Raw genomic sequence first — 144,179 nt, 5'->3', positions numbered from 1 at the left:
AGATTGTATGCATCTCGAATGATCCCGAAACCTCAAGGTTAGGTTTCTTGTGAGCGGATTTGAATTTTAAGAAAAAGCCTTTCCAAAGTGGTGAGAAGCCCTCTTGGATGAAGGAAAACCCTTTTGAAAAACTTTTAAAATAACCTTTTTGTAGAACACTCGGGATGTGTCATTCGAAATTCATCCTCGGTGGAAATTTGAACTTGTGATTGGATACATTTCCTTCGCAAATACACTTTGAAAATTTGTCTAAGAATTCTTAAGTTTCTCCCCAGGACTTAGAATTGTCATTCTAATGATGTTTGATTGAACTTTCTGCAGGTTCCTTGGTGATCCCAAATCCTCGGAAAAGTTACATTTTAAAGATTTGATTAACTTGGATTTTCTCTGCGGGTCTTCCGGCATCCCCAGGTCCTCGGATCCGCATATTTGAAAATTTGAAATAGGGTTTGAGCTTCTGTAGGTACACTAGTCAACCTAGGTCCTCAGATGGCACCCTCTCGGACAGTGAGTAGCTTCCTAGATGAAAGCCGATCTGCATTTTAGAAAACTTGAAATAGGGTTTGAGCTTCCGTAGGTACACTAGTCAACCTAGGTCCTCAGATGACACCCTCTCGGACGGTGAGTAGCTTCCTAGATGAAAGCCGATCTGCTTTTTAGAAAATTTGAAATAGGGTTTGAGCTTCTGTAGGTACACTAGTCAACCTAGGTCCTCGGATGGCACCCTTTCGGACGGTGAGTAGCTTCCTAGATGAAAGCCAATCTGCATTTTAGAAAATTTGAAATAGGGTTTGAGCTTCTGTAGGTACACTAGTCAACCTAGGTCCTCAGATGGCACCCTCTCGGACGGTGAGTAACTTCATAGATGAAAGCCGATCTGCTTTTTAGAAAATTTGAAATAGGGCTTGAGCTTCTGTAGGTACACTAGTCAATCTAGGTCCTCAGATGGCACCCTTTCGGACGGTGAGTAGCTTCCTAGATGAAAGCCGATCTGCACTTTAGAAAATTTGAAATAGGGTTTGAGCTTCTGTAGGTACACTAGTCAACCTAGGTCCTCAGATGGCACCCTCTCGGACGGTGAGTAGCTTCCTAGATGAAAGCCGATCTGCTTTTTAGAAAATTTGAAATAGGGTTTGAGCTTACGTAGGTACACTAGTCAACCTAGGTCCTCAGATGGCACCCTCTCTGACGGTGAGTAGCTTCCTAGATGAAAGCCGATCTGCTTCTTAGATGGTGAGTCCCCGCATAGAGGATAGCCAATCTCTTTTAAAATAGGTGAAACCCCTTTGTTACAAGGGTGAACCTCCCTTCCAGACGGTGAGTAGCTTCCTAGATGAAAGCCGATCTGTGTTTTAGATGGTGAGTCCCTACATAGAGGATAGCCAATCTCTTTTAAAATAGGTGAAACCCCTTTGTTACAAGGGTGAACCTCCCTTCCAGATGGTGAGTAGCTTCCTAGATGAAAGCCGATCTGTGTTTCGGATGGTGAGTCCATGCATAGAGGATAGCCAATCTCTTTTAAAATAGGTGAAACCCCTTTGTTACAAGGGTGAACCTCCCTTCCAGACGGTGAGTAGCTTCCTAGATGAAAGCCGATCTGCCCCTTTTTAAATGATGAATCCTCGGTAGATAGTCAAACCATTTTGAATAGGTGAAACCCCTTTGTTACAAGGGTGAACCTCCCTTCTAAGTTTTCAAACCACCGCTCGACACCCGTAAGACACCGACCATTGCAAAATCGCGCTAAACCGTCCAAAGGTAATTCCGTACACCCAATTTCTCAACCTCGGATCAACAAATATTAGACTACGGACGGGTGAGCTACGGGTAAGTATCTCTCCCTCTTATCTCTCTTACACATGAAATGAGCATAAATTGGAAATAATTCCCCACGGAGTCAGAGCTTTAACGGGAAAGGTAAGGTAATTGGATGTTAAGACTAGTTTTCTTTAAGATTTTTCCCCAGCAGAGTCGATTAAGGATCCAGGTGTCACCTTGTCTTTGAAATCAACCTCTAACCGAGATTACTTTCAAAGAGGGGCAAATGTTGACACCTAATTTTTAATCAATTTTCCTTTAGTTTTATTTTCCAAAAATTCTCAAAAATTCACAAAAATCAAAAAATTAAAAAATCAACATTGGAAGCCTTGGCCAAGCATAAGGAACCAATTTGGAACCAAAAAATAATTTTTCATATTTTTCACATTTTTTAATATTTTCGAAAAATAGGAAAATACTTCAAAATTCATAAAAAATACTTTTCGAGGTCACAAAAATACAAAAAAAATGTTCAATATTTTTCTTTTAATTCCCTTTTCATATTGACCTCAAGAAAAATTGAAAATTGAGTTCAATTTTAGGTGTTTCTTCATAACGCCTAGAGTTGAATTTGCATAAAAAATACAAATTGAGTCTTTTTATTTGCAATTTTTGCACATTTAAAGTCTAGACATTCAATTGCAGTCCTTTTGAACTTCAATTTGATCAATTGCACCCTCAATTGCACGAATTGTACTAATTAGACAAGAATCCCCAAATTATTTGCAATTTAGTCCCTCAATTGGCCAATTTTTGAAATTACTTTTAATTGAGGGACTATCATGTTAAAATTGGACTGTACCCCTATGTTTTCATCCATTTCAAGTCGATTGGCATGGGTCTCATAGTCCAATTTAATCAAATTGACACTCAATTGAACTTTTCCCCCAAATTGGCAATATTGAAAAATTTGGGGTTTTTGTGCAAATTGACAAAAATTTTGGGCAAAAACACATTTCTAGATAGAATTCAAGCCCCTAAGTCCAATTTTGAGGTTTAATTGCAAAAATTCCCAGTAAATTTTGATTAATTTTGAAAATTGCGCAAAATTCACATGCCGAACCGGTTCGGACCGGTCTAATCGCCCGTCGGACCGGTCGAACCGGTCCCGAACAGTACTTCATCTTCAACCTCTTACCCGCGCGATTTGCAGTTTTGAACGACGAGTTTCATTGATCAAATTGAAGGGCAATTCGACCATAATTGATCTAATTAACATGGGGGTTTTGTTTTGCGGGGTGAGGAGCGTTGATGGTCACCGGCGGCACGGCCAATGGCCGCCGGAGACGATCGGAATCGCCGGTCAAAGGCTCCCGGCGTCCGAAAGTCAACACTCTCAAAATAGTGTCAAATTCGCGCTCGTTTGCCGGCGATTTAAGACTTAACGGATTGTGACAGAATCACAACCGATTCCGTCACCGTCCGGCGAGCCATTTGACGTGCGATTGGCACGTGAGAGCTTCGGCCAACTCGAGCTCCCGTGCGCGCTCAAATTTGAAACCGGGTATAAAAGGCCAAGAAGATTCCGGAGGCAAGGAGGGGGTTCATTCGCTCGCACAAGCAACGGAATAGAGAGAGAAAGAGAGAGATTAAGAGAGAGAGGCTCTTGCGAGCGCTGCGGCCACTTCACCGGAGCTCCGACTGTGAGCCACCCGTCCGACCATCTCGGGCGATCTCGAGCTTCGAAACCAAGTCCGGAAGCTCGCATTCACTCCAAGGAAGCGATCGCGCCGCCTGAATCAACCCGCAACGCCCTAAAACGGTAAGTTGAATTTCAAACCTTGCTTCTGTGCATCAATGGCATCATGATGTTACGAGTGCGATCTTTGAAATTGATGTGTGCATTTTTGTTACGGAGCATTGCTGATCATGTATGTACCTTGTTTTGGCTCTGATTTTGCACGAATACCTTCAATCGAGTCCATCAACTCTAACCTCCATGGCCGAGCACTGTCGAAGCTTGCCTAGACGATTCTAGGCCAAACCAGGTCGATCCGACCTGCGGGTAAGTGTTCCTAACTTGATTCTAATGTGTTTGAAGCTTGAATCGCACCGAAATGCTCAATATCGCTTGATTGAAGTTACGGGCGTCGTGATTGTGCGTGATCCGATTCTCGCGATTCCGTGGATGTAATGGCTTGATTTTTGGATATGTTAGTCTAGAGGTTCGGGCGAGTCGAACGCCGTAGGTTTCATGTCATTTCGGCGAGATCTCACCGTTAGATCTCACCGGAGAAATGTCGGTCGTCCGTTGGTTGTCGTTGCAACGGAGACGATGGAGTTGACGTGGCATAGTCAACAGGTCAAAGTCCTACGTGTCGAGTCCCCATTGATCCACCTTGGATCCGAGTCGGCTCGGCTGTTGGCGCGAGCGCCCTGACTCGGACGCGATCCGACGGCTAGGATAATTCGCCTAGTTTGATTTGTGGCCGTCGGATCTGCAATTTTTGTATTTTAGGAAATTAGATATATTAGACAAAAATAGAGTATTCCGAAAACGGTGTCGTTTAGCTCGGGGATATGCGACGTCATTCTTGGTCGTAGAAGGAATGGACGGTCCGGATCCGGTCCGGGTTAGATCATGACCGTCCGTGCGTTTAACAAACACGGCGTCGTTTAAGGAGTATAGTCCAAAACGTTGTCGTTTAAGCTTGAATAGGGACGAACAGCTCAGATCTAAGCTAGGGTTAATCATAGCCGTTCAACGTACTAAATGAAGCGTCGTCGTTTTGCTTTAAGAGAGAGGCGACGGCCTAGATTGAGTCCTAGATTGCATCGTGGCCGTCCATTTGATTTAAAGTGATACGGCGCCGTCTAGGGTTAGGGAAGAATACGTCGTCGTTTCTCTTAGGCGTGGATCGACGGCTGAGATTGATCCAAGAATTGATTTCAGCCGTCCATCATTTTTGTATATATTTGGATATTAGGATTTAATATTGGAAAATACAAAAATAAATAGGATAAATACGTATACGATACCGTATAGGGTTGGAGTGTATCTGCGAGCAGTCGGACCGGGTTGACCCAGCCGTTGACCGGTTGACTCGGTCCGGTTTAATAAAAAAAAATAAATAAATAAAATAAAAAGAAATTTCCAAAAAATCCAAAAAATTGCAAAAATACCTAGAAAATTCATAAAAATTCCCAGATTTTCACAAAAAAATTTCTAAAAATTCTTAGATCGATTCGGGACTCATAAAGTCTGGATCGAAAATTTTGAGACTTCGAGGGTCGATCGGCGTCGATCCGGAAAATTTCCAACATTTTTTAGAAAATAAATAAAAAATTCAAAAAAATTAGAAAAATTAGAAAAATTCCATAAAATCACAAAAAATGGGAAATGGCCACATTCAACTGGCCCGATCCCGATTTTGTGATTTTCGGGTCCCGAACCCTAAAAAATGACCATTCTACCCTTCCGGGCCTTCCGCCCCAAAATTTTACCGAACCACCCCGAAACCCAAATTCGATATTTTTGTGAATCGATAGAATCCTCTTAGGCTCGTTTGCTTGATTTGTTTGATTGATTTGACATTGATTGTTTTGAATGCGCATTTTAATTTTTGATTTTGATTGTTAGAAATAGAAAATTCCCATCTGCATGTATACCTAGAACCGTTAGAACCTACCTCACCCGATATCGCATCTGCATGAACTCGTAGGTTAGAAAATCACTCAACATTGGTAACCGAAAGGGCGTCGATTAAAATTTCGGCGTAACCAAGTCCCCGGACCCAATAATCTCTGATTTTCGCGGAACCGAACGGTTTCTCCCGACCGCTCGGTAAGGTTTTCCGATCGTACCTTCTAATAAATCGATTGGTGGCGACTCCAAATTGCATGTACACCTCGCACATGCCACCGACCACATAAGGTCAATTTCGATATTTTATAAATTTTACCCGACATCGCGATTCGAGTAATGGGTCTTGGGAGAGACCCGCGATCCCCTAAAAAATAAGCCGCCGACAACCGGGGTCTCATATAATAAAAATTTTTGTGAAGAGGGATCGGCTCGTTAACCTTCGCTCGTTGATAATTTCCGGGAGGAGGGTCGCGACAAGGCATGAGCGATTAAATCTGATTGATGAAAAGCGACTAAAGGCCATTTGCTACGATCGGAGCTACCGGAAGAAAATGGCTAGAGCTTTTAACAAAAAGGTCAAGCCTAGAATTTTGAAGCGGGGATGCTAGTTGTGAGGAAAATGCTTCCAAATGCTCAACACCCAGGAGGCAAGTTTACGTCAAATTATGAAGGCCCTTACGTGATTCAGAAAGTTCTATCCGGGGGAGCTCTTACCCTTGTAAATATGGATGGAGAAGAGTTGACAAGTCTGGTGAATGTAGATGTCGTGAAGAAATATTATCCCCGAAATAAAATCAAGTTTCGAAGTGATTGATGAGTAAATCCGAGTCACATAGAGCTTTGCATTTGCATGACATCTGCATACATGCATTTGCATATGTTTGTATTTTGCAGGTGGATTAGGAGTCATGAAGAATCCCGTAGAACGATTGATCAAACAAGAAAATCATTCCCGATTTAAAGTTTTGAATGTCTTTAATCGACCGGTTCCTTTTATTTATGCGGGATACAAAAGCCGGTATTTGAAGAAAACAGGTTTGGATTCTCTTCCCGAAAGATGTTCACCTTCATTTAGAAATGTTATTGTGCTTAACATTGAAGATTCTAATTTGCAAAGCCTTTCAGAGAAACATCCATTTTAAAACTTCGCAAACCACTTTTGAATACATCTTTTGAATTAAAATTTTCGCAAAAAATGAATTTTGATGAAAACGCCCCGAGAAACTATGAAAGGGTATATTTTGAAAGCTTTTCAAGAGGATGATCCTTCAGATGAAAAAGGCAAACCTTATCCTCAAACACGTCCCCGATACACTTGAGCGATGAGTGAAAGTGACAAAGAGAAAAAGCTTAATTTTGGGATGTAGGGATCATTCGCGGTGATTACATGGACTGAAATGACGAAAAGCATTTGCATTTCAGAATTATCCATATACACTTATATCCCTTGACAACCATTCCGAACCAAAAAGGGAGAAATTTTCTAGATAAAACCCTGTCAAGAATCACCCCACACTATGGCATATTTGGAGGTTCATTGGTTGATTCCTTGGAGAAAAAGATCAAGGTAAGACTTTATTGTGCTAACTTGCATCAATCTTTACGTGATAGCTTCGGGTGATTTCTTGCAGAGACTTGGAACACCTTCAAGTAAAGAAAAGTATTTCATTTCTATATCCCCAAACACTTTATCCTTTAATGAGCCAATTTGAGCCTTTATAATAATCATTTCTAAACCATTGTTGGTGATCACCTCCCTGTCTTGGGGCAAAACAAAGGAATTACCGGCAATAAGTCAAAATCATAATCGAAAGAATTTTCAATCCTGGCTTCGAAAAGAGCCAATCAATGTGAAAATGACAAGAGATAAAAGGGCTAGAAAAAGTAAAGTGCCTGGCAAAAGCAAGGCCAAAAGCCGGGAAAAGTACACTAGAAGTGTCATAACTTGTGTACGGCGTTCACTTGAGTGTCATAACTTGTGTACGGCGTTCACTTGAGTGTCATAACTTTCAAAACGTTTACTTAAATGCCATAACTTTCAAAAATCGTTCACTTAAGTGTTACGTCGGAGCAAAATCGTTCACTTGAGTGCTACGGTAACTTTTCCGACGTGACACGTCGGCTTTTCGGCATCTACAGTAACTTTTCTGGCATCTATAGTAACTTTTCCGGCGTGCTACAAGAACTTTTCCGACTGCCACGTCGCCTTTTCCTGCTACCACGTCAACATGGCACTCAAGTGAACGATTTTTAAAAGTTATGGCACTTAAGTGAACGTTTTGAAAGTTATGGCACTCAAGTGAACGCCGTACAAAAGTTATGGCATTTCTAGTGTACTTTTCCCGCCAAAAGCCCATGAAAAGCATCCCGAAAAGGGACAAAGTTAAAAAAAAATCACAATGGAAAAGAGGAAAATCCTCAAAATCAGCAGAAGAAAGAATATTCATGAAACTTCCTCAAAGCAAATGACTGCTGGTAAAAATGTCAAGGTGATCACCCATATTCACCTCTCTTTTGAAAATATGGCCTTTCTCAAAAGCCTACCTTGAACCAAGATACAACCTATCCCCGAAACTTTTCTGATCTAGAGATGTCTCAAGCTGATGCAAGAGATCACACAGGAAGCTACCGCTTAAAGAAGTAAGTACAATCCTGTCTTATCATGTCTTCGGGGTTCTTGACTTGTAAACCCGAAGAAGCTATTTCTGATCAAAAATTCATTTCATAACCTCAAAATGAATATCCTTTGATAAACCTTCGACCTAGCCTGAATTACAGTCCCTTTTAAATGTCTTCTCTAATCAGTCGGATTGTATGCATCTCGAATTATCCCGAAACCTCAAGGTTAGGTTTTACGTGAGCGGATTCGAGTTTTGAGAAAAGCCTTCCCAAATGGTGAGAAGCCCTCTTGGATAAAGGAAATCCTTTTGAAATCTTTTAAAACAACTTTTTTGAAGAATATTCATGTCGTGACATTCAAAATTCATCCCCAGTGGAAATTTGAACATGGTGCTATTTGAGCTTATGTGTTTGGACACGCTTCCTTCACAAATGTAATTTGAAAATTTGTTTGGAATTCCTAAATTTCTCTCTAGAATTTAGGATCACCATTCTTTTATCATAATCCAGAGGTTTTAATCCACGGGATTGCTTAGAAAACAACTCTAATGATGTTCGGTTGAATTTCTGCGGGTTCCCCGGTGTCTCCAAATCCTCATAATAGCTACATTTTTAAAGATCCGACTAACTTGGATTTCTTGCAAGTCTTCTGGCATCGCCAGGTACTCAAATTTTAAAACTTGAAAAATCTAGCTTGAGCCTCTACAAGTTCTCTAGTAATCCTAGGTCCTCAGATGGCACCCTCACTTTTAAAATCTAAAATTTGGGTTTGAGCTTACGTAGGTTCACTAGTAATCCTAGGTCCTCAGATGGCACCCTCACTTTTAAAATTTGAAAATCGGGTTTGAGCTTATGTAGGTATACTAGTAATCATAGGTCCTCAGATGGCACCCTCAACTTTTTAAATCTAAAGATAGGGTTTGAGCTTCTATAGGTTCTCTAGTAATCCTAGGTCCTTAGAATGGTACCGTCATCTTTTAAATCCGGAAAATCGGGTTTGAGCTTCTGCGGGTTCACTAGCAATTCTAGGTCCTCAAAATAGCACCCCCTCTTTTTAAAATCTGGAAAATCGGGTTTGAGCTTCTGTAGGTACGCTAGTAATTCTAGGTCCTCAGAATGGCACCCTCTCTTTTTAAAATTTGAAAATCAGGTTTGAGCTTCTGTAGGTTCCCTAGTAATCCTAGATCCTCAAAATGGCACCCTTACCTTTAAAATTTGAAAATCGGGTTTGAGCTTCTGTAGGTTCCCTAGTAATCCTAGGTCTTCAGAATGGCACCTTCACCTTTAAAATTTGAAAATTGGGTTTGAGCTTCTGTAGATTCTCTAGTAATCCTAGGTCCTCAGAATGGCACCCTCACCTTTAAAATTTGAAAATTGGGTTTGAGCTTCTGTAGGTTCTCTAGTAATCCTAGGGCCTTAGAATCGCACCCTCACCTTTAAAATTTGAAAGTCGGGTTTGAGTTTCTGTAGGTTCCTTAGTAATCCTCGGTCCTCAAAATGGCACCCTCACCTTTAAAATTTGAAAATTGGGTTTGAGCTTCTCTAGGTTCTCTAATAATCCTAGGTCCTCAGAATGGCACCCTCACCTTTAAAATTTGAAAGTCGGGTTTGAGCTTCTGTAGGTTCCCTAGTAATCCTAGGTCCTCGGAATGGCACCCTCACCTCTTTAAATTTTGAAAATTGGGTTTGAGCTTCAGTAGGTTCACTAGTAATCTTAGGTCCTCGGATGGCACCTTTCTTTTTAATTGGTGAATTCCTTCCTACAAGATAGCCAACCCTTTCTAATAAGTGAATCCCCGGTGGATAGCCAACCCCTTTTAATCGGCGAACTCCTTCCTACATGATAGCCAACCCCTTTTGATCGGCGAACTCCTTCCTAGAGGATAGCCAACCCTTTCTAATAGGTGAATCCCTAGTGGATAGCCAACCTCATTTTAATCGGTGAACTCATTCCTACGGGGTAGTAAACCCCTTCTAATCGGTGAATTCCTTCTTACAGGATAGCCAAGCCCTTTTAATCGGCGAACTCCTTCCTACAGGATAGCCAACCCCTTTTGATCGACGAACTCCTTCTTATAGGATAGCTAACCCCTTTTAATCGGTGAATTCCTTCTTACAGGATAGCCAACCCCTTTTAATCGGCGAACTCCTTCCTACAGGATAGCCAACCCCTTTTGATCGGCGAACTCCTTCTTACAAGATAGCCAACCCCTTTTAATCGATGAATTCCTTCTTACAGGATAGTCAATTTCTCCATATGGTGAATTCCTTCCTACAAGATAGCCAATCTCCTTTAAATAGGTAAATCCCTTATTACAGGGTAAACCTTTCTTCCAATCTTCAAACCGCCGCTCGACATCGGACGGACGCCGATCATTATGAAACCTCGCAAACCACTCAAAGATAATTCTATACACTCATCCTCGCGACCTCGGACCGACGGTCTTCGGACCACGGACAGGTGAGTTACAGGTAAATATCTCTCTCTCCTCATTTCTCTTTCACATAAAAATGAACCGAAATAATCCCTACCCAGAATCTTAGGCTTCAACGGCAAAGATAAAGCGATTGAATGTCGAGACTTGTTTTCTTTAAACTTCTCCCCAGCAGAGTCGATTAAAAATTCAGGTGTCACCTTATCTTTCAAAGCAACCTCTAACCGAGATTACTTTCAAAGAGGGGCAGCTGTTGACACCCGATTTTTAATCAAGTTTCCCTTAGTTTTATTTTCTAAAATTCACCAAAAATTCACAAAAAATCAAAAAATTGAAAAATCAAGTTTGGTAGCCTTAGCCAAGCATAAGGAACCAATTTTGAACAAAAAATAATTTTTCATATTTTTCACATTTTTTAATATTTTCGGAAAATAGAAAAATACAAGAAAATTCGTAAAAAAAATACTTCCCGACGTCACAAAAATACAGAAAAATATTTCATATTTTTATTTTAATTCCCTTTTCATATTGACCTCAAGAAAAATTGAAAATTGAATTCAATTTTAGGTGTTCCTTTGTAACGCCGAGGATTGAATTTGCATAAAAAATACAAATTGAGTCTTTTTATTTGCAATTTTTGCACATTTTAAGTCAAGACATTCAATTTCAACCCTCTGCAATTTCAAATTAATTAATTATGTCCCCAATTGCGCAAATTGCATGAATTGGGCAAAAATTCTCAAAATCTTTGCAATTTAGTCCCTAGGATTCTAAATTTCCGAAATTATTTTTAATCAAGGGACTTTCATGGCAAAATTGGACCGTCCCCCTACGTTTTCATACATTCTAAATCGATTGGCACGGGTGGCTTGATCCAATTTGATCAATTGGGCACTCAATTGAAGTTTTCCTCAATTTGCAATTTTAGAAAATTTTGGGGTTTTGTAGAAATTGAAGTGAAATTTTGGGCAAAACCATATTTCTAAATAGAATTAGAGCCCCTAAGTTCGAATTTGAGGTTTAATTGTGAAAATTCCCCATGAATTTTAACTAATTTCAAAAATTGCATGTCCGAGCCGGCTCGGACCGGTCCGACCGCCGGCCGAACAGGTCGAACCGGTCCGGAATAGTGTCGTCTTCTTCCTCGGGACACTCGCGCGAATGAACAGTACTTGGGTGGATTTTGACGATCAAATTGACAAGCCAATCATTGTTAATTGAATCAATTGATGTGGGCGTTTTGTTCCCACAATCAATACGCGTCAATTAAGCCCTACTTCGGGGTCAATGGCCCCTGGAGAAGGGCCAGCGAAGCGATCAAAGTCCCGGCGGTACGTAAAGTCAACACTTTCACGGAATAGATCAAACGACGTCCAATTCGCGCACGTCGGACAGAATTCCTCACCGTCGCCGTTTGCACATCTTCACACGCTTAGGCATGTGTGAAGGAAGCTCGACGAAGGCTCACCGTGCGCGCCAATTTTCGAAAGTTGGTATAAAAGGCCCGAGGAAGATTCGCGAAAGAGGAGAGGCTTCATTCGTGCTCACTGAATACCGGAATAGAGAGAGAAAGAGAGAACGAGTAGTGAGAGAAGCTCTCGTGAGCTCCACTGTTGTTCGCCGGAGCTCAAACCGTGAGCTGCTCGGCCACCCAATCCAGAGCGAATCGAGACCCGCAGCTACTTCCAGAAGCTCGCCCGTGCTTCCAGGAAGCGATCGCGTCGCTTTGATCAACCTGCGGCGTCCAAAACTTGTGAGTTAAACTCTCAATCTCCCTACTGTACACACATGGCATCTCACTTCCACGAGCTTCATTTCTGCAATTGATTTATGCATTTCCATTCTCGAACATCACTAATCATGTTTGCATATCGATTTTGCATCAATTTCCCTTGAATCGTCCGAGTCGAGCCTTCAACCTGCGCCGATCTGGTCGAACATCGGCCGGGCCTCTCTAGCCCTCGCGAGCCCAATCAGAGCTCGAGGTAAGCTTTTCTAACATCCCGTGATGCTCGTGTATGATGTAATTGGCCTATTGTGCTCTGTACGTTGTGATCGAACTCTATGGTGATTGACTATGCGTAGTGAATATCTCGTGATTTGGCCGGTGAAACCGTTCAATTTTAGGATATGTTATAGCGGAAGTTCAAGCGAGTTGATTGGCGTTGGTCTCGCGTCATTCCGGCAAGATCTCACCGTCGGATCTCGCCGGAGGAATATCAGCCATTGGTCCGCCCATCGTCGCAAGGAAGAAGACGATGCTGAGGTGGCAGGTCAACAAGTCAAAGTCCGAAGTGTCAAGGTTTGATAGGTCCAACTCATCGTTGACTCAGCTCGGCCGTTGGCGCGAGCAAGCCGAGTCAGATCTGATCCTTCAGCCCGGATAATTAGTTAAGTTTGATTCGGGTCGTTAGATCTATTTTTTATTTTTTTTGTATTTTCGGATATTAGTATAATAGATAGAAAATAAAAATTGAAAGCGACGTCGTTTTGTGTCCAGAGGCTAATGCGTCGTCGTTTTAAGCTTTAGAGGGAACGAACGGCCCGGATTGAACCTAGGTTAGATCGTGGCCGTTCATGTATTTAATTGATGCAACGTCGTTTTGGTTGTAGGTAAGCGAACGGCCCGGATCGAATCCAGAGTCAATCGTGGCCGTTCATTCGATTAGTCGATGCGGCTTCATTTTGAACAGGGGTGTCCGATACGGTGTCGTTTTGGGTTTAAGACGAATAGACGACTGAGATCATTTCAAACATTGATCTTAGCCGTCCGTTTTTTTTACATATTCAGATAATAGGAAATAATTTCAGAAAATTAAAAAAATAGAAATAAATAGGATCCAACATCGTTTTTAGGTCGAACGGTTTGGGAGCGGGCCTGGACTGGGTTGATCGATTGTTGACCAGGTTGACCCGGTCCGAAAAAATTAATAAAAAATACATAAAAATACATTAAAAAATCTTCAAAAATTCATAAAAAATTAATAAAATTCATAGAAAATCCATAAAAATTCCCAGATTTTTCCAAAAATTTCTAAAAAATATTTAGATCAATTTGGGACTCCTATATTCTGGATCGAGAAATTTTGAAGTTTTGAGGGTCGGTTTACACCGATCCGGAAAATTATTGATTTTAGAAAAATAAATAAAAAATCCAAAAAATAGAAAAATTCCAAAAAAATTCTGAAAAATCACAAAAAATGGGAAATAGTCACATACAACTGGCCCGACCCCAATTTTGCGATTTTTGGGTCCTGAACCCCAAAAATGACCATTTTACCCTTCTAGGCCTTACGCCCCAAAGATTTCCCGAACCACCTTGAAACTCAAAATTGGTATTTCTATAGACCAATAGGGCCATATTAGATGTGATGTGCACATTTTTGATTGATTGATTGAATTGATTGCGATTACCTTGATTGCGTATTAATTTTCCGATTGTGAATGGTAGATTAGAAAATTCCCATTTACATGATAACCTTAGGTCGTTAGAGCCTACCTCACCCTAAATTTCATCTGCATGAATTCTTAGGTTAGAAAATCACTCAACCTCGGTAACCGAAAGGGCGTCAATGTAAATCTCGGCGTAACCAATTCCACGGACGCAAATCTCTGGTTTTCGTAGAATCGAACGGTTTCTCCCGACCGCTCAATAGGGTTCTCGATCATACCCTCCAAAAATTGATCGATGGTGACTCCATATACATGTACACTAGGCACATGTCACACGACCACACTAAGGTTGGACTCGACAAAATTTTCCTCACATCGCGATTCGAGTAATGGGTCTTGGGAGATACCCGCGCGCCAAGATCCACTTGTCAACTAGGTCGAAGCACGGCTCGTTAACCTTTGCCCGCTCCGGAAAGGAGGGTCGTGACGGTAGAGAGTAATATTGATACAGCAATATGATAGGCCTCTCCCCAAAATAGTTATGGACAAGATACTGGTATGAGAAGAGTGCATGAGATATCTAAGATATATCTATGTTTACCCTTTACTTGTCCATTTTGTTGGGAAGTTCCTAGACAAGAACGATGAATGATAGTATCATTTTGAGAAAGTTCTAAGGAACTCTCTTTTTCTATATTCCATGACATTATCAATATAAAAAACCTTGATATCTCGAGAAATTATGTTTCCATCATGGCAACAAAATTACTATAGATATGAATAAGTTAAATTGACTCTTCATAAGATAAAGCAATATATAACGAGAATAACAATTCACAAAAAGCACAAAATAACAAGATGCTCCCATAGTAAGAGTACGAGATGGTCCCCAAATTTCATAATGGATTAGATCAAAGGGGGAATGAGAGACAGAGTCACTAATATTGAAAAGGTAAAGCATAATGTTTTCCCAATTTACAAGGCGAGCAATCAAAGGTTTTATTGTCATCGGAACCTAAATGACCTCTTAAAATTAGAGGACCTAAGCTAGAGAAAGAATGATGATCCAATCAAGAATGCCAAGTTCGGATGATATAGTGGCAACACAATTAGTGAAGGAGTTGGGAAGCTTTAATGAAACAAGCTCAAGCAATCCCCCCGAAGTACAACTTGTTCCAATTGCTTGTCCCGCCCTTGGACCTGCTCAAGATAACCATTTGAAGAGAAATTAATGCAAAATCTAGTTCACATAGCCATCACACAAATATCAAGCTCGGTGAAAGTTTGAGAACAATATATCAAGTAAGAACAATTTGAAAGTCAAAATGTTCCCTGTAAGACTAGCTATCATCTAAGAGTTATCATCTATAAGAATGATAGATGTTTATGAAGTGTATAATTCTGAATTGTAGGTCATGTGATTACAGCAAGCGGAATCAAAGAACAATGAATCAAGAGTACCCGGGGTCGCTGACAAAGTAAAGGGCTAGGTATAAAGAAGCAAGAAGTACTAGATTCTTGAATAATGGAACGAACTATGGACTGAAGATCATTTAAGGATAGAGTAGCGGACGAACTATTGGAAGAATCCTCAATGGTAGTAGCAGTAGTGTATGGGCATATATAAGGACCTCCGAACAAGGATCGGTTGTTCATTCCATAAGTTGTTTAGGTTGTAGCTGATAACAATTTGTTGCACAATGACCAAGTCGGCAATAGTGCGTACATGAAGACTTGCACCATGGGGAGGAACCGGAAGCGATGAGCGTTGCATCCGAAGGAGTGGAGATTGATAGAGTTGCGTATTGCACCTTTGAAGTAGCAAGTCAAGACCCCTCAATCAACAATTCCAAGACAACTACCTCAAGATGAGGTAAAGGGTCTCGATATAGAAGTGAACCTCATATAGGTCCAAACTCATCATTAAGTGCCATCAGAAATTGCATAACATGTATATGATCACGATATTCAATAAACTTATGAGCGTCGGAAGTCAACTCTCATTTAGGTTCAAATAAGGCTAGTGATCCCATATAGTATGCATGTAAGATAAAGTCGTTAATAGACTAACCTCCTCCTAAGGCATGTGATGTAAACTCCCTTACCGTTGATATTAATGAGCCATGTCTAATGTGAAATAATAACTTGCAAGAAGATATTAGGCTTCCTTTGCTGTATTTAGACGATCGAACTGAAGTTTAATAGATGGAGTCGAAGTATATTGAAAACATGTCAATATATGATGATTCTTGCTCCCCACTCCTCCAAACTTTCAGCAAATTTATCACTAGCCTCACCAATAGCCTAAATAGGCTCGCGAATATTTCCAATGACGTGACGCCAAAGCTTATGTCCTCTTAGAAAACTTGATATTTCTTGAGCCCATTAAATATAGTTTGATGCATTCAAGATGGTCACAATGGGTACCGAGATTTCTAATTTACCCATGATACCCAAAATACTAGTATAAACCTAGTAGATCCTGTTGAGAAAAACCTCCAACTGATTTTGAAGTTGACAAAATGATCCCCGATCGCTTAAATCTAAGTTAATGCAATGAAATACTTGTTTTTGTAGATTATCCATATATGTGGGTTACACGGGATTAAATCTGGCGGAAAAGGCTCAAATGATGCTCCGAGGGACTCGGACGCTATATCGAGCTCGGACATTGAGCGGGGAGCTTAGACGTTGAAATAATACTCAAGCTCTAAGAGGAGTATTTTACGAGCAACAACCAGATTATAAAAAGATATATTTAAGATGATTTAATTGACATATTACATCATCACAATGGCTAACAGATCAAGCTAGATTCGTACTTGAAGATTCTCAATCACGAAGATCAATCAAGGACGCAGATTAACAAAGTACGAATAACTCACCTAATGAAGTAATATATCTATGGAAACTCAAGATCATGATTGTATGGGTAATTTGATCCAAAGAGGTTTTCTTTCCTTTGTTGACCTCAACGGCTATGAAATCCTTTGTACACAGCCTCATCTAAACGGGGAAGTTTTGGAGAGCGATCCTCCGGAGATCTTGCAATGGTCAATTGAAGATGGATGAGTATAAAAGGACACTTCAAGGCTAAAGAATGAAAGCGAGGGAAAAGAATTCAAAATTTCAAGATTAAGAGAGCTTTATATAGTTCATGTACCTCCGATCCTACACTGTAATATTTAGAGAAAAACATACAAGTATAAGAGCATTAGACAAGAAGTTTACTCACCACATTGTAATTTCTGAGCTATGCACTAGTGGAATCCAACTGATCACCTGCCCGTGCGAAGAAATGGACATAGGCTTGAATAAAGCCAAACCACTATAAATCCTCTGTGGACATTTTCTTACTCCGACTCTCTTTTATTGCTTACTATTATACTTTAATTGTGCAAAGCGCTGCATTTCAAAATGTCATTGCACAAACTACCTATCATCATCCGATCTAAGTTCCGAGCATTCTCGTTTACATTCCGCATTAAATTTCATAAAAATCCTTAAAATCACTTATTCACCTCCTCTAGGTGATAACGCTAGCCTCAACAGATCCTACAGCGAATTCGAAGAAAATTTGTACTTTTAGAGCTAATATGGAGAAAATAAAGCTAAGTATAGGTTCGAAACATTGAAATATCTCGGGAACCGGTCTGAAAATACCAAGGATCGATCCGAAACTATCGAACCGGTCTAGTCAACATCAATCAACGCCTGGTCAACAAGGGTTAGTACGGTCAACAGTCACAGTGATAGGGTGACATGACAAATATGTGACAAACAACTTGACCGAAAAGTGGTAATCACATATATTGATGACATCACTTGCTCGATGAACATGATGGGTCACATGTGAGACACATGGCCTCATGGATCTCACACGTGGAGGACTTGGACGTTGCGTGAAGGTTTGTGGGAGCTATTTCGAAATTGTTTACTGGATTGGACTCGTCGGAGGGTGAGGAACCTATTTCTAGTGGCCTTTATTGGTAATATCCAACAACAAACTTCGGGAAAGGCACTTACAAGCAATAGCATCGGTGACTCGTGACGTGGTAGCACATGTGATGGCTTCCTAAGTCTATTGGTGATGAATTTTCGGTGGCTAACTCGTTTGAAAGCAGCAAGTCTAACGATATTGTTCATTTTTTGAAATAAGCAACGAGATTATTTGAACAACAATCAAGGGCAGCAATTTAGTGATGAATGGATACCGGTGCGGCTATGGGATTGTCGCTATAACACCATACAATTCGATGGCTAGCTGCTTCTTCAAACAATAGCAGCTCTAATACCAAATTAAGAATAAAATGGAAAAGAAAATTTTCGTGTAATACTAATGATTTATTAGCCTACTTATAGGCTATTCTAGATAATTATTTAAATTAACAAAATATTATAATATCAAATACAATCAACTATAAGCAATCACGGGAGATAATTTTATCTCTAACACTCTCTAAAAATTTAGATAGAGAACCTTCGCTCATGATCGCTGCATTTCTTCTTCGTCGATCCCGATTTTTGAAAAAAAAAAGGCAAATAATTTAGATACCCTGTTCATGCTTGATGAGAAAGTAAATTGTATCATAGATCTTCTCTATTCTAAAAGGGCAGAGTATGACCTGTGAGCATGAAGAAAGACGAGGAAGAGGTAAATGCCTTGAGTCTAGCCATTTGAATTGTCTTGATTATGATAACGAAAAGACTTGATTCTACGGTTCTCTTGTGACATCTCGAAATTTCGACGTACGTAAGATAATTGAATTCAATGGATTTTAAACATGAATTCCTACCTCGTAAATAATATTGAATTTTTTAGAATTAAGGGACAATAATTGGATGTTGATTTATTCGCCTGGATCGGATATTGGATTATCCCGAGACGTTGGTTAGAGAAAACCAAACCCGACCGGTCGAGCCGCCGCGTCATATTACCGAGACCCTTCACACCCAAATCTAGCCCCGACCGAACCCTTGTTGTAAAATTACCAAAATGCCCTCAATCATCGGTGCCAAATGACCAACCCGTACCTTATTAACAAATTACCAAAATGCCCCTCAATTATTCATGAAAGACAAAAACATTTATGGGAGTTGACCCGTGGTGGGCCCCCTTGTCACCTCACATCACTTACCTCTATCACCATCACCCATTACTCTCTCTCTCTCTCTCTCTCCTCTCTTCTCTCTCCTCTCTTACCCTCTAACCGGTCGAAACTCCCTCTCTTTCCCCTTCACCCGCACGACACCGGCCATCGCCACCACCACTTCCTCTCGTAGCCCGGCAGCCCCTCCTCCCCGATTACCTTAGCCACTAGCAGCCCGCCAAGCTCGCCCGGTCGTCACCTGCCACCCCGCAACCGCACCATCCGCCAGCATGACCCGAGCCCCGAGACCCGCCACCTTCTCCTTACCTCACCAAACCGCTGCCACGTACTACCCGAGCTCTGCATGCCGTCCGCGAGCCCACGGTCCTCCGCCTTCATCATTGCAATGGATTGTTGAGCCAACTCGAGATCCCGCGACACCCGTGTGCCTTTGACCCGAGCTCCCATTCGAACAGCCATGCAATCCTCGGCCACCCACGGTGGCAGTGCTGCGAGCCGTTGCCGAGCTACCGACACCCCAGCCGCACCGCCGTGCCGACCCATGAGCTGCTACCTGCTAACCACCCTACCGCCATGAGCCGCCAAGCGGTAGAGACCGGTGACTCGCACACTCGAGAGCCGCCGTGTGCCATCAACATCATCGATCGTTGTTTGTGAGTTAACCACAAATCTCTGATTATATCATTAATTGCCCTTAAGGTTAGACTAGCTAGTGTTAATTGTGGGTTAGTTTAGACTAATGACGGATTAGTTTAGTTAACCGTAGTCGGGTTACGTTAGTGACTATGGTTAGGTTAGTTGATCGCAGTTAGTTTAGTTAACCCTAGTTAGCTAAAGTTAACTGTAGTTACTTTGTGGATAATCATGGTTAGTGTAATTAACCTTGGTTACTTTATTTAATCATGTTCGGAATAATCAACCGAGGTCAAGTTAGCTAATTATTGTTGGGCTAATTAACCGAGGTCGACCTAATTAATTACAGCCTACTTAATTAATTAAGGTGAGTTAATTAATTAAGATGGACTTAATTAATTATAATTGGGTTAATTAATTGTAGTTATGCTAATTAAACTTGAACGGAATAATTAATTATTATTGGGTGATTGTTTGGTGACTGTTATGTGGCTTGATTTTGTGTGTGTGTGTGTGTGTGTGTGTGTGTGTGTGTGTGTGTGAGGATTAATCACTCATGTTGGAGTATCATGTCTAATGAAAAAAGTATGTTCATGTGACTATGTGTGAATCTCCCATTGCATTTTTAAGCATGAAAAATGGCATTGAATCGAGTTTTGAGCACGATCGTGTATACATTGGACTAAATACAAATATATAAACTGGCTTGGTTGGTTGGCGTACTTGTGTGGTCACATGATGGTTATCGCCACCCAATGGAACTTGGGGACGAAGGCGACACCCGAGGGTACTTGGGATCGCGCACGGTAAATTAATACCGAGGGTACTTTGAACCACACGGCTTATCAAATGCAGATCGTGGCAAGTTGTAAGCCGACGCTCCCTACAAGAATGCCCGAATATCAGTCCATGTCGAGGGTACTTGAAACCACATGGCTTATCAATCGCCGTCGCCAAAAGAATAGGACAAAGCCCGGTCATGCCGAAAGAACACCAACTATCTAGCATGATGCGGTTAAGTGACCGTTAATAACCGGAACACGTATGTTGCCTTGTACATGAAAGTTTGTGATGAGTGCTCTGGTTATATGTCTTGGTTTGTGTGTGGTTGAATGCCATGTTAAGTATTGTATAATATGTGAACCAACATGGGGTAAGCTTACATGTGATTATGGTTAAATGTTGAGTTGTGCATGATCATGTGGTAGCTAGAGCGTTGCAAGAGTCGCACGTTATTGATCCGTTATCAATATGTGCTGCATGTTTAGGCCGCCCCCGAGCTAATCAATGCACTGCTCAGACTTAGGCGTTGACTCACGAAGATTTTACTTCTCACTAGTTGTTGTTAACTGTTTTCGGGGCCTTAGCGATGGAGGTTCGTCCGGTACGGTTTAGGGTTCCGCTTGACCAGTCCTTCGATATCCCGTACCATCCGATTCCAAGTTCATATTGGGTCCGAAAACACCACGTGACCACTCTCCGAGTTGAGGACGGGTTGGGGTACCTAGTACCCCACCTCTTCAAAGCCTAGTTCGTACGTCACGGGGACGACCTCTTCAGGCCCATCCTCGGCATCGACGGGCTACCATCCACGTCCCTTAAGATCCAAACTTGGGATCCCATGGACATCAACACTCCAAATGGGAAAGTGGAGGACCCGGAGCCCGACTCGGAGGAGGAACCTAAGACCCCGGCAAGTTACTACCTTTTGAGTGGGCGTGGAGGTAGAGACCTTTTGATGGAGCCGTTGAACGTAGTGTTAACCCTACCCTAACCCAGTATCTTTTTGGTGGTCGCAGGGAGTAGCCCCGAAGAGTGGGCTTGTAGATGTTTTCGCTTCCCAGGGTTAACTAATATATATATATAAAGAAAAATGATCTTTTGCTAATGTTGTGATTTGGTTGCCTATTGTTCTATCCCCGTTGTTTATATTGTTGTCTGGGAAAGTAGAACATTCCGCATGCGCTTAATTGAAAGATAAAACGAATGGGTCGATGACATGCCCGAGATGTCATCCTTAAATGACCTAAGGTGTTTTGTAGGGTTGTTGCGTATCCAAGGATCGGGGCGTGACATCTCTGATTCTATTGATGCATCCTTAGTTATAGTTGCTTAGTCATTTATAGCACACGTGAAGCTTAAATTAAGAAATTTTTGTTGCTTTACTGGGATGATTTCCTTATTTCTTGGCAATTATAGTCACACGGGCATTAGGGCGATGATCTTAATTTCCGTTTGCATAATGAAAGACTTTAAATTCCCATTTAGAAAATGGAATTAACTATTGTAAATAGTGGACTCGCCGGTGCTTTGTACGTGTTTTCCCTCAAAAAATAGAAAATAAAAATATGTAGAAATTATTGCCAAGTACTAAAAATAGGCTGTAAATTTATGAAGGATGAAAATATTCATTGCAACTAAGACATCAATTTAATCAATTTCATTTTATCCGGTCTTAAATTTGAGGGGCTTTTTTCTTTTAAACCTTTTTATATATTGAAACAGTACTACTTAAAAACAATGGATGAATATTTTTTTTTTTTTGGTAAGGAAAAACAATGGATGAATATTTTTTTTCTGTAAATTCCGAATATTTTAACATTTTATCATTGAACTCTTAAAGAAAAGATGAAGTTAACATTAGCATCTACAATAATGTGAGAAGAAACTGAGAGTCAACCAATGCATTAAATAGCAAATTTCTATTTGTTTACCTTCATTTATACCAATCGACATTAAAAGCTTCAAGATGAAGTTTTGCATACATGGATATGAGATGGATCTGAAATATCAAATATTTCAGTAATCTTCGTGTATTGTGAGAATCAATATAGTAAGGGAGAATACCACAGGAAAATCCTAGGATATGTCCATAGTGACACCAATACCCTGACTTTTTTGTTATTAAAGCTCCCAAACTTGTACTAGAATGACCAAAGAAAAAAATTTAGCTTACGCTAAAAACCCCTCATCAGTATCCAAACTTGTATTGGTATGACAAAAAAATTGAGATATGGGTGTCATAGTAGGTATAATTTATGGATTTGGGTGACCCAAAAAAGGTTTAGTGTCACAATTTTCATAGTTTAGGGTTTTTGGTTGTATTAATCGGTATAATAATGATTCACGGACACCAACACATAGAATAGTAGGGTTAAGCGATTCCAAGGTCGGACCAGGTTCTTAGAACCTACTCGTTGAAATCGATTCTCTAATTTTTGGAATCTAAAACCTACTATGCATACACTAAAATCTGAAACCTACCCTATCACACATTTCAGGATCTATTCAGGTTCCACTTATATTCTTAGTTGAACGATTATAGTGAATCATCATATATTATAACCACCATTCGTTACTACAATTCACTGAGCACAACTTATATTTAGACACGCAAAGAATATGAAACATTGACAAAGTAAAAGTCTCAGTCATGAATATCGCCAAAAATGGAAGCTTAGATTAGTCGTTTCAAATTATACACTCATCATCGGACGCATAGAATACTGCAAGATCGCATAAAGTAATATAACAAGAAAAAAAAATAAAGACTTGTTCTAGGTTTCAAATTCTAAGCTATAGGTTTCAGGTACTAGAAACTTACTTGTCGAAATCAGTTCCCTAATTTTCGGAACTTGAAACTTACATTATATACTATAGAAACTGGAAACGGTTCCCACCAGTCTAGTTCTTTTATTTCTAGTTATATTATGGAACCATGCTAACCCTAACAAAAAGGAGGTCGTGGCAAAGAATTTGGTGAAATAGCTAACTCTGAACAGCCTTGATTTGATCCTGTATGCCCTCGTGAACCCCCTATGACGCCTACACAGGATTTTTTAACCCTGCGAGACTTTATACCATAACTACGTGTTGTATCTTGAGTTATTAGGCAAGATAAATTGAATGATATATTTATGTAAATGACATATGATAAGCATTAAGCAAGACTTTTATTAAACACAGTAGAAATTTCAAAGTATCATCGAACCGTATCGGCAAATTAGCACTTTGGTTCCAATTGGTCGGAGTAAAATTAGGGACAACGATATTGAAGTTATTGTCCCATATCGCTTGACAACGGGTCCTATATACTCTTTATATTCATATGGTTTCTTTTCACATGTTAGCTTAGGCTTTTTAATATAGCATCAGAGTTTCGACCAAAAAAAAAAAACATGGCATCAGAGCTTTGTCCGCGATTGTGCTCTCTAGATTGGACTTTCTAACAAACGAAACCTATATGAAAAAGTGCTGACTTATGTGCATCATGTAAGAAATTACCGGATTCCTCGAATGTACAACCGGCCACAGATCAGGAGTTACCGTACTTTCTTTTGTGGGCAGTGAGATATGAACCTAGGTATGGTGTGCGTAGTGATCCAACCTTACTAGCCGAGGCAACCCACTTTGGCAAGTTGTCATAATTTAACCTTGAACTATGGAATTGATTTTTTTTTTTTTTCCTTTTCTACTAAATAACACATTCTTAAATGGTATTTAACCGGTCTTTTCTTACCGTGTGTATTTTATCCAATCTTTAAGTACTCTCGGTACATTTGGTGAGCCACACCAAGGGCTTAAAGCCATTCTTGGGTGAAGCAAGCTCAGATGAGCCTTTTGACGATGTCAAGCCAACATGGAGTCCGTACGGTCTATGGTTTGGACGAAAAGCGACGAGCAATTGAGGCATTTATAATTTCCTTTAAAAAAGATTTTGCACACCAAGTCCACCATGTACGTGTGATCCTTTCTTATTAATAGTGAGAAGGGAAAGAAAATTAGCAAGGGTATTGGCATTGACACAGCCAAGGACCGGCACTGTCATCGCAATATCCTTGGCCGTGACTGAACTTTGTAGCACATCGATCGCTGCAACACTGGTCAGTACACGCCTTGCTGCACAAACCCGCACCTCCATCGCACATTTTCGGTGGTGGCGGCGGCCCAGGGCAATCGTAATAGCAAGTGCAAAGCGGAGGGTTGATTGTGTAGTCGCATGATCCCTGCGAGCCCGGACCGTGACGCGCAGAACACCTTTGCTGGCAGTCGTTGCCCTTTCCACATAGCCCCAGTCCTTCAGAACAAAATGCCTCCACCTTAGGTATCTCTATCACCAAACCTTAAGGAAAGGAAGACATGGTATTAGTGTTAGAACCTTACAATATAAGGGATGGTCGATTTTCCTTTTCACGGCTAACAAATGTTTTTGTCTCACGAAAGGAAATCAGGTAAAGGATGAGAAGTAACCTGCGGATACGAGGAGGACAATGAGAAGGCAACACTTTCGGAAGACTTCGGCCATCGTTGGTTTCCACGGATTTGGCTCTACTTTTTTCTTAGTCCATTAGAACACATTGTACGCATATTTATAGCTATAGCACTATAAACATATAGTTAATATATTAGGGATGAGATCTGTCAGAGATATTGATATAGGATCATAATCTTCCTTGATTTATTGTGATTGTGAGATTGATTGTTTAATTTTTAGTTACCTTAGATAATACACTCAAGGACAACCTACACATAGGCCCTTTGTGTCATCAGTTTGATATAGAAGATATACAGAAATTAACTTTATGCTCCATTCGTAACATGGTATGAGAGCAAGGAGTTCCTGAGTCAAATCTTTCCAAGCCCCTATTTGTCTTTCCAATAAAATATGTCCACGCTTAGCACTAGTCAAAAAAAGATCAGACTTAGTTCTACAATTTATTGGCAGTGGTCCTACAAAATCTCACATGGTATCCTACTCTTTATTGATAGCTGGTTGGCAGTCTTATTTAACTCAGAGTTACCTATCCTAATATTATTTATGCTGTTCACTTTGTAAGTCAATTCATGACCACGTCGCGAACAACTCACTTTGCTGCTATTCTTCGCATACGTCAAGGATACCTTATTTCATGGTCTTCACTTTTTTACCACTCAAAGGAAAATCAAATTATTAATGTCCAAAAGAAAACGCATGCGAAAGATTGGGAAATTTGGATTTCTTCGAGAAATCAAACAGTTACTAACCTATATGCAAGAAATCCTATCATGAAAAATACTATGATGGACATCTATAATGACGTGATAACATGCAAGAAATATCAAGAACATGCAAGAACAACCAAGATTGTTGAGATTCATTCACGATGTTACTATATGTGATGCATGAACAACATAAAATTGACGGTTCAATCTTTTATCTCCAAGATTCGATGCCCCATGTATGACACAATGTTTAAGGCAATGTGCGGTCTAAGGGAACTGTATAAAACCTAAGGATTGACAGTTTATTGTAAAACATGGCATGACACAAAATTGGAATCCGAGCACCAAGTAGAATCACTCAACACTAACTTGTTTAGGATATCACCGAGGTATCACCAACAATGGAGAGTGAGGCCCAGTCACTAGAAAAGGGCGCATTGGTGTAGCTTGATCGTGCACGGTGTTGGCTCAGTCATAACTGTTGTTGGCTCGATGGGCTCTAGAGAGGCGTGCTACTATTGAGTCATAAAGAGCTTTGTATCAAGCTGATATCAAGTCTTAGAAGATGTTGGTGACCGTATCGTCTGAATATGATTGTTTGTCAAAATGAGTGTAGTCGTTAACAAGTTGAGGATGCCACAACAGGAGAACTAGGACATGCCAGAGAATAGTTGATGGCTTTTCAGAGGAACAATGTGTTGGGGCTAATAACCCAAGCTAGAAGAGGGGTTGAATAAGTTGAGTGATGATGGTTTAAAAAATTTCTGCAGAATATTAAAAATCAGCACTCAAGATGGTAATGCAAATAGATCAGCATGTGTGATGCTTGTAAGTAAACAGAGTAAAGTAGGTAGATAACACAATCATAAATACTGGTTCAAATTAAGTCTATGTCGACTCTCATACTATGGTCTTAACGGCAGCTAAATTCCACTAGTAAGTAGCAATGCAAGTTACAATTGGCTAGTACAATTCCCTTCACTTGATAGATCACACTGTCGGGTTAGTTATTATAGCGCTAAACTAAATACTAAGAGTATACCTAATAAGATCTGTGACAATTTCTCACTTTAAAGACAGTAGCAGTATTTCATGTAACTCTACACTTTTCATAACATCACTGGTCATTATATACTGAGGTCTTCAATATGCCCATGGAGACCTTCAGGGACGTTCAGTTAGTCGTTGGAGAGTCATTGGGGGTTCTCTGCCAGTATTGGGATTGCTCCTGTAGTCGCTTCACTGACTAGCACAAGTTTCCCAAAATGGCAGCTGTTGTAGCTGTCTTGTCTTACAAATTTGTCAGCTACTTTTCTGATAGCTAACCTTGTTTATCAGCTACTAAAACCAGAGCTTCAACATCTCTTTTCCGTACCATTTACGATCTCCTTCCCGTGCGTATCTCACTATTATCTGACCCAATGCATCACTAACATGATCTCATGCACACTATCATCGATGCAAATTGTGAGTGACCAGGCTAACCATCTTCAGTGATGATACCAACTGTTTGATAAGCATTGTTGAGATCAATGAACTTTTCCATCTTCATCAATATTAAAAGGCTTCCAAGAGCGTTATCTCGACTAGTACTTCCAAGCTACCATGAGACATCACTCTCATTGATACTTGTTCACCAAATGGTTAGAGATTAGTATCTCGCCTTTATTGAAATGTCAGATTGTAACGCCCCACTTCCCTTACGAGCACGTACATCCATAACACGCCGTAAGTACTATCTCAAAATACTCTTCATGTATGGCGAATGAAATGAAACTTGCAAGCGAGAAGCGAAAGAGAATAAACCCAACTCCAGTTCATCGTCTCAACACATCCACTTAATGAGATGCGGGGAAACTAAAAGACTTTATCCATAAAAAAAATACAAATAAATAAATAAATACAGGTCTGTACAAACGATACCAAAAAAAAACTAACAATATACACAAGCGAGGTCAAGGAGACAAGACGGCAAACCCAAAAATGAAATCACCAAGCCTTAACCTAACACCGTCTCCAACAAAAAGTAGCATCAAAGTCAACCAACGACAGAGACTCTAGAAAGTACTAGTGTCCTCGGCTTGACTCACGTCCTCCTCGGGATCATACTCAGAGAAAGACTCCAACCGCACTTCGGTTGAATCCCCGTCCATCTCGTCATCCTCTGAATCCGAAATCTCTATTACTTCTATATTCTCCTCTCCCACTTGGTTCTTTTTCGGTATATTCCTTGAACCTATAGTGGACGCTTCAACTTCTATCTCATCCCTGGTAGGGTGGTACCAAGAAGGTACAACCCCTTCCGGCACATCTTGGGGCCTTAATTGTTCGGATACGACCCCGTTTACTTTACGAAACCATGCCTCGAACCCATTAGGCTTATAAGATGCTTCAGGCTCATCCACCCAAACCACGGTCGTCCTTCTAATATATACTACATCTCCTCCTTCAGGAAACTCCTCAATATACCTAGTCATTTCTTGGGGTTCACCCAATCGGACAGGCAACATCCTCAATTTCTAGGATCTGAAAAAAAAAAAAAAAAAAAAAAAAAAAAAAGTCCTACGACAGGGTGAGATTTACATCTCGGTAAGGCAAGTCCTATCCCTAGGTTAGACCGACAGTTCATTCGGGTAAAAGCAACATAAGCTCAATGTGCACGATAACGTGATGCATACAACAACCATACAAAGTACATGCATAACGATAAGTATCAATTACTCAATCATGGCAATATATTTCATCACTTTACTTAAGACGGTGCACATAACGAAGCCAAGCCACGCCTTCCTTTCTTTCCACCTTCATTCGATTCAAGCCCGCGTGTGAAACGCCTCAGGCTAGGTTCGCGTACTTACGCATCAGACCGTCTCATTGATAAAACCCACGTAAAACGCCTCGGGATTTCAAATCATCTCGGGCCTGTGTCGATACATCATAATTTCCGTCCCGCGTCACTTACGCATCGGGATGTTGGTCATTTCCACCCCGTGTCTTTACGCATCGGGGTACCACAATTTCTCAAGCATGCCAGCAATTCATCATAATCGTGACTTCAAGTTCAAATATAGCTCACACATAGAGCTAACAATAAAAGGCATGAGAGAACATAAATTTTCAACAAACAAGAGGCAATCAATACATATCAAGGCTATTCAATGTGTCTTTAAGCAATTGGCACAACACGAAATCATATATCAAACAACATCACCGTAATTCACCAAAATTTGCACAATCCTCATTGTATTCACCCAATTGAGCTCAATCGTTCTAGCCAAGGTATAAGAACTTTCTTACCTTAAGCTTAATCAGCAAAACACTTCTTTCCTAGCCCTCAAACACCTTGGCTCCCACAATTTCAAAACAGGGCAGCAAGCAGCCTAGAGAAAATCAATCAATTCATCAATATTCCTTCGCCTAAACACCAAATCATCGATCATACACTTCCTCAACATATCACTCCACACCTTAACATGCCTCAAGGATCAAATTAAATCTCAATTCCATCACAAACAGCCCCCTCTAACTCAATAAGAAAGAAACCGAAACAGGGTACCCCCTGTTCTGTTTCAATCCAGCCCAAACAGTCCACAACTCAACCTAATTCTTCAATTTATCCATCAATATCCTTGCTAAAACCAATTTATATGTATTAAGGGGCCTCACCGAAAATTTTGGCTCAAGGCGACACCGGTTGGTCTTCATTTGGCGCTAATTCCTTCTGATCCGCTATTGGACAGTTTCTGCTCCTTTGAACACAACAGTGGTTCAAGGTCAAGATATCATTCCTTTTTGTCCAAAAATTTACAGCAACATCATATACATGTCTACTAAATGTCACCAAAATTTGAGCTCAAAATTCGTTCGTTTGGTGGTCCAATAAAATACCAACAGCAGTCTACCTCCGGTTGAGTCAATTTCCGGCGACTCGTGGGAGATTGGCCGCCCTGAATTCCACAGTGGCTCAAACGGTGCACTTTCACTTGGAAAATTTCAACAACAGGCTGATCTTCGCAGTGGTAGGTGGCTCACTAGCAGGTTGTCGACGGTTGAAAGGTCGGACGGCCGGGAAGTTGGCGATCAGAACTGGTCAGGGCAGACTGTTTCTGTGCGTGAGGGAGTGAAGGAAGGAGAAAATGGAGGTGATGGTAGTGCTGTTCTGTTCTTGAACGTGAGTATCCAGAAGGTAGAAGGAGAAGATGGCTCATTCTCATCCAAATTCTCTTAGGTGTCAAGCTCATTAATTAAGCACCATGGATTAATGACATTTGTCATTATACATATAATATCACACTTTCCTTCCAATTTTGCCCCTCCAATTTCAGCTGATATAAAGGGAATAATCAAATGACAAGAATGCCCTTGTCCGATTAAAAAAAAAAATAAGGTCGAAGCTCTAGGGGCAAAATCGTCTTTCCACACCCTTCGTCCGAAAATCCAATTTTTCACTGATTTTCATTCCCGACTAGGCGTCGTCCAATACAAACTCTTTTTTTTTTTTTTACAAATCTTCATTTCCATTTTTTTTTTCATTTCTGAGATCCCATTTCGTGATCGATTTCTCGTCGTCCGTAATTTCAATTTATCTCGAACTAATCGGCGGCTTTTGCGGACATTACGCGTATTGACTCTGTGATTCTCATCACACTTAGGAAAATTCAAACCACGGCTATCTTGGTTATCATGAAATCGCAAAGGTCTTTTACTAGCCCCGACGGCCGCGATCGTCATAAATCGATTTAGGGAAATTCGCAAATCATACGTTGGTTATGCGGCATCACCCACGTCCCAATCGTATAACACTAACAATGAATCCTTTAATCGTTCTCGAGTCAACCTCAGCTCTAAATATTCTCTCAACGACCCTTATAGTCAAAATGCTGTTTTCGAATTGAATTTCCTAGATCCACGTATCTCGTCATGCGTTAGCCTTTCCCCTTTGGTTAGTTAACTCGTGATTGATCAGATCCGAGCGAGATATAACTGAAATACTTCAACGGATATCTTACAGTCAAAGATCTCGAAATGACAGGAAAATCGGACCGTCACAAAGATCATCAGTACTAATAACCAGTTTCACTATCTGCATTCGTCATGATAACCATTAATACTAAAGATAGTTTGGTGATCATGAAAATATCATAAAGATGTTTTCCAACTCAATTGATGCGACATGGTTAGCAGACTCCATTTTGTGAAATCCTTGCAATTGCCGCTGGAACGGATTGTATAGGAAATTCTGACCTTGGCAACTGCTCCAATTAACTCCCAACAACTCTTTGCTTCTCAAAAGAGCGTCCAACAAATGGATTGGAGATGTCGATATAAGAAGGATCAGAGAAGCTCAAAAGGGTTGGACTGAAAAATAGAGAAATACTAGCTCTGTTTATTATTCTCTATTCTCGGATAATATTGTTCATTTTTCCATCTAAAAGTTCTCTGTGTGGTGTTTTTGCTATTTGGTAATCGTGTCAAAAACAATGCACAAGTGTGATAGTAGTACTCATGTCCTGATAGTGTGATCTATATTTGACAGGAACAATACGTGTTGATTGTAACTTGGCTTAAAGAAGACTATTAGAATCCAGCCCATTGTTGAGGCTATTAGAATCCGGCGACTTCACCGGAGTTAGCACTTAAATGGTTTTTTTTTTTTAAATAAATTGACACTTAAGTGATCCGAAAAACCATTGCTTTCGTGCCAAATCGGAGAGAAAACGATCACTTAAGTGCCAATTCCGGCGACCTCACCGAAGTTAACACTTAAATATTAGTTTTTCAAAGAAATTGTCACTTAAGTGATCCAAAAAAATATTAACACTAAAGTGAGCGTCATACACAAAAATTGGCACTTCTAGTGTTCTTCTGCCTAAAGAAATTGAAAGAAGATTAGCACTAAATGCAAAAGCTGTTCATTTACTTTCTGAATTTAACAAAATCTCCTCTTATACTTCAGCAAAGGAGATCTGGGATCATCTCCTAGTTACTTTCGAGGGAATTGATGGAGTAAGAGAAACAAAGATGAACATTCTCTTATGCAACTATGAAATGTTCAAGATGAAGTCGGCTGAAAGTGTGACTTAAACATTCACAAAATTCACAGAAATTGAGAATGTCTTGCCAATCGAGGAAAGACCATGAAAATTCAACCAACTATCCATGGATGAGCTGATAGAGACATTAATGTCATGTGAATGTGAGCTGATAAATGAGGAAAACAATAGCAAAGGTAAGAAGATCATACCTTCCAAAGATGATTACGATGTTGCAGGTAATCGAACAATCATCAAAAGATGAAGATGATGAAGATATAGCTCTCCTAACAAGAAGATCTAACAACACGATGAGGGGAAGAAATTTGAGAGGCAAAAGACAAATGAGATCTTCTGAAGACCGCAAATCCTCAAAGACGAAAGATGAGAACAATGGTAAGGACACTGTTTGTATGAAAGCAGAAGACCAAGCCGGAGGTGGATGGACTATCGTGAAAATGACTCGCGAACTTCTCCCAATACAATGGTTTGAACCTTGAGATTCCTTGACCGAGTCTGGTCCTTGCCTTGCCTTTTTCAATGCCAAATTCTTCTCATGCCTTTGCCTCTTTTTTTTTCCAAGGGTTGACAACATTGACTTTAATTTTAACATATTAATTAAGAAAAAAAATAATCGATTGACTATTAGGATACACGTAACATAGACAACAAATAAATACATAACAATTGGTTCTTTCTGGTCCGGTCGATCCGATTCTTCTCTGAAATCGGAAACAAGATCGAAAATCACCAATTCCAATTTTATGGTACCAGGAGCTTGACCAACGTCCCCAGGAACCAACAATCCGATCTGGGCGATTCCCAATTCAGTTCAATCCGTCTTGCTCACTCTTACTTTTTTTTCAATGCCAAATCCTTGTCCCACCACAATATGCAAAGAGACGGCCATAATTTAAAACCCCACGGACACGGCAATCTCAGTTGCGTGTCACTTTCACTCTTAGTCCAAGACACAGAGAGACCATCAAGATTTGCCAAATTTTTCGCACTCCGATCACTCTTGGCTTCATCGTAATCTTTACTCAGTCAAGCAAGCGGCAGTCCCAAGTCAGAAATCCTGCCAAAAATCCCACAAAGAAAGTGTAGAACACGGCTACGACATTGAAGACCTCAAGTCTTCCTATGAGTCTTTTGTCCTAGCACCAACCAAACATGTGTATATATACACACACGAACGCAGCTTAATGACCTCAGTCTCCGTCTGATCTCTATCTTCAATTCACTCAAAGAGAGAGAGAGAGAGAGAGAGAGAGAGAGAGAATTATGGGTGGTTGTTTGTCTAGGAAATCATCAGCTAAAGGGCTGATGAATTATGTACGTGTGGTTCATCTGAACGGCTGCTTGGAGTACTTTGAGCCTCCTGTCACGGCGAGCCAAGTCACTGGCAATGGCAACAAGCTCTCCAGAAATCACTTCCTCTGCACGGCTTCACAGCTTCTCTCCACCACAACAAGCTCCAAGTCCAAGCTCTTGAAGCCCAACGAGATCCTCGAGCCGGGCCTCCTCTACTTCCTCTTGCCCTACTCGGCCCTCCAGGCCGACATCTCCCAGGTGAACCTGGCCGTCCTGGTTGGGAAGCTCAACTCGCAGGCCAAACGCGCCCAGCGCAAGACAGCAGGTCCTCCTAGGACCAGCCTCTCTGAGAGGATCCACGTCTCCAGCCCGATGTGCAGCTCGCCGGCCAGGAGCTACGCCTCCAGCCCCGGCAGGATCAATTCTTCCCCAAGCAGGAGTCCTGTTCGGTCTCTCGCGGCCGAGACCGACGTCGCAGTGTACGGCGCACAGAGGTCTAGTGGGGCCCGGTCATGGAGGCCAAATTTGGACCCGATAAGGGAGAAGTCGTTCAATAGGAGGAGCGAATCGGATTTGCAGGAGCCAAATTCGGAGACAGTGAAGTAATTGTACTTTCCAGTATCTAATCAAATCAAGTAAGAGAAAAGAAAAGTTTTCTACAGCCATGCTCCATAGGCTGGCTACTATATAACCTCCTTCATGCTTCTACATGTTCAATTTCGCTCGGCTCAGGCTGGCTCATCTCTTTGTCACTTAAATTCGTCACGAATCGGTCTCTTGTCGCCCAAGTTCATCCGAAAAAACAGAGTTGAACTATGAACTCGGGCGATCTGCTGTAACAATTAGAGTTGCTAGCTCTCTTGGGTGCCTAGCATTTCTTACCAATCTGCAGGAAGAGAGCTCTTCTCTGCACATCTTCGAATGGTTAGGAATGATGGACAATACCAAAACTATCAGATATGGATCTTGTGACATGTTCAGTGCCAATCACTGCTCAAAGCCACAATCAATCTTTCAATGAAGTGTCAGACCAAGACGATAATCTCCCTGTTACACTTAATGGAGCCTTCAATCATTCCACAAACAAGCGAAATAGGGCAACTGTAGCCGTTATGCGTCCGTCCTTTAACCCCTTCTAACATAGAACTTTGGAGCTGCTTTGCTGTGTATGTATACCAAATTTTCCAGGAAGAACGAATTTATGATCACTGAAGCCAGTTTTGGGCCCTTAACTTGTAAGAACCCGACATATACATGAATTATGAACTTCGAGGCATACACCGAAAGAAACTTGTCTAGTTCCTGAGCTTATCAATCAAATGGAACATGTATAGGCGCTGAAGGCACCGATTTCTGAATAGGCGTGCAATCCCACCCGTTTTCCTTGTTACAAGACACAGTGAAATGCTTCGGAATCCACGTTTCTCCTCTCGAATCTCTTTCCCTTTTGAGCTCCCTCTGCTCTTCTTCTATGGATTTCTTCGTTTCTCTTGCCTTGTCCCAATCTTTGCTCAGAATCCCCCGGCTAACTTCGCTCCAAACCACGGCCGATTCGCTCCACAAAACACCCTAATAAAGGTTGCTCAACACAATCAGAAATGCACTTAAACCCGTGTGACAAATTGAAACCATCCGTGCATGCTCATAGAGTATTCAAATAGTCTTCAAAAACAGGTTTTGAGAATAGAGATATGGTGGTAAGGTTTCAATTACCCCTGAGTCTTTAACTTGAGGAGTCTTTAACCCAGAAATTGTCTCCGCAGCATTGTATATCACTTTTTGTTCCCCATTTCTGACGTCCTTTGCCGTCACAGTACTATCCCAGTGCCCATCGACTTCATATAACGTCTTCAGCGATGATAGATCAATAATCTTCCCTTTGATAGATCGGCGGTTCCTGCCAATCAAGGAAGGGGCTCTGTAACACAACTCAGCTCCAAGGCCCGTCTCCTGGCAAGTGATCCGGACATTGCCAACCCAATCAACTCCAGGCACTGGCAAGAACCTGATCAAGAGCTTCGGTGCGTTCATCACATAAGTCTCTCCTAAAGCAAGGAGCTTAAGTTGCCTTTTTCCATGCACCTCTGTTTCAACCGACGTACCTAAATCGTATTTTAACCCCGAGATTAACAAAGCTATGTGAGTCTATTTTAGTCTAAGGATTGGAAGCACTGTAGTCAAAGAATGATGAAATATCTGGCAAAATCAGAAATCAATTAATAGTACGAAGAAGCAGTAAGTGAAGATCAAGAACCCCATACCGTAGAATCTAGGGACAGGATGTTGACACCAGATCACCTCAAGCTCTTCTCTGTCATCTGTTGCATGGAGAGCAGAGACGGGTGGGTGATGTGAAACCTGCGACCAAAGAAGCTCAACCCATCAGTCGGCAGCGACATTGTCAAGTTGTCAGACTAATTGGGATTTATGGCTTTATTGAAGACAAATTAGATCGAAATGACGGACTTTGCACTATGTTTTTTCCTTGTGCAACTAGTAAAACTATGCAAAAACAGCTTTACATGAACGTTGTAGAAGAAGCCGACTCACCTGTTCAAGAAGAACATTGAGGTTTCCCCTGGAGACATGGTGGGTCTCGCCCAGAATGGGGTTGTAAGGGGCGACGCCAAAGATCAAAGGCCGCATGGCCGAGATGCTCCACGCCACGACTGAAGTCAGTCTCTCCAGCGGACTCTCAGCCCTGCAGCACCGGCGCAACACATCCTCTCTGGTGCTGTACACCGACTCCCCAAAACATTGGAGCTGCGACTTAGGAATGTTGAAGAGAGGAGGCAACTGCAATCGATAAAAATAACCCACAACCTTATCAATGCAATGCCCCAACTGACTAAAAACTGTAGTTTTAGCAAAATACATCAGTGTTCCTTGACCAGGTGCAATTCCTATACGTCCTGCGACAACCGAATCCCATCGGTGCCTTCAAAAAGCAGGAGACTATTGTACGAAATCATCTAGTGACTTGATACAAGCTCAACTAGTCATATGTAAAGGTACTATGAGCAGGGTTCGGCACCTATACTCATGTAGATTCAGCAACATTCATCCTAGAGATGCTTCTAACGTCAATAAGTACACAAGCCAGAAAAATTTGCGGCGATTACAAGAAACAACAGAGAGATCTAATGTTTAGGCGCCGACCTGCTACAATTCCACAATCTTATGTTTGGTGAGACCATGATTTTACATGTTCAAAAAGGATCACAAAGCTCGTAATCAATAGGGTGATGTTGGTACAGGAGGGTGAAAGAACTTGGCAGATACTTGAAGACGTTATCATGAGCTTATCACCAATATATGTAACCGAAAAAAACTTGCATATTGAAATCCAAATTATAAACTAAAATACATAAATATATATGTGATATTTCAGGCTCCATTGGTTTTACAGAAAATAGATAATTAGGATAATATCTACCTCAAAATGATCACTTATATCTCTCACAAAAATGAATAAACAAAAAAATTCATCGTCCACAAAATATTGAGATATAAATTGTTGTCCAAAATGAAAATATTCCTCGTCGGCTAATTCTATCAAGCAATATAAGCCATCATCTTTAGAAAAATATTTTATGAATCATTCATTTTTCGTGAAATAAAAAGAATTCTCAAGTTAAATTTTATTACTCTGCGTATTATTAACTAATAAGAAATAAAAAAACACATAAGTCAATCTATATAAATCCTATCTTAATCCCATCAGATTGTGCATAACTTAAAAGGTGGAAGCAACTAAAGTCTTAATGGAAATAACGCACGTTAAATTTTGTTAAGAGAGGTGGAGTCATCATTTATTTTTAATCTCTTTCGTATGCGGCCCCTCTTTTTGAACAGACGATGCGCAGGGTGAGGTGAGATGTTACTGCATGCGCAGGGTCTGCGCATCTGAGCCGTTCATCTGAGAGTGGGACTTGCCTGAAAGTTGGTGAGATCTGATCCGGACCGTACGTTCCTCAAGAGGCCGAGGATGCGTTGTAGGAGATTGGGAGCTCTATAATCCACTTGCAACTCGCCGTCGAGCGATAACGGCGCCGTTAGGACGGCGGTCCTGTCGTTGTCTCTCTGGTTGACCTGCCGCAATGGCAATTTGCATGAACAGTGGATTACATCATTTATAAGCTAAAGTTCAAGAGAGGAACCATATTGAGAAAAAATACCAAACTTTCTTCTCAATTCTACTCTGAACCGCGGAAATAAATTTTATATTTTGTCAATTCCGCCCGATTATAGTAAATTAAAATGATTTCGACTAGGAGCTTTAAAGTTAACCTTTCATCTGTGCCAGCTTTGTGAAAAACAAATTCAAAACTTTTAGAACTAAAAAAAATTTGCTAATTTGTTGATTTTTTTTTCCCAAAAAAAAGTCTAATTAACCGTCGATACCACCAAATCCAACTTTGAAACTTTAAGACCGGAGACAAAATCCGAGAGCAGTTAATTTTACTTTTGCCTTTGGGGTTTTTTTTTTTTTTTTTTTTTTTATGTTCAAGACAAGGAGCAGGTGGGAAAGCAACTTGGACAGGATCTACCAAAAATTGAGGTACCCCGGGTCAAAGTTTGTCCAAACAGAAGAAAGCAAAACGAGAGCGCTTTCTTCCCCCAATGAAAAAAGAGAAGTTGGGGTTGGCAACTTCGCAAACCACACGAGTCCATTCGGCACAGCGATGGGGCCTTAATTATGTCAGTGATTAACTCGAGTAGGACGTGATTGATCCAATAAAATATCGTCCTCCACAAAATTACGATGGGGATTAAAACGAAATAAAGAAATTGCCGACACCACTCTTGATGTCGTAGTTTATTTCCGCGATACCCCCCCCGGAAAACAAGGACATTTAGAACCAGCCAATGCGGCCGTGTGTTAGGTTGGGCCATTTGGCAGTAATGTCCCGTCGTAAACGAGTTGCGTCTATTGAATCACATAACATAAGCACACGGAAACAAATAAAATTATGACTAGAAATTTTGAACAGTTGAAAATTAAACGTCCGACGAAAATGGCCAAGTGCGAGTGAAAAAAGCGGTTTCCTAAATTTATCAATTAAAGTGAAGTGACGAACCGTGCATAGGCATATAGAATAAATGTCCATCACGAGGAAATTTCAATGTATCGAAAATTAACGACACTATTTCCCAAGATTCATGAAAGAAAAACACAGGCCTCGCCTAGATCGAATCCTCGATCGAAATTTTCAAGAAAGTGCGTGCAAGCGTGGGTGAGTCCCAAAAAGAAAAAAAACATCATGGATGCTCCGCCGAGCCGACCGTTTGACGTCATTTTCCCAATTCAAGACACGTCGAAAGCATCAAGATTTCAGGTGGCTCTGACACCAAAATAGACGACGAAAATTCCCAAGTGCAAAAGGAAAAAAAAAACGTAAAAAGAAAAAAGAGAAGAGAATATTTTTATTTTTTTTTATTTTTTATTTTAAGCTAGCTAGCCCTCGTGTCCCGACCGAGCCAACCCAGGAACTCCAAAAGGAAAGAAAACCAAGCGAAGCGAGATCAATCCAACAGTCGTTCCGCGTGAGGCGCGTCCGCAATATTCGTCTCGATCTCAAAGCAAAAGAAATACGAGAAAAGAAAAGGAGATGCGAACGTCCGGCGGAAAAAGATAAGAATTCCAGCACCCAAGAAACCCCCCCCAAAAAAAAAAAAAAAACATAAAGAAAGACGTAAATTGTCGTCGCCGGAAAAAAAAAAGAAGAGGAAATCGGAATCCGACGTCGAACAGCTAAACGCGTACGCGTACCGGCGACGGAGAGAGATTTACACGCGTCGTCGTCTCGATCGGGAAAGGCGTTCCGACCAGAAAAAGGCGAAACCTAAAACCTTTGCTGAACTTAGAGAGAGAGAGAGAGAGAGAGAGGAGAGAGAAAGTACCATGGGAAGTGACTGTGAGGGAGGATGGTCCAGGTCTCGGCGGTGGCGGAGAGGGAAGAGAAGGCCACGAAGAAGAAGAGCGGCGAGTAAGAGAGAGAGAGAGAGAGAGGGGGAGTTAGGTCGCACTTGCCGTCCGCTTTCTTTGTTCCCACTCTTTTATTGTGTTACACTTCCCGATTTTTGCTTTTCCTTCTTCTTGGACCGAACAACCACGTATGAAGACAACAACGTGGAGAGGGACTTTGTCCCCATGTATATATCATCTTCATCAATTCGGAGCAGTGGGCTCGGCCACCTCTGCTGGCCATGCCCGCCCTCGCCACCTGGTTCTCCGCATTTTGCCTTTTTTATTTATTTTTTTTTCTTTTTTTGTTAAATTTTTAAGCTTTTTTTTTTCAATTTATTTTAAATAGAATTTTCCATTTTATCTTTTTATTTTTTAAAAAAAATATGTGATTTAAATAAAAATTGTATTACAAATCGAATTTGAACCAAAACCGACGTCGTTTTAGCCCCGTCATTACCACGTATGAGAGAGAAAATATTTAAAAAAAATCGAAGTTAATAGAAAGGCTCGTTTATACCAATTTGAAAAATTTTAGGACTTGATTACACTTACAAGAATCGTTTTTCCTTTCCTTAACTAACTACACCGACTCCTCACGTGCTAAGCACGTGTGCCTCCAAGCTCATATCTCATTGAACTTAAGCCTAAATTGAAACGATGAAGTATCTGTAAATACAAGAATCGCTTTGTTTTGATGCTGAGATAGATCCGTTTTCTTTTTCTTTTTTCTTTTTTCTTTTTATGAGAGCGTGCTTATCAAAACAGTTTGTGTTTTATTATTTTACTTTACTGTTTGGAATTTGCTTTGTTTTGAACCTCTCATGTATCATCCTAAGATATGAATAAAATATTTACTCTATAATACAAGTTTGCATCGACAAAAGAGAAACAATGCCTTTAAAAGGCATGGGAGGATTGATTGTCGCTCATGTTCGATGATTGTTGCTTCACATGACTCCTCGAAAGGATGGTTAAAATTCCTAGAAGATTTTTTTCAGCCACTAGTTAAATACAAGGTTTCAGATTGTTTCATCGTTTATGATCTCTCTCCGGTAGTGTATGGAAAAGCACCATCAAAAAGAAAGTATTCGCCCCGACTTTCTTTGTTTTAGCTACACAAGATAAGCTACCACAATCTCTCCCAGCGATCACCTCGAGAAAGTTAATGAAACCAATCTGCTATGTCTGACTGTCAATGTCCTCCCCATTTAAAGTTTTTGTGGTCATGAGTCCATTCGGATACCTAAATTCTTTTAGGATGATTGTCTTTCTTTGGGCCCAAAAGAATTCATGTTTTCAAATAATAAATTCACCTTCCAGATAGCTGCAACTATACATGATCAATGAAATATTCAATGCTATCACATCGCATTGAGGTCTAAGATTATTTCGTGAAATCGATCTACTATGTCTGCTTGTCCTTGTCCTTCCCATTTAAAGTCTTTGTGGTTACGAGTCCGTTCGGATACCTAAATTCTTGTTGGATGGTTATCTTTCCTTTGGCCCCAAAGGTTTGATGATTTCAAATAATCAATTCACCTCCTAAATTGTTGCAACTGTACATGATCAATAAATTATTCAATGCTATCACATCGCGTTGAGGTCTAAGATATTTTCGTATGAGTGGTAACTCGAAAAGGTTTTTCTTTTTTTCTTTTTTCCTTTTTGTGGCAAAGAAGCTCACTTTAGTCGTGTAAATGTGAATACCATGAATATATTCCAGGAATTATTAGGGACAATCTATTCCACACGATTGTGTCCTCTCTCTTTGTTAGGAGATGTCGAGTGAAAAATTAAGATATGCCATATTGTAAACATGAATTGTGTTGCTCTCGGTGCTCAATTTAGTGGGTCAACGAGAGCAAACAAGACAGGAAAATTGTCTAGACTATTGTACTTTTGCAGTCATGAACCTTTTAATTTTGTTAATTGAGTCCAAAACCATTTCACATTTTGTTAATTAAGTTCATCCGGCCAATTTTGATCGAAAATCGCTGACGCAGATGCCGACCATTCTACATGGCCCGGCCAACATGATATGGACAACTTTTAATAATATCTAAATATTATTTTGATTTTTTTTTCTTTTTCTTTTTTTTTCTTTATTTTCTTTCCCTTTTTCTTTTTGAGTTCCAAGTGGCAACAGGGCTGCTAGCCACTGGGCAAGGGCTAGCAAAGCCCGCTGGCCGCAGGCGAGGGCCTGGGCGAGAGCATATTTCCCGACCGTCAACTATTGAAGAAAAATAGCACGTCAGCTTTGGTGTTTACTCTTTTATAGACGACCTGCAGCTATTCTAATCAAATGAAAGGAATCTCGGTAGGTGTACTAGTGAAGGAAGTTGTGTCTGCAATCCCAAAGCAAACTCCGGCAAATGTGTTTTGCATGATCGATGAGGCGTGTACAACTAGGAAACGTAATTTGCCTTTGTTCACGAGGATTACAAGTTGAGGGTTAAATTTGACAAAATTTAAATAGTTTAAAACTGAATTGACATCCACAGAATAAGTTTATGACTAATTAGACAATGTCCTCCAAAATTTACACTCATGGTCCAATTCAAGTTAGCCATCCACGTGGTGTCTAGTATTCCCCGGTAAAATGCACATCCAAAGTCACAATAATGCTACTTCAAAATAAAATCAATTAATCCAAAGACCGAAGTCTTTAAACCTGGACACTATCCCTAGTTATATCCAAAACCTCCATAGGAAATCCTAAAATCTTATCTCTTAAATGGAAACTGCAAATATGAATCCCCAAAACTCTAAAACCCCGACACAACTCTTGACCATCATGTCTCTTTTTCTTGGTACTTTAGGTTATATTAGTGGTGATAGAGCTTTCCTTGCTTTGATTCTCTTACGAGAATCATTTTCCTTTCCTTAACTAACTACACCGACTCCTCACATGCTAAGCACGTGTGCTTGCCTCCAAGCTGATTTCTCATTGAACTTAAGCCTAAACGACATATGCATCATTAATTGAAACAACGACATATCCGTAACTACAAGAATCGTTTTGTTTTGATGTTGAGACAGATCCGTTTCCTTTTTCTTTTTCTTTTTCTTTTTCTTTTTTAATGAGAGCTCGCTTACCAAAACAATTTGTGCTTTATTATACTACTTTATTGTTTGGAATTTGCTTTGTTTTGAACCTCTCATGTATCATCCTAAGATATGAATAAAATATTTACTCCACAATACAAGTTTGCATCGACAAAAAGGAAACAATGCCTTTAAAAGGCATGGGAGGATTGACTATCGTTCATGCTCGATGATTATTGCTTCACATGACTCCTCCAAAAGTTGATTAAAATTCCTAGGAGACTTTTTTCAGCCACCGGTTAAATACAAGGTTTCAGAATGTTTCATCGTTTATGATCTTTCTCTGGTAGTGTATGGAAAAGCATCATCAATACGAAAGTATTCACCCCGACTTTCTTTGTTTTAGTTACACAAAATAAGCTACCACAATCTCTCCCGGTGATCACCTCGAGAAAGTTCATGAAACCAATCTACTATGTCTGCCTTTCAATGTCCTCCCCACTTAAAGTCTTTGTGGTTACGAGTCTGTTCGGATACCTAAATTCTTGTACAATGATTATCTTTCTTTGGGCCCAAAAGGCTTCATGATTTCAAATGGGCAATTCACCTTCTAAATAGCTACAACGGTACATTATCAATGAATTATTCAATGCTATCACATCGCGTTGAGGTCTAAGATAATTTCGTACGAGTGGTAACTCGCAAAGGTTTTCCTTTTTTTTTTTTTTTTTTTTTTTATGTGGCAAAGAAGCTCACTTTAGTTGTGTGGGCAATGATGGCTGACATCTCCAACAGCTCTTGTACAATTGAAGGTTTGTTGTTACTCTGGGCTATCGTTAGCACGATATTGTCCGATGCGGTTGCCACTTGCAAATGTCTTGATGTCTGTAAAACGCGTCGGGTTAGTTCGACTTCTCATTAAGACTTGTTTACAAATAAAAACAGTCCTAAATATGAACGACATAAGATCGAATATACACGTCGCGGCCTAATATAATGAGAATTGACTAAATTCCATCGAATGTACACGTCGCGGCCTAGTGTTCGCCCCGACTTACTTTGTTTTAGCTACACAAGATAAGCTACCACAATTTCTCCCGGTGGTCACTCGAGAAAGTTCATGAAACCGATCTACTATGTCTGCTTGTCATTGTCTGATCCATTTAAAGTCTGTGTGGTTACGAGTTCGTTCGGATGCCTAAATTCTTGTAGGATGATTATCTTTCATTTGACCCAAAAGGCTTAACGATTTCAAATAATCAATTCACCTCCTAAATTGCTGCAACTCTACATGATCAATGAATTATTCAATGCTATCACATCGCGTTGAGGTCTAAGATATTTTCGTATGAGTGGTAACTCGCAAAACTTTTTTTTTTTTTTTTTGTGTGGCAAAGAAGCTCACTTTAGTTGTGTAAATGTGAATTTTGTACCATGAATATATTCTAGGAATTATTAGGGACAATCTATTCCACACGATTGTGTCCTCTCTCTTTCTTAGGAGATGTGGAGTGAAAAATCGAGATATGCCATATTGTAAACATGAATCATGTTCCTCTCATTGCTTAATTTAGTGGGTCAATGAGAGCAGACAAGACAGGAAAATTGTCCAAAAAGTTTTAAAACTATTGTACTTTCGCAGTCATGAACCTTTTAATTTTTTCAATTGAATCATAAATCATTTCACATTTTGCTAATTAAGTCCATCCGGCCAATTTTGATTGGAAATCGCTAACGGGGATGCTGACCGTTCTACATAGCCCGGCCAACATGATGTGGACAACTTTTAATACTATCTAAATATTATTTCGATTGTTTATTTTCTTTTTCTTTTTCCTTTTTTTCTTTATTTTCTTTCCCTTTTTCTTTTTGGGTTCAAAGTGGCAACAGGGCTACTAACCACGGGGCAAGGGCCTAGGTGAGAACATATTTCCCGACCGTCGACTATTGAAGAAAAATAGCACGTCAACTTTGGTGTTTACTCTTTTATAGAGGACCTGCAGCTGTACTAATGAAATGAAAGGAATCTCGATAGGTGTACTAGTGAAGGAAGTTGTGTCTGCAATCCCAAAGTAAACTCTGGCAAATGCGTTTCGCATGATCGATGAGGCGTGTACAACTAGGAAACGTAATTTGCCTTTGCTCACGAAGATTACAAGTTGAGGGTTAAATTTGACAAAATTTAAATAGTTTAAAATTGATTGACATCCACATAATAAATTTATGACTAATTAGACAATATCCCCCAATGTTTACACTCATGGTCCAGTTCAAGTTAGCCATCCATGTGGTGTCTAGTACTCCCCGGTAAAATGCACATCCAAAGTCACAATAATGCTACTTCAAAATAAAATCAATTAATCCAAAGACCAAAGTCTTTAAACCTGGACACTATCCCTAGTTATATCCAAAACCTCCATAGGAAATCCTAAAATCTTAACCCTTAAATGGAAACCGCAAATATGAATCCCCAAAACTCTAAAACCCCGACACAACTCTTGACCATCATGTCTCTTTTTCTTGGTACTTTAGGTTATATTAGTGGTGATAGAGCTTTCCTTGCTTTGATTCTCTTACGAGAATCATTTTACTTTCCTTAAATAACTACACCGACTCCTCACATGCTAAGCACGTGTGCTTGCCTCCAAGCTGATTTCTCATTGAACTTAAGCCTAAACGACATATGCATCATTAATTGAAACGACATATCTGTAAATACAAGAATCGTTTTGTTTTGATGTTGAGACAGATCCGTTTCCTTTTTCTTTTTCTTTTTCTTTTTCTTTTTCTTTTTCTTTTTCTTTTTTAATGAGAGCTCGCTTACCAAAACAATTTGTGCTTTATTATACTACTTTATTGTTTGGAATTTGCTTTGTTTTGAACCTATCATGTATCATCCTAAGATATGAAATAAAATATTTACTCCACAATACAAGTTTGCATCGACAAAAAGGAAGCAATGCCTTTAAAAGGCATGGGAGGATTGACTATCGTTCATGCTCGATGATTGTTGCTTCACATGACTCCTCCAAAAGTTGGTTAAAATTCCTAGGAGACTTTTTTCAGCCACCAGTTAAATACAAGGTTTCAGAATGTTTCATCGTTTATGATCTTTCTCCGGTAGTGTATGGAAAAGCATCATCAATACGAAAGTACTCGCCCCGACTTTCTTTGTTTTAGCTACACAAGATAAGCTACCACAATCTCTCCCGGCGCTCACCTCGAGAAAGTTCATGAAACCGATCTACTATGTCTGCTTGTCATTGTCCTCCCCATTTAAAGTCTTTGTGGTTACGAGTCCGTTCGGATAACTAAATTCTTGTACAATGATTATCTTTCTTTGGGCCCAACAGGCTTCATGATTTCAAATAATCAATTCACCTTCTAAATAGTTGCAACTGTACATGATCAATGAATTATTCAATGCTATCACATCGCGTTGAGGTCTAAGATAATTTCGTACGAGTGGTAACTCGCAAAGGTTTTCCCTTTTTTTTTTCTTTTTTTATGTGGCAAAGAAGCTCACTTTAGTTGTGTGGGCAATGATGGCTGACATCTCCAACCCAGCTCTTGTACAATTGAAGGTTTGTTGTTACCCTGGGCTATCGTTAGCACGATATTGTCCGATGCGGTTGCCACTTGCAAATGTCTTGATGGCTGTAAAACGCGTCGACTTAGTTCGACATCTCATTAAGACTTATTTACAAATAAAAACAGTCCTAAATATGAACGACATAAGATCGAATATACACGTCGCGGCCTAAGATAATGAGAATTGACTAAATTCCATTGAATTATACACATCGCGGCCTAGTATTCGCCCCGACTTTCTTTGTTTTAGCTATACAAGATAAGCTACCACAATCTCTCCTGGCGCTTGTCACGACCTAAACTTAGGCTAACGGATTATTAGGTTAATTAAATCAACTAACCTAATTCGGACCCTCCCAAGTCCTACCGAATCTCAACTTAGGTTTATTCATGAGAAAATATTTAATCGGAGCCGCCACTAATCATTTACGGTAGGTTGATTAGAAACCTATATAAAATACGGGAGAACAATTTTATCTCTATGAACCAGAGATAATGAGTTCGGTGACTTGGTTACGCTAATTGAAAAATTAACGCCCTTTCGGTACCAATTTCATGAAAAAGCCTTTCCGATTGATTGATGTGAATTCGATGATTAATTGGAAAAATGTGACATGAAGACCATATATTGAGCGCCTAGAGGATGATTTTTTTTTTGGTATTTTCGGCAATAAAAGAAAACATTCAAAAGCAATCAAAAATCTGAACAAAAATAAACAAAAATACCCATAATATACATTTTAGTTTCCGATTTTTAGAAAATCCTCTCATTCCCAAAGATCCGGGCTAGAGCGAGATTTTATCCGCTACATCCTCGAGGATTCGAACCGGTGTGCGGATATGTGTATAGAAAAACAACATCCCTTCTCGCCAAAGGGCGTAACACGAATTTCTATACTAAATCACATCCCATTCCATGAGATCGTGGCTAAAGCGTGTGATATATTTTTTCCGACGGGTCTAGGCACATAGGGGAGCATATATTATGGGCATGTTTGTTTAAAATTGTGCAAATTTTATAACAAATCAAAAACAAACAGCACGACAAAAATAAAATAAAAATGAGTCAATTTATTTTGGATATTTTGAAAATATGAGAGGGGTGGCCAAAATTATGAGATTGGGGAATTACCTTTCCTCATTCAAAATTTGATCCAATCTAATTTGAGAAGATTATCTTTAAGGATCGGAAAATTTAGTTTCAGATAATTCTCAAAAAAGGGATAGACATCCAATCCAATCTCTAATCGAATATGTTCAAATAAAATTGCAAGAGATAAAACAATTCAAACACAAGATAAACAATCCAACCAACTCATGTGCTAAGGATAAATATTCAAAGCAAAGTTCTTCCACAACAACCAGATATTATCCAATTAAGCACAATACTTATCCATAACACAGAATTATTATTAGATAACCAAAGAAAAAGCCAATTCAACCAACATAGGATAAGATTCAAAGCAAAGAGGTTATCCACAATGTGCAATTCGGCCAGAGAGGTACACGTGTGCTGGAAATCAACTCTTGTTCCACAAAGATTCCTATCCTTTTCAATTTGTCCAATTTGATCCGAAAATTGTTGAATAAAATCCGAGAAAAGATTTTTCAAATCAATTCAGTCAATTCCCAAAGGTGTGCATGTAATTCAACCAATTTCATGATCAAATTAGTCTTGTTAAAAAAATTCAGATTTTTAGTACAACAAGAGTCAACTTTCGGTTTTAGCATAGGATTGATTAAAAAAAACTTGAATTTTTCATCTTTAATTGCAAAATCAACGTGTTCAAAGATGCCTAAGAGCAACAATGCAAGTTATCAAGCTAACAAGCATGATTTAACATGATTTAGCAATCAAAAGTTGAAGGTTTTTACCTTTTCCAAGCCAAAATTCCAGCACGCTCGACCTGGGGATTTTCGCTCAATATTGCGCCTTTTTGTGCTCAATCCGCTACTAAAACACTCCCAAAAGATCTACCACAAGTAACAATAAGGTTAAACCTTCAAATAACATCAAAACGTGATTGATCAACCTCAAAAACGTTGCTGGACAGCAGCCTAAAGTAGGCTGGACAGCAGCAAATTAAATCACAAAACAGCCGCTAAACTTGAGTCCAAACACGAGGGAGGATTGCGCCCGAACAGAGGAGAAACCAGCACCAATAATCAACAGGAATCACCGGTCACTTTTGACCCTCAAACGTTGACCAGCAAACTTAATAACGTGCAGGTGAGATTGCGAGGCACCAGAGAAAAGAAAACAGTAAAAAAAGCAAGAAGGATTCCTTTTTTTTTTTTTGTTTTTACACCATGGATAAACACAAAGTGCGTTTGTGGACTTGGGTGAGGAGTTCGGCCACCGACCTTTCTTGCTCTTTGAGTTTGTCGGATTTTTTAATATGTGCCCCCAACGTAGCATCCTCCAAACCTGCAAGAAAAGAAAAGATAACCTCTTTCTCTAAACGTCTTCTCCCTTTACGTAGTAGCCTCTCGATGGGCGTGAGTTTTGTGAAGGCCATAATGAATCTTTCTCAATTTGTCCCATAGATTTGACAGGGGGGTGAGATGCGACAATGGCGTCGATGACGGGATCAACGGCTCGAGACTCGACTGGGTTCTCTCGACTTCATTATGGTGACAGGATTCAGCAAATAGGGCTGTTCATGGTGGCTACTCGTAGGGGCTCAATGGTCGACCATGAGAATTCGCCAAGAACAGCGACACCTGCACACAATAAAAAGAGAACAAATCGTGCTACGTACGCGTATTGTTAGGACTCCTTAATAGTGACATGAATGGCGAATTGGTATTGAAAAGTGTCCCTTCGCAGCAGCCAAGAGATTGGTCTCTCGCTTGTGCTCTCCGTGAAGATCCCCGCTTCCTTCTCTCTTTGGTTCTTTCTTCTTTGGCTTTATTGTGCAAAATTTGGATCCAGAGACCCGAGAGAGAGTCCCTCCATGGCCGTCTATTATGAATGGCCTTCAACATGAATCATCCTGAGATAGAAGTTCTCTCTTTCTCCTTCTCTTCCACGTGAAAGATCCCCTAAAAATCTGCCGTATGTGAATTATGTGTGGCCTCAACAATCCTTGATTGTTCCCCACCGATATTGCAAAGAAAAAACAAAAGAACACTTCTGTGAGTGATACAGAGCAAGGAATCAAACAAAAGCACAAAGAAAACTTCTCTCTTGTCGCCTTCCTTGTGCCCCATGTCCACGACTCTCTTGTGTATTCAAGGTATCCCTCAGTGGACGGCAGAGGCAGAGGGCAGGTTCGGCCGTCGTGGTTCTGGCGTGCATGATTGGCTGAGACTCGCTCCCTTCCTTTCTCTATCTTTTTGGCTGTGTATTGAGTTGGGAGTCGCCCCCCCTATTGTGAGCAAAGTTATGCTTATATAGGCTTAGATTTAGGGTTTTCTTTAAGAACAAAATCTGTTATTTTCCTAATCTAGAGCCCGAGAGATATATTCAAATCAAATTGCTAAATTATCTAACATTTTCCAACTTGGCATTTATTGCAATTTTCAGCTAATTAATATGTGCAATGGGCTTGGCTGAATTAATATGTGCTCTTGTGGGCTCATTTCAAATAATGGACAACTTCGACTTTAGAACAATCAATCAAACGGCTAGGACCTAGGCCTTCGGGTTTCAGATCGTTAAGTGGCCCAAACTACAAGCCTTATTAATTGAGCTCAAATGGACTAGATTAAGCTTGAAAATGAGTCCAATTAGCTCACAAAAATTCGGCACTCCCTCTAGCCATAGGCTAAAATTTCAAGTTGAGTTTGGTCCGGCCACATGTTGAAATTAAGCTCAATGACTCACCTCTGACATGATTGACAAAAAATAAATATGCAATGCATGAGAAATTATTTTTGCAAGAATTATGGCTAATTCTCATTTTATGCTTAAATAAATGATTTGCTAAAAATCAAAATTTAGGTGTCAACAGCGCTCACCTCGAGAAAGTTCATGAAACCGATCTACTATGTCTGCTTGTCATTGTCCTCCTCATTTAAAGTCTTTGTGATTACGAGCCCGTTCGGATACCTAAATTCTTGTACAATGATTATCTTTCTTTTGACCCAAAAGGCTTCATGATTTCAAATAGTCAATTCACCTTCTAAATAGCTGCAACTGTACATGATCAATGAATTATTCAATGCTATCACATCGCGTTGAGGTCTAAGATAATTTCGTATGACTGGTAACTCGCAAAGGTAATTTCGTATGTCATCACCTTTTTTATGTTTTTTTTACGTGGCAAAGAAGCTCACTTTAGTTGTGTGGGCAATGATGGCTGACATCTCCAACCCAGCTCTTGTACAATTGTAGGTGGCTGTTACCCTAGGCTATCATTAGCACGATATTGTCCAATGCGGTTGCCACTTGCAAATGTCTTGATGGCTGTAAAACGCGTCGGCTTAGTTCGACATCTCATTAAGACTTATTTACAAATAAAAACAGTCCTAAATATGAACGACATAAGATCGAATATACACGTTGCGGCCTAATATAATGAGAATTGACTAAATTCCATCGAATGTACACGTCGCGGCCTAGTGTTCACCCCGACTTACTTTGTTTTAGCTACACAAGATAAGCTACCACAATCTCTCCCGGTGGTCACTCGAGAAAGTTCATGAAACCGATCTACTATGTCTGCTTGTCATTGTCCGATCCATTTAAAGTCTGTGTGGTTACGAGTTCATTCCGATGCCTAAATTCTTGTAGGATGATTATCTTTCATTTGACCCAAAAGGCTTAACGATTTCAAATAATCAATTCACCTCCTAAATTGCTGCAACTCTACATGATCAATGAATTATTCAATCCTATCATATCGCGTTGAGGTCTAAGATATTTTCGTATGAGTGGTAACTCGCAAAACTTTTTTTTTTTTTTTGTGGCAAAGAAGCTCACTTTAGTTGTGTAAATGTGAATTTTGTACCATGAATATATTCTAGGAATTATTAGGGACAATCTATTCCACACGATTGTGTCCTCTCTCTTTCTTAGGAGATGTGGAGTGAAAAATCGAGATATGCCATATTGTAAACATGAATCGTGTTCCTCTCATTGCTTAACTTAGCGGGTCAATGAGAGCAGACAAGACAGGAAAATTGTCCAAAAAGTCTTAAAACTATTGTACTTTCGCAGTCATGAACCTTTTAATTTTTTCAATTCAATCATAAACCATTTCACATTTTGCTAATTAAGTCCATCCGGCCAATTTTGGTTGAAAATCGCTAACGGGGATGTCGACCATTTTACATAGTCCGGCCAACATGATGTGGATAACTTTTAATAATATCTAAATATTATTTCGATTTTTTATTTTCTTTTTCTTTTTCCTTTTTTTTTCTTTATTTTCTTTCCCTTTTTCTTTTTGGGTTCAAAGTGGCAACAGGGCTACTAACCACGGGGCAAGGGCTAGCAAACCTCGCTGGCCAGAGGCAAGGGCCTAGGTGAGAACATATTTCCCGACCGTCGACTATTGAAGAAAAATAGCACGTCAACTTTGGTGTTTACTCTTTTATAGACGACCTGCAGCTGTACTAATGAAATGAAAGGAATCTCGATAGGTGTACTAGTGAAGGAAGTTGCGTCTGCAATCCCAAAGCAAACTGCGGCAAATGTGTGTTGCATTGTCGATGAGGCGTGTACAACTAGGAAACGTAATTTGCCTTTGTTCACGAAGATTACAAGTTTAGGGTTAAATTTGACAAAATTTAGATAGTTTAGAACTGAATTGACATTCGCAGAATAAGTTTATGACTAATTAGACAATCTCCTCCAAAGTTTACACTCATAGTCCAGTTCAAGTTAGCCATCCACATGGTGTCTAGTATCCTCACTTCCTGGTAAAATGAACATCCAAAGTCACAATATACTACTTCAAAATAAAATCAATTAACCCAAAGACCAAATTCTTAAAACTTGGACACTATCCCTAATTATATCCAAAACCTCCTTAGGAAATCCTAAAATCTTAACCCTTAAATGCAAACCACAAATATGAATCCCTAAAACTTGAATAGCAAACTCTAAACCCTTGACACAACTCTTGACCATCATGTCTCTTTTACTTGGTACTTCAGGTTGTATTAGTGGTGATAGAGCTTTCCTTGCTTTGATTCTCTTACATGAATCCTTTCCTTAACTAACTACACCGACTCCTCACGTGCTAAGCATGTGTGCCTCCAAGCTAATTTCTCATTGAACTTAAGCCTAAATGACATATGCTTCATTAATTGAAACGACGACGAATATGTAAATACAAGAATTGCTATGTTTTAATGCTGAGACAGATCCGTTTTCCTTTTTTTTTTTTTTTTTAATGAGAGCGTGCTTACCAAAACAGTTTGTGCTTTATTATTCTACTTTACTGTTTAGAATTTACTTCCTCTCATGTATCATCCTAAGATATGAATAAAATATTTACTCAATAATACAAATTTGCATCGACAAAAAGGAAACAATGCCTTTAAAAGGCATAGGAGGATTGATTATCATTCATGTTCGATGATTGTTGGTTCACATGACTCCTCGAAAAGTTGGTTAAAATTCCTAGGAGATTTTTTTCAGCCACCAGTTAAATACAAGGTTTCAGACTGTTCATCGTTTATGATCTTTCTCCGGTAGTGTATGGCAAAGCACCTTCAAAAAGAAATTATTCGCCCCAACTTTCCTTGTTTTAGCTACACTAGATAAGTTACCACAATCTCTCCCGATGGTCACCTCGAGAAAGTTCATGAAACCGATCTACCATGTCTGCCTATCAATGTCCTCCCATTTAAAGTCTTTGTGGTTACGAGTCCATTCGGATACCCAAATTCTTGTAGGATGATTATCTTTCTTTGGGCCCAAAAGGCTTCATGATTTCAAATAATCAATCCACCTTCTAAATAGCTGCAACTGTACATGATCAATGAATTATTCAATGCTATCACATCGCGTTGAAGTCTAAGATAATTTCATATGAGTGGTAACTCGCAAAGGTTTTTTTTTTTTTTCTCTTTTTTTTTTATGTGGCAAAGAAGCTCACTTTAGTTGTGTGGGCAATGATGGCTGACATCTCCAGCCCAGCTCTTGTACAATTGTAGGTGGTTATTACCCTGGACTATTGTTAGCACGACATTGTCCAATGCGGTTGCCACTTGCAAATGTCTTGATGGCTGTAAAACGCATCAGCTTCGTTCGACATCTCATTAAGACTTATTTACAAATAAAAACAGTCCTAAATATGAACGACATAAGATTGAAAATACATGTCACGGCCTAATATAATGAGAACTGACTAAATTCCATCGAATATACACGTCGCGGCCTAGTGTTCGCCCCCACTTACTTTGTTTTTGCTACACAAGATAAGCTACCACAATCTCTCCCAGTGATCACCTCGAGAAAGTTCATGAAACCGATCTACTATGTCCGCCTATCAATGTCCTCCCCATTTAAAGTCTTTGTGGTCATGAGTCCGTTCGGGTACCTAAATTCTTGTACAATGATTATCTTTCTTTTGGCCCAACAGGCTTGAAGATTTCAAATAACCTATTCACCTCCTAAATTGTTGCAACTATACATGATCGTTGAATTATTCAATGCTATCAGATCGCATTGAGGTCTAAGATAATTTGGTATAGTGGTAACTCACAAAATTTTTTCTTTTTTTCTTTTTTCTTTTTTTTTTTGTGTCAAAGAAGCTCACTTCAGTTGTGTAAATGTGAATTTTGTACCATGAATGTATTCCAGGAATTATTGGGGACAATCATTTGCACACGATTGTGTACTCTCTTTCTTAGGAGATGTCGAGTGAAAATTTTAGATATGCCATATTGTAAACATGAATTGTGTTCCTCTCATTGCTTAATTTAGTGGGTCTCCGAGAGCAAACAAGACCGTCACTTGCCAAGCGACAATGACCATTAGTTCAATGGATCCACCCAAGAACCGCCCACTAAAGACATGTTCCAAAAAATGGGGAAAAGTACACTAGAAGTGCCATAGCTTGTGTACGGCGTTCACTTAAATACCATAACTTTCAAAACGTTCACTTAAGTGCTATAACTTTCAAAAATCGTTCACTTGAGTGTTTCGTCGGAGCAAAATCGTTCACTTGAGTGCTACAGAAACTTTTCCGGCGTGCCACGTCGCCTTTCCGACATGCCATGTCATCTTTCCGGCGTCTACAGTAACTTTTCTAGCATGCTACAAGAACTTTTCCAACGTCTACAGTAACTTTTCCGGCTGTCACGTCGACTTTTCCAGCTGCCACGTCAACATGGCACTCAAGTGAACGATTTTTAAAAGTTATGGCACTTAAGTGAACGTTTTGAAAGTTATGGCACTCAAATGAACGCCGTACAAAAGTTATGGCACTTCTAGTGTACTTTTCCCCCAAAAATGACATCATGGCCGGCGGGTGTTGGTCGCTAGTGGTGGCCCTTGCTTGTGATAGGTAGAGCCCTCGCCGCTTTTTTTTGTGTTTAAATTTTTTGTTTTTTTCTTTATTTTTTAAATTTTTAATCTATTTTTTAAATTTATTTTAAATAAAATTTATATTTATATTTTTTTATTTTTCAAATTTTAATTTAAATAAAACTTGTATAAAAAATCCAACTTAAACCAAACGGACGTCGTCTTAGCCACGTCAATGCTACGTATGAGATAGAAATATTAAAAAAAGGTCATCATTTTTTTTGGGTTAATAGAAGAATTCATTTGCACCAATTTGATAAATTCCAAGACTTGATTACACTTTTTGTAAGTTCGAATACTCAATTCAACTTTCGTGATAAGTTTGAGGACCTTTATTGGACATGTCTTTTTTTTTAATTTTTAGCTTTTTTATTTTTTTTACTAATTAAGTTTGTATTTGTTATTTTTTATATTTTTCCAATTTTTAGTTTTTATATTTTTGTAAAGTAATTAGGTCTGTATTTTTTTATTTTTTTGTATTTTTTCCAATTTTTAGTTTTTATATTTTTGTAAAGTAATTAAGTCTGTATTTTTTATTTTATAGTTTTTTTCCAATTTTTAGCTTTTTATTTTTTTAAATTAATTAAGTTTGTATATTCTATTTTTAATAATTTTTCAATTTTTTGCTTCTTTTATTGTTGACTGGACCATCGGCGAGCCATGTCGGCTTCAAATATTAGTAAAATAATGCCACGTCAGATTTTCGACAATACATATCGGAGTTGGCACTCAAACGATCGTTTTTCAAAAAACAAAATTAGCACTTAAGCAATCCAGATGAACCTTTTTGCACCAAAGTAATCTCCGAATACACAACTTTTGGCACTTATACTATCATTTTCCCTAAAAATCTGGATCTATCTCTCTCTATCATAAATTTACTACGAAAAGTTCAAATCGTTAAATCTTCTTCTCTTTCCACATATATTTATGCGATTTCCTTGTACTATGTTTTTTAAGCAATTCATTTACTTTTAATTATTTAATTATTTGGATGTTGCATAGTGAGGTGGTTTTCGTTTATCTTCCACAAAAAAGAAATAACAATGGAAAAAAGAAGTGTAAAAAACTCCTAAAAATTATTAAAAATATATATTAACCCCTCCAAAAAAAAAAAAAAAGGATTATGGGTAGGGGTAGAGCACAGTTGGAGGGTTAGGGATCATCATATCCTCTCGCATCGCGAATACGGGGCAGAAAAATTCATTTCATCCTCACCCAAAGCATATCGATTGCTTAATTTTACCCACTCATTCAGGAAAGACAAGTGAGATTGCCATCCCCAAACTTATTTACCAACGTGATAGCCCAGGCTTGGGCAATGATGGATGACATCTCCAACCCCGCTCTCGTGCAATCGTAGGTGGTTGTTACCCCGGCTATCACTAGGACGATATTGTCCAATGTGGTTGCTACTTGCAAATGTCTCAATGGCTCTAAAACGCGTCGGGTTAGTTCAACGTCTCATTAAGACTTATTTACAAATGAAAACAGTTTAAACGTGAATGAAATAAGATCGAATATACAAGTCGAGGCCGAATATAATGAGAATTGACTAAATTCCATCGACCAACAAGAGAATATTTTAATATTCTATGTGGGAAGTGCTCTCTCTCTCTATGGTACGAATTGACATTGTTACATGCCCAAAAACCCTAGTTGTCATAGAAGTACTTTTATCCTTCCCGTGTTTGGTATAGAGATTTCTAGCTAGTGGAGTATTCAGACTATATTGATTGCACAAACCCGCTACATGTTAGATATAAAGTTCAAGAATTACTAATTCTATATTCATAAAGCCTCGAACATTGAAACATTTCAATTAGATCGTTGTTTGGAGGTGAAGTTTTGTTTAGAATAAAACCCATGGAAAAGAAATAGTAATCAGTCTTTAAATTAATCTGTTCGGTGACACTTCGGAATTGAATGTACAATTTGATAATTGTCACGAAATTAAGCAAATAAATAGATTTACGAAAGGCGGCTTTCAAAATAGAAGTTTCAATTATTTTTTCTTTTGATAATTTGTTACCATATCTATTAGTTTCATGCATTCATTTTGATTGACTATTACTGATTCCCTGCTCCCTCTATGCTAATAAAAATAGGATTAATATCACAAAAAATCACAAACTAGTACACCTGGAACAATTCCAAATTAATTTTTTAATCATCAAAAACCCCAAACTGGTATACCGATCCATTAATTTCTGTTGAATTTTATTGTCAACTTGCTAAGTTAGATGACATGTGGTAGTTAACGGGTGTACAAATTTGAAATTTTATCATTTGTTTGTCATAGATGTACTAGTTTGAAATTCTTCATGGTAATAACCCAATTTAAGGGAGGCTAATGTAAATTTATCACAAGTATATCAATCTGGAGTTTTTAGTGGTCAAAAAATTAGTTTAGGGTAAATTTATCACGGTTATACTAGATTGGGTTTTTTGTAGTCAAAAATTAGTTTGAGGTAAATTTATCCAATTTGGTCAAAATTTGATATCCATTATCCTTCATTTCATACCGCCAAACATGATCAATAAAGAGAATGATGATCCCATTCCATTTCACCAAGTCCACTAGAGCAACCACACATGGCCTTTTTCTGGATTAGGTCAATTTTTGCATACTTGGCTAAGATTACCGAAAATTATTCAATCAATTATAAACTTATTGTATGAATACCACTCAATCATTTTCAATTTTACCAATTCAGTTCTAAATCTTTGAGAAAATTCCAATAAAGTCCTTACAATCAATATTCACATGAAATCAATGACATGGTGGTCCAGCCATCGTAATCTTGTCTTACATGGCACACCTTAGCCATTTCAGACAAAAATTGATCAGAAAGTCTACATTAGAACTTTGCACAAAGGTTCGGGATTAAGTTTGGCAAAATTTAAAAAGTTTAGAAGTGAATTGACATTCGCAGAATAAGTTTATGACTAATTAGATAATCTCTTCCAAAGTTTACACTCATGGTCCAGTTCAAGTTAGCCATCCACGTGATGTCTAGTATCCTAGCTCCCTGATAAAATGAACATCCAAAGTCACAATATACTACTTCAAAATAAAATCAATTAATCCAAAGACCGAAGTCTTAAAACCTGGACACCATCCCTAGTTATATCCAAAACCTCCATAGGAAATCCTAAAATCTTAACCCTTAAATGGAAACCGCAAATATGAATCCCTAAAACTTGAATAGCAAACTCTAAACCCTCGACACAACTCTTGACCATCATGTCTCTTTTACTTCGTACTTCAGGTTATATTAGTGGTGATAGAGCTTTCCTTGCTTTGATGCTCTTACAAGTCATTTTCCTTTCCTTAACTAACTACACTGACTCCTCACATGCTAAGCACGTGTGCCTCCAAGCTGATTTCTCATTGAACTTAAGCCTAAACGATATCTGCATCATTAATTGAAACGACGACATATCTGTAAATACAAGAATCGTTTTATTTTGATGTTGAGACAAATCCATTTTCTTTTTCTTTTTTCTTTTTTTTTAATGAGAACATGCTTACCAAAACAGTTTGTGTTTTATTATTCTACTTTACTGTTTGGAATTTGCTTTGTTTTGAACCTCTCATGTATCATCCTAAGATGTGAATAAAATATTTACTCAATAATACAAGTTTGCATCGACAAAGAGGAAACAATGCCTTTAAAAGGCATGGGAGGATTGACTATCGTTCATGTTCGATGATTGTTGCTTCACATGACTCCTCGAAAAGTTGGTTAAAATTCCTAGGAGATTTTTTTCCAACCACCAGTTAAATACAAGGTTTCAGACTGTTTCATCATTTATGATCTTTCTCGGGTAGTGCATGGCAAAGCACCATCAATACGAAAGTATTCGCCCCGACTTTCTTTGTTTTAGCTACACAAGATAAGCTACCACAATCTCTCCCGGTGGTCATCTTGAGAAAGTTCATGAAACCAATCTACTATGTCTGCCTGTCGTTGTCCTCCTCATTTAAAGAGATTGTGGTTACGAGTCCGTTCGGATACCTAAATTCTTATACAATGATTATCTTTCTTTGGGTCCAAAAGGCTTCATGATTTCAAATAATCAATTCATCTCATAAATATCTGCAAGTGTACATGATCAATGAATTATTCAATGCTATCACATCGCGTTGAGGTCTAAGATAATTTCATATGAGTGGCAAAGGTTTTTCCTTTTTTTTTTTTTTTTTTTTTTTTTTTTTGTGGCAAAGAAGCTCACTTTAGTTGTGTAAACGTGAATTTTGTACCATGAATATATTCTAGGGATTATTAGGGACAATCTATTCCTTTAGTTGTGTCCCGTCTCTTTCTTAGGAGATGTCGAGTGAAAAATTTAGATATGCCATATTGTAAAAATTAATTGTGTTCCTCTCATTGCTTAATTTAGTGGGTCGACAAGAGCAGACAAGACAGGAAAATTGTCCAAAATGTCTTAAAACTATTGTGCTTTTGCCAATTCAGTCATGAACATTTTAATTTTATCAATTGAGTCCTAAACAATTTCACATTTTGCCAATTAAGTCCATCCTGCCAATTTTAATCGGAAATCACTAATGCGGATGCTAGTCATTTTACATGGTCTGACCGGTGCTGATGTGGAAAACTTTTAATAATATATAATATTATTTCAATTTTTTATGTTTATTTTTATTCTTTTTCTTTTTCTTTTTCGGGTTCAAAGTGCCGATAGGGCTGCTGGCCCCTGGGCAAGGGCTAGCAAACCCCTCTGGCTGGGGACAAGGGCCTGAGTGAGAACATTTTTCCCGACCGTCGAGTATTGAAGAAAAATAGCACGTTAGCTTTGGTGGTTACTCTTTTATAGAGGACCCGTATCTATATTAATGAAATGAAAGGAAACTCTGTAGGTATACTAGTGAAGGAAGTTGTGTCTGCAATCTCAAAGCAAACTCCGGCAAATGGGTTTTGCATTGTCGATGAGGCGTGTACAACTAGGAAACGTAATTTGCCTTTGTTCACGAAGATTACAAGGTTCTAATAGTCTTCTCTGTTTTTCCAATCGCCAACTGGAATCGTATTGTGTTGAGCATTCATTGCTTCCGTCTTTGGTTTAACTCTCTCCTTTTCCCCTTTCTTCTTTGATTAGCGGATGATGCGGGATCATCCGACACATCGGAATCATCCTTAAGTTATGAACTGATTCTTTCGGCAAGTCCTACAACTTCGTTTTTTATTCAGGCCAAGACCAATTTCGGTTATACTTTACTACGGCAGAACAACAATGGAGATGCCGACATATCCGAGTATTTGACCAAAGAGTTACCGGGCACTTACCTAGCCGACAAGTTCTATTTCTCCAAGTTAGCTGCTGATTTTGTTGCGGATCAATAATATACCACCGAGGGACTTATCTAAGTTATTTCCTTGGTCATTTGGAGACTTCCCATGATGATTATCTGCTGGTCCAACCTGGTGAACGAGATTGCTGAAGAGTCCAAGTGCAAGTCTCCAATTTTTAATGCTTTCTAGTTTCTAGTCGTCATTTAATGTTGTTCTAGTTACTAGGAGTTTAATTACCTTATGGTTCCCTAGTTATCTAGTCCGTATGTCATCTAGTCCTCATGTCTTTATTAGTTGATTGGTCCTCTAGTCTTTTCATTATGATATTTCCTATATCCGAGTCCTTCTATAAATAGAGGAAGGATTCTCCATTGTAACACAGACTCCGATTGAATGAGTGAAAATTCCTTTGCGTGAGTTGAATTACAAACACTTCATCACCTTTATCCTTGGTGAGTACTCCTTGGTGGTGAGCCAAAAACCCTTTATCCTCAGTTGGTAGCGTAACCTTTATATCGTGGTGGTGAGCTTCTATCAATACCGATCTTCTTCCTCGACTGGTATTGACGTTAGGCCTTGGTGGTGATCGTTAGGTTTTGTATCGTCGGCCGGTAGTTCATCCTTTAGGCCCTCGGCATGTAAAAACTTCTTTCTTTCCAAATTCTAATTAGGTAATGTTTTGTGGTGGGCCAATGTCAAAGCCACCAAATTAGTTGTGTCAAATTATAACTTTGGTAAAAACAAAAAAATAAACTCTTGGGTATCAAGGAAGCTTCTCAAAATTCTCTCCCCAGGCCTGCTATCTATGCCTGTCTAGCGTACCTGATTTTATTTCATGTATAGACCGTGTAAGATCTTGTTTATATAGAACGATGTCCATACACTTGATGTGTTTTGAAGCCAATCTTTGAGAGCAAAGCAATTCTTTTGAAACTCAAATGTAGACATGGCATTCATCCGAAATAGTCTTCGAGGTTCTATATTATACGAATAGAGATATCTAGAGACACTCAATGAGTCGATAGTCCTATGTTTAACGTTGTCACACCCTAAACCCGGACAATAAAAGGGGACAACACAGACATCCATCAAGAGAACAAAGTCTCAGAGTAGCCATAACCAACTATAACGAAAACATATACATATTGGCTAAAGGAATAATGACACAAATGGTCCCCGAATTTTGATCTAATATGCAATGTAGTCCGAGAACTTTTAATTTGACTAATATGACCCCTGACTTTAATCGGATATGCAATGTGGTCCCTAGACTTTTAAGTTGACCAATATAGTCATCAAATTTTGAAATATGTTCAACTTAATCCATGAACTGTAGGAAAATGTTCAATGTGGTCCTTCCATTGATTTAAATTCATGGACTAAGTTGAACATTTTCAAAAAATTTAGGGATCATATTGGTCAAGTTAAAAGTTCAAGGACCACATTGCACATTAGGTTAAAATTCATGGACCATATTGGTCAAATTAAAAGTTCATGAACTACATTGCACATTAGGTTAAAGTTTAAGGACCATTTGTATCATTTTGCCTTGGCTAAAAGCTAATACCAAAGCCGTACAGTCCAAAATCCCCAAGCCGAAGCGCTCCTATGCCTTGTGTAAGGAACTTGAATGGTTGAAAGAAAGGAGTGAGCAAATCTCAGCTGAATTATCATACTATGGTGAAAAGAAACGGCTATGTGCGGTGCTGGCGTTATCAATGAAGTCCGGCCACGAGGCAGATTCCGGGACGAGACTACCGGTCGCCCGATTTCGTGACAAGTGGAAGCAGCACATTGGTTAAAAGAAAAAAAGTTGTTGGTTTGTGGATATTACATGTTCACTCCGGAGGCAAAGAAGACCTGAGAGAGAACGGACTCCGGAGACCCACGATCGGTACACGTCTCAAGGGAGTAACAAAACGTTGGTCGAATCATACTCGCGGTGTGGACTCGAAATACGGTGGGAAAAGCTTCGAGGAGTCCCCTAAGGTCAGCCCATAGTGGCTGAGCCTACGTCATAATTTGTGACAGCGGGGCCTGCGTTCGCGCGGCCCCTACCAATCCAAGTTTTAAGATTCTGTTGTGTTCTGGGGATGTCTGTCTGTCTTGGTTTCGAGCTCTGATTTCGTTTGCAAAATGGTCAATAGTCAAATTAAGCTCGTCGGTATTTCTGTGAAACTAGAAAGGTCATGGTTTGGTTGTGGAAAGGGTGGCAAAAATTCATGGAGATACTCGATAAGAGCGCTTCGAGTGACGTATAAAAGCCCCGAGGGAGAATTCTAGGGCAGTTCTCATTTCTTTAGTGCAAACGAAGTCAAACAGTTATGGATGCAAATCAAATAAACCATCTTGAGCTGTTTCTTTGATGGTTCTACAGGTCCAAGCCAGCACTGCTCTTGAATTTAGCCAGCGATGCGACCTTCTTATGTTCAGAAAGATCTGGAAAGATCCCGAGCTCTAGTAGTCGGTGGGGCACGTCGAATTCAAACAGGATCGCAGGTTGTATTTTGTCATATATTATTCTAGTTTTTACTTGGTAGAGTTTATAGTTCATGGAGGAAAAACCGCGACATGTCATTTTCCTTCAAGTGTTCATGGTACGAGTGGAATTCAAATATGAATCCTTTCTGTACCTTGTCTCAAAATTGATGGCTTCAGTTTTTTATTTTCCAGGAGCATATATTTTGACAGTTAGACGCGAAATTGCAGGTTAAGTGGTATGTAACAGATAACTTCCACTAGCAAGCGAAAACGGTTGATTGAAACTACGGAATTTAGTCATAAATCTACGTATCGTGCGTGCTCCTCTTATGATCTCCTGAGTGTATCCTTATTCTATCACCCTACACCAACTGGGCGGAGCGCTTCTAATGAATTCTTCAGGAAACATGTTCAGAAGAACAAGCAAATTGCGTCTCTTGGGTGATCAGACAAGATCGTGGCAGTTGAAGCAGAGAGGAGCTATGAACGCATACGAACACAGAGATGTGGCAAATTCTCTCTACTGGTTGGACCTCATTCACGAGAGAAACGGGTCTTCGTGTGAGAGATGTCTGCATGTTTGAGCTCATTGTTAGGGATGACACAGTGTTCGAGTCTCCATTTCCAGCTGTAACGGTAGGGACCTGACTTGCGTTGATTGAGAAGAACATTCGAAGTGTCACTCACGCTGCCTAAATCACCTAGGAATTCAGTGTTCCTAATTGCAACTCCTTTGTCAGTTCAGTAGCGATGAATTTTTTTTCAAAAAAGGTGCACTTCCTTTCTGTTTTGTCTTCCTTAGTTATGAGCCTTCCAAGATGATGAAATTTTCTGTACAGTTTGCGAGTTTAAGCATAATCCGTGTGCATGCTCGCTGATGGCGCCACATTCAAATCTACATTTGGAGGTGTCAGTCACTTGTTGCTTCACAACTTGTGTTTCTGCCGATATACTTTCTAGTCTAAATCTGATTTCAAATCGTCAAAAAAACCTTTTAAGAAGCTTTTCCTTTGTTGATTGATGAGATAATGATTTTGGAGGTGCGAAATCTACTTGGTTATATCTCCCGGGAAGAGCATGGAAATGATCCGCGCAATTGATTGGCAGTCCATGTTAAGTACCTTTTACTGTAAATTCACGGCAAGTTCATACTGGTGCTTCTGAGAATTCTCCTCTTTGTGGTGCAGGTCGGATCGCAATCGAAACCGCCTAAATGCCAAAAGAGCACTTCGGAGCCAGAGCTTATGTACATCTTCTATGCTTCGCTCAGAATTTTGCATGCTTATATTATGCTCGTTTCTTATCAAAAATTTGGTTGGTCATCAAACTACTATGTGAGCAGAACAGTCCCCAGGAGTTCCATAAAACACACATTCGGGAAGACCAGCGAATGGTCACTCTGGTTTAGTCAGGCCGATCGTGGGAGGTGAAGCTCCGGGGGTTATCAGTGCTTCGACATTGCCTCCTCAGCAGTCGCTTGGTTCACATAGGTGAGAGGAACTCGCTTGCATATAGCAAATGTCTGCATGTTCGAACTAATTGATGAGGATGACATTTCTTCAGAGTCTACATTTTCAGTAGTGCCGGTAAAAACTTGATTACGTTGTTTGAAGTGAAACTTTAGGCTGGTTATGGCATGGCATCAGTTCTATGCTAAAGATCTTCATACTCAAGTCAATAAAAGAAAGATCCACACAAATAATGTCCCGTAAAGCTCTCATTTTAACTTGAGGCGGGAGCAAACAGCCTAAATGCAGATTTAAACCATTCTGAGCCAGTATTTCGTTATCCTGCTCCTCCGAGGCCTCTCACTACTCGCGAATTAGCTAGTGAACTTGATTCAGAGCATCCTTTCTTCAAACTAATGATACAATAGTGTCATTTAAAAAGAATCGTACAATCTCGAGCCTAATCCATCACTGCCATATCTCGAGTTCGGTTACGACGGCTATCTAAATCTTGCCTCAATGTCGTGTTTTCCCTAGTTGATTTGGTTTGCATTGGAAACCGTGTGACGTGTTGTTTTTCATGGAGTGGTCGCCGGGCCTCCCAGTGGAGGAGTAACGAGGAATCGAGGAAGAAAAGCAAAAACAGAAGTACGCCTGTAATCGGATTGTGACTGACTGCATACACTTGGATATCCTCAACATGCTGCTCCATCGCTATCCAAGTGAAAGGATGGATGGACAGATACCGACAGGATCGTCACCAGAGTTTACGGATTTGCTGAGAAGTCGTGCACCGCATCGTTCGTTTCGTAAGGCGAGGTCATGCGAACAATTCGCATCACGAACCAAGTCATTTATTCAGCTTGTCCTGTTGAGTTGAACTATACCGATTAAGCAGTCCAACAGAGACTCAACAGTTTGAGGAAGATCATACTTGCGACGAAATAGAATTTCCAATCCGATTCTCGCATCAACAGATTCTAGGGGAATGAGCTCACATCGGGTTTCACCTCTGTCATTTAATTTCTGAAGTGAGCGAATTCTGCAGGTGCATGATCAGATACAGATCATCTAGAATCGATTAGCAGTTTGAGAGAGAAATGAAAGAATCAAGTAGCGTCACACAGACGGGATTCACTTCGTACGCGCCAAAAAAGAGTGTAAACTAAAATATCAGATTACTAAACAAATGAGCAGAAGTCGGAAGAAACAAGGAGTCTCCCCCTCGTACAAGTTATTTTACACCATTTGCGTATTTATACATATATAAGCATATTACACCTAGCTTAGTACTACTTATTCCCGCCAATAAAGAAAGAATATCACAACCACAACACTCTTAACCGAGGCACCTATACTCTCGAACTATCTATCGCCGGTATCCCATCGCCGCCACCGGGATCCTCACCTTGTGCCCTCGACTTCCTTTCATCAAAACCTCCCCAAAACCGTATGTTCCGGTCACAGACCGGACAGTGAGAGTAACCGTAAATTTCCGTGACGCACCTGGTCTTATAGTCATTGCTGGAGGGCTGGCTTCGAGAGCGACAGACGGATCCATTCTGGTCGTAATGACATATGTCTCTTGCTGAGCGACATTCGTGACCGTGCGAGTGACAGTTTGAGTCCGAACCAAGTGGGCAACAGTAATTGAAGGGGAGTTGAGATTTGATGGGTGGCCCATGGAATAGTTGCATGGCGAGTTTGTGTAGTTCTTGATCTCATGAATATCGATACCAGGAGTTGTGCACAAGAATCCCAAATAATCATTGTAACCTGCCAAGGATCAAGTACTAGAAATCAGACATTGCAACATCAAACAATGGCAATCACCCTCTCATAAGTGTACTTCGAGTCATTTGTATCTTGACCACCTGAAGTTTTCAGTAGAGCTTGTTACAGTACTATGTCAAAATGGACTGTAAGGTTCATTTTACTTCACTCAATCGTCACTTAACTAAAGTTTCCTAAATGTAAAGGGTCAATTTAAAATTGCCATCAAAGTACACGTGACAATTTAAAGTTTCATATTGCAAAGGATGCCACATCACTCAGAAACTCCAATCGAAATCGGACAAATGCTGCTTTTACTGACACGAGAAGTATGACAACTTCTGTCGAAAGATAAAATGTATTGGGACTCGCTTGGCAAATGATCCAAAGTTATAGGGGATGTCTGTGTATTTCACCCTTATGCAACTCAGATAAGCCCCCAGAGAACCATTTGGAGGAAAGCCATCTGCTTGCTGAGAGACCAGACAACTTATGACTGGCATGTATCACCAAAAAAAATATAGTTTTTTAGACCATAGACAGTTCACATTAGAAGCAAATGTGTTCTAATCAAAGCAAAAGCAACCTGGAATCACTCAAACTAGTTCATATGAAAACCATTTGTAACAGTAATCAACAAGGGTAGAAAAAGGGGAGGATAAATAACCTGCGTCGAAGACAAGTCCTGGGTCTAAAGCAGCTCTAGGATTAACATGACCACTCCCATAATCAAAAGGCGTTGCAGTCACCAGCTTCATGGCTTCTGTCTCAGAGTATTGTTGTGCCTGAAGTGGTCTTCCTGCTCTGTCCAGCTTTGTTGATGTTGTCATCAGAGCAGATTTTATGGAAGCTGGGCTCCAGTGAGGATGCTTCTGCTTTACAAGAGCAGCAATTCCTGCTATGTGTGGAGCAGCCATACTAGTTCCTGACATCATGGCAAATCCTTCACCTGCTCAAAGCATGTTTTAACTATGAGTAATAAATTTTTCCCCATGATAAACAGAGCTATTGCACAGGGATAAAGGCGATGTTGATGTTGATGTTGATAAACAGAGCTATTGCACGACCATATAAATGACAGCACGTGATTTGATTTCCAACGACAAGCAACTAGTGAACCATCTTTCAAAAAATCATCAGCGTTTTCTAATTTTAAGTTCTGGTTTAATTCCCAGCGCTATATTAGAAGGTGGCTCTGAAGACTGGGAAAACTATTACCATTCTTGTTTTGGACATTGAACTGACAAAAAGAGTACTGCACGACTCCATGGTTCTGAAAGCTGATAAGAAAAATAATGAGACTCGTTTGTCATTACCAACATAATTAGGCTCGTCTGTCCCATTAGGTGACCATGCAGCCCAAATGAGAGAACCAGGAGCCAAAATATCTGGTTTAAGAAGATCTGCTTCTTGGAAGCTGAAATCTTTTATGTTGGGTCCTCTAGCAGAGAATAATGCCACCTGTGGTGCAGATTTGTGGAGTATAGGCATCAAGCCATCCCCTATGCTGCCTATAGCTTTAAAGCTCTTCACTCGTCCAGTCCAGTCTCTAGTGGTAGAGACGTTGTAATAATCTATAAGGTCCTAAGTAACAGCAATATGCATTAGAAAATTGATGCAGAAAAAATCTGAGAGAAGAGAAGATGAGGATGAGCAAGCCCAAACAAAGATGACAAGCGTATCATAGAAAGAAATCCTAAGGTAATATAAGCCATAAACAGGATAGACGAGAAACAGTTATTACCATTGATTTGCTGACATCTGTAATGAGAACCCCCGGAACACCAACAGGGACAGGATCAAATTTGGTTCCCGGAGAAACATTCTCAACAGCAAGAACAAAGCCAATTGCACCGAGGCTCTTGGCCGTTTCTGAAACTTTCTTGATTGATGCTGTCCCTGTCACAAAGTTGAAGGAATAGCCACAGAGCAGAATATTTCCCTGGACTAAGTTCTTGTTCAAAACTTCTGGCCTCTGGCAATCAGAGGGGCTGTACTTCATGACGGAAGAATCCAGCAGTACATCATTTGCTGCAACCAATGTGAATGTCCGATTTGGCTGTGTAGAGGCTGCTCTCATCAATTGAAATTAAACGTCAATAAATTGGGGAAAAAACTCCTTAACCAAGAAAAGAAAAGAAGTTATGCGGACTCAACATCCTCCACCATTCTATAAATGTTAAATGCAATCAGGCACATCAACCGGTGCAACATATACATGGATCCCACAAAAACCACTTGCAGACTCATGCTCGGTCGGAAACAGCACATCAATCCCCAGAGAACCTCAGAAAATTGTCAATGAAGGACACAAAGTGACACAACCACTGAAGTTCAACCAGAATGAACATGGTACAACCCTACAGGAAGCACAACCACAGATGAACAGGGCATCTTAAACAGGTTCCAACAGGCTTATTGAATACATAATAGTTCTTCATAGATACTCGGTCACATTCTTCCAGGAGCACAGTTTCCACTAGAAACACTATAACAAGCAAATATACATTTTTATTCAACAGCCTGGATTGCTGGTTGTCACATCTTTGTTATACAAATTCGTTACAGATAACATACAAGCATCCAAAAAAATAAAATAAAATAAAATAAGGAAAAGAAAATGTATTCCCAATGAAATACCGTCAGAATCAGAAAAGATTAAAATGACTCAATACTATTGCTAAGCACCAATTAAATGATCACATTGTCAATCTACTATGGTCCACCAATGAAAGATGCAAAAAAGTTAAATAGTCAAGCTTAAAAAACTCACGTGATAATCCAATGCCTGGCAATATTTTCCCATTTCCCAACATAAGATGGTTTTTGTATCTTCGGTCATCAATTGCAGCCACAACAGATGTTATCCATGGGCTATAGGATACCAAAGTTTTAGGAAAAGGCCCTCCATTTCCTGCTGCCTGAGCGACAAAGACACCTGCTTTGACAGCCGACAGAAGTGTGGCATCAAAAGGGTTCAAAAAAGTACTTCTAATGCTTGTTGGTGGGCTATTTGGTCCAACTGACAGACTGAGGATGTCCACACCATCATAAACAGCCTGTAGGAGAAGTCGTCAGGTGAGTATAGTCTTCCTTCAGATTACTATCAATATTTGTTGACAAGCATGACTGAATTGAAGGAATAGATGACCTTTCTAGACTTATGCAACATTTAGGTGTTACTATGTGGAGAATCATCTATCTCAGTATGCACCAAGATTCTCCCAATGTTTTCAGAAAGCAAAAGACAGCATCCTTTCGGTCAACACGAAATGACATCTCATCTTCTGGGGTAGAAAAGTTTGTTTAGAAATCAAAACTTTAAGTCCATTATTTTTGCAACATAAATTCCAGAATCTTAAACTCGGAATCAAATCTGTGAGTGTGCCTGAGAGTGTATCAGAAACAGGAAAAAACAAAGGATGTTTGAATCTAGTTGGCATCAAATTGCAGAAATCTAAATTACAAGAGTTCTTCATCTACATGGTAAGAGAGTCGAGAAATGCAAGCCAAACTATAAGAATTCGTAGCACTTCTAAGTATAAATATATTGATACCTGATCAATTGCTGCAACTACATCAGCCACAAAACCTCCAAAAAGTCGGTAAAGTGCCTTGTAAACAGCAACCCTGCACAGAACAGATTTCAGAAATTTATTGTTGTTAGAACAGCTGACTGAAAATGATGAAGTTGATGAAGCCTACCTAGCTCGAGGAGCCATCCCACTTGCTTTCCCAAATTCATGTCCATGCATTCTCACAGGTATTCCATTGTTACCGGCAGCAATGGCAGCTGTGTGACTGGTATTCGAATAATTGACAAAGCCAGAGAAATAAATATTCATGAGAGAAAAGAAAAGCATAAAGGCAGTGAATGGAGACAATAATTAAAGTTGTTTCACTTAACAAAAAAGAGCTTGGAAAGAGGAATCTATTCCATCATAACACACATAAATCCTTTAGCTCCACTTATGGTGGCTAAACTAATATGTATGTATACGAAGTTAACTAGTGTATAAAGCGGCAAAAATACTCAATTATACATAAAGGAAATAGAACTGTTCTTATGTTGAACTATGAGATAAGATAACCCATTGCCTGTCAGTATTAGCACACTCTAAGGAGACACAAGTCACAAAACAGAAGGGGCAACTCCCTTCATCTTGATATCTTATAGATGAAGTTCCAACTGATTCAGATGCTTCCAGAAACAAAAGAAAAGATGAAATAAATAACTAGTGATTTATACATCACCAACATTGCCAAAGCCAAAGTTTCCATTATTAAATTAAGCAGCAGGAACCAATACAAACAACTCTTATTTCCAAGTGTAAGAACAACATGATTGATGAGATTGCAGATTGGTTGTCCAGTCACTCCGTTAGCCATCTTTATCATGCAAGATTTACAGTGTTTGACTTATCCATGATTTTTAAATGAGATCAACATCAGACTATATTCTGAAACTCACCAAGGACATTGTAAACAGCATGAGTTTTTTGCAACTGTTTTCTTCTTAATAACTACCAAGTTTGGAGGGGCATTTGGAACCGTTTTTATTGAGGATTTAGGTACTGATGCAAAAGGTCGAGCTTGTTCTCTTAAGGACAATATTTTCCTTCCCTATTTTAAAAGTCACACAGCAGGTTTTCCATTTTTCAATAACTAGTAAATCAAATTACTGCCCCCAGCATACCATTGAGTAGAAGGAGCGGTTCTATAATTACTGTGCCTAGATTCCACCATACAATGCCCTCTTTAGATCAGTGTGCATGACGCAACTATCATCAACTCAATCTACTAAGCATGTTGTTCTCATCGCTGTGGAAGTCTTATCAGTCACCTCATAAACCCTAATTGTCCTCAAGGGCTATAGTACTGCAACTGATAAGACCTTTGTAACATCTGTTTGTATGCTGCAGTGGGGCAGAATCTTTCAAACTCATCTTGGGATATACGCATATTAGAGAAATGAATAGCTCACGAAGCACATTAGTAAATATTAACTTTAATGCATCAAAGACAAATTAAGAAGGTACAGATGCAAATAATATATAACATAAGCCAGTTTTTTTTTTTTTTTTTTTTTGGTAAGGTAAGATATATATTGACTTTTCAAAAGCGCTACATACAAAAAAACCATATACAAACCTCGTACCCATAGAAACACAGACATGTGTCAACCGGTACAAAGTTGTATAGGCATAAAAGAGAGCTACACAAAATCAACACTGGCCGGACCAGAGAAGCAACCTACACAACACCCATAAGCCAGGTTTTATCTCCCACATCTCAAAAAATAAAACCTGCTTGTCACAGAGTTGCTAAGATGTGCAGGTAAAAGATCTAGATTATACAGAATTAGAGTTTGCTAAAAGTCAATTTGCAAATGTTACAAGACCTAACCTTCCATGGCCATCACCATCCAGGGGAGAAGCAAAATCAACGGAAGGATTAAATGCCCCAGCTGCTATGGCCGCCTTGGCAAAATGTTGAGCCCCTATAATTTTCCCATTGCAAAAAGACCTCTTACTGTCAGAATCAACTTCACACTTCCCTCTGTACTTTGGTAGTGGACCATAAGGTTCTGTGTGTGAAGAGAAGCTGGGGTGATGAGGATAAATGCCCGAGTCGACAAAGCCAATCACAATGTCCTCTCCCGCCTTGTCATGCCCTCCTCCTGTGGGCCATACTCCAGTAGGAAGTCCCAGAAACTGTGGAGTGTGAGTTGTAAGTCTCTTCACCTTCCAATCTCTCTCCACGGATTTCACACCAGGGGCACGTCGTAGTATTTCTGCCTACTAATATATTGGAAGGCAATGAGTCCATGCTACGCAAAAATGAAGGGACTACCATCCTTAAAGTCAGACACAGAGATAAATGAGGGAGCTTGGATACTTGGTTTCACCTGTTCAGGAGAAATGTGCACGGCAAAACCATTTATCAGATGACGATAGCTGTAGAGCTTCTGGTAGGTTCCTCGATCAAACAGCATCCCAAGAAGCATATCATGTTTCCTCTCAAGGTGTTCAGCATAAGATGTAACCAATTCACTGGATGATAACCCATATCATGAGCCAAGGAGTAGAAAAAGATAAGGCAACAATAGCAACCAACGAGTTCATTTGAGCAGGGGACTGGGCAGGTCGTAGAAGGGTGAATGACATTCTGCTAACGAAGGAATGAATTGAGAGATCTCTTGCAAGGACAACTAATGAGTAATTGTGTTTGTGTTTATCCTCCTTTGGTTGATTGACAATATCTCTGTCAATGCACGACCTAATGGCTATGCATTACAGAATATTGGCCGACCATACTATAACAACTTAATGATTATGGATTTAATAAATTGGCTCACCACAATGTTTACATCTGAAAAGATGGTATCTAAAGTCGCGGCTAACTCCACAAAGCTCTGTTTCAACTATGCTTGATGGTAGAGAAATGCAATGCCAAGACAGTGACTGCAACTGTACAAGAGTGCGTACCAATTATAACAAAGAGCCTTGACTGCCCTTGGGCTATGGCACAAACGCATGTAGATTAGTCATATCAATTTAGAGTCGACCATTTAAATGATGGGGACAAAGTCGATAAGTTATTCGCTTAATAGTCAACAACGTCCATATCAACCAAGCTCGGGAAAAATAGTTAACTATGCACAGCATGAACTTCTAATCCATGCTATGACAACGATGATCCTTAAGAACACGAATTAGAGGATACTGTTGTAAAATGTGGAATGCACATTCCAAGAAACACCATAAGTGCCGAGAATATATCGAATGGCAGGTGCTGGTAAGATAAAGAGTACCTCGTAGTATCAATCTTCTCATCAGACTCGACCGCAGTTGCTTCAAAACCATTGACACCACCTTTGTAACTTATGACAGGCTCACCTTCAACAGTCACAATATAAACTTCTGCCTTCACAACAATTAGTAGAGAAGACAACAAGATAGTCCCAAATGTAAATTCCAAAGCTCCCATTCTCGTAGTTATTGCTTATTGCCAACTTGAGCACCTCAAAATCTGCTGTAAAGAGTAGCAAACCAATAAATACAGTGAAGATATCAAGTAATCAAATGACAGCATGAGAAACACAGGCAACAACAAAAACACTTCGTGCTCAGAAACCACCACTGGTTCCTTCAAGTTGAGGAGGCTCTCTGCTATCTCTTGGAGAAGCAAGCATAAGCCAGAAAGAGTTAACCCACCCAGGGCGAAAAATCTTGACAGAAGTAGCTCGACTGAGATATACAAAAGTTCGTTCAAGTGAAATCCAGAATCAGCACATGTGAAGAACCAGGAAATCCAGCAGAAAGGAACTTGAATAAAACTGTTAAAGGAAAACCAATCCAACAAAATATTCTCAGCACCAAGACGCAAGGATACCACTTCGAATCAAAACTCATTCTGGCAGCCGACATTACTCAACAGTGTAGATGCTAACAGAAAGTAGAAAAAAAAAAAAGCGCACAGAGCTTCTATTACTAGACACGAGGAATATGACACAGTCCACAGAGGAGCAAAACGAAAACGAAAACTACCAGGACAAAGAGAAAAACTCACTTAGAAAGGAGATCAAATGGCGAAAACTCAACGAAACACAGATTACTGCTTCGCGCTGATCGCGAAGCAGTGACAACCGAACTTCGAATCGGAAGACGACAAAATTTCTAGTACGAGAGCACTCGCAAAAGAGCTTCCGCCGTCGCCGAATCGCACTGTTTTCCGCCCACAGACCAAGATAAGAACGAAAATGGAGAAGCCGAACGCAACACAATCAAGCAGCAAAAAAACCAAAAAAAAAAAAAAAAAAAAAGAAAGAAAGCACTTGCAGGAACGATCCAAGCAAAGAAGGACAACGACGAAACCGCACATTCGCATTCCGCGCACGAAGCGATCGAACAAAACGAGCACTCGACTCACATTGCTGATCCAAACAACCGACCGAAACCGATGCTCCAAGCCGATTCCCGATCAACGCTGCTCACTCACGGCGACGTCAGCCGATTCAGCTCGGTTGCGCGGCGAGCGGATCGAGCGATGGCGACCTGCATTATCTCGATGGCGACCTGCATTATCTTTCTCCCCCCTCGAGCTGCTGGTGGTGGTGGTAGTTAGAGGAGAGAGTAAAGCGCGAGAGCATCTGCGAGCTTGAGTGCGCCTGTGAGTGAACGAGGGAAAAGGCAGGGGGGGTGGTTAGGGTTTCGACTGTTGTGATGGAGATCAGACAAGGACGCCATTGTTTTCTCTCATTCTCTCTTTTTCTACTCTCCCTCTCCCTTTCCCTTTCCCAAAGAGGAGTCCACCATGTGAACCATTTTTCAAATCTCTTTTAATTTCTTTTTTTTTTTTTCTCATCTCCCCAAAAAAAATATAAAATAAAATGGCAATAATTTGTGTACGGATAAATAATAAGCGAGGCTCTGCGGTTTGCTTGCTGAAATTATAATTGATGGGTTCTTCAATAAAGCAATTAAAAAAAAAATGTGCAACGGTAAAGTTCCCGCGGTATGCTGTCGGGGGAAATGGGTGAAGTTACGAGGAAGCCCTCGGAGAGCGATCGATGGAAACGAACAGAAAAATGAAGAGAGGATATCACCTGACGGAGCTTGGACACCGATACGCGCCTAAATCTAATTTTGGTGGTCAACGTTACGAAAGTTTTCAAATTGATCCGTTGGTACCATATCTACTTCAAACTAATACATTCGCGCCATATTTATATTAAATTAATTTTTGTGTCACAAAATATGAATATGCCTCATTTATTCCAAACTAATTTTCACGTTACAAAGATCTCAAATCACCAAAGTCTTGGATTGGGATATCACTAATTTTGCTTATTTAGTTATCATCTAGAAAGCACCAACACTCTCCGGGGGCTTTCATATTGTATCGTGTCGTGTCCACTAGGAGTGTGCAATTAGACCGAGTTTACCCGGAACCCGAATCAGACCATCCGAAAAAATAGGACCGAGAATCGATTCCTATTCAAACTCGTCCGAGAACCGATTATAACATGATCGATTTTAGGATTTAGGTATGGACCATACCTGGTATACTAGTTTGGATTTTTGGTGTTATTAACCCTTAATTTTAAGGTAGTCTTACTAATTTTATTTGATAAAAGGCATTTAATAAATTTTAAAACTCAAATTATTCACAGATAAAATTGTTTTTATCAAATTCAGAGGTTGAGCAGTCTTGAAAATTTTAGTGGAAGTTCTAAATCTAGGGAAAAAGGGCACTAGAAATATTAAACCTTACGCATAAGTGCAATCAACTCATAAAACATCTTAATTAGTTCAATCAAGTTCTAAACAGTCAAGTCATTTCGATTATTTGTGCCTCACTTAAAAATTGACTATGTAGCATCCTTAAGTTGCACTTGGGATCCAATCGCACTTTTTAGTAAATAAATAGAATCTCATTGAATGAATTGAAAGATTTAAGATTTGGTTGCACTTTCCGATAAAGGCACATGCTTAATTGAGCTAATTAAAAGGTGCATGGCACATTTGAATTCCTGCATAAAGCTTAGAAATTGAGCTGCAATTGCTTCCCTAAATTCCGCTGACATAAGGCAATCACTCGCGAGATTTCTGCATGGCAATCTGGACATGCCTATGTGCTAACTTCAATTTGTGCTTTGAAAATATCTTAAAACACTTGATTGCACCTTTACGTATAGTTGTAGAATTAAATTTGGCCCGATAATTTTTTATTTTTTTTTTGCAGAACCCGAGAAAAATTTTAGGACTCTATTGTTTTCATGAAAATGTAGGAATCGACGGTTGCTCTTAATTTTTTTTTTTTTTTACGATTTTTGGTAGACTTTTCGGATACACGTCGATACTATATTAAAAAAAATCATTTTTTTTATCCCATTCAATTATAAGGCAAACTACTTGGGAGGTCTGATTATTCCCACTTGCTTATGCTCTTTATTGTGCAATGATTAGGCCGAGAGATTTCAGCACTCACCTTTTTCAAAGTGACTCTCTCATTGTGGAAAATTGAAATCGCCCTTTTACAAAGAAGCGATTGCGGTCCAAGTTAAAAGGTTATCTAAAAGTTGGTAAGTAATATTTCTCCCATTCTTTTAAGGGGACATACAGTTCTTGGAAACATTATAAAAGATACTGAACTTTAATCATGAAAGGTTATTGTCAATTCGAGTTACAGTGTGCATGCTCATCACAGGTCCACAAAAATCATCAAGTATCAAAGTTGAAATAAGCCCAAAAAAAATTATCAAGATTCGAGAAAAACTCCCTTAGCTCTTTTTACGATGGTCATGAAGTTAGATTTTACGTTCTTTCGTCGAGAAATTTGTGGTTATTTCACTTGGACAAAAGCCTGATTGATAGCTATTGGAACTCGAAAGTGTGCGGTAAATCTACCCTCATATATTGCACGAATAGTTACATGAAATAAACGAAGTACACATTTTTTTTTTTTTCGCGGAGTAACACCATCTCGTCCGCGAAGTTCACTCTCGATTGTGGATGCAGTCGTGTGGCGAAAAGGTATCCTATTTCCAACGGCATGAATGTCTCCTTTGACTTGAGAAATCCCAGGGAGAATTGTAATATGGGATCTAGGGTTTTTCTTTCTAGGCTAGGGAGCAGTTGTAGAGTAAGAATGGTAAGTTGCATGTGTTACAATTACTCATCTTCACTTAGCCCTAGATACACTTAGATCAATTAAACTAAATCTAGTAGTCCTCAATAGGCGCCTACAAAAGGCCCCATTTACCAACAACGACCAAATCGTAGGGATTCTCGTTTGGAACGTTTCTCCTTGTCTTAAACAGACGTCAATTTTAAGAAGTACTCTAGCATGCAATCCCGATAGACCTGTCATTGTCAAGGGTGCACGAATCCTCTACCCTTTACCGTGCTCTTCTGATGCGGGAGCATCGGGCTTAATCGATCCTTCTTCCTCAAGCACAACTCATGTTTCATCCATCGAACCCACCGATTCATCGTTCATGCTAGCGAAAACCAATTTCTACTGCAACTTAATTATGTGGGTTCAAGAATGGCGTTGCCAATTATTCAACATAGGTATTGATTTTGCAAGACTTGTTGCTGATTTCAAGACTCCCTATCGACAACCCGATGACTCTATCGCTCATTCGATAATCTTTTACGATGCCTTTGGTGTTGCCGAGGCAGATGCAATAATTTAGGGAGTTTCATCAAGTTTCAATGCATCTAATAATTGATTGCACGCATTAAGTCTTTTAATTCATAGCTTTTTAACAGTTTTTATTAGGTATTGCTTTTAAGAGTCATAGTTAGGTGGATACCTCAAGAGTTTGTTTGGTTTTCGGGAATTCAAAGAGTCTTTTGTTCTGTTTAGCAATATCTTTGTAAATAGTGGTGTCATCTCAATTATAAGGCAGACAATAATTTCAGTATATGAGTATACAAGATTTTTTCTCTATGTGAGCAAATATCTTTGGAAAGTGGATAACTCATAGTTGGTTTCTTTATCCTTGGAGAGTTGATTACTCCTTAGTGGTGAGCCAAGAAACCCTTTTATCTTTGGCTAGTGTTTCGTCTTTTAGGCTCTGGTGGTGAGCTTCTCTTATCTCCAAGCTCTTTTATCCTTGCCGAGTGGTTTGTACTTTAAGCCTCAATGGTGAAGTTCGTTAATCCCGATCTTTATTCTTAGGTGATGGTACGTCTTTTATACCATGGTGGTGATGGTATTCTATCATGAATTTACATTCATCCATTGACATTGGAGTGTGCATGATTTGGGCTAGTCCAATCTCGGTATGGAATTGAGAACCGGACCGGTAGTTCCGCTCTCCAAATTTTCAAGATTGGCGACCAGACCTGGACCAAATCGGACCAGGATCGACGATTCGGTCCGGTCTTGGTCCATTTCAATGGGACCGCTAACACCACCTGCTTGTAGAAATCTAAGACTTTGATCTAAACTAACAACTTTCAATCTCAACCATCCAACCTAATAAAACATAACATGACCATCGTACAACCATCACATGAGATTGAAGCGCCCGAGCGAGGATGAAAACGAGGAGAGGAAGCAACGAGTCGACAACGCCGGTGGCCGCAATAGGTCTCTCTAGTAGCCGCAAGACGCGAGAAGAGCGACAACACCAACGAGCAAGCGGAGAGACATAGGCGAGAGGAGTGAGCACCAAGCATAGCGGCATTGTAAAGATAAGACGCGAGCATCGAGCGAGAGGAGAGGAGTGAGTGTCGAGCGGATGATGGAAAAATTAAATTAACTAGTTCTTTAAAAATTTATAATTGTTTTTCATATATATATATATATATATATATCTATATATGTGTATATAATTGCTAGTTGTAGAATATTATTCTCGTCGGACTTAAACCTAACTTATAATTATATTTACTCTAGGTGGTCCGGTGCGGTCCCATCTATCATGGAATCGGGGATTGCACCCCCGAGTCACCAATCCCATTTATTGGGACTAAGGACCGGATCGTGCCCCTCAAGGACCGGACTAACCCGGCCTTTTCGGTCCGGTCCAACTTGCTTACCCTACATCTACATGCATCCCATACACTCTAATCTATCCCTACTTCCTTCGAGATCACTCAAAACAGCACGCCCACCCTTGCAACCGCATCATTATCTCCTCTCGATATCTTAACAAATCCCAATTATTGAAATCTCCTTTGAATAAATGGATAGTCAAGATTTATTAAGGTCGCCATGTCCACGATCGACTCAAGAAGAAGGGAAAATAAAAATAAAGAGAGAATAGAAAAGAGAAAAATAATTAATAATAATAATAATAAATACTTAAAAGGAGTTCCCGGAGGAAATTGATTTTCCTTACCAAACAATGAAAAATATTTTTCAATTTATTTTTAGGTTTCAGCCAAATATCGTAAAATGTTGTCATTTTCCTGAAAAATTTCTTTTTTACAAATATTTTTCAGAAACACCGTATTTTTCGCCAAATGAATGGAGCTAAAATATTTCATTAAGTAAGATTAGCAATGGCTAGAAAGTCCATATTTCTATTCTACAATAGATGGTGCACTATCATGAGCATAATGTGGATTAAAATAGATATATCTCGGAAAACGAAGGGAGCTTTAGGTCGGTTATGTGTAAGGTGTGGTTCATACTCCCAATAGCGAGAAAGACATAAGAATCTCGTTCATTGATGAGAGTGCGGAGGGTCGCCCAATAGGGGTTGCAAGGGGGCAGTGCTCTCGGGATGTCATAGAGCTTTTATAGTTTGAACTCGTACATTATTGGTAGTTTGGGCTTGAACTCATGAATAACTATTGTTATTCATAAAATATTTCTCTTGTGAGTGAAAGTTGTAACATAGAGGTGAGAACTACTAATTATAGTGAAATCTTATATTGGATGTAACCCTAATTTAATGGTGAACTTGAATAAATCTTGTGTCTCCATTTATCTTTCTCGTATTTGCTCTATATTTCGTTGTGCACCTAATCATAACAGACTATAATATTCGTAAGTCATTTTTCTCTTTCATAAGAGTGAATGATTTTACAATATTTTGCCTAAAATGATACGACGGTCCTTTTGATTCTTCAATTTATCAAATGTTGTTGTTGTGCTGTTTTGTCAATTTGATCTTTGAATCTTATCCTTTTTCTTTCAAATTAATCCTTCAAAAAAAAAAAAAAAAGCTAGAGTTACTACTGACGTGCCCATAGCCGTTATTTTCACAGTCTTCGTGTCGTTTAGTGGGAAAAAAAAAAAATCTTCCGTGTCTTTTAAAGTTAAACAATAAGAAAAACGAAATTGGTATATTTTGAAAGAAAACAACAGTAAATCGATTAGAAATATCTTGCCAGCATGCTTTAAATCCCTTCTCATGTGGTGCAATATGAATGATTGATTATATCGTATCGTTATCATCGCGCGAGTTTGAAAAGAGTGATTGTAATAACAGGATAATCGATCGCGTATTATTAATTTTTTTTATAATTAAATCAACACTTGTCAAGATAAAAATCAAGTGGATGTTCTACTCTGAACTGGGACCTACCTTTGAATTTGATCAACCCCCTCAAAAAAAAAAAAAGTAAAGTGGCGCTTGAAGGAGCAGTAGAACAAGAATGTCAAGCTCGTATGTTCATGTCGTGTACGCAGGTAAGGAAGCCGAATCCAATTATGAAAACGACCACACGGCTCCGCTGAAAATGACCCGAAGACCTTTATCCCCCTCCCCCACCTGGAAACTGCGGACAGGAAAAGGGGCACGTCAGTCTGTTTTACCCTTTCGACATTTTCTCAATATTAATAATTTATCTCTCCAATTTCTTGGGATAGTTTAATTGATTGATGTCCTCTTTTTTCATCCCTCCATCGATACATCGAAATATACAGGAGCATGCGTATCGATCTTCTTCATTCGAGCTATAAATTTTTGAAAATTGACTTATTTAATTTCCTCACCAAATTATAGAAAATATCATAAACCACAAAATTCGATGTAACCATGTATATCGATTTTTTTTTTATGAAGGTTATAAAATTTTCGGAAAGGGGAAAAAACAAAGTCCAAAACAAATTTGCGCGAGTGAATTAGATAGACAGCACTGGGACGATTTACTACATGTGCCGGTGCAGATGATTTCATGCTTGAATCGCTCGCCCTAAGTTTAAATCTTGCCTTTTATGCTTCGTTAATTTTTGTTAAATTTAACCATCAAATTGTTGAGTTGAATGGTATGTGACAGTTCATTAATGTACTAATTCGAGGGTTTTACCCTCTGTTTGTCACAGGTGTATTGATTTGAATTTTTTGTGGTATTAACTCAATTTAACGGAGGGTAAATTTGTCACAGATGTACTATTTCGAGATTTTTCGTGGTAAAAAAAATTTGCGTATGATAAATTTATCACATATGCACCAGCCTAAGATTTTTTATTGTCAAAAAAATAGTTTGAGGTAAATTTATCACGAATGTATCGCTTTCCGATTTTTCGTAGTATTTATCCTAAACTAAATACCACTAATTTCTATGAATGGATTTTTTTTCCCCTTATCTATGATTAGACGTGGCCGGTTCCACGAAACCGCCGGTTCTGGTTCCTAAAAAAGGTGGAACCATTGGTTCCGGACCGGTTCCGGTTCCGGTTCGAAACCTCCGGTTCCTAGGTCCAATGACTCTTTTCTCCCAAGCCTCCTCCTTTTAAAAAAAAACAAAATCGGATTGGAACCGGCCCGGAACCGGCGGTTCCGGGCCGATTCCAAAAATTTAGATACCGGAACCGACCCTTGATGGCCGGTTCCGGTTTCGAGCCCACGGTTTCATATGGGCATGTCTATCTATGATTGGGTTTTTTCGTTAAAATAATAAAAATGAATAATGATCGGTGGATATGAAAGAAAGAACAAAATCCACTCATAGATAAGGAGAAAAAAAAAAGGAACAAAAAAAACAAAAATAGAAAATAGAAAACCCCCCATGTTCAGCTCCCTAATATCTTTGTCGTGTTTTGCATGGGGGGCTTGGGAGTCGATCTTCCACCGGTGGTTTGACAAATGGGAGTTTTGCGACGGTTGCTCTCTGAGACCTACATGTGAGTGCGGGCCCCACCATGCTTGTCGCCGCGCTCCAACACCGCATGTGACCCGCGGAAACGCCATTTCACTGTCCGAAAATGAAAGTCTACGATAGGATTCCCCCCTCTCTCAAATATACTTTTCATTTAAAAAAAAACCAAAAAGAAAAAAGAAAAGAAAAAGAAAAAGAAAACGTGTCTCCAAATAAATAAATAAATAGATAAAAAGCCTACGACACATCTGAGGAGATCGTTCTAATTGGAAAGACCCTTTGTCATAGACATGGCCACGGACTGTGAATTGCCGGTTCCGGTTCGTGACCATAATTGAATCGGAACCGGCCTTTGATGGGGGTGGTTTCGATTCCGATTCCGGGCCGATTCAAGGGTAGGATCCGGTTCCTAATTTAAAATTTAATTTTATATAATAAATTATGAAATAAAAAAATAATAAATTATCAATTATAAATTATAAATTATAATCAAATTGTATATTGTAATTAAATTTGGGAGGAAAAAAAAAAGGAAGGGACTTAAACTTAATGAATTATCATTAAGCGCATACATATTTTCTTAGGGATAGAAGAATCAAAGCTCATATAGTTCTTTTACCTTTAATAACCCCAACTTGCTTCATCGTCAATTGTCATTACTCGTGGCGGTGGTATCTCCATTATCATCAATGAAGAATTCGTTATTTCGATCCAACTCTTGTTGTTGAAATTTAGCTTTTATTCAATCATGGATACAAGTCCGAGCCTCTACAGCATCCGAATTTAATCTTGAACGGCAATCATCCAAAATTCATCCTCCAAAGCTAAATTCTTATTTAACTACAACTGTCGAAGAAAGAGTTGCTAACATTTGTCTTGCAATGAGAGTAAGGACCGAGAATTGGGTTGAATGAGTCTTCCACAACTCCAGAATTTTGAAATTTGTGTTATATTCAGAATCATGGAACTCAAAAGCAATGGTTAAATAATTTTCTAATTCGAAAATATTATATGTTGCTCCCTTTTGTCTTTTTGCCTACTAATGAGCAGATTGTACCCTCTACTAAGTCTACCACTCTTCTCCCTTTGTGAGGCACTAGGTTGAAAATATGTACTATCACCTAAACTATATCTACTACAAAATTCATTATATAATGTTACTATAGCGTCTTTAACCTCTACTTGTATAATTTTAATATCTATTGCTTCATTCAAATGTAAACAATCATAATAACAATCATTCGGATAATCATATAAACCATCTAATTTAGTACGTGGATTGAAACCAATATCAACCAAATAAATAAGAGGAATGCATGCATAATAATGCAGTCATTTTGCTTTCATTGCTATAATAGTAAAAGCTAATTGAACATTTTTTTTTGTATTCACAAAAAATACCAACAATGTTAACACACTATATTAGAAATAAATACGCAGTAGGATAATAAATACCAGATAAAGTATAAGTTGCATTATTAAAAATTTTCTAAAAATCTAAATTTTTTTTGCAAACAACCCAATCTTGTGGGATTAAAGTAATTTCGGAAACATTATTTGAAATAAACGTATATAATAAATCTTTATAAGCAAAAGATTGATGAAGCAACTCGTACGTATAATTCCAACTAGTTTGAACATCTTTTGGAAATCTTTTTTATTTTTGTCCATGTGATTTACAAAATCTGCCCCATTCTTTCATAACTTGGGGACGACTTTATAAAAATTTAATTGCTCTCTTTATTAGGATGATAAAAGTTTCAAGAGTTCGTAAATCATCTTGTACACATAAATTTAAAATATGACAAGTACATCTAATGTGAAAAAATTGTCCGCCAAAAGGGGGTTTACAAATATTTTCTAAATTGAGAATGGAAGCGATATTCGACATGGCATTATCAAAACCAATTGAAAAAACTTTATTAATTAAACTATATTCTTGTAAAACTTGCATAATTATTCTATAAATATTATTGGCTGAATGCCTTTAATCAAACACTCGAAATGCAAGTACTCTTTTTGAATATTTCAATCGTCGCCTATCTAATGACATGTAATACCCATATAAGAATGAATTTGCCAAGAATCACCCCGAATGTCACTACCTATATGCACATATCCATTGAAATCCGTTAAAAAGTTTTGCAAAGCCTTTTTTTTGTTTTTATAAACCCTAAAAAGTTCGCATTTAAGAGTAGTTCTCGGAACGGGTTTTGCTTACGGAGTACATGCAGTGTTAATAAAAAAATTCAAACCAAAATTTTCACTAGTAGTAAAAGGTAAATGTTTAATGGTAACATATTGAACTAATGTTTCTTTATAAATTTCATCACTATAACGAAATAAAATAGAAGTGTTAGGCTTGGCGTACCCGTAAATTTGTTGTTGCCTAGTGTCGATCCCCGCTTGCATTGCATGTTTTTGCATCAGATGCCGACGGTATATTTCATATCCGTCTCCTTTATTAAAATTATATGATTTCGTACAACATTTACAGTCTATCTTGTACTTGTCTTCGCTTACATGTATCTTGTCGAAGTGTTGTCATAAGTTGGATGTACTCTCTCGGGCCTGCCGTTTCGGCTCATTTACTGTCAATGTTTCTTCGACACCGGTAGGAGGATGAAGACTTTATTGCGTTGGGACGTGCTCGATGTTGGGAACATAGTTGATATTATCATTATCGTCTACCCAACATGTAAACTCACGAAGATCGTATTGATCATGAGATTGAGGATAATCGGATTCCCCCATCTCCATCGGCATCGGGCTCTTTCCCCCGTCACCCACTCGGCTTCCACTTACCATTTTTTTTAGAAAATTGGGTGGAAAGCCAATTTTGAAAATTGAAATAATTGAACCGGGATTAAGCGGATTGAGAGAATTTGAGACAATTGAAAAAATTTGTGGAAAAAAAATGAAAGGGGAAAAATGGTATTTATAGGAAATTTAAGAAGGAAAAAAGAGGGGGGATGGGGGAAAATTGCAACAGCCATTAGGGCCTAGCCTCCCAAGGCTCTTCCCCCCCTCCCCTTTTTTTTGGGATAGGTTTCGAATTTTTTTAAATCAGAACCGAGCAGGTTCCGGTTAATGGGCTGGTTCCGATTATTTCACGGGCCGGTTTCATTGTTCCAATTTGAGCATTGAAGTGCTCAAAAATGGGAACTCTATCAATTTAGATATTCACTCATTTTTGTCAGTTGAATCCTAAATTTTCTGTATTTGTGCCAGTTTAGTCCATTTGACCGACCGACGCCGACATGGCTATTTTCTAATAATATTTCATTTTTTATTTGTTGAATTTTTAAATTAATTTTTCCAATTTTCTTCAATTTTTTTTTCCTTCCTTCCTTTGCTCTCTATAGAATTTGAACAAGCAAATCTTCATATTCATACTTAAAAAATCTCATAACGGTCGATCAACTGCGCCAGATCAAGAGTAGCATTACTCACTCTTTGGGTAAAAGGTTGATTAGGTATGGTTACTTTGGGATTCAACGAACCATGATTAATTTAGGTTATCTTTAGGATCGGTCAAGACAATAATCCTGGCACCAAGGTGGGGACACCATTCGCGGTGTACAGGAAGGAAAAAGGACTCGGCGCACTCACGATTTCTTGCTAAAAGGGGACAAAAGTAGTTGCCAAATGTGACAAGGAGCGGGCAAGACTTTGGTGGCTGAACAGTGGCCAAATCAACCTCAGTGATGATGGTCTCCTGTCCTCCCCCTTTTCCACCTCCTCCTTTTGGGGATTTGGCAAATCATTTCCCCTGATCGCACTTTTGAATTCACGCGGTTGCATGGTTGTTTGCGACCATCTCCGTCCCCTAATTCCAAGAGGGACTATGCAATGTGTACCGGACCTATCGCTCTACGTTAGTTCGAAAGGACTAAAACCATGTGAATCGGCATGTAGATGATGATGTGATGGATAGCGCCAATCGCAATGCGGGAAAATCTATCAATATGTTTGGTCTTGGACCATTAATAAGTTCATAATCCTAGCCCATTCTCATTGAATTATATGAAAATTTATGTTTTTTAGTGGAAGTCAAATTATGTGTCCTGGGTTCTTAAATTGTGCTCAACATAATCTAGAAAAGTAATTGGGAAATATTTGACGGGGTAGGATATTAAGGCACTTGAACAATTATAGTTCTACCTGGTGTTTCGTATATTCTTTTTTTTTTTGGGAGGGAGGGGGGGAGGGCGCAACAACCACAATGGCCACCATCGAGAGCCTCCTTTTAGGATCGTCACGGTGGTGGCCATTGAGTGACGACCACTATTGGATCACTGTGACTACGGTTGTCGAAATCAAGCCATCTCCTGACACCTTATCTCTCTTTCTCACTGAAACCTAAGATTAATGAGCAGCAAATAAGACAAGACGGTCGCCATGGCCGACGGCCGCCAAACTCATGGCGGTCGAATGATGGGGAGTAATCTATTCCTATTCAATTCTATTTAGTATTTCATCGCCTGATGCACCCATAATTTCATGGGACATCAGGCATCGTAAATCTATCCAATCATACTAAATAATCCGTACTATCAAACGCAACCTTAGCTTCACCGGATTGGCTATCATGAGGTCATATAGCAATATGAGTGAATTAAGACAATGCAGGTGGCCGGTGGACCGACAAAAAAACATTGTCTCCTTTAAAGAAAGCAAAGTGAAGCAGCCTCAGATTCACCCCGTGGTCAATATTTCTAATTAATGCGCAAACCAGAATCGACCAGGCAGGCAGTAGGTAAACCTTTTGATCTGTAGCTTGCCACTTTTTGAGCAGTCACGACTCGCAGCAACCCAGGCAAAAAACTCTCTACATTTGCGAGCATTCTCTCTTGTTATTTCATCTTCTGATGGGCTTGTGGCCGTGCATTTAGGAAGAGACGAAGACTCCCCGTGGAAGCATCAGAACATGATGGGCTGGGCTTGAGTCAAGCCCATTAGACAATTGAGCAACCAATTTCATTGGAGAGGGCTCCTCCTATCGTCTAATTTTCATGATGGACGTCCGGATTTCAAATAGTAAATACGAGAAAGAGAAACTAATACGTAATGTTTATGCTAATTCACCCTATATCTAACAGAAGATTCTACCATAATTATCACATTCCATCTCTCTGTTACAATCCTCAACTACTACACGAGAAAGAGATTATATGTAATAGTAGTTATTCATGAGCTAAGGTCCAAATTATTAATAAAATATGGGCTCAAAACTATAAATTTTTTTTGGTGGATCAGGTGTGCTGCCCCCCCCTACAATCCTCGCCAAGGTCTGCCCGTTCCTTCATGTTGATAGAAAGTATGACCCGCACCCCAACATCAAGCAGGCTGAATCTGCACCGTTGGATGAGTACGGCCTGCTGCTAAATCTGAAGATCTTGTCAAGACTCAATGTTCGGTGCGGGAACCTCATAGGGTTAGGCTTAGTGGTTTGCTTGTTAAGAAGTAGGTTTCCGCGCACGGAGAGGGGCGATGTGTGGTGGGGTTATTGAAGAGAGCGACCATTTTGGCTGTTCTCCGAAGCTAAATGCATAAGGGGTTAAAGTAGATTCACAATATCAAATCTCAATTAGACGTAGGTTTGAAGACAAAACCAGTTAAGATCAAGAAGGTTACTAACCGAACAAAAAATAACTATAGAAAAAAGGAAACGAAGGACCACAATGACAAATGGAAGAAGAGAAGGGAAAGGGTGAAGAGCACTGCTGCCGCGGTTGCCCCTCCACGGTTGGCAATGCCTCCCATGGCCGGTCCATCTTGCCGGCGATGCGGCGGCTTTGCCAACCATAGCAATGGTCTCATCCAATTTCCTTGGATGTATCAGGAAGCTTCAATTCTGAGCTCTCTCCGTGTTCGGCCCTGCCCCCTCTACTTGGCACCACAGATTGTCCTCTGTCGTTGCGGTTTCAGAGGTCGTCAAGGAAAAGAAGCTCAAGCGTTCTTCCTCGCCTTCGGATTTGGACCCTCTCACTCGTCGCCTTTTGCACAAAGCACATGTGGTGCCTTCTTCCTCGTTCTTGTCTAAGGTCTGCATTTGAAGAAGTTACCAAAAAATTCGTAAACCTATTGCACTTGTACCCATTCAATCCTAAATCTTTCAATTGAACCAATTTAGCTCTAAATCTTTTAAAGATTTGTCAATTTTGACAGGAAATCGCTAATGTAGTAGACACATGCCGTCCTACGTGGCACAATTGGTGCTGACGTGGACAATTTTTATTATTTGTTTAAAAATTTTCTGAATCTTTCTTATAATTTTTTTTTCTCTTTTCTCTTTTTCATTCTTTCTTTTCCTTTTTTATAATCTAAGACTGGTCGACCCTCGACAGGACTTCGTAAAAAAAAAGAAAATGAAAGAAGGAAAAGGAAAAAATAAAATAAAATAAAAAGTACAAAATTGAAAATTTCAAAAATATAAAAAAATTTTATTCACGTCAATATCGGCCAACCTATGGGCATTGCCGATGTCCACTTCACTGCTTTCCAATTAAAATTGATTGGAGTGACTAAATTGTCAAGTCGTCAAAATGTCTAGAACTATATTGATCAAATTGAAAGGTCTAGTACCGCATTGACACAAATACAATATGTCTAGGATTTTTTTGATAATTTTTCTGTTTATATTTGCCTTTTGCTGTTTCTGTTTTGCTTAATTCCTCTCTCTGTTCTCTGATTTCATTTGCTCCTCTTCTTCTTCGTTCTACTTTTCACTTTGTCTTTTTCCTTTTTCAAAATTGTTCTCAATAATCGACATCATTGTTTCTGTCGTACGAGTAGATTCAACCCCTCAGTCGACATGGTTTCGTCCCTCTCGAACTCTTGAAATATACTCATAAAAAATCGCAGCTCGTTTCAATTTCTGAATTTGGGATAAATTCGTCTCCCTAGTGATTTTTCTAAAGTTCGTGCTTCTGTTGTTTTGAGCCAGTGGAGTCTCTAATTAGAATCAGGACGTGGAAGACGGCAAGAGAGCAATCGGCACAATCAACCGTGATAAAAGGAACGCCGGCAAGATTCCGCCTTCCGAGCCACCACGAACGGCGGTCCATAGCGCGTGCCTTTTTTATGTTTTTGTGCTGGTCGGTTTTTACGGACAAGGAACAAGTTTCATTTACTTTTGAAGATTTATCTTATTTTTCATATGTTTATTTTTGATATTTGTTGGGTCTTTTTCTCTGTTTTTTGGAGGGGTAACATGGGTGGATTTGGATTGGATATCTAAAATTTTTAGTAAATAAATGGGTTATTGCGAGTTAAATGAGTGAATTTGAACATAATCCATTTATGACCCACTCAAATCGAACCGAACCAAACCTACCCATTTGCCACCCTTGGTGGCCTACAAATACGAAGATTGGTTGGACATATTTCCCCAACTAGGAACGAAGAAAAACACCGTTCTTTTGTGAGATAGCGAATTTTTTTTTTCCTCGCAAAAGTAATGCTTTTGATCTACTAAAGTTGAAAAAATGATCTGACTGTTTACTATTTCTAATTTTATGGAAGGCATGATGAATTCATTGCTAGTGTAGAATCAAGAAAGATTGACAAATAGCGGTGTTTAAATAGTTAGAAAATCATTTGTGTTGTTATCCTACACTCACCTCTTCAATGGAATTGTCCTTTTATTTTACCTTTTTTCCTTAAAGAGAAAACCACTCTTATACAACAACCTCGAACTCCCTCCGTAGCTTGCGAGAATTAGTAGTCGGACCTCTGCGCTCGTGCCTCTAAATTATAAAAAGAGAAATTATCTTATTCGTTCGCTCGTTCATCGGATGAGGGCTTGACATTTTGCTCCAAGTTTAGACAGCTGAAGATGTAGAATGTAATTTCTAAAGAGATTAATAACGACAAATTCAATCAAGGTAAATGGTAAGAGTTAAGATGGAGTTATCTCGACACCAGCTAACTTGCCTATTTATCCAATCTATACTTTCTATATGGAAGCATAAAATTAAAATAAAGTATTCTATCAATCAACAGTCATCGAATTGCATAAAGACTAGGAATAAAAAAAGTTCAGTCCTTCTATTTCTCGAACCACGAGATTTGCAGACTGGGATTCTAAAGCATATACATATACAAATGATCCAAATTTCCAGGATCATTGGAAACATTTCATTTCTAAGCGAAAGAGCCGTTCTCAAATATTTTTTCGACGATAAATCACTATATGATTTATGGGTCTGATGCTATCTGCTCCAAAGATAAGCATGCCCATCAATTTCTCATTCCTCAAAGATATTATTACGTCCATTTCGCAGTCCATTTGTCCCTGATGCAAGGCAGGATCCAAGAAAACTTACAAATACAGAATCATTCTCTCGGCAACGGAAAATGCATACACGTATTTGTAGCTTACAAATTTACATTGCAAATACATATTTCACACTACTGTTGCCACCCATAAACAGAAGCCGCCATTGGCCAACAGAGCGCCCATGCAATCCAGCAGAATGACACCAACAACACTGTGGACTTGCCATTCCCACCTGGCGGATTCAACACCACGATGCTGCCGCCATGGAAGTACCCAGCAAAGTTGGCACCACCATCATCACTACCAGCCAACAAGGCAGTAGCCAAGCCACCGGCCACCTACACTGACGAAGTGCTCTCAAAATACTCTTTACTTTTTCCGGTATGCTCTTCAGTACTTTCTATCCCGAATAGGGAAATAGTCGAGATGCAAGTGTGCCAAGTACCGAAAAATGATTTTTCGTGTTTAAGTGCTTCCCGATGGAAATATCACCCAATTAAAGAACATTCATCACAGGCTTTACACGAACTAAACAGCCCGGAAAAGAAACGGGATAAATTTCATTCCTGTAGCACCATGTTAGATGACATACATAGTTCTTCCAAAGAATTGTGTGATCTGAATGCTATAGATGAGACAAGACCAGGCTAATGGTTTGGTGTCTCCCATTTAATCCTGTAGTAAAGACAGTGCATAGAAAATGTCTGCACCTACCATTGGAGCTAGTCACAAATCCATCCAAAATAAGAGTAACGAAAGCTTGGCTAATATCCTCTTGCAGTTCTCATAGTTGAACAAAATTCACAACAAAAAACCAACTCCTGCCTGTCCTGACTATTCAGTCAAATACCATTAAATTCAGAATCACCATCTTCTAAGTTCTTGCGAATATTCAGTTTTCTTGGTGCATCAGTGCTTAATCAAGTTGAAGACTATACAAGGACTAAGGAAAATGGTTGGTGACTAGAACTAGAACCACTGTGCTAAGCTTTACTAAATTGCACACTGTAATCCACACAATACATTCCTACACACCCCCAATGGGTAAAGGCTACAGGCACTGTGGTTTATACAGAAATTTCTAGATAAACATGATCAACTAAATTCTTGATAAACGTGATCAACTAAGGACCTATTTCACTAATAGTAAACCGATTGTATGCTCTTTCTACAGCTAACAAAAATGAGAAAAAACCAATAGCTGAATGAGGGTAGGAAGAAGGGACCAAAAGCATAAACTCAAAATTGGAATCAGCTATTTCTGTGTAAAGACATTTATGAGCCGAGGCTGGCATTACATACACCTCACAGAATCATCAAGCACGTATATTGACATTCTTCTAGGGCTTATATGTTGGTCACGTTCTCCACGGTTCCCGAGAGACTTCACTCTTGGATAGGACAAACTTTCGTCTGCTAGCTGCAAGTTGCGGTCTCAGCTACAAAAAAAAAAGAAAGGAAAAAAAAGAAGAAGACAAAAATAGACAATCAATGTGTTTTTCATGTCCAATGTTCCTTTTAACAACATTCACCATCTATCTCTTCCATTTGACCAGTTGAAGCGTAGAATTAGTCACAACAAATTTTCTCATTTATCGACTGACTTCTCTCTGAATTATTGACCAACCAACAGTACATTGTCCTCTTATCACCTTTCTTGTAGTCTACTTGTCTATGTTTAGCCACAAAAAAAAAAAAAAAAAAAAAGCATATGTTTCTCATTTGACAGCACCCTGCTCCCCAAAACCCCGCACAACACACACGCGCAGACATAAAGAAAGATAAAACCAAATTATTAAAGCATATCTAATCCCAATCAAAAGGGTTTAGCTACTTTTATTATTAGCACAGCCAAAATGGTTGCATTAGTATAATTTCACAACACATGACAGATAATATGTGAAAACAATACCCAACCAATAGTCAAGAGACAGAAACTCATAATACCATCTCAATATACTTTAATTGCTTTAGAACTTGATCTGTCTCCAACTCCTGAAGTAAAAGCATGAGAAAAGGAACCGTGTATTAGGGACTGATCTACAAAGCTCACAATTAGTTCTTTAAATAATGGTTAAAAATTCCAGATGACAACCTAAAGAGGAGAATAGGATGGTAGACAGAAAAAGCTTTCCCCCTGGCTAATGGATTCAGTGATTCCTTTTGATTAGGGGATTTCCAGGGCTTTCCTATAGCATCTATATGGATAATGATTAGGATACAGATCTTGTTGGTGTGTAAACAGCATATCCAACCCAAGAACATCGTTAAGACATTCTATGACTATTCCCCTTCAACAATGAAGGTTTACAGAACAGGTTTCAGTAACCACAAAAATCCTGGAGAAGTATTCTGGGTTATGCTTGAGGTTGTAGTTGTTCATCCATCCGGAAGCCAACCAAAATTATGTTCTAACATAAAATTTGGAACTTATGCCTCTTCTTGATGCATTCTGAGTTCCCTCTTGAATAATCACTCAGTGAATGCTTGAGAGCATCATAAATGTGGAGTGAAGTGATGCATGAGATACTTGTCCTACATTAATGGACTGCATACAAAAGCTGATGAATTGGTTGAAGACTCCAAAGTACACCAGCTTTACTTACCTTGAGATTAACCATGTATCAACATTAAAAAAAAAAATGAGCATCATATTCTTCCATTTTCGGGGAAAAAGAGAAACAACGTAGATTCTATAGTTTAGCTTTCAACCAAACTGAAGCCTGCAATCTCAAGATGATTCAAAACCTTTCGATGCAAGCTCTAACATGTGCAAGTTCTAACATTTTTGGAACCAATACTTACAACAGTTAAAACTTGTGCGTGATTCAAAACCTCAGATTTCTCACTTTTTTTAATTTATTTTCAGATTTATAATATATTTCACACTTCTATCTTAGCAAAATTTTTCTTTGAAAGATCTTGCTTCGTCTTGGAGTAATCTCCTAATTGTTTTGGCTTGTTCACCCCCATTGTTATCTTGCAGAATATTCTGAAAGCTGAATTCTCCTAAAGTGAAAGATTGGACAGAAAGTAAACACTTTTTCACTCATTGATTTATCTTTTACATATACTGAGGTTTGAACCAATCAAATGCCCCATGGAACCCACCCCTCTCTGGACCGAATGCCTGTTGCAGATAGCCATCGAAGAACACGCATCTCTTGCGGAGAGGCCAGGCTTCACAGCATAATGCGTTCTAACTAAAGCATTGACAAAGATATCTCGTACTAGATAGCAGATTTAAGGACAGAAATACTGCTAGTATGAAAAATAAATTAAAACTGACTAATGTTACCTGACGGACAGCACAATCAGAATGGCTTGGATCCCAGAAAACAGAACAGAAGCACTCCCATTTATCAGTTTGGACTTCAAAAAGAGGTGCTCTGCGATATAATTAGCTCATCTGTCAAATTATATTTGACTTTATCGAGCCAATCATAATAAAAACATCCTCAGGTAAATCATGCGGTAAGTAGAAACACCGGTTAAGTGAATATTGTGAAACATGTCATTTTGTAAGATTTTAGGTACAAGCTATCACTATGAATGAGTGCAGTCACCAGACATCAAGCAAGTCACTACTACCACCATTGGGCTTAGTTCCAAAACAACGGCTAGTGGAAGACAAATGGATGCAGGAGGTTAATTCTCACTTTCCAGAGTTATGAATTTTCTAATGGGATAATGACACAAGTGGTCCTTGAACTTTGATCCAATATGTAATGTGATTCCTAAACTTTTAATTTGAACAATATGATCCCTGAACTTTAACCCAATGTGCAATATGGTCCATGAACTTTTAATTTGACTAATATGGATCCCGAACTTTTAGAACATGTTTAACTTAGTCCTTGAATTAAAGGAACAAGTTTATGAATGATTTTGGACATTTCCTTATAATTCAGGGATTAAGTTGAATATTTTTCAAAAGTTCGGAGATCACATTGAACAAATTGAAAGTTCGGGGACCACATTGCACATTGGGCCAAAGTTTGAGGACGATATTGGTCAAATTAAAAGTTCAAGGATCACATCGCATATTGAGCCAAAGTTGAAGGGCTATTTGTGTCATTTTCCCGTTTTTAATCTTTAATTAGTCCGGGCAATAGCATTGGTTTTAATAAATGGTAACACGAGGCATGCCAATTCAAATGAAGTCAACGTTTAAATCTAAAAGAACTTAATGTCCAATCAAGGGATGAGAGCAGATCAGTAACCCTAATATACATATTCTGTAGAACAGTGCATAATGTAATCTTCTTCTAGGTTGTTGAAACCATAGGATACTAATTTTGGGTTCTTTTTGGGTTTTTTTTGGGGCGACGTCTTATGCTATCTTGTACATCTCATCTTTGTCAAATGGTATCAGAAGCACAATAATTGTTATTTAAAAGAAAACAAGACAAAAATAAAGGCTAAAACTGAGTAAACTTGAAGCTTCAATAGAAAATTGATATTCTAAACGTGTCTCATTATTTAAAACAATATGCTGTACACTAACGTTACAAGAGTTAACTAGATCTGAACCCTTTATTAGAAATATAGCCTTCTGTAATGATCCGATTGTGTGGCAAGATGAGAAATTTGCCATATCAGATTAAGCAGAAAGGAGAGGAGGAATTGGAGAGAGAGAGAGAGAGAGAGAGAGAGAGAGAGAGAGAGAGTTATAAAGAGTGGAATTTGATTCCAACTCATTTCTCACTATGAAATCACATGTAGACACTGAACATACGTACACATGTATTTATTAACTAATAATGTGATCTATTTATTAAAACATAAAGATATCCCTCAGAACTGGACTCAACAACTAAACATGTAATGAAGATACCATGATAATTTTCCCTACTAATGATACTTGTTAGTGAGACAATAGCTCCCACAAATGCCTACGACTGACTCTAAGCCCAACAAGCCTCGTCAAGGTTCCTTGGCCCACTCTTAGAATTACGCCAATACCCTCACGAGAAAATCTTCATTGTCTCCAAGGAAGAGCAAAAGGTGATATAGCGCCACCCTAGCTTCCTTGTCTTGAAAACACTTCGCGTAACTCCTTTCAAGTATTCCTTACACCATCCAAGACCCTTCAATCCTTGTTTCCATGGCGCACACTCATAATGCACAAAACATATTGTTCCATCATCTCTCCAAATAAATTCCATAGGTGGATAAAAAAAATTCAGCCATTAAGACAAATTCCGTTTCTATATATGCCAGAAGAATCCTCTAGAAACATGGGCACACTTTCTCCTTTGTATACACCAGTTAGTATGCAAATCTGACGGCCACATTTTGTCTATCCAACATCCTCGTGTGTGATACACGTTCACTGAATGTGTTGGCTTTGTTCATCCATTAATAGTTCGGCTAGAATGCTGTTTGTAACAATTTCCAAACATAATTCATGGTCATTGAGTGAGCTTTAGTCGACCAAAAAAAAGCAAAGAACTCATCCTTGAGACTATCATTCTCTTTCTCCACTAGGTTACTTAAGTGCAATCTTGCGCCTTGATCTCAGGCCTCAAATCAAATGGCTCATAGGCATTTTCTAACTTATGCATGAGAGGCCCATGGATCATATTGTCAAGATTACCACCTGGATCAAATATTAACGTTCCCATTTCCCTAACATGACTCTCCTGATATTTGCCAAGTTATCTAAACCCAATTAACATAGCATTCCCAGATCGAGGGCCACTTTCAAGAATTCAAACTACTTAGGTCAATTTCCAAACCCACCGCACTTTATGCACATACCAGTCGTAGACATTCGCGCATGCACCTCAAGCTGACATCCACTTCTCAGCCTTTTTCCAGAAAACTATTTTTGCATCACAACCCATGCACAATCAAGAAGTGTTCCTTGATAGTTAGACAGAGCTACTAAATGGTTTACTCCCACAAGAATGACGCATAGAAATGGGTTTGTAAAAATTTAGTAATCATAAGGCATTACAATCATGAAGCTGCCCTGCATGCTCCTTTAATCTGCAAACCTATTGAAGCATGGAATGCCTCCATGGCATCCAGCAACTCCAGATTGGCGGATCCCTCCAAGTGCCCATTAAGATTTCCATTTCAGGACCTCCTCTATCAACTGTCTCAATGGAATTTCCTTTTTCATCTTGTCATACATCTAACATGCATTTAGATGCTCTTCACTCACTTTTACCACATCCACAGAATTATTTGCCTCAAAAATTGAGAAATCACGCTTCACTGCAGCTGCTGCTTCAGTGCAGTTAAATTGATAGCATCGAGTTCTTGCAGTTGAAAACCGGCTTCAATTCAGGTACCAGTCCTTTTCCTTCCCATTGAAGGCTTCAGTTCAATTAGATGATTCTCCTCTTACTTCAATACCATTTCGACCCTTAACAACTCCAATATTAGGTCAAACTTTGCTATGGTCTTGTTATGGAACTTGTAAAGCCTCTTCTCTGTTTCGTCCATGAAAGACGTAAACTGCCAACCCACGTTTTCAAATGATTATCCAAGTCTCTAAACTGGTCAGCGGCTTCCATGATCATCACAGGTTTGGAACAGCTCCAATCTTAGGATCTTGACACTTCTCAAATTCTCTGCCACCGAACTTTGGTTCTCCCTCCTCTTTTAAAATGAACATCAAGCACCATCTGTGGAATGATTATGCAGTCTTCACAAGATTGTCGTTACTATTCCTTGTGGGGAAGAAATCTATTTGTGTTCTTAAGGATGTTGAAGGTGATCATATGCTCTTCATAGTTCTTGTAAAAGGTATTGTATCATCATATTATAAGCCATCATAAACTCTAAATCGAACAATAGAAATGCAAAGAATATATCCACGTGCACGCACAGAGAAAGAAGAGGTGGGGTGTTTGAGGTGAAATATAGGAACCCGCATGGAATGAAAAGTTGAAGAGTATGGCATCATAATGTTGAAGAAAGACGAGGCTCACCTGCGCCACTTTCCACATATATTTCCATTAACACCTTCAGCGTCATCAACTGCCTTCCGACATTGCAGCCAATTGCCAATGGAGCTGAGACTAAAAGGCTTGCTTAATTTCAAATCCTTCATGAAGAAAAAACAAATTATAAACTGATATTGCCAACAGAACCCCATGCAACAAGAATGAAGAAAAGTGGGGCCTTACTTGATGATGGGCATACTCTGAAGGATCTATCACTGGTGGTTCCTCAACCATGTCGATGTCACTGCATAATATACAAATGTCCATGCTTTTAGCAGCTATATAAACTTGAAAAAGCAAACTGAAGAGAAATAGAGAATCCTCTCTACCAAAGCATACAAAAATCTAGAACACATGCTCCTTAACTTAAAATACTGATATGGAGACAAAAATAGTGACATATTTCACCCATATTGCCATCAGCATCAAACAGCAAATTACCTAACCCAAGGACATCAAACAGAGATGACAAATACACATCTACTGCAACTTAGACTGAAAGTCAGTCAGGCACTGCAGGTAGCTTCAGTGTATCATCTTTTAACACAACCTGCTTTTCAAACTAAGCTTGCCATATTACAATCATGTTACCCAGTCATAGACTAGGGTGAAGGTGTGGGGTACAGGTGAATGTAGGTTCTCAGATCTGCTTATTGCTAAAAGAACAGGATTTGAGGACTCACTACAAAGAATCTATAAGTAGGACAAGGGTGCAGAATTTCCATATGCTATTTTGATAAATATCGACTGGCCCATGAACCATTACAAGCCAGTCAGGCAGACAAAAAACTGCAGAAGCGATTGAACAAAGTTACTCCATTCAAAATAGTAGGGTGGTTCCGATCTGTTTTTCCTTTATGGCTGGCTAGCCTTTCTTTCTAAATCTATTGGGTCTGGCCCACTTGAAGCTGGTTATTCTGTTCCTCAAGAGGTCTCTGGCGAAACCAAAATGAATCTTGGAGCAAGGACGTTGAGATTAAACATGAACCCATCCACCAGGAGCAGTTAAACTGCATAGGTCACGTCAATGACCATAAATAGTTTTCTTTTTTTTTTCACCACAATGAAATTTACAAGTTTCTATGTTATTCTATGGTGTTTAAGGCTTTCTTCGATTGTTATTTATGTCAGTTATTTTAAATAGTATCACCCACATTAAGATTATGAGAAAATATGAGATTCTTCTTGATTATCTAATGGGCTTAACAAAACAATAGATGCTAAATACTGGACTAATGTCCCCATCTTTTGAGCAGATGGTTCTGATATTCAAATTTCACATCAAGTGAGTGCTCTGCACCCATGTGCATGTTGTGTTATGTCCAGACAGGTGCTTAGGCATCACTACCAAGTCAGACACCAGTCATTCCTCCACAAGGTCATTCCAAAATTTCTATTAAGACAGATGATATGCATCAATAATACCTCACTATACACCACAACATCAAGACATAGGATAAATCTCACATACACGTTTGAGAAAAATAAGCCTTAAAATTATTATATTTGCCTTGTGCTGTCCTTTATGTAGTCTCAACTCCTAGATCCCCTATAAGGTCTTTTTTCCCCATCAATCAGCTTGTCAATTCATAGGCTATATTCAATTTTATCCTTTTCTCGCCTTTCGTGGAAACCAAAAGTTGCCTTGATTCTCATAAAGGATACCAAGTTAGATTGGAAATTGTTTAATTCAATGTGGTCCTCACACATTTAGCCAGTTAAGGAAAATATCATGTCGTACTTATTGATGGTGGAAGCATAACTACAGAAGTATCACTAAATCATGAATGTCCTAAAGCAACAGTGTACAAGGTGGAATTGGTGACTTGGTCCTCCACCACTAATACCTGTAAAATCCCAATTCAACCCACATATTTTTAAAATAAAATAAAAAATCGACATCCATCCATATGGTCTTCTCAATCTTCTTGGAGCTCCTCCCCGTTACAAACCACACCTCACCAAAAGATCACATTTTCTCACTAGCTGAGATCTAATGGCAAACAGGTGGAAGCACTTCACTCTTTGCTATGACCACTTCAACTTCTCCCCCGCTAATCACGTCTCTAACTTTGTCCACGTTGAATCTCCTATACTAGGCATAGAATATTCCTCGTGGCTAAGCTCATGTGATTGCACTCCTACATAACTTTTCCTTAAACTAGGGTGCATCCCACAAGAGACTTAACAGACTTACATTTCACCCATCCTATCCCTCCATCCTTTTGCAAAATGGATCCAATACCTGAATGAAAGTTTTTTAGGGGCTTTCCAAAAGTGCGATAAAGGGAATGCCATTTTAGCAAAGTTTATTTTTATCTGCCACAGCCTTCACTACTGCTGCAAGGAATCATCGTTACTTTATCTTTGAAATGGCAACCTTCATTACAGCCTCATAATCCTCATCATTCAAAAAATTGTACTCCACATGTTGCATTTGTAAGAGGAAGCAGATAACTACTATTATATGCGTATGTTAAGAGGCATCAAATACGAACTATATCATCCTTGCTCTCATCAGCCTTAAAACCACATAGATCTCTCCCCTACACTCATCTGTGAATCAACCTATTCATGCTGCCATAAAAAACTAAAAAGAGAAGGTTAAAGGGTCACCTTGACGAACACTACTGATAAGGGCAAAGAAGACAGCAGGTGTATCATACACCAAAAGGAAAAAAAAAAAAAAACGAATAAAATATAGTCTTTAATGTCTAGTCTACCAACAGTTCCAGGAACTGGCCTTGATCCTGCTTCAGAGGTACTCAACAAGGCTGCCAAGGCTTGTCTTCCAAGAGAAATCCATTCTCATACCGAAGAAATAGTCTTTGTCAATAGCAATTACCATCTCAACCTAATAGCGCAAACATTTGTTTATCACCTTTTGTGGGAGAGCACAGCAATTCAGTCACCCAAATACATCTTGTGATTATTTGTATTAGAAGCTAAGAGATGAATCATATGTTGACTCGATATGTAAAGGACTTCTGACAGTGGGGCTGGGGACCTACTTGGCCAGGGTACTAAAAACGATGGACTTTGGAAAAAGTATATTGGAACAGCATAGTTTCACTTATAATTAATCGGCGCGCTAGTAGGCTTTTTCAGATCTTCTGAAAGACTCAAGAAAGGAGATCCATTATCTCCCTCACTCTTCATTTTGATTACACACTCCTTGAATTCTTATTGCGTAAATGAGGTCAGTCTCTTCTGGTAGAGAGGTTTAGAGCAGATCGCAGTAGCAAGAGAGTTTCAATCTCCCCACTTTTGTCTGCAGAAGACACTACTGTCTTTGATAGTACATCCATCAAATGAGCAATTTGAGACTCATTATTTTGTGTTCTAAGCAATCTCAGGTCAAAAGTTAACCTATTAAAAAGAGAGTGTATCCGATAGGATTGAGAAACTTATCCTTGAGAATTTTGAGAGAACTTTATCAGGATAGGAAAAGGTGCTAGTCAAATGTGTAATTAAAGAGTGCTTTGTCAAACTATGTACTTTGTGATTTACCCTTTTCAATACTTGGTTGCAAACTGATGTGGAAGATCCAATGCACTATATGTCGAATGACTTGGACTCAAGAAAAACCAAAGGTATCTGAGTGTCAAACAGAATACTTTAGAGCAATCAAATAGATGGGAAAATCGATGAAGATCTCACCCATAGAGTACAAGCATGATGGATGATAAAGATAAGTCTATCTGGTGTTTTATGTGACTGTCCAATGCCACTTAAGCTTAGTGGAGAATTCTATAAGGCAATAATTGAGGTAACGATGCTTTATGGATGGAGTGTTGGGCAGTTAAGCATCAACATGTGCACAAAATGAGTATTAATGGGGACAAAAATGCTGCGTCGCATATGGATACAAAAACAATAAGAATTGAAATGAATCAATCAGAGAAAAAATATATTTTAAGATGATTAGTCATTATATGGGGATGGAAAAGAGAAGACCTAGAAGGATAGGGAAGGAGAACATAGAGAAAGATCTAGAGTATTTACCACTTACGAATTATCTAATAGAAGTCAAAGTAATGGCACAATAATAATCATATCACTGACCCCACTTAACAGGATAAGCTTCTTGTTCCAGTTGCAAGTGCTCAAAACCTCATACTTTATTTAATAAGGCACCGCTTGCAAAATTACTGCAGCATTTCTCGACCAAGTTTGACCACAGGAGATGGTCTATTCCAAAGCGTTGTAAAAGAGCCTAGATAGATATCCACAGTGAAGAAAGAGACCTTAGATGAGGGATTTGGGAATATACTAGAAAAAGGTGGAAGGGGTTTCTAAGATCATCCAAAGACAGTTTTGCACTATCGAATGATAAATAACACTAAAATGTCCTTCCCATGGTTTGTTCTAAAAACTTCCAGCTTAACCAGAAACAAATACCCTTAGTTCAATGATCACTAGAAATTTCGTGATGGAAGGATGCAGAGGACATTCACTTTTCCAAGGAGGGTGCAAGAATGGTAAACTAATCATTTGCGGGTTCCTTCAACTCATTCACAAGAGAAACCTAAATCTGAAGGACAATTTGCTGAAAAATCAGCATCCAAAGGCTCCAACTCAGCAACGAAATTAACGGCTGGCATTAAAGCCAGTTCACTGAAAGAGGACGATGGGCACTAAAAAAGAAATGATTCGATCCTCTTATTTTTATTTCTAGAACTGAGAGATCCGTGAATCGGGATCCTAATGCATATAGATACAAATGTTCCTAGTCAACGTGGAACTTTGTGGTGGAGATCTAAGACATGCACAAGAAAAGATGTCTAGCTAGGAACTGATCACACATCATCAAAGCTGCCAGGTCCCTGCAAAGATTGCTTTTTTGCTTTGCAGCTTCTTGGGGACGTATTTAACTCCGAATGACCAAAGGAAAAGGAAAAGGTTTAGGCAAAAGGATACGAGGAAGTAGAAGAATTGTAGTATCACATTCTTTTACAAGCTCAGTGAACTAGAATGGCAGAGTCAATCATTCCTGCAAAATCAGAGTGACCAGATGTTTTCAAGCAATCTGGAGGAATTATGGCTTTGGCAAGGAATCAAGACTAGGAAAGAGGAGCAAAGGCTTCCCCTCTGTAACTGTGGCTGATACGAAGGAAAGGAACATAAAAAAACACAAATTCCAAGGTAAAGAAGGTAAATCTAATCTTTTCGTAGATACTACTTCGTACATTTCACATTCATGGTACTACAGAGGGCAATAGTTCCTTATAATGTGCTGATTGACATTACTTAATCTTCACACTGTACCATAGCTTCTTTCTATCCTGAAAGCTCCATGTGCATGAAACAGCACCCTCTTGGTGCTGCCTAACGATTATACTCTTTTCTGTCAATTTAACCAAAATATAGTAGCCCCTCTAGGCACATAGGTTTAAATTCTAAGATCCTCAGCACCCGCTGCTGGGATTACTACAGTAAAGAAATGGTTAGCTATTCAAGAACCCTCCAACAGGATTTTGATATAGAAGTACTCATGAAACCAGCTGGGATCTCTATTTATTTCCACAAGAGCAACCATTACCACATTTAGTCAGAATGGCTATCCGAACAACATTCTTCATTGGCAATAAGTTTCAACTAGCAAAACAGGTAAAAAGCTAAGGACTGCTTTTTAGCCAATGATCGCACAGAAAGATTCAAAAAGAAAAGGGGATCCAATATGACATACCAAAGTAGAGAGATAACACCACCAAAGATCCCAGACATAAACTAGCCATTTGGTTGATAGACCAAATCAAAACATCAATTGTCAATCCAATCACTTCATTTTGAAATAGTTCCTCAATTCATTTTCTCGTTAGTGCACATTTGCCACCACATCCTCTAATTTCTAATGAGCAGCAAGGAGGTGAAAAACAGTCCTCTCAATGTGACCATGAACAACCCTTCATTATGGAAGTTGGAAAGCTAATTAAGATGCAGGAAAAGGATGCAGTTAATAAATGTCAGCTCTTATGCAATGTGCAGTTTCACTCTATGGCTCTTGAGACTTAAGTTACTCCAAAACACACTGTGAAGGTAACATGTATAGGCGACTCAGCATCATGCTTTGATATTGGCACTATAATGTCTAATCAAGCCAACATCAAACATGCCATATTAAAACTTCATCCAAATAATCTGTTTCACATGCTTTGATCTGGATCTTCAGAATACGCAAAGATATTTGAACCCACAATAAAAAAGAGGACTAACTATTTGGTTATCCATATTGGTTATGTGACAACAAAACACGAAAATCAGACAAAATGTTACACTATTGCTGAGTAATTTTCAAACCTATTGAGAATATCATAAGATTGGAAACTAGCTACATAGATCATAGAGATGACTGCCTCCATATGGATGGAATATGCATGCTACAAGCAAAGCTTTCAGACTAGGAACCAATGAAATAATTTTACTATAGGCAATGTGAACAAGGTTTCCTGCATTTAGGGTACTCCTAGTTACAGATCAAGTGGAACAAGGTGGGCTGTAGCTCATAAGTTAAGATTCCTCCAAGGGAGGACGAAGTTCTAAAAAATACAATCTCAATTTATCACCTGCAATCTAAAAGTTACGCCATTGCACTTGTAACTACTTTCATTCTAACACCAGGTTTAAATGACAATAAAGAAACTTACTCTATTTGAGGACCTCTCCATTCAGGAACATCCGCTTGGAAACCTTTGCCAACACAAACACTAGTTGTGTATGGCTCGTCATTTTCTAACATTGCTGCTATTGGGTTTGAATCTTCCACAGCAGATGCACTTTTGCCTCTAGCGGTTTCAATAATAGTTTTTGTTGGTTTCTTGGTAGCTGTCTGCTTGATAACAATGTGCTTCTTTCTCAAGCAAGAGGGACACAACCAGTCATTCTCCGGAATCTTTTTCATACGAGGATAGCAGCAAGATAAGTGAAATGCTCCATCACAATGATCACATATTAGCATTTTCAGTGCTGTCCCGTTGCGACCACAAGTTTTGCATGAGCAGGCATCGCTATAGCCACTGCTGTGACACACAGTATCTTCAGAGGAATGAGTTGGTGTGGAACAAGTTCTTTCGAGCAACCCCTTGCTCCTAAGGATGGAGATGCAGATATCATTTTCTGTTAATAGGACATCACTTCTTTCCTCCGTAAGTGTTACACTAGATGAGGAACATTCACAAGTCTCATCAACTTCTGGTCTCAAGGAAGTTGAGGTAAGTTCTCTGTTGGATCTTGATGAACAACTGTCGTTTACACTGTCAACATCAATTACTTTGTGCATTCCACCTATTGATGCTTCATCTGGACCACGTTCTTCCAGGACTTTGTATTTACGAAAAGGTTCAGAATCTGATACATGGGGATGGCTATCAACCACCAGAGATGGGACTGGTTCTCCAGCAGCAACAATTTCATGTTTGGACAAGCAGCCTAATGAAGGCTCGTTGTCTGTGATTGAAGGACCAATAGAACAATTGGCAGAAGGAGAATTTCCTCTTCTTTTCATGTCCCCCGGGATTTGTTCATTAGCAATGCTGTCAGAACCCTGTTGTAGCTTTCTTCTCTTGTATACATGGTCCAGCAAAAAAGTTCCAGAAATTGTACTAAGATTTGACATAAAAGCATCTTTCACAGTACTTGAAGAGCATGAACCATCGGCGTGCCTTCTATTTTCCACAACTGGAACGGCTTTGCAACAGCCACTGCGGGAATCTGCTTCACATTTGGGGCACATCTCTCAAGTTTCCGGCACCAGGTCTGAGCCGCACATATGACAGGCTCAAAATAAAGCATACAACCTAATCACTGAAGAAAGGCAATCCAACTTAATATTTCGCACCCGAAAAAGCTGTGAGAAAATTGCTGTACGTTGTTTGTCATTCCTCAAAACAAAGATCATGCTTAACGCCTTTATATTTCCAGTGTGCAGTTAACAACACGCAATATAAGAACGAGGAATTCTCCGAATCAACTCTTGCAGAACGAAGCTTCTTGAATACTTGCAGGAGAAAGGATACCTATTCAGCATGGATAACCCAACTTGAGAATCGCAATCCTGTTTATTACACTTAGGTTGCCATACATATAAGTTGTCATTATGGTAACTATAGATGCATATTACACAAACCCATTACGAGAACAATGAACCAGGACAAAGAGACAAACAGATAAAGGTTTCCATACAGAACTTTAAAATTTACATCAACACCTTAAGATGGGAGAACCAGTTCGTCATCTTGGAATGAACGTTTGAAAATTTGCAGCACCCACGGAAGTAAAATCAAGGTGCGTGGCAGCATTCATGCGAGTCTAATGGCAGCACCTGTTACCCACCATGGACGCTACACGCTTAGAAAGCACATAGCGCCATCACACCTGTTTGCCGTTACCGACAAACACAAGAACATTTTCACCAAAATGAGCAATTCAGGCGGAATTTCCAATCACTTCTCATCCGGATTCCTACTATGAAGCCCCATCCACCACGGAAATCAGACCTCAGAACAAAGTAATACGCAAACGCAGCTCTCAAACTGCGGATCCTAGTTCAATTCAAAGAAAGGCTTACCTAAAAATTGCAGGACCGGGGGGAAAAGTCTCTGAATCCTCCAAAGAAAGAATATTGCTGGATTTGTGTGGTTTGGGGTCTGATTCGCCCGCGACTCAGTCTTTTCAAGCCGATTTGCGATTGAAAAAATGGGAATAAAATTAGGGCTTGCAATTGATTTGGGGAGGATCGTGCCAGACCTGTCCTCCAAAATCAAGCTTTAGGGTCGCGATGCCCTGTTTGCTTCGTTGGTACATCAATTTTGCTAGCAAATTCCCAGTAAAAACAAGACAAAAAATCCTCAATTTCCAACTTTTTCTTTTTTTCAAACCAAATTCCTAGACACTGTACTAGATTCCCTCCAACTACACAAAAACCGTGTCCTCAATAATGCCCAAATTTTAGAGTCCTTGAAGTGACATGATCCACTAAACGAGTCGCTTTGGACTAGACTAAAACCACTTAGAACAGCTATAGCTATTTCAAATGTGCAATGGCTGTCTTTGACAGAATTCTGATGAATAGTATTTTTGTCAAGTCCTTAATTCAAGTTAACCGAATTTACTGATATGGCTTCCAAACTTTAAGTTTTGAAACTTTGAATGATGGGCAACAAAAAAGAAAGTCATGCTTAGATTATCCAAGGTACATATTCATCTAAATCGGGATCCATTAGATAATGTTCGTTATCTTAAAGTTCTGCTTTTCATTTTCCTTTTTTTAAAATAGATTTTTAAAAAAGATAGACATGTTGACTCATCCTTTTTGAAAGTACAACTCATCATTTAATAATTCGCGTCATCAAATAATGTTTAATTTGTCGTTTGATTGAACAAGAGGACTACATTTAAGTTTTATCAATAGTTTGTGAATTATATTGAACAAATTAAAAATTCAAGGATGAAATTACATACTGGGTTAAAACTTCATAATCGTTTCTATAATTTTTTTCATTTAAGAGTTTGTTTTAGAACACAGGCTAATGGCGGTACTGATTTGTAAGGGATTCTTATCATCTTTTTTTTTTTTTTTTGGTCCAATGGATTCTTATCATCTTAACTATTCTATTAGAATGAAGAAGTTAACACTGCTAATCAAATCAAATGAAAAGCTACTGGAAACTGCTCATATCACATCCCAAAACTAACAAGAGTAGGGATGACACGGATGTCCTTCAATACCAAGGGCGCAACCTCAAACACAACCAAAGAACATGTTATCAAAATATATAACACCCACTAATCTCGATTTGCGAATTGTTATAGATTATTCATAAACTAGCATGTTGGTTACAATCAGAGTTCCTATATCGTTCAAAAAGAGTACGTACAACATAGAGTTCAGCTAACCCAACAAACTAACAACAACCATAAATGCAACTCCTTTAAACCATGCCCCTCGTCAATAGTGCTCTCTCTTTACTTGTCATTAATTGAGGAACTTGAAAAACGTATAAGATGGATGGATAAGCAACCATAGCCTTGTGAGTAATACATCGATTCTAAGCGGATCAATCAACCACTATACATGTATACAAAGTAATACCAAAAACTCATAATCCAAACTCAAGATAGAATATACATATCGAATCAAATATTAATTGTTTCATTTCAACAAAGCTTTGAACAAGTCAGAAATACTCATTTAATCACCATCACAACTCAAACTCAATGGTCAAGTCCATTGATCAATGTCTATCAAAAACCATGTCAATGGTCCATTTTATCACTATCACAACCCAAACTTCACAATACAACACCTTGTGAAAAGACAACCAAGATTCTCTCTTAGCAACGTCTCCACCTAATATCGGCCTGCGGCTATACCCAGGAGGATATATCATAAAACCGATATGCATACCTATGACACCCTAGAATTTACTCTATGTAACCAAATTAGAGAGCTTTTGTATTAAGAATAAAAGGTTGGATAGGTCAGGAATTTGACTCGAGAATTAATCGGGCATAGGTCGAGGATCGAGAAACAACCCAAAACGGACCGGGTGCTTGGTGGCACTGGCGGTCCCAACGGCACAGGCGATCACCTCAGCTGGCATGGTCACACCGATAGCTACGCCGACGGTCGGTGGTGGTATGGACTGCAATGCTAACGGCTATGCCGGTGGCGCAACAATGCCAATGACTTCATCGGAATGACAGCAGAACAATGGCCACCCATTTTAACCTTCGAGCATAGGATATTCCAAAAATATCTTTTTTAGTGACATTATCACTTAGGCAAGCAGGAGACAAGAAATCAAACGACCAATTTTCATTGGTCCATAAGTATCTCTGTAATTGGGTTCATTATGATATAATTTTAGGGTCATTATGAGGAAATCTCTAACTTATCCAAGTAATCTATTCTTATTGGACCACCTAAAACTAGTCTTCATTTGTATAAGACAGAATTCATAATGAATGGACAAATGAACTCTTCTTATTGGACCACTTGAGTTTAAGATATCTAAGAGAATCTAAGGGCCATCATGAAGTTATCCTAGCTTAATCAATGCAAAGACCACATGGAGGGATATTCACCTAATATTTAGAAACAATTATAAGACCTAGGAACCTAGATTACCACTTCTTGAAGATAGACCAACATCTAGCGACTTTGTATTGGACCATCCAGCTTGTCATCATGAAAGGGAATTATTGCTCAAAGACCCATAAAAAGACTTTCTCATCCAGATTTTTAGCTTCTATGCACCCCTCTCTCCCTTTATTTGGTCTTTATCCCTATCACTATCTCTATCTCGCTCTCTCTCTCTCCCTCACACATGCCATCTCTCCCTCTCACACTCTCAGCTGCTCAAGGTTAGTTCGGTCTCATCCTGCATAGTGAGTAAAGTCCTTAGCATTAGGCTAAGGCGATTAGTTCGATGTTCAGACTCGGTTATGCTCATAGAGGGTAATATAGCAATGTTTAGTCATGGTTTATGCACATAACCTAGGATGATCCACGCGTAGGACCGCGCCCGGTCTTGATTTAATTACGGACTAAGTTAAGTATTTATGTATCTCTCTACGTTATGCATCTTGATGTTTGCTTGATCATTAGAGTTATGCATCTTGATGTTTGCGTGATCATTAAAGCTCAAGATAATACACTGATTGTATGTGAGCATCATGAACGTGTGGACACTAAGAAAAAATAAAATCCTTTGTTGCTCAAGGCGATGGAGATGCTCCGTCTTAGTTGCGGGATGCCCCACGCCAACGGGATGCCCTAGTGGAGAGTTTCGTGATGCCACCGGTAGTTGTGTTGCCTTGGTCGAGCCAAGAGGAGCCCGAGTTGGAAGTTTAGGGATGCTGCGGAGTGCGATACCTAGTTGATGCCAAAGAAACCGGTTGATGCCGAGATTGTGAAATTGTTATAAAAAGATACACATGCTTGCTTGTGTTTATTCGTTTCCATACTTTAGATTAGATATAGTTTTACTTAGGCAAAAGTATAGCGGGAGTGCCAATATTTATGTACGGCGCTCACTTTAGTGCTATTTTTTTTTTCGGATCACTTAAGTATCATTTTTTTTAAAAAACGGTTATTTCGGTGCCAACTTCGATGAGCTTCACTGGAAATCCTACATGGTGTCCACGTGGCTCGCTGAAACTTCTAAGTCAGCAATAAAAAAAGCAAAAAGTTAAAAACATTAAAAAAAGACAAAAACTCAAAAAGAAAAAAGAATTATAGTCGGCCTTGCCGCCGCCTCCCCCACCATCGCCGACAACTGCCGGCTAGGGGTGGGGGATGGTTGAAGGGGTTCATCGAGCCCCGGCGACCCCGCCGAGGCCTCACTAGGGTCGGCGAGGCTTGGCTGTTACCGGCCTCACAAACCCACGAAGAGGCCAACCTCACCGGATCCGGGCGAGGTTGAGCCTCGCCATGGCGTGGTGTGGCCGGCCGCCCCCGGATATGGGCAAGGTCGAGCCTCGCTATGATGGGGCGTGGCCGACCTCGCCTAGCGACGCCCAAGCCTCGCCAAGCCTTCGTTGGTGAGGCCTCGGTGGGGGTCGGTGAGCCCTTATGACCCGCCTCGGCCATTCCCCAACCCTTGTCGGCCATTGCCGGCGATGGTGGGGGGGTAGCAACGAGGGCTGAGCCATTGTAAACTCACGGTTTCCTTTTTATTTTATTTTATTTTTTAAGGCTATTTTTCTGTTTAATTTTAATTTTGTTAAACAATAATTATTTTTAAGTTGAACAATCCACGTGGACGCCACGTGGGGGTCTAGGTGGGTTTTTTTAAAAAAAAAATTGACACGTAACATTAAAAATTTAATAAAAAATGCCACATGTATTGTTTGGCCGGAATTAACACTTAAATAATCATTTTTGGTCAGAATTGACACTTCGGTGACCGTTTTTCTTCGATATGGCGCTTAAGTGATTCGAAAAAAAATATTGCTACTAAAGTCACCGTACACAAAAATTGGCACTCTTGCTGTATTTTTGCCGTTTTACTCATGTAGTATGTAATAGTTACTGCATTTGCTATTGATTTGCCATTAGTTTCACTTTATGATAAGTTATGTCTAGTTAAAAATTGAATTGTTTTCTTACCCTAGAACTAGCGACTTTACTTACTTAGCGTCGTTTCACCCCCATTATTTTTCCGGACTTATAGGTATGGCCTCTTTCGTTGCTCCGTACTTTAATCTACTGATGGAAATAGAGATAACCTCTATGGAGATTCACAATGTGAATGAGGACGTGTTCTATCAACACTATGATTCCATTGTTTGGGTGAAAGTGGGCTTCATGAAGTGTATCCCCTAGCACTTCTCGGCATTGTACTTAGTTGTCGATGGTGTCGACCTTGGGCCCCTCCGGAGTTTTAACGGTTCCATCGGGCCTAGCAATGGGTGCGCCAACCACGGTTTGAAGACTCGAACAGTAGTGGTGCTAGGTCACCCCGGCCATTCTAATAATGTGGAGATAATGTAAACATGATGTACTGGTAGACGAAGCCCTATTGGGCAATGTAAAATATACTAACGCATAATAAATAAGCAGTGTGTTTTCCTACATGCTTTGAGTGCTCACATGACTGTATTTGTTTGATGGTTGTTTGTCGGAGAAAGAAGATTACGTTTGTGCATGTCACTAATAAGACATAAAACAAAATATATGTGTTGGACCCCCCATAGGCAACGCATCTTGGGGGCGTCATAGCCTTTGTTTGGTATCATGGTCTAGGTTTTGCCCTCAGAGTGATAAGGTGCGTTGGGTTAAAGGGTTAATTAGGAGAATGATTTAGTTGGATCAAATTGTGAAAACAAAACTAAGCTAGTGGGGCTATTCTCATCCTTCAGGGTCTCGTCTAATTCGCTATCAAGGATTGCAATTACCAAAGGCTTAATGGGGCAGCTATTCTCATCCTTACCCCATGTATCCACCTCGTTCAAGTTGATCATAAAGGGAATTGTCGTTTCAACAACCCCAATTTACTGGTCGTCATCAAGATTTTCATTATCATACCTGCAATATGGCTCAACATGTGGCGAACTCTCGGGTTTCCTCAGAGGTGAGAAACCACTTAATTGAGGGCAATTCCTTCTCAAAGTTCTTCTTAAAGGGCTAGCAATTGCATTCTCGCTTGAGACCTTCTTATGATTCTCTTCGCTTATAGACTTGATTCTTTGAATACGCTCACTAGATGCTCGAATGATTGATACGCATACACATTCATTCGATTGAAGTACTCCTTTGGAAGGGCTTTTAAGAGGCACTCCACCAACTCTTTCTCAGATGATGAGGTTGAACTTGCGTAGCTTGGATTTTCCATCTGTGAGCAAAGGGCTTGAAATCCTCATCTTCATTTTTAGTTATGTAGAGCAAATCGGCCCTACTGACTGTATCCTTCAGGCTAGCTTCAAATCGCCTCAAAAATTGATATGATAGGTCATCCTAATTCGGAACCCAATCCAAATCAATCGATTGAAACTAGAACAACGCTAGGCCAGTCAAGCTAAATTTAAAGTTGTTGATAAGAACCTCATTGTCTTTGTGATAGCCAATCATTCTGTGTAGATAGTACGAAACATGGGCTAGAGGACATCCAGTGCCATTGTACTTTAGCTAGAACGTTATCCTTGGATTAGATCCATGAGGCAGACTATTTCTACTTTGAATGGCTGGAATGATGAGTTCTTTTAGCTTTGATATTTTATTGACCAAATTCCCACATTGCTTCTCTAGATTGCCCATTCATCGACTCTATCTTTCAATATCTTTTCATAGCTCTAAGGCTTGAATGCTCTTTGACATCTGCTGGCCATTAATCCTTGCCGCAAGTTGAGATAATTTCGATATCACATTGACTGGATGGTCCATGTGTGTTTCTTTATCGAGCCAAATTGAACTCCTTGATCCTCCACCTCATTTCGAAAGTTAACTTGATTGGGAGTTACTTCATCAATTGCATAGACGAATCCCTCATCAATTGGGTCATCCATACCACCCCAACCATCCGGAACTATGTCATTTGGATTAATAAAGAAGCTAGGTAGAGCAGAATATAGGGCATTGAAGTTATACCATCTACTATCTTGGCCAATGTATAAACGAGTTTGCCTCTCTCGAGAGCCTCTCGTATGAATCTTCTATCTCCTTAGCTATTTTTCTCAAGACGAATTTCGTTTTCATCTCGTTCCTCTCCTCGCTTTTCAAGTACTTCTTCATTGTCCATCACATACTCATACAGGATCCTCTATAGTTCTCCATATTCGATTTCTAGTACAAACTCCTCTGAGGATAGGTGGATCATCGAGTAGGTTCCTTCAAAGGCGGGATCATCAAATTCACTAATGACATCCAAATTAGTCAGTTTGCTAGGCATATCATCTTTTCTTCTTTTGAGATACTTCCCTGTAGGGGATAGGATGAAGCTACGGCTAGTATCTTTTGCAACTTTGCAATATCCACCATGAATTCCAGCTTTCTTTCACAATCTCCTTAAAAAACGACGTTCACCTCAGATGTTCTGGTAATGAGTTTTGCTAGACATTAGGCTCCCCCTTTTCGAATTCAAGGATCCCGCCATCTATTAGTGCTTGGACCTTGTATTTGAGTACCAGATAATTATCCACATTGTGTTCTTTTTCACCCATATGCTAGGTGCAAGATTGAGTCTCGTCGAAACCACCAAACATAGGTATACTGGTCCTAGGTGGCTACTTAATGACAAGACGCCCTTCTAGCAGCATGGGTAATAGCTTGGATAAAGGTTGTGGTAACGGTGTAAAAACCGGCAGTGTTTTCTTTTTAGGCTCGAATACTTTTGTCGACGACCATGAAGTACTACCTTATGTCATGATAGAGTTCCGAAACTTCTTAGGTTTATGTGAGTTTGGCACAAACGCAATATCACTATCAAGCTCTCTTTCTTTTCTAACGGGGTATTGACATTTAAATGTCTGTTCAGGTACTCGTTTCTCCCAAATGGCCCATTCATGCCCCTCCGCGACTTTAATAAGGTGGAAAAAAGTCCGGGAGCCCGAGGTGTTCAATTTCTCAAAATGTTCGTATGGTAACACTTTCAAGAAGATGTCGAGGAGCTCCTTTTCTGGGAAAGGCAGTTTGACTTGGACCGCTAAAGCTCTCAATCTTTGAGCGTAAACGCAGATAGCCTCGTTCTTGCCCTTAGTCGTTCTCAATAAATCCTCTCTTGTGAGAGTGGTCATGATGTTGAATTTGTATTGTCAGAGGAATTCATCTGTCAGCTTATCCCAATAATCAAAATCCTTGGTGTCTAACTGAATAAATCATGAAAGAGTGGCGCCAACCAAACTCTCTTGGAATGTATTGATCAATAGCCGGATGTTATTCGAATACTTCGTCATTCTATGCAAATAATACTTGAGGTGCGCTTTGGCTCATCCTGTCCCATTGTATTTTCTCACAAACTCGGGCTTCTTATAATTCGCGGGGACTTCTATTTTTGTGAAGGGAGTTACTTCATCAAACCAAGACAGCTCATAGCCTTGACTACTTAGGCATTCTTTGATCTTGGCCAACCTTTTAGCACATTCTTCAACTTTAGAAGCGGGGTTTTTCTTTCTTTGCCAAGTCGATTACTAACGTAGGGGCCTTAGGCGGTACTTTGTTATTCGGAATTGGATTTGTAGCAGGAGTTTAATTGGCATTCGAAGCATTAGAAGAACTTGGATGTGTAGTCCGATTAGAATCCTGTCCACCATATATTTTCCTTGGCTAGTGATTAGCATCTCCTTCATTTCCGCTACCATTATAGCCACCACGTTCATCCGGGTTTCAAAATTCACTACAAGGAGAGCCAACTCTTTTTGTTCCATTCTCAACAAACGAGCTTTACTATAGCGTCCCATATCGCCGACACCCATTGAGAAGGCTTTCCAAAACCTCGCTCTCTTTCTTCATTTATAAATCTTTTTCCTTAATAAGAGTAATTGGCACATGTGGAAACTTTAAGACAAAAATAATCAAGCGACCATACGGGGCACAAGTGCATGTTAAAGCGAAACATTCAATACGGCAAGCATGCTTAATCAAGGGTGTGGCCTTTTCATGGTTTACTAACCGGATAACACACATGCCGGACAACAGCCTTTTATTCATCCGAATTAATCCATTTACATTACTCTCTAATACACAAAGACTATCCGAGAGGATTTGCGGAGGAAAGGTAATCTACTCCGGATTTCCAGCATCATCATCCACAGCCTCCAGATATCTTGCTTATTAGAAAAATGGTTAATCAACGGGAGTGAACCAAAGCTCCTCCGCACGTATGATCCTTAGGCTAAATGACTAAACCAACTATAACATTACGGAATTGAGAGTTGTCTCACATAAATGAATAAATCTCACGACAGTGGCAGGTGTTACAATCATAATCATACCAAATCAAACACAACCCTTCCGGACGGTAGATCTCGGATCCACACTCAAAGCATTTATCACTAAAACATCATCCATCAGAAACCAATAATTGCATCCGTAATCATAGAAAGTCTAGTAATAAGGATAGAGATCTACTTGCCTCGATAAATCGAGAAATCAAACAGACGAGACGAACGGATGAACAACGAACGGCCAAGCTAGAGCATGATTAGCCAAATGAGGTCGGCTAAGGGCTTGAACGGTTAGGACGGTTGCGGCTAAAGCAGCGATGGTGATTGGTTGAGAAGGCGCATGGCTCGACAGCAACATGGAAGGCATACGGTGGCATCACGGCGGCGGTCGGCTAAGGCGGTTCAATTAGGGTGGCAATTCACGGCTAAAGGTGGCACACGACTAGGGCTAGGGCATCAAATAGCTATGGCGGTCGCGGTGGCCATGGCGTGCGTCAACGATCACGGGCTGCAAATGACGACGACGATGAGCGGCGGCGACGGCATACGACCGAGAGAGAGGCTCGGCGTTCCAGAGAAGCGGACTAACGACAAAAATTTCCGACAATGGCTACTGAATGGATTGATGACGATTTCTATTTATAATGGTCCAGTTAGTTTGGACCAGTCGACTTGCGATCAAGAGCTTGCGGTAGAGTCAACTTATAATTTGTCATGCTTGTCAGCTGCTTGCAGTGGAGTCAACTTGTGACGTATCGTGCTTAATGATTTGTCACGCTTGACACTTGTTGTACTTGACTACTTTGTTATGCTTACATTGGCCGAATTCCAACTTTCGTGCCAAATGGTCCTAATGCCAATTTCGCACATACTTGACCCGATGAGACCTAAATCCAACATATCGTGCCTCTAAAAGTAGTACTAGGTCCATAAAAATTCCTTAAAAATATTCGGGAGTTCAGAAAAATTTCTTAATGCTTATTCCATAATCTCAACTCATTATATACTAATTCACCCACGAGCAGGTGAGGGTTTTCGTGTCATCACAATCATCCCCACCTTAGGAAATTTCGTGTTCGAGATTTCAATCTTACTCCCACCTAAATAGGGAGATTTTTATGGTGAATTCCTTCTCACTAAATCATGTGGCCTTACTACGCCTCTTTGCGTATTCTAACCTCATTTGCCATATCTCGCAATCTCAATCTATAAATAGGATCATCATTGACCTCAATAATCTAGCAACATCTTCGTGCCATTTTCATCTATCTTTCAATCACAATACCACAATCACGTGTTTCAATTACTTTTCAATACCATTTTCACTTTCTCAACCTGCTAATTCAAATGGCGTTAACAAACATCAATGGACTTATCATTGTCCCATATTTCAAAGTATCCAAGCAGGCTGTCCATCACTTAGGAAACAATTCTCCGCCACTCATGATACCGGTTCCATATGCCAAGCTTGTGGTTTATTGGTTACGGTTAAAATATTTCACATAATCATTTCACAAAATCAAACAAGTCTGACGCAATCCCCATATCTCTAGGAATCAACCTCCGGGCATTCCGTGATGCAATCTAAACCTCTATATGGTGCACCATTGCAGGCAAATATAAACAACACATCCCTTACACAAACAGGATCTTCTCCGGTAATAACCTCGGAGGTATCACAACAAACTTTCACTAACTACCACTAGGCATTTCTAGCATCTCTTGCTAATAGTATCTCAACTCATTCATTACCATGTTTCATTCCAATACTCGAGTTGCAATTCCATATTTACCGTTTCTAGTTCATTTGAGTTTAGAACTCAATAAATCCATTTCAAACATTAAAATCAAAGTAACTTTTACTTCTGGAAAGCGTTTTGTTTCAAAAACACAATGCAACTTAAACTCGAAATCGTTTCGATTTAAGATTGAGAACATTTCGACATCCGAAAACACTTTAGATTTCAAAAGTATAAAATCAACCCAGATTTTCGAAATTGCTTCGATTTAAAATCGAGAGCGTTCCGACATCCGAAAACATTTTAGATTTCAAAAGCTTAAAATCAACTTAGATTTTTTAAATTGGTTTGATACATAATCAAGAACGACATTAGACCTAGCACAACACTTTGACCCACTCTTTTAATATATAACCTGGTTCATTCCTGTCCCCCCGCCACTCTTCTCCGAGATGACAACCGGAGCTACCTATTGCATAGGACTTATCTCTCCCAAGCGAACACTCCCCGAGTCGGACACAAGTTGGGTTCCTACAATTCATCCCGCCCCCTACTATTTGGGTCCAAGATGATAGCTAGGAGCCGCATTTTGCATAGGTATTATCTTTGCCCCGGCATACACTCCCCAAGTCGGACATAAGTCGGGTTGCTACAATTTATCCCCAAGTCATACATTAACAGGGCAAATCCCGTTTCAACCCATCACATATCATGTTTCCACGATTTTTAAGTATCCCGCCAACTCGTCCCCTTACCAAGCTAACGGTTATTCACGTTCGATATAAAAAATAATGATATGATCATGCATGCATGCATGCTTTCATAATTCAACGGTTTTGATGCAATAAATTCCATGTAATGCATGTTATTCGATTTTAAACTAGGTACATCACAAATTCACAACTTAGAGTCATCTGTAACCATCGAGTGATCATCTCACAAAGATCAATAGCTTAGATTCATATATATCACTTAATCACTTTTATATCGACCATATTTCATATCCCTTAAGATGAATTTCTAAATCCATTCACAGCTCCACAATCCAGTGCTATAATCCACAAATATCAATCGCTTTGCCACAATTCCATAATTCAGAATCGGATACAAAACTAACCCCCAAATCTCAACGGTTCAAGCCTAAAGGCAAACTCTTGCCTTCAGAACTCATCGTCCAATTCCACTTGTTGATCACTTTGCTATATCCACAAATAGCCATAATCATCATCAAACTTAAGTAGTGATCAACATAATCTCTTATAAGTAGCATAGGCTACTTTTCTTAACAATCACAATCACATACACTTGTAGTTTTAAATATGTACGTACCTACCAAACACTTCATCCATTAGCACATCTTATCACTTTATGAATCGCTCTGATACCAAAAGAGGATGTAGCGTCTCATACCGCCGACACCCCATTGGGAAGGCTTTCCAAAACATCACTCTCTTTCTTCTTTAATTAATCTTTGTCCTTAATCAAAGTAATCGGCGCATGTGAAAGCTCTAAGGCAAAAACAATCAAGCGGCCATATGGGCATAAGTGCATGTCAAAATGAAACATTCAATACGGCGGGTATGCTTAATTAAAGGGTGTGGCATTTTCATGGTTCACTAACCATATAACACACATGTCAAAAAACGGCCTTTTATTCATATCCGAATTAATCCATTTACATTACTCTCCAAAATACAAAAACTATCTAGGAGGATTTATAAAGGATAGGTAATATACCCCGGATTTCGAGCATATCATCCACAGCCACCAACTATCTTGCTAATTTAAAAAATGGTTAATCAATGGGAGTAAGCCGAAGCTCCTCTGCAAGTAGGATCCCTAGGCCAAATGACCAAACCAACTATAACATCATATAATTGAGAGTTGTCTCGCATAAATCAACAAATCTCACAATAGCAGCAGGTATTAGAATTATATCAAATCAAGTACAACCCTTACGGATGGTAGATCTCGGATCCACACCCAAAGCATCCATCACCAAAACATCATCCACTAGAAACCAACAATTGCATCCGTAATCATAGAAAGGTTAGTAATAAGGATAGGGATCTATTTGCCTTGATAAATTGAGAAATCAAACGGACGAGACGAACGGATGAACGACGATGGCCAAGCTAGGGCACAAACGGCCAAAGGGCGGTCGGTAAAGGGCTCGAACGGCTAGGGTGGTTGTGGCTAATGTAGTGATAGTGATTTGCCGAGGCGGTATGTGACATTCTGAAATTCCAGTCCTTTTTGAGATGTATGAATGAGGAATGATCTATCGGTGTATTTCGGTTAGATTTCACTCAGATCCGATCAATCATGAGTTAACCGACCAAAAGGGAAAAGGCTAACGCGCGACAAGGTACGTGGACCTAGGAAACTCAAATAAGAATTGACATTTTGACCATAAGGATTGCAGAGGGGATATTTAGAGCCAAGAAAGGGCGATCTAAAGACGATTGTGGAATTCATTGCTAGTATTGTACGATTGGTACACGGGTGATTCCGCTTAACCAATGTATAATTTGCGAACTTTTCCTAAATCGATTTCCGAAGATCGAAACCTATGGACTAGTGATAAACTTTCGCAATTACATGACAACCAAAATGGCCATGACTAGAGTATGCCTAAGAGTGGTGAAAATCACCGAGTCGATACGCGTAACGTTGCTGCAAAAGCCGCCCGTCGGTTTGAAACAAACTGGAATTACAATTGATAGAAAATGAGTCGGGAAATAAAATATCAAAATTTGGATAAAGGAATTGAAGAATTCAATTTTTGGTTTTGGATTAGACGTCGCCTCATTGAAAGCAACCTGTGGTGGAAAAATCAAAATTTCAGCCGACGGAAGTAAAATGACCATTTTGCCCCTAGAATATTAATTTTTGTTTAAAGTACAAGGAAAGGCAATATGGTATTTTTGGATTACATCTCAGCTAGAATTACCAGAAAATTATGGTTAATAATGGCTGAAGTAATTTATGTGGTGGAGGATTTGTGTGCCAAGTGTCAAATGGGGGTGGTGGGTGATTGACTATTACTTTCTTGAAGCAATAATACAAGAAATGAGGAGATAATATCAAAGATGGAAGCTTGCTTCAGCTGAGAACTCACGTGGCCTCCCTTCCTCTCCAATTTTAGCTTCTTCTTCTTCTCCTTGCTGTTGCAGACAAACCAGAAACTGCTTCAGCTGAACCAGTTTCTGATCTCTTCTTCAAACGGTTGCTGCTCACTCCCCGAAAAACCACTAGCCACGAGCCAACTACCCCCTGAAATTTCAATCTTTTGCCGACCTTCTCCAATCGGAATCACCCCATTTGGTCACCGGAACAGTTCTGGCCGGCCAAAAGAAAATCGGTCGACGGTTTTTGAGTCAGCTGAGGGTAAGTGGCATAACTTCCTCATTTTAGCTCCGTTTGGCATGAAATTTTCGGCTATATCTCAAGGACTTGTGGGACTAGGTCTGGATGATTTAGGACTGCTATGTTATGTTGGGAAAAATTAGAGTTATAGAGCTGAATTGGAGCTCATTACTGCAGCAATTTTCTGACCGGTTGATGCTTACTGATTGCTGAACTGTTGGAGGTCCCAAATTGAAGTGAATTGCTGCCAAATTTTTAGTAGACCTCATTAACATGTAGAATGAGGGTTTGTCAAATGTAATTAGTGAAGATTGAGTGATTAGAATAGTTAAATGGATTGAAATTGGCAGATTAATGCAAAACTGGGAATGCCCTGTTTCTGAACAGGAGAGACCGAATTTTTTAAAGGCCAAACTGAAGTCTTTTGGTCTTCAATTTAATTGTGGGATGTCTTAAGATGGTGATTAAGGTGTGGTTAAAAATCGGGCGCAAATGGAGTTCGATTTGATTAAGTTTTGGATTGATTTCTATAGGCGCGACTTGAGTTGTTGCTGGCCGGTTAGAGGAAGAGGGAATTCATTTGGCTTGGGCACTTGGAACAACAATTGTGAGTATTCTTACCCTTCCTAGAACATAGATATGTTCACGGATGTAATAATTGTTGGAATGTAATACAGTGCGATGGGATTTGTGACTGGAATTACTGGATTAGTTATGTATTGTTTGGGCCAATGAGGTGGCATAGGGGACTTGAGGCGTAGAATGCGTAGGTTCCACGAATCATTAAGCTTGAGGCGTGTTTACGCGGGCGAGTTTATTGACATTGAGATCATATAGCCTGAAGCGTTTTGATGCGGGCTAATTTATTGAATTTGAATTAAGTCCGAGGCGTTTTTTTTACGCGGGCTAAGGTATTGAAATTGAAATGTAATGCCCGAGGCGTGTTCACGCGGGCAAATGAGAGTGAAATTGAGATGATGCTTGAGGCGTTCTTACGCGGGCGACTTGATTTTGTTATTGAAATTCGTGTGATGCTAGTGCGACTACTTAGGTCTTTATTTCGATAAATTGTTCTATTTGAATGCCATTCATGCCGAGTTCTACGAATTGCGTGAGCTTACTAAAGTTGAATTTTCTGCTATGCCATGCTTTTACATTTCCTTCTTTTATTTTATCTTTGAACTGGTGTTCTAGTTAGGGTTAGGATTTACTCATTGAGATATCAATCTCACCCCTTTGTGGGACCCCCCTTTTCAGAACCCCGACTTTGAAGATGGTTCTAGTCGGATTAGGCGACCCAAAGGAGAAGACGGTAACTTTTGAGGAGTTTCCTAAAAGTAAAGGTGTAGTATATGTTAGAAAGTGTACCAAGGTTTGGGTAGATTTAGGAGCGGGACAGATGCAGCCTCATCCATTTGAGTCTTGGTTCCTCCGCCCGGGAGATGGCGACCTACGGGGTCCTCTCCGACCCGAGGACGTTCCGGTGGAGGTTGTTCCAGAGTGGTGCCACCCGACTCGTCCCGAGATACAGACGGACGTAGAGATATCCGCAGCGGGATCTAGGAACATACCAGAGAGGAGCCCTACCCCAGTAGACGACCGACATGTTGTGGTGATCTCGGATTCGGAGGATGAGGAAGACACCGACGGTGAGACAGGGGAGGAGATTGCGAGATCGGATCCAGATTATGTACCGACGACCGTTGAGGACGAGAGTGGCGGGGTTATTGGGAGTTCTTCTACCTAGCTTAGATATTCTAGTTCACTTTGTTAGATCTTTTGAGGCCCAGTGGTTTTCTTTTGGGGCAAGGTCTCTTGTTCTTACTTTTGTTCTATCATGGGTGCCGCATCCGGTCTCGCCGATGTTTATCGCTTGACCGACATTGTATATATCTGTGAATATTTGGTCCTACTCTTTTGTCCACTTGTTCTCTAGTCGGGGTTTTAGTTACCTTCTGTCTGCGCATTACATATTTTATCGTATGCCGTAATGTGGTATCCTGGGTTAGTATTTTACGGCTTAGGTGGATGTACGTTCACGGAGGATTACGGGACGTGACACGGTACATAGGCGGCACGAATGATGGTGCACAGCTCAATAGCAATGTGAACGATGTACGACAGCATCGTGATAGTTTTCGACTAAGGTGGTTCTATTAGGTTAGCCGGTGGATGGCTAGGGCTAGGGCACCAAATGGCTATGGCGGCCGCTGCGGCTAAGGCATCGATCGCCGATCATGGGTAATAAACGATGACGACGGTGAGTGGTGGCGATGGCATATGTCGAGAGAGAAGGTCGGCGTTCCAAAGAAGTAGAGTAACAATAGAAGTTTCCGACAATAGGTCTTGAATGAATTGACAGTGATTTCTATTTATAATGGTCCAATCGACTTATAGTCGGTAGCTTGTAGTAGAATTAACTTATGATTTGTTGTGCTTGTTAGCCGTTTGTAGTGGAGTCGACTTGTGATGTGTCGTACTTAATGATTTGTTGTGCTTCTACTTTGTCATGCTTGATTGCTTTGTCGTGCTTACATTGGCCGAATTTCAATTTTCGTGCTTCTACTTTGTCGTGCTCGATCGCTTTATCATGCGTACATTAGCCGAAATTTAATTTTCGTGCCAAATGATCATAACGCCAATTTCGTACATACATGACTCGATAAGACCTAAATCCAACATATCGTTGATGACACCTAATTTTTAATAAGATCTTTTTAGAAAATAAATAAAAAATCAATAAAAATTTGTAAAAATAAAAAATCAACTTTGGAACCTTTTGCCAACCACATGGAACTAATTTTGAGCAAAAAATATTTCTGATATTTCTTCAATATTTCTCAAGTTTCTTTTCATTTAGAAATAGATGGAAATCAAGAAAATACCGAATATGGTGAATATATATATATATATATATATATATAGAAAAATAGCCAAAAAAACTTTCTTTTAATTTTAATTGCATTTTAACCATACTAGTTCTAAAAAATTTGATTCCGGTCATAGTTTCTTTAAGGCCCCGTTTGGTTCAATATTGAAATTGAGCATTGGAGCTCTAAAGTCCCTTGCCCAAATGCAAATGGTGTTTGGCTACTTTTTTAACTCACTTTGGGAATATGTAATTGCATCTTAATTGCTTTCAAAAGTCCTTTAGCCCAAAGTACCTTTAGTACTTTGGGTTAAATGACTTTTACGAAATACAACTAATTTTTTTTTTTTACTTTGTCACCTTCGTTTGCCGCCACCCGCCCCCCTCGACTACCGCTGTCGGCCTCCCGCCGTTAGCCGTTGCCTGCCGCTTTTTATTTTTCAAAAAGTAAAAATACTTTACAAAGTTCATTTTTCACCAAACAACATTTACATCAAAGTTGCTTTCCAAATGTATTTTTAAAATACACTTTATCAAACACTACTTGCATTTTGAAAATGCCTTTAGCCTAAAGGTATTTGTATTTTCTCAAAGTCCCTTGGCCAAATGCTGAACCAAACAATGCATAAATCATGGGATTTCATGCCTTAATCGAGCAAAAAATTGAGCCTTTTCCAATCATTTTTTTATTTTATAATTTTTCTGCATCGGTTATGACATTCGATCTATAGACCTTTAATTACATTCTAGTCGTATTGGTTTCACAGAAATGGATCAAATTGGCACCGTATAGGGACTATTTTGAGCCGGATCGGGTTGACCGGGCTCATTTGGCCAGGCAAAAAAAGAAAAAAGAGGCGCGCAAAAGTAGGTTGCTTCTGTCCTCCCACACACAAAAGTTAAAAAAAAAAAAAATGAAGAGCAAATTTTGGGGAAGAGCCAACTACCAAGGAGGGCTGGTCTTCCGAGCGGGGAATGGGGGAAGTTCCAAGGAGTGAGGGGCTGGAAGTTGGAACCAAAGAAAGTTGGGAGAGTTTTGAGAGCTCCGGAGTTTAAAAAAAAACAAAGGGAGAGCTCCGGGAGCTCGTTCGGCGCGGGGGATCTCCATTTACGGGGCTCGACAAAGAGGAGAAAGCGAGTTGAGCGTGAGAGTAAAAACAGAGTTTCGAGCGCTGCTTCTTGGGAGGAGACCACCGAAAAAAGGAAAAAAAACAGGGAGAAATCCGAGGCGGATGGCAGCTCGACGAGGGAGGTCCCGCAGGGACACACAGAGGAGGAGTCCGATTTCTTGTAGATGTGGTTCCAATACGCGTGCACACCAAATTGGAGCACCGACTGGACCAACGCCCCCCTTTGTCGTGTCCTACCATAGCTTCGACATCGACGCATGCTGAGTGCCAAGCGGCCGACGGAGACAAGCCCGGCGTCCAGTGGCTGCTCATGGCCGGACCCGAGACGGTGTGATGGCTCTCGACGGAGGAGTCGTCATAAAGTGAAGAAGAAGATGAGCACTAAGAGTTGGACCCGCGCGGTCCTTCTTCTCGCTTGGGCTCGGGCGTGCGGCTGGCCGAGTAGACCGTCGGGCCGTGCTGGATCCGACCATGGTGCGAGCAGCGGCGTGGACTCGTCGAGCCGTGCTGGATCCGACCATGGTGCGGTGGGGCGACGAGCAAAACCCGACGGTGTGGCAGCTAGACGAGCAGAACCTAGTGGCGCCGGACGAACATCGGTGGCACCGCGAGACCCGGACCCGTTGAACCGTGCGAGGCCCGACAGCGACGCGACCGTCCGAAAGCCGCTGTTCGGAACCACGATCGTGCCGTTTCCTCTCCGACCAGGTAGGTCCCGTGCTCCCTCGATTCCATCCGTTTTGTTTGGCTTGGGACAGAACAGTGAGTTCGACGTGCGTGTCAAGGAGATGTGCAAGAAGTTGTCCTTTGAGTGTGAAACGCAGAAGATGACACGGGTGAAAAGAATTAAAAAAAAAAATAGAAAAAAGGAAACATAAAATATAAAAGGGAGGATGAGATCTGTTGGCTTTCTTTGAGAATCTTAATTTGATATGGGTCTGATTTGGTGAAAAGGAAAAGACAAAGAAAGTTAATTAAAAAGAAATTCGAAATAATAAAAGTTGAATATGGGTTTGATTTTTGTGTTTGGGTTGGTGCGTAAGTTTAGCTTGAAATCTGGCAACAATTAGGCTTTGTAATTGGGCATTTTCTTAAAAAAAAAAAAAAAGATGAGTTTTGAATCAACCCCAACGAGTCACCTCTTCTTAGACCGACCTGGGCCCTTAAGGCCCGAGTCGGGCTTTAGCTAAGCGCGAATCACTATTTTTGGAATGCAAAAAATAATAGAAAAAATATATATAAAAAAAGAAATTTCGAAATAATAAAAAAAATCTGAAATTTTTTCCAGCAAATCATAAAAAAAAAAGGAAATGGCTAGTTTGACCTTGTTTTCCTAGTTTTGACCTTTAAAATCTCTAAAAATGATGATTTTTCCCCTTTGGGCGGATTGTCCCAAAATTGTTCCAAACTTTAATCATACCTTTCTCTAAGCCCTTAAGGCTTTACTAGGGACGCCATGATGCTTATTTTGATGCGTTTTATCTGCACGTCATCGACTCTTTGATTGCGTACATTACATGCTTTAATTGTGATTGATAGGATAGACTCATGCCTACACGAGCACTATAGAAAAACACCCAATTTCGATACCGAAAGGGCGTCGGTAGTAACATTGGCTTAACCAAGTCCTCGGATCCTTAATTTCTAGTTGTGTGTAATCGAATGGCATCTCCCGACCGCTAGATGAGGTTTCCAATCCACCGTCTCCATAGACCGGTGGCAACTCCTTTTTGCATGTACACATACACATGTCACCCGATCATACTAAGATCTAATTCGATATATCCTACCATGACCGGCCCGAGAGGGCTTGAGTGAAACCCCTCCCGGAGGCTTAGCAATCCATTAGTCGGACTTGTTTTTTTGGAGGTCGGGTCGCAACAATCCTATCCCTAAAAATGGTACCGGGTCCATAAAAATTCCTTAAAAATATCAGAGAGTTTGAATAAAATTCCTTGATGCTTATTCCATAATCCGAACTTATTAAACACTAATTCACCCATAAACAGGTGAGGGTTTTTAGGTCATCACATTTACTATGAGTCCTCGTGATCGTAGATCATTTATTTTTTAAGGAGCAAGTTCGAATCAAGAGAAATAATAGAGACGACCTAAAGCTTTAAAAATATCTTCAATACAATGTTTGTTTGAGATTAATGGAGGGAAAGGCCTATTTGTGAGCCTTCGCCCCACATAAATGATCTTTCTACTCATTTGTCGCAATTAATCATGCTATTGAAAAAGAGATAATTCGTGACAATTGCTTTTTGCCCGATTATGAAGGGCTTATTGAAGATGCATATGTGTGAATAAAATGAGTTTATTACAATGAGAAACTCTCAAAAGTTTTTGAAATGTTACAAAACAAAACATTTGCATTTTAAAACTTGATGGAGGGAATCATCTATCCAATCCGAGTACGTTTGGGATCTAAGGTATCCTCAATACCCTCTTAATCATCCCAATCCCAAATAAGAGGATTTTTGTCTTCATAGAGGGATAGCGGCCCCATATCTTCAGGTACATACGGCTCCATTTTGAGTTCATAGGGAACAATGTATTCAGGCACGTATGGCTCTACTTTGGGCTCGTAGGGAACCACATACTCGGGAATGAATGGCTTAACCAAAGCGTGTCGGTTCTCATTGAACATCTTAATATACCCCTCGGGAAGCACAATGGACCTCCATTTCATCATCCACATGGTTCGGTCACTCCACATCTTGCCCGGGAGAATTCTTCCAAGCTTAAGCTATAACATCAATCTTGGCTTGAAAATGGGCTTTACTTTCCTTCGTGAGTGTCCCTCGAGGGAGGCCAAAAGCAAATATCCCTGGATGAAACTCAAGTGGGATTTCTTATAATATCCCAAACTGTCTCACAATTCGAACAGGGTAGTATGCAATTCCACCCGTGAAACCTAGTAACAGAATCGGATCTCCATCTTTCCTAACAATCTAGGCCTCTAATAATCTTGGCCATGTGATCCGCCATCGGAGCTATTTGGGCTCTAGATCCCTAAGAAAAGAGGACTAATCTTTGAAGGAGTAATTTGAAACGAGTGATTGGCATTTTAAGAAGGATTTGAGAGGATGGACATGATGGCTAATTTCATAGCAGCCAACGCAAAGTTTAAAGTCTTTTATGTGAGAAGTGAACCACATATTGAGGAGACCATTAGAAGCTTGAAAAGTGCCTTTACGAGTGGATTTGAAGCTATTTAGAGAAAGGAATATTTTGATGAGGAACATATAAGAGTAGTTCCATTGATAATATGCTTGTTGTGCGATGTGGACTAAGGAGGGATCAAATGTGGTTCTAGAAGTGGGAAATAGGACGACCCAAAGAAGGCTAAAATGAATATCCTATCCGCTTTATGACTAGTTTTGATTGGAAGGAATGAGTAACTATCACATAGGAATGAAAGTGAGAGCTTACTGGAATTGGATTTAAGGACTTCCTCTATCGTAGAAATTTTGAGGCGAAGGAATATAGATAACGAATGAGAGGAATTAAACCCCAAAGGGGGTTGTACCATTTGCTGCTCAAATTAGAATCCAATGATGGCAGTATACTCCTCCAAAGTGGGCGTAATCTGTATACCTTTGACATTGAAGGTTAGGGTCGTCAAATCTCAAGATCTTGCTAAGGCTTGAATAAGTGCAGATTGGTATTCCACTTTGACAAGATCCACTAGATGCCCTAAGCGTTCTTTGACATAGGTCCGATTAACTTGGTTGAGGTAGTCCCACCACTCCAATAGCTCCTTACGAGGGATGGGGCCGACTTTGATATTTGATTTCCCCATCAAGTCTTAACTAAGCGAAAAAGCATCATAATATCAATTATCACAGATTATGATGCTAAGTGAGGGAAATGCTGGTATAGATGTCATGTGTCGCGACCCGCCTTCAGCCTCCCCCAAAGGTCCGGCGGGTTTAGAGGTATTGTCATCGGTCAATGGCTCGAACTCTCCTAAATCCTACTTTGCGTGATTTTGGATTTCTTTTTACTGATTAGCAAACTAAAATGCTACTAAGAGTCACCATTAGCCTATTGGGGTCGGCTAGAAATCAATCGAGACAAGAGAGTGTTATCTCGATTCCTACGCAACGAGAGCTTTTAGGTTCGGGGACTTGTTTACGCTAACTAGATAATTAGCGCCTTTTCGGTACTTAACCATTCGACATTCCCTAAGGTGCCCACACATTCTGCATATCATTTTAAGCTTATCAGGTATCTAACCAAATACTAAATAATCATGCATAATGTTTTTCTGTCATTTTGTGCAATTACCTATTTATCCTTAACCTAACAATGTAGGAAAAATGATTAACATGCAATTTTTCAAAAGACAGTGTTGTAATAAACACTCAATCAGGTAAATATGCCAAATAAAGACCGGAATAAGCACATGTAGACCAAATTTATGATGGCAATAATTAAAAAAACAACTTCGACTCGAAGGTAGAATTACAACAAGATCGGACCGGATTGGACATCGGTCTTCAATCAATGCCAATTTGAGGCTAAAATTTCACATGGGGGGTAAAAAGGTTAAGAAAATCATTTTTCTTAATTTTTTGAAATTTTTTGAAATTTTGGAATTTTTTGGAATTTGGAATTTTTAAATTAATTAAATTAATTTATTAATTTTTTTATGATTTTTTTTACTTCTTTTTTTTTTTAATTAAATGAAGCCGGGCCCGGGTCGGGTTCTCAAACCCGGGCTTGGATCGGGTCTACGACCCGATCCAGCTTGGGAGGGAGGACCCGAATTAAGCCAGACTGACACAAAAAGAAGCAGGCCCAAATTCTATGCCTTGATTAAATTGGGCCTATATCTCTTTCCGGCCCAACCTCTGCTCTTCATTCTTTTTGGACTAGCTCACCATGTTGATTAAACAACAAAGAAGCCCAACCCAGCTTCCCCTTTTCTTTTCTATGCCAACCCAATACAACCAAGCAATAAACGTGGGATGGCTCTACTGCTACCATTCACCATCTTCTTCCATGGGCCTCTGCACCTACCTTCGACCGGCGCCCGAGCTAGTGTCGCTCTTGTACCACGGGGACTCGTTCACTATATCGCTACCGGGTCACGCCTTCAGCATTACGAGTCTTCTTCTTCATGGAGCAAATACCCCGACGGCCTCTATGACGTGACGCTCGAACTAGTGCAACCTCGTTGGGACCCTTCGCGAGTCAGAGACCTTCACAAACAACCTCCCGAACACCGACCTGATGCCAAGCCGGCGGTTCTTACGCCCAACATGGACCACCGGATCGACAATCATCCAACCTCTCGTCAAGTCACCACTTATGGTTTGAGCATTCTCATGCGTTGGAATTTCGCCTCGGCCTCCAAGAACGAGACCCGTAACGATTCCCCTAGATAACAACGGGCCGGCGAGGAAGAGCGTCTCATTCGAACTATCCTTTGCAATCTAGAGTTCTCTCAAGAACCGATGCGGCCGATCCGCGACGATCGACCATCCACCAATGGCGACTCGAAACTGCTCTAGTTATCACTAACGCAAGAGAAACCGAGCTGCGGCTAAACCAACCTCTTGGCCAACAGTATAGACGAAAGCGTGCACAAGCATGAGGAAGCCAACAAGATCCAATTGTAGAGACGTTATGGTGAAGCGGGGTACACTAACGAGTGAGGACGTGGGCTCATTGTAGGTATAGGAACACATCTAGGTTTAAGAGAAAGCAATCAAGATATTCATTACGTAAGGAAAAGAAGCATAAATGGACAAAAATACGCCAATCATATCTAAGGCAAAACACCACAAAAAGGAAAACCTGGTTTGAGGAGAAGTGAACTTCATAGGACTTCTTGGAACATTTTCTCGGCGCTCCCCTAGATCGCAAGCTCTCTTCTTTGCCTTTTTTGATTTTTAACGAATCCCTCCACTTCTTCCTGGAGCCGAACCCGCGGCCTACCCCTATCGCTTCACTTATATGCACATTTTGCCTCCTTCAGTAAGCTTCTTCATGTGGATGTGAGTGAATCCAGCTTGACATGGACGTGGGTTGGTGAAAGTGTGTGGTGGAGCTGAAAGTGACGCTGTTCCGGAGAGAGAGAGAGAGAGAGAGAGAGAGAGTGTGAGAGTGACGTGGTGGGCTGTGGGCGCATGTTAAAATAGAAAATAAAGAGGGAATTGGGCCTGTTGAGAAAGGAATTGAAGAAAGAAGCTATTGGGCCTAAGGAACAAGAGACTCGGTTGAGCTTAAAAAAGAAATGGATAGGGGGTAGCGAGCGAGCGAGCGAGGGCCCGTTGGGCGCGTAGGTGGGCTGATGCAACGGGCTAATTTTTGGTTGGTGCGGGCTCGAGTGACTCAACGGGATCTGATTTTTTTGGTTTTATGTATTTTTTATTTTGTAATAAAATGAAATAATATGTATATGTATACGTATACATATTTAAAAATACATATTGGACATATTTATTTTACAAAGAAAATAAAATACGGGATCGCCACAGTTAGGTATCAACAACCGCCCATCTTGGGATGGGAGCTCGAAGAAGTTTTGTTCCAAGACGAAAGGACACCTAATTTTATCAATAAACTAACCTAACAATACTTGGGAAGACCACACAAAGCAACTATGAAGACCAAAAATGAGGAAACTCACTCGAAGAACTGACTCCGGGGCTCCACGCCTCTCGGTACATGCACATGCAAGGTTAACTGAAAATAAAATAAAACAAAACAATACTCTGGGACGACCGTATAAATGATACAGGCTTGGCCCTCGGATGAAAATGGTATGACCGTATAAATGATACGAGCTTGGCTTTTACTTGGCAATGTGTTTGCTCTAGGCTTTAAGGCTCACCGGACTTGAGGGGACTTGCTCGAGGAACCGGCTTCGAGGCTCCATGCCTCTCCGTACTTGCTTAGGGGTGACCGTATAAATGATACGGGCTTGGTCCTCGAGGGGAAAGACACAGTTCACAGTATTCTGACCTATGAAAAGGCCATTGAAAAAGTCTTAGTTCACGATCTTTGACCCGTAACAAGTCAATTGTGAAAAAGTCTCAGTTCATAGTGTTTTACCCAAGAAAAGGCAATTTTGAAAAAGTCGCAATTCACGATCTTTGACTCATGAAAAGACGATTTTGAAAAAGTCTCAATTCACGGTATTTGACCCATGAAAAGGCGATTTCGAAAAAACTCAATTCACGGTATTTGACCCATGAAAAGGCTATTGAAAAGTCTTAGTTCATGGCCTTTGACCCATGAAAAGGTGATTTTGAAAAAGTCACAATTCACTATCTTTGACCCATGAAAAGGCGATTTTGAAAAAGTCTCGGTTCATTGTCTTTGACCCATGAAAAGGTGATTTTGAAAATGTCTTAGTTCACGATCTTCAACCCATGAAAAGGCTATTGAAAAGACGGGAATTTAGCTTAGCCTTGTATTATGCTCACCCGAATGAGGAACCTATTTATGAAACGGGCTTCGGGAAGCTAAAGTTCACTTTACCTGTCCAAAAAAAGGTTATCTCTAACAAATAGTTATACCAATGGGGAGAGAGTGGACTTCGAGATTGAACCTACACTTTGGCCTCCGAAGTACATTTTCTGGATTGCACGAGACAAGCTCTCGACCTTAGTGCTTGCATGTCGATCGAAACTTATTGAATGAAGTGGAAATATCATTAACGAACTCTGCCACCACGACTTACATTCATGTGACTTGGCTCTTGACAAGCACTCGGCTTCATATACATTATGGGCCGTGAGGCTCGCTAAACCGAGGAAGCTTATTGTGGAACCGGTCTAGGGACACTAAAGTTCGCCTTACCTATCCAAATAAGGTTAGCTCAAACAAATATTAATGCCAATGAACATCTATGATTTGTTCCTTCATAACTCGAAACTTGCCACGGATGATCGAACTGCTCAAGTCGAGTCCCTACGCAACTCAGGACTTATGAAATATATATGGAATGATGGGGAGATGACATTAAATGCGTGGGCAGAAAAAGCTAAGTCTACTCCCCGGGGATGCTCCTTAGTGAGATACGATATCGAAAACTTCTCACTTAGTTAGACGATATCGTCGACCATTAGACTCTATGGGGAAAATCAATTGACAGGGGAACTGTATCTCTCAAAAATGATTTTTTGATGAAATCTTCGGTACATGAAAAACAAGAATTTTTCTTCATGAAAAGTTGAGCATACCAAACTAAGATCTTTAACCCGAAATGGCTTCTTACACACTCTCCCCGGGGATATTTTGTTGATTCCAATGGCTCAATTGGGCGTCTTGGGACAAATACTCTCGAGATCTCGTACTCTCTTCGTGTCTAAGGTTTTGGACATATTCGCAACGCGTACATTGTTAATCAAGCTAAAAGGTCTTTTAGGGACCATAATGTTGGCTTGGTCATGGGCTTACACAAAGGGTTTCTCCTACTTTGAGGCCACATTGGGGAAATATTTGAAGTTACTATCTTCACTGGGTTTACAAGTCAAGAACCTAGAAGATAAGATAAGGAATGATTGGCTCCACTCCTTCGAGCAGTAGTTTCTTTGTAAAGTCTTCATGTCAACTCGAAACATCACAATCAGAAGAGTTTTCGGATGGGTTGTAATGTTGGTTAAGGGAAGGCTTACAAGGCTCTGATGCTTTTTTTTTTTTTTTTTTTTATAAGTTGGCGATCATCTTGGTGCCTTTACCAATCTCGCTCCATTTAGGGAAAGCAACTGACTCTGGGGACCACAACATGCCTCGAGAGTCCAATCAGCTGTTTATTTTTGTTGGGCAAGAAAAAAGTTTTGCTCCATTTTCTGCATTTGTTTCTGTTTGAGGTAAGCTCAATACTTTTCCGCATGTGGCTTTTTTCTCTCTGGGCTTTGGCCTTGCTTTTACTAGACACTTTGCTTTTTTAGCCTTCTATTTCTATCTCATTTTTCTTTTTTCTTTTTTTTTTCTTTCTTGCTATTTTCATGAGCTCTCTAAACTCTTGAGACATTTCACATTGACTCTGATTTTCTAGTAAATCACACATCTTGCCCCAATGTGGGGAGATTTTTGGAATGAACGATTTCGGGCTCAATTTGGCTAGTAAAGGATATTCGGTGTTTGGGTAGAGAAAAAAATGCTCTTCTTCATTTTGGGACGCTTCGAGCCTCCATAAATATTCACCCGAAGTTACCACACCAAGGTTAACACAAGTGAAGGCAATTAAATCTTTCTTACCTTTTCTCCAACTGATTTTCAACTCCGATCTCCTACATTTGCTCCGGTATGGGGTGGTTCTTGATAGGGGTATTTTGAATTTCTCCTTACTTTGGCTCAAAGTGGCTAGCAGGGGATATATTATGTGTATGGGGAGAGAAGGAATGCCTTTCGTCACTTTAACCCTTGTACACTTTGCGAATGAGTCCTCTGTCCCAAGACACGAATCTTGCTCTCACTAAATTCGATCTTGGAGTGTATTAGGGCATGTTTAGACAGGGTTTGCCACTCATCTTAAGCACTCTCACTTGACATACTTAATACCTCCATTTCATTTAGCAAAATCATCTGACCAAATGAACATGCATGAGACTTCATTGCAAGATGCATGTATGCATGAATGACGCACTTGTTCGGTGAACATGGATGTTTTTCTCTATTTGATGAGGAAATATTGACTCGGGCTCCAAATCGGGATGGGATATTTCAATAATTCTCATGGAATGAACATTTGTTCATGATATGGCTGGGAATGAAAACATTTGGACAGCTTTCTGCAGAGGTTAGGGAAAGGATACTTCTTGGGATCACTTTGGCGGTCTGATCCCTTTGTGTTCGCTTCCCTGGGGATTGATGCTGATAGTATATCCTATATATAGAGATAAAAGTCATTATTGCGAGGATGACAAAACTTTTTGTCATTGACGCCATCTGGGGATGTATTCCCTCTAGGCTGAGGATACATACCCTTCTTTAGGAATCCCTAGGGAAAATTTGTGTGGTGGTCCTGCTGTGGATAAATCTACATGATGATTTTCCCGAGCAACAATAACTACTAATCTAGGAATCACTCCCTTCGGGGAACATGCAATTTTATTGGCAAAGTCAAAATCTATGTTTAAGACTTACATGAATTAAGAATCATTGACTTTTGGGGAATGTTGAAATTCATGTGTATGATCCGATTCCATGTCCGAGATTTACATGAATTGAGATACTTGCCGACTCCGTCTCTCTAACTGTTAGTTGCTCTATAATGGTGTTACGATCAAATTGAATGCTGGATTTGATTACTTCTCATTCCAAATTGTCATTCAAAATAAGATGCCTAGGATCCTTACCTAGGAATTGTCAGAATGCCTAGATTCATAATCTAGGACTTTCTGAAATGCCCAGATTCCTCATTTAGAACTTAACAAGAAGCACGACATTTAGGGAACCCTTCTTCTTGGAGGGCTTTAGGAAAAAGGATACTTACCCGATCCATGCTGGATGGTTGATCCTACAATATGTAAAGGAAATCACGTTACCGAGTGTCCTTCTTGGAAATGACAACTTGGAACGATACAACGTTACACTTTTGTTTACACGTTCGGGGATTGATGGTTTCCCGCTCGTCTCACCATTCTTCTGGCAAAGCCCCTTTTTACCTTTTCGCTTGTAGCTCTCTCCTTGTGAGATAGTTTCTCATCCGAATCTACTTTCCTTTAAGGGACCTACCTGCAGCGAAGTGATCCGATAACCCCGTCATGAGCAGAAAGAAACATGTTATTGCCTGAATTTTCAGGAATTGAAGACTAGAAATGATACAAGATTACCCTTCATTTTAGCCAATTTTCATACGGCTGAAACTACATCTAAGCTTGACCTCAAAGGTCACAATAATGCGTGAGCGGCTTAGAGAAGGAGCATGGAGTTGCTAACATCATCCCGCGGCTTTATCATCTTAAGGGACAACTTTGAAGAATATCATCTCCCATTACTATGCGATATCCTCGATGCGTTCTCGCTTTTGATGAGATTCTTGATCATCTGCTGGAGAACCGACTTCATCCTTCAATACATGGTAGTGATGGATCCGGTTGTTCCAATCATCTCCACATGTGAATAAGGATAGAAGTCCTAATTGCAAGGATAACAAGATTCGCTGTCTGGTTCAATGAACTGGAGATCACCTCTGTTCAGGGGGTTTACAACCTTTGCTACCATGGTTTAATTTTGTTTTTAAGACTTGCATGAGCTGGGACTCATTGATTCCACTTCTCTATTCTAGTTGACAGTTACTCCTCATTCAATCCAAATTTCTCACATATTGCCACACTTGATGAAACCTCAGACATTATTCTCCGGACATTGGTTATAAGTAGGGAGGCTCACAATAACCCAACCCTCTATCTTGGTTGGCTCAACCAACTTCTTGTTGTTGAAGTTCCAACTCCCATTGCGAGGAAAGGAATCTTCTCGGGTAGATTAGATGTTGATCCGTTTTGAGTTTGGCTAGACTGGACATTGATCCGTGTCAACCAGCTGATTCTTCATGTTTGCTCTTCTAGTGGCTTCATCTGAGCCTCTTGGGTAATTCTTCAAGTTGCTTGAGGAATGAGAAATCCTCCGAGATCCCTTGATTTACTCTTCTTTCTTTGCTGAAGTATCATCCGTGACCCGAGCGAAGGTGTTCAAATAAACCCGTTGACTTCGAGTGTCCACTTTTCCCTGCTAATCGTAGGCTCGTTCTTCCAATGTCTACGTCTCCTCCCCTTTTATCAGCTTTGCCATTTAGATGTTTAGCACTTTTCCTTTATCGGCTTTGCCACTGGGCAGCAATGATTGAATGGATCAATAGTGCCCGGGGTTCAAGAATCGCCCGAGATTCCGCACCTATCTAGGTTAACTCCTTTAAACTTCATTGAGAACTGGATCATTGATGTTAGCATTGTGAGGGAACATTGATTTGGATCGTACTCTCACCTTTTTTTGCAAAATAAAGGAAGTGCAAAAAGTTTTTTTTATTAATCTTTATACAATGTACACATTGATGCCAATCGCGAGGATCGAACCCAAGGCGCTCGGACCATTATCACTTCCCATGCCATTAGGCCACGGCGTTGTTGGCATCCTTGAGGTTCCTTGCTTTTTATTTAAGTGCTAACTCTCGGGCGGCACGACTCTTGATGTTACGTCGGATGGCCATGCTTTGTACTAATCTCAAGTCGATTGACAATTCTCCTTCTTCGAGCTCGCTTGGGCTTTGCCATTTGGCAAGAAATGATTGAATGGACAGATTGCGCCCAAGGTTTGTAAAGTGACCGAGGCTCTGCAGCAATCTGGGTCAAACATCTTGAAAATTCATCGAGCACTGGACTGTCTATTCCACCGTCGTAAGGAAATGTTCGCTTAGGTCTTGCTCGAATAGGTACTCGCATTTTTTGTGCAAAAAGAGAAAGGCAAAAAGTTTTATTGGTAATTTATTTGCATACAACATGTACATTTTTGCTAACCCGAGGATTCGACCGTGGGTTACGCTTGGACCGATGTCACTCCCCATGCTACTACGTCGCGACGTAGTTAGTATTCATGGGGTGTCGCGCTTATTATTTAAGTGCCAACTCAGGAACGGCACACCCTTCCGTGTTATCTCGGACAACCCACTTTGCGCAAACCTCAAGGTGGTTAATAATTTCCTAACAAAAATGGAATAAACTCATGTTAGGATTGAAATGATGAAGGGTCAATTAAAAATGATACAGAGTTACCCTTCTTCGAGCTTGCTTAAGCTTTGCCATTCCCAACTTAAAGCTTTCGAAAAATCCTTTTTGTGGCATTTTGGGGGTACCGTCTCCAAGTTGATTTGGCCCATATTTGTTTGACGAGGCATCCATGCACTCGGCGGATGGATGAAGAGAAACTAACTTGATGTCCTGGATTTTCACCTTTCCATCTTTGGGGAGAAGGGGCTCGTCGGTTACTTTGCCACGCCGTGACATGACCTTTTAATTGTCGTTCTTTTCAACAGATTGGGTGACTCTAACGTTCCAGCGCTAAACTTGATTAGCAGGTACATGCTTCCTTTCTATCTTTGCCCCATAATTGACTACATCTTGGGCACTTGCCCTAGTTGGACGTGTTATTCAAGAGGCATGGGTATGCTCAATGGCCTTCCATGCTTCCAAGGCTCTACGATATTTAGCTCTTTTGTTCTTTAGACCGAATGTTATCATTTTGTAGTGAAAGGTTCCCCCACGGGGTCACGAATGGAGTCTTGCTCCAATCTTCATCTTTCGTCGGGGTTTAATCATAGCTAGAACAATCATCCATAAACAAAAACAACTCGAATCTAGCTATACTATCATCGGAACACCAATGCGCGGGAGCGGGTAGTCAACTTCCTAGTTGGCCCGATTAAGATCCGGTTAATCGACATGCACCCCGATTCTGTCGTCCCTTTTCATTACGAGGACAATATTTGCTAGCCACTTGGAATATATAACAACCTCAATGAAGTTAAATTCCGGGGGCTTCATAACCTTTTGCTTGATGCTCTTGGAGAACTCGGACTTTGTCCTTCTCAACTGTTGCTTCTTTGGCGGCACATCCGGATTGGTTGTTAAAGCGCTGCACAATGTCCAAGTTTAGTCATGGCATATCTGTGTACAACTAGGTGAATATATCATCGAATTCGTGGAGAAGATTGACCAATATGGTGGTTTCTACTTCCTATGATCCCGCCTCGATATTGGCCTCTTTGATACTGTCTCTATCACCCGGGTTCACTATCACCGTCGACTTAGCTATCAGCCACTTCGACTTTCATAGTAGTTCCATTTGAACTCAATCCCGAGTAGTCACTATATGAATATGAAGAACTCCCTTCTCGGAAATCCGAGTTACAACCGCTTTCATTGTGAACATGCAGGATGTCATGCTTAATTTCCCATGCTCGTCACTTGGGTCATCCTTCGTTTTTACCTGCGCGGGAAGAAAAGATGCATTAGCTTGCATTTCGAATGAATTCGACTTTGGAAATGCAATACTCCCTTTTTATCTAGATTAGATGATTCAACTTGATCATCTTTTCTTCATAGGATGCACTGTCACTACAGTTAAGTATAATCATTCATCTGTAAAATGAGAGAAAGAAAAAGTTATTTCTATTCTTAATCGAGTTGACTTGGGAATGATACGCCTTGCTACCAAAGCCAGATGATTCTATCCTTCATCTTGAAGTCGGGAACTCCAAGGAACTTGAATGAGATGATGTCAATCCAATTGTCCTTGAACAACATGATCCCTTGATGTAGATTGTGGATGGACTACTTTAGCTCCTCCAGAGTCTTCCTCTTAGGATTCAAGAGATCAGCAACGTCATTGGTCTTTTCCTTGAAGAAAGCTAAGGACTAAGGAGGGAACTCCTGCAGCCCGACTCGTTGCTCTAGCTCCTTGATGGCATCAACAAAGATAATGACCTCCTCATGGATTGGTGTCGATTTCTCGAGCATTTTGGACTCCACTACTATGGCTGTCGTCATGACTTTTCCATTTGTCATATGTAAGGAAAGGTATATACCATGTCATTCTTAAAATGAATTTAAATGATAATTTGGAACGATACATCTTTTTCCCCGGATCAAAGGATATTGTTATGCTTGGCGTCTAGGGGTTAACTTAATGATTGAGTCCATTGCCCCATTTGACTTTTGAAATAAGCTTGGGCGATTACATATTGTCAGGCTTTTCTAACTAGGAGGATTGGTATTATCCACATGGATAGATGCGCAATGTGTCATCCATCGGATCATCCGGTTTACGTTAAACCTTTCTTCATTTGAATTGGGGGTGACCATGATATTTCATGTTCCTGGGCTATTCTGTCATTTCTCCTAGTTGAGTATTTCCTACACATTGAAGAAAAACTGATCGATTGTTCGTAATGATTTGGACTAGGATTAGGAACGTGATATGTCATCTTCATCCTATTTCATCCTTGGTTTGTAAAGTCCTAAAACCCAAAGCTCCATTGGGTTTGTTCGGTGATCCCTTTTGATTTAGAGCGATTGCGGGCTTTTCCAGCTTGAACATGATTGGTTCATCACCTCTATGGCGAGTGATCATTTGACATCTCTATCTTGTCCACCTTTGGTTTGTTTTACTACACGTGCAAAAAGGCGACGATATCTAACATACAATTCAGAATGAGAGAGATTAGGAATGACCTCCTTTTTATTCACACATGGGCATGATTGCTCCTCCATAGTGGCTATCCTCTGCTATCATTAGAATAGGTCCGTCTTTTAGGGAGTTGCCCCAGATTAGTTCTTCTTGTCCATTTCGGCGCATCTTTCGCTGGTTGACTTTGGATGCTCCCCGTCCAACACAGGTTTAACATCTCCAGGCCTCGCTTTGCGATACAATCTTTGCATGGTCTCTCAAAGAATGACTATTTCTCACGAGAGAAAGGCAATAACGTCAGCACATGGATGGAGAATCGATCTTTCAATGAGGTCGCCTCTTATATGAAAATGAAGCGACGTTACCTGCCCCACAATCTCAATGTAGAGGCATTCGGTACTTCGCTATGATTTCACTGTAAGAGGAGGCGTCATTAAAAGATCGTCCGTGATCATCAATAGAATGCCCATTCAATTTCAAAAGTTTAACGCACACAAAGTGGCATTTAATTTTGAAAATTTTTTCTAAGATGTTCCTCTTGCGAAACAATGTAGTTTTAAACTCACATTTGAAAATAATGGTAAAACGATCTACTCGATAGAGAAGATTAGAGATGTTTGAAATTTATGCTTAGGATTAACCGCCAAACGTGATTGCTAATTTTTTTCAATTACGGGCTTAGACCACGTAGGGGGTTAATTGATCTCCATGAATTACCGAAAATAAAATGCGGGGTGGAGCAGAAAGAGGAGAAATCATACTTACAATGGTTCGTGAACGATACTTGTTAATGACATAAACATGCGCATGCTAACAGTGAGGTCCGGCACATAAAGGGTAGGGTAGACTAACGGCTAAAGGCTCCCATCACAACGAAATGATGTACCGCCCCCAAAAATGCCGACAAGATAATCGGGTCGGGGCACATATTTCGAGATGATGAACGAAATCAGAAATGATCGTGCCATTTGCTGACTTGCGTATGACGCAAACTATTTCTAACACCTCCTAAGGATTTCCTGGGGGTCGCAGTTCGGGTTTGATCATTGGATGTGTGTGCAAAAAGTGTAGTGTATGAGAAGCATGCATAGCATTGTATATCAAATACCGCTTCAATATATATCTGAATAACATACATTTCCACAATTCCTTGCAAAACATATAGGTCAACAATCACTCCACCCTTATAACTCCCAACCTGCAAAAACATCTAGTACGTGGTTGGCGGATTAACCTGATTTTCCTCACAACATTGCAGAATGGAGATTAAGTTAGGGAACAATCGGTTGGTTATTACGGCTTAAGTCCGCAAAGGTTCGTAACCTATCATATTTCCCTAGAGGAGTCGCCAAGCTGTCGTGACCCGCCTTGAGCCTCCCCCGAGGGTCCGGCGGCTTTAGAGGTATTGTCATTGGTCAATGGCCCGAACTCTCCCAAGTCCTACCTTGCGTAATTTTGGATTTCTTTTTCTTGATTAGCAAACTAAAATGCTACTAAGAGTCACCACTAGCCTATTGGGGTCGATTAGAAACCAATCGAGACATGGAAGTATTATCGCGTTCACCTCAAGATGCTTTGGTAAAGGGTTTTGTTGCACATTTGGTTCAATCCTATCGAACTCCAGGACTTTACCATCAATCAAGGCTTGCACCTTGTATTTAAGAGCGAGACAGTTATCCACATTGTGCCCCTTTTCTCCCATGTGATACACACAAGTCTGAGTCTCATCAAACCCAACGAACCTTGGAGGATTAGCTCTAGGAGGCTCTTTTGCAACTAATCGGTTCTCCAGTAGCATGGGTAGCAATTTAGACAAAGGTCGGGGTAGTGGGGTAAAAACAGGTTGGTTCCTTCTTCTTGGTTCCGGCGGTTTAGGAGCGGTCCAAGAAGAAGCTCCTTGGGTAGAGGTAGAAAGTGAAAACTTTTTGGGTTTTGGTGGGTTAGGGACAAACGCCACATCACCGGTTTGCTCCCTATTTTCCATTTTCAAGGGGTATTAGCGTCGAAAGACGATTCGGAGTATCTTTTTCTCTCGTAATGCCCATTCATGACGTTCCGCCACTTTAATCAAGTGCGCGAACGTCCGACACCCAGAGGTGTTTAATTTGTCAAAATACTCAAAGGGTAATGCTTTGAGGAAAAGGTCTATTAGTTCTTCTTCGGGGACATGTGGTTTCACTTACACAGCTAAGGCGCGAATGACCTCGTTCTTTCCTTTAGCGGTCCTCAAGAGGTCTTCCCTAGTAAGGGTCATCAAAGTATTAAACTTATACCGCCAAAGGAATTCATCGGCTAGCTTGTCCCAATCGGCAAGCCTTTCGGGTTCCAGCTCAATAAACCATGCCAAGGCCACCCCGGATAGGCTTTCTTGGAAGGTGTTGACTAGTAGCGGGATATTATCCTAGAATTGAGACATGCGGCGTAGATAATACTTCAGATGTGCCTTGGGACACCCGGTCCCATTATACTTCCTTACAAAGTCGGGCTCCTTATAATCGCCAGGAACCTCGATTTTCTCAAAAGGTGTTACTTTATCAAACCTTGAGAGCTCATATCCCCGACTAGCCAAGCATTTTTTGATTTTGGCGAGTCTTTTGATTTCTTCCTCCATTTTGAGGGCTTGTTTTTCTTTCTTTTCCAGGTCAATCACAACTGAAGAATCTTTAGGCGGTCGCTCTGGATTTGGAGAAGGATTCACAGCGGGAGCCGGGTTAGCACCTGTACCATCCGATGAGCTCGGAGGAGCTTGGGAGTTTGGATCGACGGGGTATCTCCCCTGACCGGCGATCAGCATCGCCTTCATCTCTGCCACCATTGTGGCTATCATATTCATCTGGTTCTCTAAGTTACCCACACGAGGTGCGAGCTCTTCTTGCTCCATTCTTAGTTGGTGCATCTTGCTACGAGTCCTCGTGTTTATCAATCACCTGTTTTCTTGATATTAATCAGTATCGAGAGTATTTGTAATCGGAAAGGATTGATACGTGGTAATTGTGTTCCTTATATGATGATGCATATGCATGAAATGCTCATAAAAGAAAGGAATTGCATTTATTACAAACCCAAATTGTTCAAAAGTGTCTAAAAGATAACAAATATGCTAAAATAAATGGGGAGTGGATCTATCCAAGCCGATGACGCTTGCATTCTCCTTGCTCCTCCAATCTATCTGAATCCCACAGATAAGGGTCTTCTCCCTCCTCAGACATCCAAAGCTCCGGATCTTCGGGGATGTATGGCTCCACTCCTGGGACATATGGTACTATGTACTCGGGTTCATAAGATTCCACTTCCTCAATGCGGAGAGACACGCATTCGGGTACATATGGCTCGATCAAGGATCTGCGGTACTCCTTGAATTTCTAAATATACTCCTTTGAAGCTCTATGGATGTTCATCTCATCATCTAAGTAGTCGGCTCATTCAACTTGTTGCAGCGGGGAATTCTTCAAGGCGTGAAGGATAAGCTTGATTCGGGCCCTATAAAGCTTCTTTGCTTCCTTGGTGAGCTTCCCATGTGCCATATCGAATGAAAAGATCCCAGGACAAACATCCGGTGGCACTTGTTGTAAAACGCCAAATTGCCTCACCACACGGATAGGATAATAAGCCACTGCGCCGGTACATCCCAATATAGGAATAAGGCTATCATCAATACCAGTAATGCGAGCTTCCAAGATCTTACGCCAAGTCGGGCGCCATCGAATATGCTCGGGCTCTAAATCACTCAATAGCTCAACCCATTTCTTGAAAGAATGCTTAGGTACGAGAGATTGACATTTGAGGAAGGATTTAAGAGGATGCACGTGCTCATTAATGTCATAGCACCCTACCCTAAGTTGGAAAATTTTTATGTGGGAAACGAACCGCATATGAAATAGTCCATTGGAAGCTTGGAAAATGACTTTTTTGGAAGTTTTAAAACGGTTTAGCGAAAGGAAGGTTTCAGCCAGAATCATGTAGGAGTAGTTCCATTGTCATTATGCTTGTCGAGCTATATGAGTTATAGAAGGATCGAAAGTGGTCATAGAAGTAGGAAGCAAGACAAATGCAAAGAAAGCTAGAATGAACACATTTCCCGATTTATGACCGGCTTCGGCGGATAAGGAGGAATAATTGTCGAAAAGGAATGAGAAAGTGAATCTACCGAAGTTGGATTTGTAGACCTTCTCTATCTCAGAAATTTTGAGGCGAAGGAAACTCGATAGAGAACGGGTAGAATCCATGTCTACGGGAGGTTGAGCTATATGATCGTCAAAATTGGCCCCGATGATGGTAGAATATTCTTCGAGCGTAGGAGTCAACTCGAGGTCTTGGAAGTTGAAAGTCATTGTACGCACATCCCATGTCTTGGCAAAAGCTTGAATAAAAGCCGGTTGATACTTAACTCTAATCAACTTCACCGGTTGGCCCAGGCGTCCTTCAACATATGCCTTGTTGATTGGGTTGAGGCCCACCATTGAGAAAGCTCTTTGCGAGGCATCGGGATGATCTTGATCCATTCCCCATGATCTAGAATATGCAAAATGATGATTCTAATGTCAATTACCACGAATTATGATGAATATGCATGGAATGCGATGCAGATGCACTAACCAAATTCCATGTCATCTTTTGGTAACATGAGGGTCAATTACTCCCATTTGACCCGAATAAACCAAATGGGGTAATTATGGACCAAATCCCACCCAAAGATGGCATGTAATTGATTAGGATCGTTTAAGCGCAATCGGGGTAGAAAGTCACTATTACAACTTTTAAACTTGACAACCCACGAAATTCACAAGTTTCGTACATTTAAACCCAAAGAGATAGGATATAAAAGCATCTAAAGACGTTCGACTAATACATGTCAATGAAAAATACAAAGACAATCCGGAGGAAGTGCAATTGACCCTAAACATAAATGCCCCAAAGTTGAACTAAGACTAGCTAGTCGAGGTGACATCCTCATCCGATGATATCTCTATCAACTCGGGATGCTCATCATATTCTGCATCATCGGAGGATATAACGATGATTTCCCTCTTCTTGATTGGCGAATGCCTTGGAATTGTCATGATCGCGCGAGGTCGCCTCATCAATTTCCATACAGCTCTTGAATCCTCTCCTTTCCTCGTTTGAGCTCCAAATGGCGTGCACAACTTGTATAATGACAGCTTTCACTCCGGATGCGATTATGTTCATTGAGTTCCCTTCCGCGGACAAATCCAAAGACTTGGAAGGTATCGAGCGCTCGATCCTTGCGTCGAATACTCTTTCGCTCCCATATGAATGCATCGGGGACACCGATCCGACTTTAGGGCGCCATCTATCCGAAAAAGGAAAATTGACCTTCAACCCCAATCACTTAAATGATCTTACAATTTTCATGATATGCTTGTGAAAATGCATGTTATGCGTAAATTAAATTTACAAGTTCAAAATAAAGAGGGTAAAAAGCCTTACCAACCGATGTTACTCTTTTTTTGGATTTTTGGTTTTAGGTATACCAACCTTCCATTCACATGCGCATGAAACAAGTGAGATTTAACTCTAAAGAAATCAAAAAGGCTCGGGTATAGACCTAAAAAGGCTCCCGCTATACGAATTGATGACCCGCATACAAGCGCAATCAAACAACAAGTGGGTAGGATCATCAACTCCGTCAACTCCGTATAGCGAGCGGGATTAAATATGGTCAACCCCAGTGCAATCAAACATAGGAGCTTCGCATACCAATCCCTATCTAAGGCGACCTAAAAGGGTGATTTCGCGGCTCGGGTTTAGGCGCTTGTGTGTGCGAGATCGTGATCCTCAAAATATGCAAAGCATGCACAACAGTTTATATCAAAACACCGCTTCAATATGTGCATAAATAAACACTCAAAACCCAAAACACCTCATCTGCACAAAAAAGGTTAGCAAAGACGTCACCCCTTATAATTCTCATCTGCATCAACATTTAACACTTTTGTTAGTAGACGTACCTCACCTTCAAGATCATTTGCAGAAAACGAGGTTAGAAAACAATCAACTTTTTTATCGGCTTAAGTTCTCTTAACGATTTTGCAACCATCGATGTCTCCAAGGGAGTCGCCAGTCTGTCGCGACTCTCCTTTCTTTCCGGCGAGAGTTAACGAGCCGCGCCTTCGAACCCGGTTGACGGTGGATTGTCAACGCGCGGGTCTCTCCCAAGACCCATTACTCGAATCGCGATGTGAGAAAATATTTTTATCGGGGTCGGCCTTAGTGTGGTCGGGTGACATGTGCATAGTGTACATGCATATGGAGTCGCCACCGATCAATTTTTGGAGGGTATGATTGGGAACCCTATCTAGCGGTGGGGAGAAACCGTTCGATTCTCCGAGAACCAGAGATTTGGGTACCGGGACTTGGTTACACCGAGATTCGAATTGACGCCCTTTCGATTACCGAAGTTGAGTGATTTTCTAACCTAAGAATTCATGCGGACAGAATTTGGGGTGAGGTAGGCTCTAACGATCTAAGGATATCATGCAGATATGATTTGCTAACATATCAATCACAAACAAGAAATTTAATAGAGTAATTAAAATAATTGCAATCGATTCAATCAATCAAGACACGACACCTCTAATATGGCCCTATTGGCCCATAGAAATACCAATTTGAGTTCGGGGGTGGTTCGGGAAAATTTTTTGGGCGAAAGGCCCAGAGGAGTAAAATGGTCAT

The 144,179-nt window shown here is 39.9% G+C and overlaps 4 protein-coding genes and 1 pseudogene across 12 annotated transcripts; 1 reads left to right on the top strand and 4 right to left on the bottom strand.

Moving 5' to 3' along the window:
* Window positions 1-24,376: 24,376 nt before the first annotated feature.
* On the bottom strand, window positions 24,377-24,900 carry LOC115751287 (defensin-like protein 182). The gene is made up of 2 exons (XM_030689121.1): window positions 24,846-24,900; window positions 24,377-24,717 (listed from the first exon to the last, which is right to left on the bottom strand). Exons 1-2 carry the CDS (start codon window positions 24,898-24,900, stop codon window positions 24,377-24,379), a joined length of 396 nt encoding a protein of 131 aa, XP_030544981.1.
* Window positions 24,901-33,910: 9,010 nt separating this feature from the next.
* Window positions 33,911-38,914, bottom strand: LOC115751278 (oxysterol-binding protein-related protein 4C-like). 2 transcript variants are annotated; one of them, XM_030689108.2, is made up of 6 exons: window positions 38,828-38,914; window positions 36,860-37,015; window positions 35,474-35,719; window positions 35,185-35,281; window positions 34,637-35,025; window positions 33,911-34,492 (listed from the first exon to the last, which is right to left on the bottom strand). In XM_030689108.2, the coding sequence occupies exons 1-6, from the start codon at window positions 38,828-38,830 to the stop codon at window positions 34,235-34,237; spliced, it is 1,149 nt and encodes a 382-aa protein (XP_030544968.1). In that variant the 5' UTR covers window positions 38,831-38,914; the 3' UTR covers window positions 33,911-34,234. The 2 variants fall into 2 exon arrangements, with proteins under 2 accessions (XP_030544968.1, XP_048132960.1); XM_048277003.1 differs by lacking the exon at window positions 38,828-38,914 and having other exon boundaries at window positions 36,828-37,002.
* Window positions 38,915-61,250: 22,336 nt separating this feature from the next.
* On the top strand, window positions 61,251-61,391 carry LOC115751291 (annotated as a pseudogene).
* Window positions 61,392-64,414: 3,023 nt separating this feature from the next.
* On the bottom strand, window positions 64,415-73,313 carry LOC115751272 (subtilisin-like protease SBT2.5). Of its 4 annotated transcripts, XM_030689083.2 has the most exons (12): window positions 72,968-73,312; window positions 72,253-72,374; window positions 71,850-72,067; window positions 70,944-71,088; window positions 70,442-70,833; window positions 68,741-68,836; window positions 68,593-68,665; window positions 67,809-68,094; window positions 66,780-67,105; window positions 66,352-66,619; window positions 65,703-65,984; window positions 64,415-65,038 (listed from the first exon to the last, which is right to left on the bottom strand). In XM_030689083.2, exons 3-12 carry the CDS (start codon window positions 72,023-72,025, stop codon window positions 64,632-64,634), a joined length of 2,451 nt encoding a protein of 816 aa, XP_030544943.1. In that variant the 5' UTR covers window positions 72,026-72,067; window positions 72,253-72,374; window positions 72,968-73,312; the 3' UTR covers window positions 64,415-64,631. The 4 variants fall into 4 exon arrangements, with proteins under 4 accessions (XP_030544943.1, XP_048132950.1, XP_048132951.1 ...); XM_048276993.1 differs by lacking the exon at window positions 72,253-72,374 and having other exon boundaries at window positions 71,850-72,070; window positions 72,968-73,313; XM_048276994.1 differs by lacking the exon at window positions 72,253-72,374 and having other exon boundaries at window positions 70,442-70,830; window positions 70,941-71,088; window positions 72,968-73,313.
* A 16,471-nt stretch (window positions 73,314-89,784) lies between these two features.
* Window positions 89,785-104,732, bottom strand: LOC115751274 (transcriptional regulatory protein RCO1). 5 transcript variants are annotated; one of them, XM_030689087.2, is made up of 8 exons: window positions 104,414-104,732; window positions 104,054-104,220; window positions 102,495-103,862; window positions 96,031-96,091; window positions 95,833-95,948; window positions 92,187-92,277; window positions 90,836-90,883; window positions 89,785-90,327 (listed from the first exon to the last, which is right to left on the bottom strand). In XM_030689087.2, the coding sequence occupies exons 3-8, from the start codon at window positions 103,577-103,579 to the stop codon at window positions 90,247-90,249; spliced, it is 1,482 nt and encodes a 493-aa protein (XP_030544947.1). In that variant the 5' UTR covers window positions 103,580-103,862; window positions 104,054-104,220; window positions 104,414-104,732; the 3' UTR covers window positions 89,785-90,246. The 5 variants fall into 5 exon arrangements, with proteins under 5 accessions (XP_030544947.1, XP_048132958.1, XP_030544945.1 ...); XM_048277001.1 differs by lacking the exon at window positions 90,836-90,883; XM_030689085.2 differs by lacking the exon at window positions 104,054-104,220.
* Window positions 104,733-144,179: the final 39,447 nt, after the last annotated feature.

The sequence above is a fragment of the Rhodamnia argentea genome, chromosome 4, assembly GCF_020921035.1.
Source record: "Rhodamnia argentea isolate NSW1041297 chromosome 4, ASM2092103v1, whole genome shotgun sequence".
NCBI lineage: Eukaryota > Viridiplantae > Streptophyta > Magnoliopsida > Myrtales > Myrtaceae > Rhodamnia > Rhodamnia argentea.
The sequence above is the reverse complement of the archived record's forward strand: the minus strand, read 5'-3'. Positions and strand labels throughout refer to the sequence as shown.

Coding starts and splice junctions, on each gene's coding strand:
- LOC115751287 (XM_030689121.1), bottom strand. CDS start 24,900: ATGGCCGAAGTCTTCCGAAAGTGTTGCCTTCTCATTGTCCTCCTCGTA. Junction 24,718..24,845: donor TGTCCTCCTCGTATCCGCAG/GTTACTTCTCAT, acceptor CCTTTCCTTAAG/GTTTGGTGATAGAGATACCT.
- LOC115751278 (XM_030689108.2), bottom strand. Junction 35,720..36,859: donor CAGATCTCACCAACTTTCAG/GCAAGTCCCACT, acceptor TATCGATTGCAG/TTGCCTCCTCTCTTCAACAT. Junction 35,026..35,184: donor TCCTGTCCCTAGATTCTACG/GTATGGGGTTCT, acceptor AATACGATTTAG/GTACGTCGGTTGAAACAGAG.
- LOC115751272 (XM_048276993.1), bottom strand. CDS start 72,025: ATGGGAGCTTTGGAATTTACATTTGGGACTATCTTGTTGTCTTCTCTA. Junction 70,834..70,943: donor TGCACATTTCTCCTGAACAG/GTGAAACCAAGT, acceptor ATATATTAGTAG/GCAGAAATACTACGACGTGC. Junction 65,985..66,351: donor AGACGAGCCTAATTATGTTG/GTAATGACAAAC, acceptor TGCTTTGAGCAG/GTGAAGGATTTGCCATGATG.
- LOC115751274 (XM_030689087.2), bottom strand. CDS start 103,579: ATGTGCCCCAAATGTGAAGCAGATTCCCGCAGTGGCTGTTGCAAAGCC. Junction 92,278..95,832: donor ATATGTGGAAAGTGGCGCAG/GTGAGCCTCGTC, acceptor ATTATATCGCAG/AGCACCTCTTTTTGAAGTCC. Junction 90,328..90,835: donor AATTAAAGTATATTGAGATG/GTATTATGAGTT, acceptor TTTTTTTTGTAG/CTGAGACCGCAACTTGCAGC.